Here is a 104,571-nt window from a genome sequence, read left to right as displayed (position 1 = left end):
ATGTTAAATAATTAAAGGGATGATACGTAACAATCAGTGAGTCTATTGATGCTGGGTGAATGAGGAGAAGACGCATACGCTTGATAAGTGAAACAAAAAGTAAGTATTTATTAATGAATAATGTTAAACAATGCATGTAAGATAGAAGATAAATGTATTTTTTTAAATAATTGAATTAACTAAAGAAAAATAGGAGTGTTGCCAAAACAAAGAAATAAATATAACAAAACGAACTAACTAAACCCCAACCCACTAAACTGACTGAACGAAGAAAAATGTAGAAACAAAACCGTAATCTTCAGCACGTAGCTTAACTAAACTTCTTAACTTCCAAACACAAGTACACATGTGGCAACGCCTCCAAAAACTAACTAATACAAAATTTTACTAAGCTGCTCGAAATGCTAGAATTCTCGTAAAGTACACACTGTTAGCCATTAGCAAAACAAGATCTCAGGTAATCCAATTCTCATAAAGATCATTCAAAACCTCACTACACATTAACAAGAGCAGCACAAGTTTAACTGATAAATCAGGATAAACAGGGAGAAAACTAGAAAATAGCACTCGCAAACAAATCAAGCGGATCAATCAAACAAACAGTCCGGCCGACACAAGTGAGAAGATTGGCAGGCCAAGCGCTCCTCCAGAACAGCGCAAGCTCACCGGTTTTATACTGCACGGACCCGATCCTTATTGGCGCGCCGATTTAGTGACGAAGGTGAATGACAGCTCACCCGACCAATGGTAGCACACCTGAAACAGGATAGGACCACAACAAGAGAGAGAAAGAGAGAGAGAAGAGCGCAGAGCAGAAAACAACAAAAATACTACAAAACATACGTAAAACGTAACAATATGTAATTTACAAAATATGCTTAATAATGATCATTTAGGATAACTTTAAGAGACTTTGAATTGTATCACACATAATTGACATAATATTACCAGACTGGGCGAAGCAGTGGCGCAGTAGGTAGTGCTGTTGCCTCACAGCTGCTGGGTCACTGGTTCGAGCCTCGGCTGGGTCAGTTGGCATTTCTGTGTGGAGTTTGCATTTTCTCCCTGATTTTGCATGGGTTTCCTCCGGGTGCTCCGGTTTCCCCCACAGTCCAAAGACATGTGGTACAGGTGAATTGGGTAAGCTAAATTGTCTGTAATGTATGAGTGTGTGTGTGGATGTTTCCCAGGGATGGGTTGCGGCTGGAAGGGCATCCGCTGCGTAAAAAAAATGAATGAATAAATATTATCAGACATTTGAGTTTAAGTTGAATAAAAATACGAATGTATTTATACTTTTATTTGATTAAATCATTTTGGACTAACTCAATTGCATTTAAATTTTAACCTTATTGGTTGAACCTAGGATCCAGGAGGAACAAATTGTTTTTTGTCCAGGCCATGGTACACTGGACCAGCTCTATACCCTCACTAGGGTGCTTGATGGTTCATGGGAGTATGCCCAACCAGTCCACATGTGTTTTGTGGACCTGGAGAAGGCATTCGACTGTGACACACGTGGCATTCTGAGGAGGGTGCTGTGGGAGTATGGGGTCAGAGGTGCTCTGTTAAAGGCTGTCTCATCCCTGTATAAACAGAGTAGGAGTCTGGTTCACATTGCCGGCAATAAGTAAGACTTGTTTCCAGTGCAAGTAGGACTCCGGCAGGCCTGCCTTTTGTCACCAATTCTGTTCATAATTCTTATGGACAGAATTTTAAGGCACCGCCTTGGGCTGGAGGGGGTCCGGTTCGGGGACCACAGGATTTGATCTCTGTTTTTTGCAGACGTTGTTGTTCTGTTGGCTTCATGGAACATGGACCTTCAGCATGCACTGGGGCGGTTTGCTGCCAAGTGTGACGCGGCTGGGATGAGAATCACCACCTCTAAGTTCGAGGCCTTGGTGCTCCACCAGAAAAAGGTGGTTTGCCAGCTTTAGGTTGGAGAAAAGTCCCTAACCCAGATGTAGGGGTTCAATTCTTTTGAGGTTTTGTTCATGAGTGAGGGAAGGATGAAATGTGAGATTGACAGGCGGATTGGTGCAGCAGCAGCAGTTAATGCGGTCGATGTACCCGTTGTGGTAAAGAAGGAACTGAGGCAAAGGCAAAACTTTCGACTTATCAGTCAATCTACATTCCTACTCTCACCTATGGCCATGAGCTTTGGGTCATGACTTATGACCAAACGGACAAGATCATGAATACAAGCGGCTGAAATTAGTTTCCTTTGCAGAGTTGCAGGGTGCACCCTTATGGATAGGGGGAAGAGCTCTGTCACCTGGGAGAAGCTCGGAGTAGAGCCACTGCTCCTCCACATCAAAAGAAATCAGCTGAGGTGGCTCGGGCATCTGTTTCGGATGCCTCCTGGACGCCTACCTAGGGAGGTGTTTCAGGCATTTTCACCGGGAGGAGGTCTCGAAGAAGACCCAGGACACGCTGGAGGGACTATGTCTCTCGGCAGGCCTGAACGCCTCAGAATCCCCCCGGAGGAGCTGGATGAAGTGTCTGGGGTTCTCTCCCAAGACTGCTACCCCCGGGACCCGACCCCGGAAAAGCAGTAGAAAATGAATTAATGAATGAATGAGATAGACCCTTTTCACATGACATCATGCAGTGCCCGGTTTCACTCAACACAGTGTATTATTACTTCCGCCTACACAGAACTCCCCATCGAGAATTCACCCAGTCAGCTGTATATTTACTGCAGAGACGGTTAGACTGTGACTATAGCTGTTTTCTGTTGTCTGCATTCAAGGTGAGACATCTGACACCTAAATAAAAACTTACAGATCAGCCAGATTTCCGTTTGAACCAAGAAAAGGAGATTTAAAATGAAGTGTATTGCTTTGTGTTGCTGTCTTTATTCCAGATGAAGGTGGTATGCACTTGTCAGCATTTTTCAAATAAAGATTTCAGATGTTTCCATGGGTGCTAAACTTTTTTTAAGTCAAATTTATTTTTATTATTTTTTGTGTCCTGAAGAATAAGTATTAAAAAAACTGTTTTACTGTGGTTGTTTACAGTAAACGTCTGATTCCCAAACAGTCATATTTTTCACTTTCTACCACTCAGTTCACTGCTATTTGTTCTATATAGGTACTTAATTCATCAACATGAAACATTTAAGTCTATTTAATATTCAAATTCAATGAAATAGAATAGAAAATATTGTATGTGACTATTACTTATCAAACAAAATCATTATAAAAATTTACAGCTGCAAAACCTCCAAAAACTTCCGAAAAAGTACAGTGAAGCCACATCACAACTTGCATACTTACCAAAATCATGTTCCTCCACTGCCGCAAGTAGTTCTCTGCCTGTTTCAAACCTTAGAGGGCTAAAGGTTATTACAATTTAACCAATCAAAAGAGCATATATTTAATATTTAACTTTTTTATTCAGAATCACACAATGCCTTTGTAATAAAACAAATTGCAAAAAAAAAAAAGTTTGCTTTAAATGCTTACAGAGGAAAAAGCTCAGTATATAACACTGATCCCAGAATCAACACAATGCTTAAATCTGAATTGCACAGTCCATATGTGTAGATTTAAGGCACAAATATAAAACATCCAGTATAAATAGAGATTTAGTTAGGGCACAGGATGTGAAGTGAGACAGAGATCTTCATTTGTAATAATCCCCTAGACATTCACTATACCAAACCAGCGATTTAAAAAAAAATAAAAAAAAAAGGAAAAAAAGACCTAATCTCAATCCATACTGTGGTGGATGATAATCTCTCCCAGGCAAAACTCTGGAGACTGTAGCCTGGATGGGTAGTGTTCTGACTTATGATTATCAGCATGTCACGCCAATGAGTTTTTATCTAGCTCCAGGCTTACACTATACCTAAAAATAAACATCCAAAACATCTAATTTATGCAGGGTTTCAGATCCTTTAGTCCCAGATAGACAAGTTATGAGTGTTTTACAAGATTTCATGTAAACAGAATAGATTTGAATTAAAAAAGGAAAAGATTTTGAAAGAAGATTGGGAAAATGTCAGAATGTGAATGGCCAGTAGCACTCTGTGGAAGCCCATTGTTGAATTGTTGCTCTGAGGTCTTTCTCAACCCCCACATGAGAGGATGGCATTATTTCTTTCCCAAACCAAACATGCAACATGTAATAAGCAGCAGCATTAAGGCCCCAAAATACTTCAAGCAAAATTATAACGTGTGTTGTCATTTTGAACAAAATTGAGCAAAAACAAAGCTTACACCTTGCATTAAAATGTCACAGTTTAAACATTTACACTGTATTTAATTTTTTTTTTATCTTTCAATATAATATACTGTACCCCTGTCCCAAATAGTAAATTTCATATTAATGACGGCCATATGGCCTTTCATATTTGGTCTCATGGTCTTAAACTGTGTGTCTTTGCTAAGTGTATGTGTCCATATACACTCAAAAATAAAGATATGAGAGCTGTCAATGGGTTGGTACCTTTTTAAAAGGTGCACATTTTTTAATTTCCAGCTAACATTTGAGCGCTGTTAAGAACCTATAAAAAAAAGGCTCAACAAATATGAATGACTTGTTCACCAAGAACAAAGACACAAACACTGGAGTGTTTAAAATCCACATCTATCAGCTGATCTGTCTGTGAGCAAGATATATAAGAGATCAACTGATAGACAGTGTATCTGTTTTCACTAGGTGAAGATGACCTTTCCTAGTTTGAGTCATACAATTGAGTCCCTAAATTCGTACCCGGATTTATGTCCCTAAGGCTCCGTTTACACTAATACACTTTAGTGAACAACTCTGCGTCTACATTACACCGCTGAAAACCTCTACCCATATAAGAGCTGTGCACATTGGACTGTTCATCAAAGATCTACCGCTGGATCTAATCACACTATATTTGTTAAACGTGATTTTTAATTCATCTTGCTGTCTATATCTAATGACATTTTCCCAGACTTTGGTCTTTTGAATCTATTACTTGTTCTCAGGTAACGTGTGTTGGCTGGGCGCTAAGATAAGTTAGGTTAATATATAAATTAACGTAACAGCGGACACTGATTCTGCTTGCCTTTATTTTCTATATTGTATAAACTTGTTGTACGTTATACATTTATAATGGCCATTATTGATTATTAAAACTGATATTCAGTGAAAGAGAGGGTATATTTCGTATTTTCAATAAAAATTACAGGAGGTAGTAATGTTATAGGCTCTGTTTTTTTTTTTTTTAATATGCCTACAGTGAAGACGACACAGTTCCTTATATCATGCTTTTATTTTATTGTTAAGAAAAGTGAAACAACGTAGCCAGGGTGATGAGAATGACGTTATACAGTACTGTTCCCTTTGAAGATTTACTCGACCTGTCCTCTGCAGTTTGTTTTTCAACTTGCGAAGTCTGAACTTACAAGGAGAGGATGCAAGACTGAACTGTGTGTGGGCTGCTTAATAATGAGGAAAAAGCCCCAAACAGAAAGGCGAATATCTGCAAGTCCGCCTCCATTTTCAGATGTCTCCGTTTTCCTGGCCTCCACAGCATTTCCAAAACGCTCCGTTTTCGGCGCTCGAAAACTCCAGCGTAGTTTGGACAGATGGCGTAACTGTAGCAAAACTTATGTGTTTTTAAACAAGAATGTATTAGTGTAAACGGGGCCTAAGTGCTGCACTAATGATGTCATCAAAAGTGCAGACTATGAGGTAGTCCACAAGTCTGGAGTGTGTTATTTGGTACAGGGCCTGAGAAATGAGTATATGAGGTTGCATAATTGGACATACACAGCAGTAGCTTTTGTTTCTTTTTCATCGTAAAACTCGAAATCTGTCAATATTTTTTGCAATCTAGATTTCAGATTTAAATAAAATTTACAGTTTTAGTAAATATTTTGTAAATTGTATCTAAAAAACACATTTTAATACTAGGTTTGGGATAATAAAACAATGGTAAACTAACATCAGCAGTGATTATGTAAGATCAGGGGTGTAGTAGCAGGTCTAGTTCATTTGTATTCCCAATTTATTGTAGTCAGATGGGAATAAAAAATTAATATAATTCTAACTGAAAGCAACACTGACACTGTTTTCCCATGTTTAATACCGCAAAGCTGCCTTCTGTAAAGAATTCAATTGTATTCAAGTAGGCTACTCTATGAATAAATGTACTGAACTGCTTGTGCAAACATACCAACATTGCTATCACCAGATGCTTTATTTGCTGCAGTTTTCTCACCACCACGATTTTCATCATATGTTTATTTAGTAATTGTGATGTGCAGTGCATGTTTAAATATTCAATATTGTGTAAATGCAAGGACGAAGAAAGCATGTTCACGACCGATATGTCAATGCCAGGTGCTTTTTCTTTTTACCTCCAAGCGAACTTCGCTGTGAGTAAATCAGGGCCTTAAGCTCAAACACCTTTGTTTCAAAGCTGCTTTCAAGTTAGTCTTTTGGGAACTTTGACGATGAACTCCATTGGTTCTTTGGCCTTGTTGCTGAAAGCCCTCCGAATGGCATCCACCGCGTGCTGATGTGTGACACCTTGAAGAGACTCTCCATCTACCGACACCAGCTCGAATCCAGCCTACACACACAGACAAAACAGACATTTCTAGAAAAGTTGAGGATTTGATGATTAACACAGATGTCTGTTTTCCTGACATATGCCTGAGTATTTTTGGCAGAGCACAGACAGCCGCACGCTCTCTGAATGGCAGGAAAAAGCAGATGCTGCAGGCACAGGATGCCACTTGTTTCCTTTGTTCTCCTTCGTTAATACCTGTGAATGATCTCATCTGGCGCTGTGTGTGTGTCAGAGCTCTGCCAGTGGATGACATCAGCTTATTATACCTCAGAAATGGATGTTTTTCTCTGATTGTAACCACTGGCAGAAAAGAAGCACAGATGTTTGGGTCTCTCAGGTCAGAAACGCAAGGCATATCTATCAGATCTCGTCTAAACTCATTCTCCTATCACTCACATCGCTAACATCATAAACTAATCCAGGGAAAAGACAAATCAGAGTAAACCGGTCCGAATGTTATACAGCAGTCTCTAAATGTGCATAAAGTAAAAGTTAAATACTCACACAGATGCAAGAGCGTGTCTTTGGAATTATGTCTTTCCTGCCAGGAAAAAAGTACAAAGTGCAGCTGAGCTCACAAGCGCACGTTTAGTTCAAAGTAGGCACATTTCCTCAGTCACGATCTCTTACCAGGATGCACCTGCTTAGTGAACTTTCTACACCCATCCTTCAGCGGTCAGGGACTGTTTTCATGCTTTCCAATGGTCAAAACAAACACCTTTGTCCCTTTATTGAGACAATGTATTTCTATGTTCATGGCCAAAACACATTTGAAAAGGTAATTGAAAATGTTCAGCTAAAAGTGAAGTCCACAAGATATTTAAATTAGTCATAAAATGTGGTGTATACTTAATTCCATTAAAGATGATTCACAAAAAAATACATTTTCTGCAAGCTATATTTCTAAATGTGGGTATCTTTCGAAAAAAAAAAAAAAACATTTTAAGACTCTTAAACACCTAATAACCAAATTTATGAACACTGCAGAACAAAGCTTTTGACAATTCACAGAGCGCAACAACAGAGATTTTTGCTCATTAGTTTGTTTACATTTATACTATAGGGCTGTTGAATGCTTGATTCTGATAGGCTGATGAAAATTCTAAGGTGTGCAATTATTATCAGGGAACCGCACAGCTGACGTTCCAGGAAGGGCTCTGACCACATTCCATTTCCATCAGTGAGCTAAATGATTTCAGTTTCATTTCAATTTCTCAATTTCACAGCCTACATTTTCAATTTCACAGCCTAAATTAGCCAAAAATCAAATCAAAATAAAACAGAAGGCTTTAGATGAAATGCGTAAGAAACCAGTATTACACAGCAGGTGTTTAAGCGGAATGAGCCACCAACTTATCCAGCATATTTTTGCGCAGCAGATGCACTTCCTGCCGCAACCCATCTCTGGGAAACATCCACACAGCAACATTTTTTTCCCATTTTGGACAGGTAAAATAGTGTTTGGTACATTTCATATGCTGCAAAACAGTTGCAGGATGGCACTGTATGTCTGTAACAAAATCTAAAACATTAAAAGTATTTTAAATAAACATTCAAAGTATTTTTAAAGGAGGGCACCTTTTTCTGCCCAATCCTTGTACGCTCCCACTCTCACCTCCCTTGATGACAGAGAGGTCAGGGGATTTGAGGCGATTCCCCAGGTGGAGCGTGCTATCGCGGTCAATCTCTGTCCGTGGAGCCGCTCCACTTGTGGAGATTCGACCAAACTCTCTTCCAAGACATGCAGATTATCTGAGTTTCTCAGGGCCAGAGCCTTCACTGCTGCGGGCCAGGCCGCCTAGCAGCCAAGCTGAGAAGCTACCAAGCTGAGAAGCTGGCCGAGATGGCCACCTCTGGCTGAGCTTGGCTGATATGAATGATGTTGACAAAGCTTGCTTTCTTAACGCTCCCATATCCTAGGCTGGCCTGTTCGGCAACACCGTTGGGGAGTTCACCCAGGAATTCTCTCCGATGAAAGAGCAGTACAAGGCAAGGGGTGAAGTCATCTATCAGCAAGCTCGGAAAACTGCTCCACTTGCTGCCCCTTCTGCAGCTCCTCGCCAAGGCCATCCACCTGCGACTTCAACATGTGCTCCACTTTTGCTGCCCGCTCCACCAGCCAAGCGGCAACGCCGATCCTCCCGCGTGACTGCGACGCCACTGCCCCAGGCGCCACTAAGTCCAGTAAACGACCGCGAAGTGTCTTTGGGACGGGCCATTCGGAGAAGAGGGGACCTTCTCTTTCATCGGTGGGGGCCAAGGATTATTACATCAGTCCACAACAACTCTAAACTCATCGCTGCCGGCCTCCGGGCTTACAGCAACCAAATTTTCAAAAGAGCAGTTTCTTCTTTCTCTCTGGATGCACAAACACGAGCACTGCCAGTCTGGGATGCTCCACCTTCCAGCTCACAGCGATGGGACCCTTCGCCTCAGGCCCCCAGAGTGCAACAGAACTCCTTTCTCTCACTTCGGCCTCACCAAGGGATCCAGGGAGGAAGGTAAGAGAAATTCTCTTATTTTCAGCTCTTCCTCGGGACGCACCACTTCCCGGGATGAGTACTCCCATCTCAAGCTACCCCTCCGCTGGCACATCAGCGATCACTATGATAGTGCCATTAGCGTGTGCTCTGCTGGCCTTGTTAGTGATGCTCAGCTCGTCGCGATGGCTCATATGGCTATGCGATTCAGTTCGCTATTCCCCCTTTCCAAGTTCACGGGTGTCCTTTTCAGGAGGGTTATCCCAGAGAGCGCCCCTGTCTTGCGAGATGAGATTGCCGTTCTCCTGGCGAAGGATGCAATCGAGCAGGTCCCTCCAGCCAAGATGGAGTCCAGGTTTTACAGCCTGTATTTCATCGTGCCTAAAAAGAGCGGGGGATTAAGACCAATCCTAGATCTGAGCAGACTGAACTGTCATTTTCACAAAATGCCTTTCAGAATGCTCACGCAGAAACGCTTGCTTCAAAACGTCCGTCCACAGGATTGGTTTGCACCCATAGACCTGAAGGATGTGTATCTTCACGTCTCTATTCTTCCACGCATGCCCCTTTTTCCGATTTGCGCTCGAAGGACGAGATCTCTGGAACCTTCACGTGTGGTTCTAGACGGTGCGCGGAAGACTTAGGTGACTTACCGCCTGCGGTACTCAACACCATCGTGCCTTGAATTCGGGTCGGGTTACTCTCACCTTGTCCTTAGACCCCGGCGGGTTATGTATCCAAGGTTCCTACCACCCCATTTAGAGATCAGGTGGTGAACCTGCAAGTGCTGCCTTCGGAGGAGGCAGGCTCAGCCCACTCACTGCTTTGTCCTGTTTGCGCCTTTACGTGGAACGAACACAAAATGTAAGATCATGTGAACCGCTCTTTATCTGTTATGGTGGTCAGCAGAAGGGAAGTGCAGTATCAAAACAGAGGTTGGCCCACTGATTAGTTGATGCCATCGCCCTCGCTTATCAATACTAGGGCGAGTCGCTCCCTCTGAACGCGAGAGCGCACTCTACTAGAGGTGTCGCTTCCTCATGGGCGTTAGCACGCCTCTCTCACAGATATCTGCAGAGCTGCGAGTTGGGTGACACCTAACACATTCGCAAGGTTCTATAACCTTCGAGTCGAGCCAGTTTCCTCCCGGTTATTGGGTAACCCTAATCAATCGGGGTGAAATTAAGCTCGGTGTCACAAACTGTTGCTGTGCCATGCTCCCTAACCAGAGATGTGTGCGCTTTTTCTACTCTACTAGTAAGTTCCCCTTCTCAGGTGAACCCTAGAGAATTCCTCCAAGGCCCCCAGCATCGAGTCGAGTGCATGGCTCAGTGTGCGGTTGATACGCCCATTTGGTCTACACGCATATTGAGGATCGGTGCTAGCAATGTGCATCCCTATTGGTGATGCCATATGCAGTATTACCACGGTGTGTTCCCCCTTATTAGGCGGTCCTGTGTCTGCCCTAAACCGCTAAATAGCTTATCATATGTAGCACTCCCCCTCATTAGGGCTAGTCCATATGTCTCTTTACCATCAAGTAGGGGTGTCAAAATTAATTGTTTCTTTGGTGCACCGCGATGCAGACGCGGACAATTTATTATTGGTTCAGTAATAATCATAACCGGTTAATATGTACTGACGTCATTTATCTCCTATGCGCTCTGTCACGAGGGAGGTGAGCGCGAGTATTTACAACACTCAGCCAACTCAGGGCCGGCCCGTGGCATAGGCACCATAGGCAAATGCTAAGGGCGCTGTATATCCAGGGGGGCACCAGAAATGAGGGCGGTTCAGTTGGTTTTGTTTTCGATATTTCTGACACACATTCAGTTATAGACGGCATTAACTCAAAAAACTCTTACCCTAAAAAGATCTAAAGTGTGTTTCCAAAAAAAAAGAGAAAGCTGGTTATGTTTCACAGCTGTCTTTCTTTTTTTTTTTTCGCTCAACATTACGAGCACTGCTAAGCCCTCGCAATATGTGTTTAGCCGGGAGAGCTCGCGCTTAGAGGAGCTCTCAGTAAGGGACCGTAAGAAAAGTGCTTCCTTTTTTTCGCTTTTTTTTTTTTGTTTTTCTGCTCTGCTCAGCTCGAGCTCTCCCTGTTGCGAGGGCTTAAGTGTGTGTGTGTGTGTGTGAGTGTGTGTATGTGTGTGTGTGTGTGTGTGTTTGTTGCTGTCTATGTTTGTGTATGTGTTTGAATGAGAGACAGTGTTGCTGTGTGTCTGTGTGTTTATACAGACAGCATGTTATAGCCTCCCCCCTAAAATATAATACTGTATGTGAAAAGCATCGTCAATGCACCGTGATGCACCCAGATATCGAATTGAACCGAATTGAAGGCATGATAATCGGAACCGAACCGAACCGTGAGACCAGTATAGGTTCACACCTCTAACATCAAGTCTCCCCTTGCGGGTAGCAGGTGGGCTCCGGTGCGTCCTCCCCCTTCGGGGACTGGCACGCTTTCCCAATGTACTGTCTTATTTAAAAAAAATCCCTAGTCTATATTAGATAGATGAAAGCAAACTTACGACCCCCAATTAAAAAACTTTTATTCCCATGTAATGGTAATATGTTGAGCCTAGGGGACGTTGGAAGGTTGCACTCTTGGTGATGTCAATGCGCTCACGCTTTGGCTTGGCAAACTACACATCAGAAGCGCGATGGTTTTTGGCCGATGTGGCGCTTTCCATACAGTCTCCCAAAAGTCTGTTTAAACAGACACATGTAGAAGCTCCCTTATGAAGGGGGACTCCTAGTCCCCACATTGAATCAGCAATCAGACAGATTGGAAGCACGCGAGCGTATGTGCATGTAAATGACACAGGCATATCTAATAGCTCATATAATGTGTTAGCTACCTCTTTGCAAATGTTTTTGAGCTATTTGCTAGTTGGTTTATCCCTATGTCAGGGTTCTGCCACTTTGGTCTTGTAAATTCTTGTTTTGGTGGCAGAGCTCTGACACTACTCAGGTCTGGTCCTGTTTCTGTCTCTGTGTGCGCGCACGCCGTCGTGGGTGTACGCAGAGTGTGCGCGCTTCTGCTTGATGCGGCCGCGCGCACGCTCTGGGTCCCTCAGACGCGTGCGCTCTTGTACTCGTGTTTGTGTTTTCGTTTGTCAGCAGCGTGGTGTTTCATTCCCAGCGTCTCAGTCTTGTTGGTTTCGGTTTTGGTCGGCGCTGGGATGAAGCATGCACGCTGCGTGTGTGAGCGCACGGTGAGTGCTTTCATTCATCGTGTGCTCGTGTCTTGCGTCTTTTGTCTTTTGTCAAAGCACGTGGCTCGGTGTTTACATTGTGGTCACGTGCTTTTGTCGTGTGCTTCAGTGTTGTGTTATGTGAGCGCATGGCTTGTATTGTCTCTCTGTGTCATGCGCTCTCCCGTCTATTGTCTAGTCCCACCCTCCTTGTTAACCCATCATTAGTTAATTGTGTTCACCTGTGTGTCAATTTACTTTTTGCTTTATAATCCCCCTCATGTTTTCAGTCCTTTGCCAGTTCGTCGTCGATTGTTTCCTGTCTTGTGTCCAGCCCTGTCTTGTCCTGCCAGTCTAGTCAAGTTTGTTTGTTCGTTTATTTGTTTTATTAGAGTTTTCCCCCTCGGGGTTGTTTGTTTTGCCTTTTTGTTTTTATTTTGCAATTAATAAAAACCCATTATTGCTGCACCTGAGTCCTCGCTCCTTTTCCCCCTCACCGAACGTGACAGTACGAACTGGCCAAAACAGAGGACTCAGCAGAAATATGGGTATCTTCCTTTTCCCATCTCCCAGTTCACGTCCCTCTGCATGCCAGCAGAAGGAACGTTTGGGCAAACTCTTTGGTCTTCATCAAGGGGAATCTTTAGTCAAGGAGTTTGCCTACCAGTTTGTCTACGCAGCAGAGGGGCTTGAGTTTACCACCACAGCACTGAAGGAGGCTTTCAATGCTGGACTCAACAGCCCCCTTCAGGCCTGGGAGATGGGGATGCTGGGGATACTGTCATTCTGGCAGTTTGTGAGCTATTTGTACCACAGCCAGGGAGACGGTGGCCTGCCTCCCCTTGGCCCACCGCCAATCCCGCTCACAGACTGCCAAATCCCCAGTCCTCCGATGACCCACCAACGGAGACGGAGGAGGAAGAACGGGCCCTCCTCACCTGTCACCCACCTAGAGGTGACTGAACCCATTGCAGCCCATCCAGCAACCACCCTGGCGGCAGCAACATCCCTCGAGGTGCCCGAAACAGACACTGCAACACTTTCAGAGGTAGTGGAGTGCCCAGCAGTGTCTGAAGAGGTGGCCAGCTTCCCGCCACCAAAAATAAGGAAGCGTAGGAGGAGAAAGGGCTCCTCCACCATACTGGCTCCAGCCCCTGAGCGCCCTCCAGTGTCGGCTCCAGCCCCTGAGCGCCCTCCAGTGTCGGCTCCAGCCCCTGAGCGCCCTCCAGTGTCGGCTCCAGCCCCTGAGCGCCCTCCAGTGTCGGCTCCAGCCCCTGAGCGCCCTCCAGTGCCGGCTCCAGCCCCTGAGCGCCCTCCAGTGTCGGCTCCAGCCCCTGAGCGCCCTCCAGTGTCGGCTCCAGCCCCTGAGCGCCCTCCAGTGTCGGCTCCAGCCCCTGAGCGCCCTCCAGTGTCGGCTCCAGCCCCTGAGCGCCCCCCAGTGTCGGTCCCAGTCCGGCTCCTTGCCCTGCCGGCGCCACCCAGACGTCTTGCCCTGCCGGCTTCAGCCCGGCTCCTTGCCCTGCCGGCACCACCCAGATGTCTTTCCCTGCCGGCACCACCCAGACGTCTTTCCCTGCCGGCACCACCCAGACGTCTAGCCCTGCCGGCCCCAGCCCGGCTCCTTGCCATGCCGGTCCCAACCAGACGTCTTGCCCAGCCGGCCCCAGCCCGGCCCCTTGCCCTGCCGGCGCCACCCAGACGTCTTGCCCTGCTGGCCCCAACCCGGCTCCTTTCCCTGCCGGCACCTACCAGACGTCTAGCCCTGCCGGCCCCAGCCCGGCTCCTTGCCCTGCCGGCCCCAGCCCGGCTCCTTGCCCTGCCGGCGCCAACCCGGCTCCTTGCCCTGCCGGCTCCAACCCGACGTCTAGCCCTGCCGGCGCCAACCCGACATCTAGCTCTGCCGGCGCCAACCCGACGTCTAGCCCTGCCGGCGCCAACCCAACGTCTAGCCCTGCCGGCACCAGCCCGGCTCCCTGCCCTGCCGGCTCCCCTCTGGTCTCCAGCCCTGCCGGCTCCCCTCTGGTCTCCAGCCCTGCCGGCTTCAGCCCAGCCGCTTCCAGCCCAGCCGGCTCCCCACAGGCCTCCAGCCCAGCCGGCTCCCCACAGGCCTCCAGCCCAGCCGGCTCCCCACAGGCCTCCAGCCTTGTTTCCCCTCATAGACCCTCCCTGGGTCGTCCCTCCTGCTCCTCCCTGGTGTTCCTCCCCTCCACCCTGGACTGACCCTCCGGCTCCACCCTGGCTCCCTGCTGGGGCCCCCGACCCACTGAATCCACCCTGGACTGTCCCTCCTGATCCTCCCTGGTCTTGCCCTCCCATCCCTCCCTTGTTTGTCTTGTTGGGTCTGGCTTGGCTCCCCTCCCTCCCCCCCTTCATGTCGTCTTGCCTGTTCACCTCCCGGTCTTGTGTTTGTTGATGTTGCCTGTTTTGTTGTCTTGTGGTGTTTCTTGTCTGTCTTGTACCTTGTTGGATGTTCCCTTTAGGGACGCCAGGTGGCGTCCCTTTTGGGGGGGGCTAGTGTCAGGGTTCTGCCACTTTGGTCTTGTAAATTCTTGTTTTGGTGGCAGAGCTCTGACACTACTCAGGTCTGGTCCTGTTTCTGTCTCTGTGTGCGCGCACGCCGTCGTGGGTGTACGCAGAGTGTGCGCGCTTCTGCTTGACGCGGCCGCGCGCGCGCTCTGCGTCCCTCAGACGCGTGCGCTCCTGTACTCGTGTTTGTGTTTTCGTTTGTCAGCAGCGTGGTGTTTCATTCCCAGCGTCTCAGTCTTGTTGGTTTCGGTTTTGGTCGGCGCTGGGATGAAGCATGCACGCTGCGTGTGTGAGCGCACGGTGAGTGCTTTCATTCATCGTGTGCTCGTGTCTTGCGTCTTTTGTCTTTTGTCAAAGCACGTGGCTCGGTGTTTACATTGTGGTCACGTGCTTTTGTCGTGTGCTTCAGTGTTGTGTTATGTGAGCGCATGGCTTGTATTGTCTCTCTGTGTCATGCGCTCTCCCGTCTATTGTCTAGTCCCACCCTCCTTGTTAACCCATCATTAGTTAATTGTGTTCACCTGTGTGTCAATTTACTTTTTGCTTTATAATCCCCCTCATGTTTTCAGTCCTTTGCCAGTTCGTCGTCGATTGTTTCCTGTCTTGTGTCCAGCCCTGTCTTGTCCTGCCAGTCTAGTCAAGTTTGTTTGTTCGTTTATTTGTTTTATTAGAGTTTTCCCCATCGGGGTTGTTTGTTTTGCCTTTTTGTTTTCATTTTGCAATTACAGTTTTTTACAATGGCTATGACACTTTTTTCAATACATTTAACAAGTTTGCTAAACTCTTAACGCAGCAACACACCTAAAACACACAATTGGCAAAACAGTTAAATTTATGCTCAAAATCACACATTATAAACTAAACCTCTAAACTACCTTTCAAAATACAATAATAAACGAACACACTACACCATGTCTAACAAAACACTGCAATCATGTTTCAAAATGAAATTATTGTTCAAAACACTAACACATGTTCTCTTCCAACATAAACATACAGTCAATCAAAACACACTGACAATAAAAACACTATCATCAGCTGACATTACAGAAACTCCATTAGTTTATGTGTCAGCTCTGCCCTTATATTTGAAGTCTCGTTACAGTTTTGTTTCGTTGGGTTAAGTAAATGCTTGCATTTTCTTTCGTTTACGGCAAAAATTCTATACAAAACATAGAAAAAAAATTGCTTTATAAAATTTACAGTTTATGTAAAAAAAAAATAGACACAGAATTTCTGCAGTACAGACTTTTTTTGCAGAAGGACATCACTGCAAACAGAAAAAGCACCACAATTATAATAAAATAACAAAGTAATCTTCTATTCTGCCCAGTCTTTTGCCACTTGTTCTCATCCACATTATACTTGATATCTTCTGTGGCCCGGCACGGTAACTGTGGCCCTTTGGCCTATTATGTTTTTCCTACGGCGACAACCCCAGCCTTGTCAACATTGAAAATTTCATGTGGTACTTGATTGGCCTCTAACTTCATGACTATGACTCTCTGAAAGTAATTAGACACAGTGTATGCAAATGCTGTACTGTATATCTACAGTATATACTAATGAACTCCAGGTTTAAAGAGTAGTTTACTGCAAAACACACTGTGTATAGTACAGTAATGACTGTATTGCATAATCTTACATGGACGTATTGGTGACAGAGTTCATTGATGCGCTCACTGTTCCTTCCAAAAACCTCAAGAGTCCTCTATTAGAACATATGATCATGAGATTGGAAAAACCAAAACAAGACATGAGTGTGCTTTCTAGATGGGAATCAGCTGTCATATATATATATATATATATATATATATATATATATATATATATATATATATATATATATATATATATATATATATATATATATATATATATATATACATTTATTTATTTATATAACCACACTATGCTGTCTCATTTGAATAAAATTGAATAAAATACAGGGAATAAACTTGTGTTTCAATTCACAATTAAAACAGCTGTTCACTTTGACTTTATCCTATATAATTTCTGTTTAGAACATGGTGTTATCTGTTCTGACATACTGTGTTAAAGCATTTGTAAATTTGACTGTAAAATTACATTGTTTTGTTCTTGGTTGTGCTTGTGTGTAAAAGAAGTTAAAGCATTTTAAATTTGTGTTAACTGGATGCATTTTGTGTCAAAACAACAAGAAATGTGTTAATTGTATAGCCCACGAAGACGGATGTTGTGCTAACTGTGTTAAGAGTTTAGGAAACTTGTTAAATGTATTGATAAAAGTGTCATAGCAATTGTAAAAAACTGTAATAAAAACCCATTATTGCTGCACCTGAGTCCTCGCTCCTTTTCCCCCTCACCGAACGTGACACCCTATTGCACATACACAAAACTAATCAATATAACAGATTTACATGCTGCCTGCTTTATGACCTTTACTTAGATTACAATCTTTATCCATTAAAACGTTATTATCAAGACACTGATGGATTGTTTTGAAGTTCTGTTTTGTCTGTATTTCACTCAACATGATGTATAATGGTTCATATTAGTGTTTTCAAGCGAAATACACTGTGGAATGAATATACCACCGAAATATTCCACTGAAAACTGGCTGCGAGTCTATGTTTTCTATGCCATTTCTGATGTAATAAGTCTGGTTTTCTTTACATTAGTGCTACTTTGGACTGAGTGTTTCAATGCATTCACTTGCTGGATCATTCGGCTGTGTATAAAAGCTTAAAGTTATGTTATTTCAAACAGAGAAGTGAAATCAAGTTTAGTTTCCACCTATCAGGTTTACAGGTGCTTGTGCTATAATATAACCTCAGCGTTATAAACTCCCAACATCCAATCTCACCTAACAGCATGAAATACATTAAATGAACATAGTTATAATAAATAATGATGATATTTTAAAAGCTTTAGTTATTTATTCGCATGATTGCCTGCACTTTTTATGCACTGATTATTCCGGTTATGCTAATAAGTGTTACTCAAGAACAAAAGAACTACTTAAGAAGCATTATGAAAAGTATTTTAAAACATCATACTTAATGCAACATGTTTGCTTTTTTTTCCTTTATGGCTGTTAAGAGGCCTAAGATTGGTCTTAACTGACATCCCTCTTCAAATAGCACTTGCATTAAAGAGACTGCTGGGACATAGTCAGTCTTTTCTGTATGCCATCTGCCTCTTTGACTAAACACAAATCACCAAAGCATTGTATGGTTGCAGAGGACAAGTAGAGTCATTTATCACTGGATAGCAGTGCGTGTGTGAAGAGGGACCAAGAGAAGGTGTTGACTCAGGGATGAGAAGACATTAATGTGCATAGTGCTCATAAAACTGAAACAGAAACTTTTTTGAATATTTAGAGATGTTGGTAACATTTTACAATAATAGTATATGAATAATGATGTTTTAACCTGTAAACCAAACATTACTTTATTATGAACTAATAATGAGTCAATAAATGCGCTAATTATGACCAACTTTAACTACAACGTGAGTCACATGAGTTCATGTGTGAATAATGGCTACCTTAATTGTTAGTGCATGCTTGTTTGTTAATTAATGTATTAACTACCACATTAGTTTATCCTTAATTTAACCATTATGAACTCATAAGTTAATGTATAATTATATCATGACTTTACTTGAAAGGGCACATCATCATTAATCCATTTTTAACTCATGAACTCCTTATGCACGCTCATCTATTGCATTTATACTAAATAACAACAGTTTAAGTTCATGAGTAGTCAAGGATGAGTTAAGCCTAGTTCACACTACATGACTTTAAACATTGGCGGATTGCTGCACCGTTTACACTTCATCAGGGGTGGCCAACCCTGTTCCTGGAGAGCCAACTTCCAGCAGATTTCAGTTGCAACTCATATCAAACACACCTGCCTGTAATTATCACGTGGTGTTCAGGTCCTAATTAATTGGTTCAGGTGTGTTTGATATGGGTATCAACTGAAATCTGCCGGAAGATGCCTCTCCAGGAACAGGGTTGGCCACATCTGCACTACATGACTTGATTTTGGCTGCATTTACACTGCAGATCTTAATGGTCAATTCCGATTTTGTGACTGTATCTGATTTTTTTTAAAGACCTGCTCACATCATCTTTAAAAGTGACTCGTATGGAATTGTCTGCATTTACACAGCACACAGCAAAGATGCAATGACCAGGAAAAAAAGAGCGGGAGCTGACTAACAGCTGACAATTAAAGAGTGCTCTTTTCTCTATTCCTGTACGTAATCTGTTTGCAGCTTTTGTCAAGCTGTTTTACTATAGTTTATGACAAAAAGGTTTTCATTTGTCTATCTTCTTTTGATTTATAGGCTTTTTTAAACCTTTAGGCACCTTAATGTAATGTCCATGGAATGATTTTTGCACGTGATGTAGCTATGCACTAGTTTTATATAAGTTTAAATTGGTTACGTGGTGGACATTTCGCTCTTTCGCTGTCGTTAACATGCTTAAATACTTGTGCTATATGACAATATGAAAGATGTTTAAGTCATCATGTATGAGATTTAAGGGTTGGGACTCTGCTGAAGTCTGTTCTGAAATGAAAGTGTCTGACTTGACGTCATTCGCTATGGTTTTTAATGAAGCACGACTCGCATTGACAGGTGAAAATCTGATCTACCTGCTTACACTGCAGACACGAAGGCAATAATCCGATTCATATCAGATAAATTTCCACATATGAACAAGGCCTGAATCTGATTTGAGTAAATCTGTGTGCTGATTACATCACTGACAGCGTTTCAAGCTTTCAAGGGAGCATTTAAAAACATCGTCAATCAGCTGATGCGTCAGCGGATCAATCACTCATCTGCAAAGTTCAAGTGGATAATTACACCGAGAGTTACAAATTTTTGTAATTTAATCATTTTTTGAAATAACATATCTATAACAGCCTGACATTTTCTCAATATCTGTGTATTTCTTTCTAACATTGAAAAAATATTTTAACAAATTTGTTCATTTTAAAGAGAGATGCCTAAAGTAAGACTGCCCCAGCAGACACGGAGATTGACTGAGTGCATTAGTTTGTGGTAAAACCCAACAGTTTAACTCTAAAGGGACTTGTAAAATTAGTCTATTTAAAAAAACATAAATATTTTAATATTGTTCAAAAATCATGTTTCAGGACAGCTATATCAAGTTTTGTACTGTATGTTGTTAGCAAACTGTAAATTCAAAGTAAATAAAAAAAATACAGGAAAACAAAAGCAAAGCACACTTCTTTAAAAACTTAAATACTAGCATGTACAAATTTTTTTCAATGTATTAGCCAGCCAGAGGAAATAGAAGATGGGGAAACCCGATTGCACCTCCATATTATGCAAATATGCAGATATTTTAACAATAAACACACACCTTATGCTCTTGCTCTGCACATCTGTAGTTTGCTGATTAAATAAAAATTGAGTTGAAAATGGAGGAGCGGAAGTCTGCTGGGGCGATCATTTAGTAGTGTACGATCATGAGGTAATCACAAAAGTTTTAGGGAGGCTGAATAGAAATATTGGGGGGCTGAAGTAATGCCCATGCTGTTTTATAATTTTACCTGAACATTTCAAAGAGACATCATTCAGCTACGATGAAAAATCGAAATCGAAAAAATAGTAAAGGGGATGCTAATATACATAAATTGGGGGAATCTCATCAGAAAAAAAAAAAATGTATACCAAGGGTATACGCAATTATAGATCCTCAGAAGTTGCAATACCCAAACAGCTTGTGGAAAAAAGTAAGCATGCGGAGTATACAGGGTACGTGCGTATAGCCCCGACTACACCACTGATCTACAGTATTTCTCTGTTGCAATCGGGATATCACAATAATTACCCCAAAAAAAAAGCAGCACAATCAGATTGCTGTTGTGTTTGCAATAAGGAACAACACTAAACACATGCGGGCACTTCTCCTTTCCTTCTGCCAACACAACACACATTGCTTATATGCGAGTCCCATTTTACACTCAATACACTACATTTAGATGGTATACATACAGCACTACAACATACAAAAGAGACATCGACTTAGAATATCACTTACCAGTTTAATAAGGATTTGATCAGTTGTCGTTAGAAATGACGCTGTTTTAATCTTCTAAGGGCTTATTATGGGGTCCTGATTATGAATATTTAAAATTATGAATATTTTAAAATAGGCACTATCCTTATGAATAAACCAAATAAATTGCAATCTAAACCAAGTGTTCCCAAACTTTTCAGCCCACTACCCCCAAAATGACAATGCCAGTGACTTGCGAATATCCTCTGAGGTTGCGAATATCCTCTTTTCTCTACAGTAGGTTATGGATAAATTTAGTAATTCTTAGGATTTAATAAAAATAAATCGATTTTTGGAAATCACCAGGTAACACCTCTTCATTGTCACGCGACCCCTCGGGGAGTCCCAACCTTCACTTTGAGAACCACTGATTTAAACAATTACATTCTCCACTAAAAAGCCTCAAATGTACATCATGTTGTCCAACAATAGGAATATTTGTCAAACTGTAGTGTCCTCTGCTTGTTGCTGTATGTGGGTGCAGTGATGCACAAGGGTGAAGGGTTAAGAGGCTAGACCAGTACTGTTATTGCAGAATATCACACGACTATTAGCCAATCAGATTCAAGAACCAGACAGAACTGTTGTATAAAAGCAAATATTCAAGAGCAATATTGTCATACAGTCTGCCAAGACTTAATAATTTTACTGTCTGATCTGCAGCAGAACTTTATTTCAGTTATTCACTTAGTCGTTTTCCTTCGGCTTAGTCTCTATTTCAGAGGTCACCACACAGGAAACACAGAGAGAATATGTAAACTCCACACAGAAATGCCAACTCAAAACCCAGCTCAAACCAGCAACCCTCTTGCTGTGAGGTAACAGTAAACACTGAGCCACCGTCCCACTGTTTTCAGTTATTTAAAACATTAAAAGAGACCCTGTATTTGGATTTAATGTCTCTATGTTTATAAAATCACATTTGGAAATATAATTTGAAGCAGACACCAAGACTGAACATCTTGTCTTTGACATCTTGTAATGTGAATAAAGCACTGTTAGCCATCTAACCATAGAAGGAAAGTTCAATCTGTTATTGTAGTCAAATCTGTTATTAAACTGAAGCCCTCTGTATTTATAAGACCATCAAGATGAAGACAACAGACTATAATAATCAAGATGAAAAAGTGAGCTCTGGACTAATTACACATGAGCAGACTCTATGGAGCCCCAACACATACACTACACCTGACCTCCATCTGCCATGCGCATTGTCACCATTTGATAAGAGGGAGACAATATGCGGCAGAAACCTGACCTCACTGCCACTGGAGCATACTTGCCACTCAGATAATGCAGTTATCAGTTAGACATCAGGAAGAGGAAGTATGTCAACAGGGACCTCCACACTTTCCTCTGCAGGCCTGTTAATCTGCAGAGTTCACTGAAGAGCCTCTCATAGCTTCAGGGTGCGACAACAAGCCAATAGAGTGGAATGTAAATTATGCTGTCCTTGGTATGAATAGAAGTACACACTAGTATTTCACACCGACCCCTGGTGGAGGCAAGAGATGAGTGGATGTGCTTGGCAGCTGAAGGGTTTCGAGTCTGACACCAGATCTCCTGAGTGTGGCAACACAAGTCTCTCAGAGCAGGCCAGGGAAACGCTGTCACCTGATAGGCTTTAATCAACAAGGATACGTCTTCTCACAAACACACGTACAGAGACACACACATGGGATTCCAGAGTTTTAACCTTGTATGCGGGGTCACAGAGGTGCTGCTGGTATCATGCCACCTGCGTTGACCTTTAGCCTTCGTTTAGCCTCATTCGGTATACTGCCCTACAACGGCAAAGTGCAGTGGCTACATATTTGGTCAAAATTTAGTAGAGGCCTAAAATGGGCTCTGTCTTGTGACAAAGGCTCAATCCTAATTCTATTTTTGAAAGAAAAAGGCTTCAAAATTTACCCCTAAGAAATGAGACAGCATTGCAGCAGCTGTACACGTCATTATATGTCATGGCGATCTCTTGCTTTATATGAGATCAGACGATCGCGACTGCTGTAGTGATTCCAGTTGAGTTGTTTTTTGTGTTGTTATCTTAAGGAAATGACTAAAGGCATATATTATGCTATCATAACGATCTAATGTGGCAATAAGCTCATAACTGTACTGTATATTTACACAATGGCCATATTCATCTATGTAAACACACCAAAAACAACATTAACATCATAGCAAACTGTAAAAAGCTCATTCCCAGCCACTAGACTTTTCTGACAGGCTATTCTAGTGTCATCGAGTTTCAGAATGTTGTGGGTCTGCTATACAGGAGTTATTATCATGGATTATAAACAGCAAAATTTTACGTTTTTTATTTTATTTATTTTTTTTTTTGACTGTAAAACACAAATGTGGCTATGAATATATTAAAACATGTTTTTTTTTAAGTAAAAAATTTGTAATAATGACAAAAAATACAAATTTGTGGATCTCCCTACTTCCGGATGCTGCTATCCTGCCGTTGTGGCAGGTGTATTCTTGCAAATTTTCTTACCTCTTGGTTTCGAGTGTGGTCCTGAAAAATCTTTGTTCGAAGGGCTATCTAGCCCTTCCCCTTAGCCCTACGCCTTTAAGCTAAAGAGAACTGGGACACCCCTACCCCCTTCACAGCAATGCGCAAAATAAGGGGTAGGGGTAAGGGGAAGGGCTAAGGGGTAGAATTAGGATTGGGAAAGTCTCAGTTTTGTCTATTATGAAAACAAGACTGTCAGCATTGCAATAATTGCAAAGCCCAATTAAAAGTTAAGATTTTTGCTTTCACTCATCAGCAATGTTTAAAGGGGTGGTCCAGAGCGAATTTTTAAGGCTTGAAATTGTTTGTAATATGCAAAGCAATGTGTGCTCATGCTTCCTTTGTAAAAATTACATTATTTTTTTCATATATATTATAAAATTATATAAAGCTACTCAGCTAACATGAAAAAATGACTGTCATATTTCCTAGTTCCATAAAAGCGCGTCCTTAAAGGGCTCTGATTGCTCAGCTAACATGATGTGCTGAGATTTGCAGTTCAGCTCTACATCACCAGAAAGTGTAATGCCTTTACTAGCACGCACTTTGCTGTTGCATAAATACTGTCAGTCAGTGTAATTGTTAGCCATATATGTTTGAGCCTGAATCTGACATATAATGAAGAGGACACAGCTGAACCTCATAACTGCTCTCTAAAATTAAATATGACAATTGTCTTTCACATACTTTCCGGTTATAAGCATAATATGAAACATTCACATATCTTTTGTGAGTTTGTTTTTTGAGATGTAGAACGCAGGGAAAGTGGCTGCGTAGAGAGACACTGCAGTGCTGGGGTAGATTGTGGCTGTTTACAGCTGTTTGACTGATAAATATGAATTTGTAGCTAAATTGTTAACAGTGCCAAACAACATTTCCTATTGTTTACATCCTTGTTTAGATCCTTGCTACAACATATCATAACACTAACTTTGCATGTAATAGATAAATTTTAACAAATAAAAAACTTACAGGTTGTGGCTCACAATCCACAGATTCTGCTATCATAGTTGAGCTGCTCCTCCTTTGAGGAGTTTAAAGCTATCCTTTGTCAAATGCTAGCTATATATTTTTTTATCATTCTCTGGAAATTAAATTTTAAGCACTTCTGTCTTGTGTCGTGTCCTTTTGAAGCCTAAATACAGAAAGAGAAGAAGTTCTGTGGAAATAGCAGTGTTTAGACTGCATTTTAGCTTTCTCTGCTATAACATTACAGCGCATCTGGCCACACCCCTTCACTGCGCAGGGTGTATGCACGGAACCTGAAGGGTTTAAGATCTCATTAACCCGGATGTATTTCTTTGTAGTCTCCAAACTTTGTTTGCCGTATGCTTTGCTAGGCTAACTCTGTAAAAGCCAATGTCTCCCTTTGCATTGAACTTTGAGTGTCTTACATTTAGAAATGTTATGTTCACACAGCTACATTATCAACTAAAAATTGTAAATATGGTTTCATAGTGGACCACCCCTTTAGGCCTAAAGACTAAACAAAGTGCACAAATATGTGTTTACCAATGCACAAAACACAAGACGTAAATCCATCAAATCTTTTTTTCTTTTGAGGCATCGTAATAAAAGTTAGTCTATGGATGAGATTGAGGCTTGAATGCCTTGAGCTGCTGCAGTTACAGTAAAACACAACTCGATAGCACAAAACAAGCACACAGGAAATACAGATTAAATATGATTCGAAGGAGACAATATCACTTCGTTTTTCTTTCATGGCTTGACAAGTTTGACAAGTTTTTCCCACAAACCTGACCAGATGTTTCCGGCCTGTAGTGGAAAAGGTTTAACAGAAGGTTAAACAGAAGTGGAAAACCCTATGCAATAAATTCATGAGGATAAAGATTGAGTGTGGCTTCATATGTGCAACTAGTGAGTGTCACATGTGGGGGGGAATATTGGTTTATGTTCAATCCAATCTAACATCAGAGAATGATTTAGCATATTCACTCTGCTTATCGCTCTCTGACTTTGCATGGCATTAAATAAAAAACAGCAATAATGAAGCAATTTGAGAACAGTAAAGCCCAATAAATAAAGAGAACTCAAACCAACTGAGTACTGTAAAACCCAATAAGTTAAGGCCACTCAAACCATTTGAGGAAAACGATTGCACCAAACCATGCGATTTAAAAAAACTTTATAGAAGTACCATGAACAAATTCCATTTAAGTTAAAGTAATGAGGCATTTAATTAACTCATTAACCTCAACACTGAGTTCAAAACTCTTTTCAAATAAGTAGAATTAACGTTCAGTAAATTTTAAGTTAACTACACTCAAAACACTCTACACTCATTTATTTAATAAAGTGGACTGTTGGGTTTTACAGTGTATCAATGCTACTAGTAGAATAGTACCATGGTAGATACCCAGAGTGACGTTCGAAAATCCAAGTAATAGTCAAATAACTGAGAACAAAACAGTGAAGCAGTTCTTTCCACATCTATTATTTATCCAAATAATATATTTTTTTATGAGATGTCATAATTTTTCATTAGCAGAAGTTTTCACTCCAAATGCTTGAAATCACAAAACAATGGTTCTACCAAACATGGTTTAAATAACAGATGTATGACACAGTTCAGGATACAGTCAGACTAGCTAGATTTTTCATCACTGCATCATACTATGGTAGTTAAGCAGTATCTCATTGTTCTGGAAATATACCCCATAAACTAGCCAGAATCGAGCAGCAGAGACATACAGCCTATGTTCAGAAAGCGGAGACTTTAAAATAAAGCAGCTGACTCAAATAAAATAAAATAAAAACTTCTAGCCTGGTTGATGTAATTCATCAATGATGAATGAGTTGTGCCACTTCAGCATATAAAAATGGCTCTCCGCTCAGCTAATGTAACTGAGTGCAAGGTATAACCTAAACAGAAACCAGCAACTTGGCTTGTAGCAACGGATCATTACCAGACCCACCTAATTAATGATCTGAAGTCAAACACATTATTCATCAAGTAAATAATGCCTGGACGAATCCTTCCAACATCATTAATGAATTTTATACAGCAAAATAGTATAGAATCTGTTAAAAGACATTCATGAGTTTAGATGAGATCATGAACCACTTTGTTTCATCCAATTTCAACTTTGGTTGGTCATTTTACATGTTGGATCCTGCCTAAGTGGACTATATATGCTATTCAAAGTGGACCAGAATAACAGTCAAAGGTATGGCTTTGAGGTTAGGTGTGATTGTAATAAGCAGTTATCCATTAAGGGAGGAAATACAAATATGTAGTCATTCTGTTAAGACTCTAAATGGACAAGTAGAGGCATCCACCTGAGATTCCTGCTGAACACCTGCGCAAGCCTAGAAACATCACTGAAACAGCTTTGAGGTAAAATACCACATTAATGCATGCTGTACAAACATGACAAGATGAAACAGATGGTAATACTGTATATGCTGTATCACATTTTGCACGTGGCATTAAGTGAAGCACACTCTACAGGTCGGATGACTGTTCTCCTATGCATCATTAGCATCAGCGTTGAAGTCATGACCAGCTCATTTTGGCAGAGACAGAGACCAGGAGGAGGTTTCAGTTCAACTGACTGGAGTGTTATTATATATTGTGCGCCTAAATTATTTCAGTTAGGAGCACCGGTTAATTTAATTTTGAGGCCTGCTAATATAATGGTCTCAACTGCAACACTGCTAAGCCTGTAGCGGTGGCTAATTTACCTTCAGGACATCACTGGTTGAAGCTGCTCCTCCTGGAAAGATCTTCTCTATCTTCACCATTGGCTGCACCTTTGACTCAATCCCACCTGAGATGCTTATACCTGCACAAAGAACAACATAAATGATTTAACCATCCAAATGTTAACCGATCACTTTTAATGTCCTTAAAAGTAACAGGTACTTATTGCAATCCTAACTAAACATTTTTGGATGTCTGCAGATGATAAAGTTTAGATCTCTCCAATATTTGTTTTTTTAAGTCTGACAAAGTTTATGAGTTCGATTCTCAGTCCTATCAGCAATCTCTTCCATCATCTCTACCCACAGTGGAGGCACCTTTGAACAAATCACCTAACCTACAAGTGCTGCACACTGCTCCGGGTGTGTGTCCATAGTATGTAAGTGAATGTGTGTTCAATAATCACTGCTCCTAATGTGTGTGCACTAACTTGGATGGATTAAATGCAGATGACAAATTCTGAGAATGGGTTTTGTATAAATACTGTAGGCTTCAGTAACATTTTGAGTTAGAGGTTTAAAAAACCCCTAACCCTAAGAATTAAGCTTTGGCATGTAACTCATTGTTTATGTTTCTGACATGAAAGGGCCTTTGGAGGAGAGATTACTTATCTAAGTGATCAAACTTGTCCTTTTTGCTTTGTGAATAAGAAAAATCCCAATACAGAGGACAGGCCCAAACCAAAACTATGGATTAGAATATAATACAGATTGAGTTTATATGAAACCACCTAGCAACCTTCTAAAACAACCTATAAACCATGTACAAACATGAGAAACACATAGCAACCTGGCAACAAATCAAAACGCCCCAGCATTGAGATGACAACTTTTGCATGGAGAAGCTCAGCAAACAAACAGCTTAGGATGTTTGAAAAAAAAATTCAATATAAAGTCAAACACAATGGCTTCAAGTAACTCACCCAGGGACTGTTTAGTCTTTGAGATGGTTACCGTGGTTAGTACGTACTCCTGTTCTGTTCTGTCTTGGCTGTCCGAGTGTCCATTCACTGGTTCTTTCCAGTGCTGTTCTGGGCTGGGCGCAAACACCTGGGACAATGGTGTCCTGCTCCGGCGGTGTGCACTCATTACAGTATACTTTACCTCTTTACCATTCAGAGATTTGTCTGTTTTCATTCTATGTCCATTCCTATAGGGAGACCTTCCTCGTTCTGGGACAGAATCACCCCTGCTGGATAAAGAGTCATGGGGGAAACCATTGTCCCTTCTCAGGGGGGAACGTCCAGTGCGTTCTGTGCTGTAAGGGGACTCTGAGTGTGAAAAGCCGGACCGAGCAGGACTCAAAGAGCGATTACGGAGCGAGTCTGTGATGTAGGTGTCTACTGGTACATCCAAAAGAGGGGTGAAAGCTCGAGGAGGAGGAAGTCGTCCAGTCGGTAAACCTGCCAAACGCATTCGTTCCAAATCTTCAATGAGTTGTCGTTCCCTCTCCAGATCCTGCACCGGCTGAAGGTGAAATCCACCCCTGTAATCTTTGAGAGGATACAAGAGGATATTAAAACCATCTTGTTTGGATACATACATATGATTTTATTGCACATCTGTCTAGAATACTTGATTGTGATTGGTCAATTGCTGCATGATAATGATAAAGCTAAATAGCATATTGCTTGCTCAGTTTAGGTCTGGCTAATTATTAAAAGGCAGTTTTCATGTGCATTATATTTAGTATGTACACAGTAGTACCATATACAGTAAGAAATGTCATAGTACACCAACAAACTAGGCAAAACTACATAAAAAATTTCAATCAATTTAATCAGACAATATTGCAACTGATATATTCGTTCTGTTATAATGACAGCTGTTTAAGTCACTTCTTAGTGAACTACGGCTCTGTGTAATAAATGCTGCTACATCTGAAAAAGCACATGAAAATACCACAACTTCAGTCAAGTGTTTGAAATAAATCCAAATATAGATGAGTCCGTGCTTGTGTGATTATTTCCAGCATAAACACAATGTCATAAGACAATAATATTAGGTTAGATTTACAGTGCATCCAGAAAGTATTCATAGCTCTTCACTTTTTTCACATTTTTTTTGTTAAAGTCTTATTTCAAAATGTATTAAATGTATTAAATTAAAATAATTTTGTTTCTTATGGTCTGAGAGTCCTTTAGATGCCTTATGGCAAATTCCAGATGGGGAGTGGCTTTTGTATGAACTCTCTACCAAACAGGCCTGATTGGTGGATTGCTGCACAGATGGTTGTCCTTCTGTTAGGTTCTCCTCTCTCCACAGAAGAACGCTGGATCTCAAACAGAGTGACCATAGTGTTATTGATCACCTCCCTGACTAAGGCCCTTCTCCCCCGATCACTCAGCTTAGATGGCCGGCCACCTCTAGGAAGAGTCCTGGTGGTTCCAAACATCTTTTACTTACGGATGATGGAGGCCACTGTCCTCATTGGAACTTTCAGAGCAGAAGAATTTTTTTCTGTAACTTTCCCCAGCCTTGTGCCTCGAGACAATCCTGTCTCAGAGGTCTACAGACAATTCCTTTGTCTTCATGCTTGGTTTATCATTTGACATGCACTATCAACCCTGGGACCTTATATAGGCAGGTGTATGCCTTTTTTATGTTTAATCAACTGAATTTACCACAGATGAACTCCAATTAAGAGATGTTTCAGCAGCTTAATTAGAGTTCACCTGTGGTAAATGTTCCTGAGCTCAATTTAGAGTTTCACGACATAGGCTGTGAAGACTTGTGTACATGTGATTTTTAAGGTTTTTTATTTTTAATAAATTGGCAACAATTCGTCATTGCCACATCCACACAGTCTAACATTGGACATTGACATCAGCCTGATTTTGGGTTTTGACGTCAATCCCTTTTTCATATCCAAGCAAAATACAACGCCCACAATATTGGGGTATCACATCAATCTGAGATCATGTTGACGTCCTGTGTCTCCTGGGTTAGTCATGCTAAATCAATAAAGGCAGTTGAATCTTGTTTACAATAAAACCCAATGGGAATTACTTCTTCGTGGGTGTTTGGATTTTCTATGCGAGAGCACCCTCTGGCTTTCAAGATACTACTGATGACAAACATCACTGAGAATTTGGGTCTGATAATCGCAGCTTTGCTTAATCACATCTGCTTTCTTTGTAGAAGCTTTACAATCAGTGAGTTAATCAAATATTTTGACCCAAATCATTATTTTGCATGAGATCCCTATGTATGTGGTAAGTAGCTGTGTAATAAACAGGATCATGTACATCTAACTGACTGTTATTACAAAATAAAACCCCTGAGGGTGATCAAGACCTCTCTGCATCATGTTGAATTCATTTTTATCTCCTTAAATCAGTACAGATGTTACCAAACCTTACACACACTTTCTCTTTCATCCAGAAATGTGATTGACAATCATGCATTCATATGCACTGAGTCAGCAGCGGTGTGGCATTGCATACATGCACATCTCACTCAGATTTCAGGGGCCTCTAGCGCAGAGAGTTTTAAATTACTCCTCTGTAGACACTACAAAGGAGCTGCATTAAGCCTCAGACCTGTGTGGGTGGATGCTTGAAGGTTAAACAATGCAGACGCCTTTCTTGCATTTCAGAAACGACTTCCATTCAAAAGTCAGACGCACATGTAGACCAGTACTGTGGACAATGACATCGGGTACTGTGCGCTCCAGGGTTAGAGGTCAGGAGGTCATGCGGTGTCAGCAGGCAGGCTATTTGGCAATAAGAGACAGATTATCTTATTTTGGCAGTGATGCATGTTTGTCTATAATGCAAATTATGCATTTGTGGCCCCAAATGGCAGCTTACAATGGTCAAATGTTCTCATTGTCAAAAAGTGATGAGAAAATGAGAGGACTGTGTATGTGTGTGTGTATGTGTGTAGTGGGAGGGGGGGTCTGGATTAAATATCAGCAACAGGATATTTGTAGTTTATGTATGTGTGTAAGTGTACAGACAATCATTCAGGATATGAGATGGCTGGTGCAGAAGACTGTTTGCATCTTCTGGTTATATAATATCCAACAAGGATCAGTAAGAGGGCATGGCACAGCACAAGAGAAATGAAAGAATGAAAAACTCCCGTTCAGAGCAGCAGGAAAGTTACCTGGGATGGGTGTTATTAGATGGCGACGGGGTGTTCCTCCATGTCGAGGAGAACGAAGGACAGGAGACCTCACTGGAGAACCAAAAAACACTCCATAAATATTTCACATTTACCACACTATATTACTCACAGTTATTTTTATAACTTTACAAAAATTGTATATGTCAACCTATAGATTTTTTACAAAGCACAGTTTATTAAAAACTTTTTATTATTACAGTCTACACCTACCCCAATTCTAAACCCAACTGTCAGTTATTAACATCTACACCTACCCCAATCCTAAACACAGCTGTCAGTCATTAAACAACTACACCTAAAACAATCCTAAACCCAACCGTCACAGTTATTAGCATCTAAAACTACCCCAATCCGAAACCAACTGTCACAGTTATTACCGTCTACACCTACCACAACCCTAAACCCAACAGTCACAGTTATTAACGTCTACACCTACCCCAATTCTTAACCCAACTGTCAGTTATTAACATCTACACCTACCACAACCCTAAACCCAACTGTCACAGTTATTACCGTCTACACCTACCACAACCCTAAACCCAACCGTCACAGTTATTATCGTCTACACCTACCACAACCCTAAACCCAACCGTCACAGTTATTATCGTCTACACCTACCACAACCCTAAACCCAACCGTCACAGTTATTACTGTCTATACCTACCCTGCCCATCCCTACTTAAAAACTTGCAATTCTGACTTTATACCTCGAAATTCTGATATAATAACTAACTTGGAATTCTGACTTAACAACTCAGAATTCTAAGTTAACTCGCAATTCTGACTTAATAACTCGCAATTCTGACTTCATAACTCTTAATTTTGACTTTTTAACTCAGAATTCTGACTTTATAACTCACAATTCAGAACTGTGACTTTATAACTCAGAATTCTGACATAACTCGCAATTCTGACTTCATAACTCAGAATTCTGACTTAATAATTCGCAATTCCGACTTCAAAGGCGAGAACGGGCTACCATAGGTATATGTACATTTCTGACTGACATTTCTGTATAGTTCCTACTTTATTGCAGCAACTAAAATAAAAAAGTTATTTTTTCAAAGAAAACATTTTCTTACCAGACCGGCTTTTTAGTATGTCATAGGCTTCAAGCTCAAAGGGCAAGACCATACTGTCAAAACGGCCCAGATCTGTGGCAGGAATGATCATTCTACAAAACAGTGCGTTAGAATGGATAGTGTAAACATATGCAGGATTTATATAAATAAAGTATTGTACAGGGTGACATTGTTCCACTGCTCACCTGACCTCCCTCAGCAACAGAAGCTTCTCAGGCTTGTCCAAGATGGCCAGCAGGGGGCGCACTAGATCCTCAACCACACGATCGACCAGAAACTGAAGAACAGGTAGAGGACATGCCCTAGTTTATAGTGTAAACTTTTGGAGTCAGTGATCTAGGAGTGTTTTCAAAGCTGTAGATCATTTGTTTATATCTAAAACAGGCACTGGTTAAATTAGTTAAAGTTCTTTGGATTGGTTGATTAGACGGGGCAACATTTTATAGTAAACCAAAATGCTTGTCAGTTCCAAAATACATGTGAGTGAAACACGAGACTCTTCTTATTGGTCAGAGTCCACTTGTTTATATTTTTGTGATTGTACTCAAAGTGATATAAAAAAAAGATGGGTTGAGAAATCAGCTCTGTCTTCATTCGCATTCTTTCTAATAAATTATGTAGATTATTAATTAGAGTGGAAATTGAGGCTTTGTTGGATTGCATTCTTGTATTGCACCTGAAGAAGAGCGATTGCACAATCGTTTAGGATGAAGTAACACCAAGAGAAACAGACATTGCTGCTTTCTATGTAACGCATTTCTTATTATGACTTATGATTAAGCTTGGTTCTTTGAGTCAAATTGGTAATTGATCACAAACAAAATCCTTCATTTTTTATTTTTTTTTTGTCAGGTCAAGACAGCTCAATGAGGTCATTAATGGCACATTTTTTTGATGCAGAATTACTATGTTCAAATATGCCTAAACCATGGTTGTTAAAATTGTACTAAACCTGAACCTGCTAACTGAGGTCTTTAGACTCACTATGTCCAAAGGTCTAAGTGAGTAGCTAGTATATTTAAACATATGTCATGACCATTAGAATGTGCTAAACAGTATGAATATGTGTAGTAAATTTGGAGGTGCTACAGTATATCTGGCATGTTGTCATTATCATATGACCTGCCAGCATCAGTTGCGTTGCTTCACTTCTATTCATAAACTGCACCCTTAAAGGGTTAATTCACCCAAAAATGAAAATTACTGTATGTTATGAATTACTGAAGCAAGCTTATGTCATTCCAAACCCTTCATACCTTCATTCATCTTTACAAATTAAGATATTTTATATAAAATATAAGGTATTCCTAAACCCCTGTAAAATGCAGCAAACTTTTCAGACTCATTTAAAGTCCAGAACGGTATTAAAACATCCTCAAAACAGACAATATGGATAAATGACAAAATATCGCCAAGCTACCAGAATATTTTTGTGCCCACATAAAAAAAAAAAAAAAACTTTATTCAACAGTTTCTTCTCCTCAGTGTCAGTATAGGGCACACTTTCATGAGCACTGTGTAGTGATGTATAAACATCTAACCCCATTTATGGTCTTAAGGTGAACAAAGGTCTTCAGGGGTTTTAAATGACATGAGGGTAAGTAATTAATGACATAACTTTCATTTGGTTGTACTAACACTTTAAAGAATAGTAAAGTGTCCACTTTAGAATCTCTAAAGAAGTAATAGGACATCCGGGTATTTCAGATCTATTGATTTAAAAATACAATAGGCCCTGTTATACACCCCGTGCAATGCGGCGCAAGGCACGACACAGTTGTTGTTTGCTAGTTTCAGCTGGATGCAAGTGTCGTTTTGATATTTTGCACAACGCTGTTTAAATCGCGAATGCATTTGCGCTCATATGTGCGCCCATAGGCTTTCTGGTCTTAAAAAGGAGGTGTGTTAAGGCTCATTGCTGGCGCTTTGCTAATTTGAGGAACTAAAATAGACTGCATAATAGACCAGCTGAGAGGAGGTCTAAAGTCCAGCGCAGAGTGCGTTAGATGTGCACCTCCTACAGCAATACACAAATATCTTTACAAATTAAAAAGAATAAAAGGAATTAAGTACTACAAAAATTATTTTTTTCTACATAAATATAAAAACCACTGCCTGCATGCCTTCTTCATCTCAGGGGGCTTTTTCAGTTTATTCATGACAATTTGCTTTTGTATAATGTATTATTAGTAGTAGTAGTATTTATTATATGCATATTTATTTGCCCACCTGTGGGGTTTTGGACCATAAGGGGCATAGCATGTGTATTTGGATATAACTATTTTTTTAACACACTTTGTTATTACTGTTCATTTATTCATTTGCTGGAAATTAGAACTGAATATAGAAATAGTTTTGAAGCAAATATTTGCACCTAACAAACAAAAATAATTATGTAGGCTATAGAATGTCTGTGTGTACAACACGTTTCCTTATATACGAAAGACAGTAAAAGTGTAAGTAAAGAATGAGGAGGCCCATTCTCTCATTCTCACACTGCAGATGCTGTTTAACTGTTCTCGGTAGTGGAGCGCTCAGTTTTTCCTCCTACAACGTTGCCATGTAAATAGCAAATGCGCTATGTTGCAACACAACTGACTCATAAAGGGAATGGGAGATAAGACTCTGATTGGTTTATTCTCAAAACACATAACTCATTAAGAAAATAAGCACAACCTTGTTGTACCATAGCAAAAGTGGATTCTGACACAAGCCCTTTTGTGCCCTGCGCTTTGGACTTTGTGCCTAGATCGTCAAAATAGAGCCCTATGACTTCAGATGTACTTCTTGGCTTACACACAGTTTTACATGCTCTATTGTAGACCTGTACAATAAATCACATTGCATATTGTTATGCACATTTGTCAATAAAGCGGGTTGTGTAATAAGCAGTAATTCACCAACATGTAAATTCAGATTAAGCAGCATTTACACGAAGCCAGAATTCACTTACAAGCTACGAAAACATATCATGTGATATAATCGTGTGATATTCAAAGCACAGGTAATGATTCTGCGATATTGACAGCTGTTTGTGTAACTTCTTAGTTAACTATGGCACTTTGTAGTAAAAGCTGCTATTCCCCTTCAGATGGGGAACTTCAATGCTATCAGTGGATTTAATTTATTAATCCACGAATGGGGATTTCGTTTCAGAAAGCCAATCGTCTGAAAGAGTATACAACGGGCCAATGTAATACCAATGAATTGGCAGTGTAAGCTTGCGCACGTGTGCGTTAATGCCAATTATCTCTGCATATAAGCACAGCTGAAGCAAGTAAACGCCATTCTTTTCGCTTCAGAGACTATTACAGCCTTCTGAGAGAGTCGATGAGGGTTCCTCCTGCTGTGATCTAGCGATTTCGAGCAAACGAGAGCATTCTCCCGGTCCAGAGTGGGTACACGCAGCGGCAGACGGTCGAGCTGGGTTTCTCCCTTGCCTGGCGTTCTTTGGGTCCGGTCCTCCAGAGGGGTGCGTATAAAGTTGCAACTTCACAAAAAGAGCAACACAGTCGTGCAGCACGTCCTTTTCAGGATGGCGCTCCGACCGTGCGTTTCTGGATGCAGTGGTTTCCTGTCTTCCGATGATGGGCACGGGCTCTGCGTTGCATGCCTGGGGGTCCAGCATGTTAATGCGCTGCTCGCGGGCAGTTCATGTCGTTAATGCGATGCCGTGACTGTTGCGCAGTTAAGATCGCGGCTAGCCTTTGCAAAAGGGCAAACCACCCCAGCTGTCCCCTGCACTGCAGCGGGCACTCGGGCAGATCTGAGGGTTTCAGCGAGAGATAATCCGTTGCCCACGGGCCCGCGGACCTCCCGCTCCTCCAAACGCTTCATCCAAGCTTCGGGCGGGGGAAGCGATCCGTCTAACCATATGGTAGCCCCTACGCTCGATGACACCGGAGACCAGACGTCCACCGCGGCATCGGAGGGTGGGCTTTCAGTGTCCGATGATGATCCAGACCCGCTCACCCCCTCCGGGCAGGTGAGCGCTGTCAAGACGGATCCTGACACAGACATGTTAGCCGTGCTTTCCCGGGCTGCTTCGGCCGTGGGTTGGAGATGGTTTATCCCCCAGCTCTGCGGCCAGACCGACTAGAAGGGTGCTACGTAGAGGACCAGAGGGCGAAGCCTTCGAAGCCTCTCGTCCCGTTCTTCTCGGTGGTGCACAGTAGGCTCACGCAGTCTTAAAGGGCACTTTTTTCTGCCCGTGCTGCGTGTCCCTCCGCCCTTACCACTCTTGACGGTGGAGCGGCCAGGGGGTATGTGGCGATTCCTCAGATTGAGCGCGCGATTGCGGTCAATCTTTGTCCGTGTGGCGCCTCTTTTTAGCAGGGTCCACCTCGTCTCCCGTCCAAAGCCTGTAAGTTATCTGACTCCCTCGGAGCTATAGAGCTTACATGTCTGCGGGCCAGGCTACTTCCGCCTTGCACGCGATGGCCACCTACCACCGCTACCAAGCGCAGGCGCTGGCCGAGCTGCACTAGGGTGGTTCCAACCCAGGCTTGTGAGCTTCGCACCGCATCCGACTATGCTCTTCGGACCACTAAGTCCGCTGCGTGTGCGTTGGGGAGGACAATGTCACCTCTAGGAGCGCCACCTCTAGCTAAACTTGGCTGATATGCGCGAAGTCGACAAAGTCCGTTTTCTTGACTCCCCCATATCCCAAGCTGGCCTGTTCGGTGACACCGTCTGTGAATTCACCCAGGAATTCAAGGCGGTGAGAGAGCAGTCTGAGGCAATGGGTAATATCATCTATCATCTTAGCGCTGCTAAGTCTGGTAACGACCGCAAAGCAATTGTAGGTTTGAGTCCTTTAGCGAGAGCTCGGCCTGCCTGGTTAGCCCGGCCAGCCCTTCGCGGTGGCTCATACGCACAATCAGAGTCGGCTATGCAATTCAGTTCGCGAAACGGCCCCCCAAGTTCACGGGTGTGTATTCACCAGGTTCAGCCCCCTGTCCGCCCCTGTCTTGCGAGAGGAGATTGCTGTCCTCCTGGCGAAGGATGCAATTGAGCCGGTCCCTCCAGCCGAGATGGAGAGCGGGTTTTACAGCCCGCACTTCATCGTGCCCAAAAAGAGCGGTGGGTCACGGCCAATCCTAGATCTGCGCGTTTTGAACCGCTGTCTGCACAAGCTGCCATTTAGAATGCCCACGCAGAAACGCATCCTCCGGTGCGTTCGTCCTCTGGATTGGCTTGCAGCAATAGACCTGAAGGACGCGTATTCCCATATACCCATTCTTCATCGCCACCGTCAGTTTCTGCGGTTTGCGCTTGAAGGCTGAGCGTGGCAATACAAAGTCCTCCCCTTCGGGCTCTCTCTGTCTCCACGGGTCCTCACAAAGCTCGCGGAGGGTGCCTTAGCGCCCCTTCGGCTCGTGGGCATCCGCATACTCAATAATCTGGACGACTGGCTGATTTTAGCCCACTCTCGGAGCAATTAATTATGCACAGAGACAAGGTGCTCCGGCACCTCCACCTGTTGGGGTTTCAGGTCAACCGAGAAAAGAGCAAACTCTCCCCCGTGCAGAGGATCTCTTTTCTCGGGCTGGAGCTGGACTCGGTCACCATGGCAGCGCGCCTCTGCGAGACACAGAGTCTCTGCTACTACGCTGTGTCGTTGCGCCCTTAGCCCTTGGAACGACCCCTCGTTCCTACAGGCCAGAGTGCCTCTAGGACAGGCGTCCAGTCATGTTGTTGTTTCAACAGATGCTTCTAGCACGGACTGGGGGGCTGTGCGGGCCTGTGGAAAGGAACCCAGTTGCATTGGCATATCAATCGCCTGGAGCTGTTGGCAATGTTCCTCGCTCTCCACCGTTTTTTCCGTTGCTGGAGCAGCAACACGTGCTGGTCAGGACAGACAGCACGGCGGCGGTGGCGTATATCAACCGCATGGGGGGGGTATTCGCTCTCGCCGCATGTCTCAGCTTGCCTGCCGTCTGCTACTCTGGAGTCATCCGCGGCTGAAATCGATGCACGCCATTCACATTTCAGGCAAGCTCAACCGTGCAGCCGATGCGCTCTCACCGCAGCCTTTATGTCCTGAGAATGGAGACTCCACCCCAAGTCTGTTCAACTGATATGGGCGTGATTCGGGGAAGCTCAGATCATTCTTTTTGCTTCCCCCGAGATCGCTCATTGCCAGTTGTTCTTTTCCCTGACTGAGGTCTCTCCTGGCACGGATGCACTGGCTCACAGCTGGCCTCGGGGCATGCGCAAATACGCATTTCCCCGAGTGAGCCTGCTCGCGCAGTTACTGTGCAAGGTCAGGAAGGACGAGGAACAGGTTGCTGGTTGCGCCCCTCTGGCCCAACCGGACCTGGATGTCAGAGCTCTCCCTCCTCGCGATGGCCCTCCCCTGGCAGATCCCTTTGAGAGAGCACCTACTCTCTCAGGGACAGGGCACCATCTGGCACCCTCGCCCCGATCTTTGGAACCTCCACGGGTGGTCCTTAGACGCGAGGAAGACTTAGGTAACCTACCGATTGTGGTGGTTAAAACCGTCACTCGAGCTAGGGCCCCCTCCTCCAGCGCGCCTATGCCCTGAAATGGAGTCTATTTACTGAATGGTGCGTCTCTCGCAGAGAAGACCCCTGAAATTTGCCAGATCAGTGTTGTGCTTTCTTATGCCAAAAGAAGCTGGAGAGCAGGCTGTCGCCTCTCATGGCGCGGTGGCTGGCAACACTGTGGGAATGCATAACCTCATCATCCGGTTCCTCAGAGGAATTAATCCAACTCGCCCTCTCTCATGCCCTCTTGGGATCTCACCCTTGTTCTCACGAGCTTGCGCACAGATCCCTTTGAGCCACTCGAATCAGTATCTTTAAGATTTCTGTCCCTGAAGACAGCTCTGCTGGTCGCGTTAGCCTTCATAAAGAGGGTCGGGGACCTGGAGGCATTTTCGGTCAGTGAGTCGTGCCTGGAGTTCGGGCTGGATTACTCTCACGTTATCCTGAGACCCCGCCTGGGTTATGTGCCCAAGGTTCCAACCACTCCCTTTAGAGACCAGGTAGTAAACCTGCAAGCGCTGCCCCCGGAGGAGGCAGACCCAGCCCTTTCCTTACTGTCCAGTTCGCGCTCTGCGCATCTATGTGGACCGTACTCAGTACTTTAGGTCATCTGAGCAGCTCTTTGTCTGTTATGGCAGTCGGCAGCAGGGAAGTGTCGTATCGAAGCAAAGATTATCCCACTGGATTGTGGATGCCATTTCACTCGCTTATTCGAGCAGAGGTGAGCCGTGTCCCCCGGGAGTGCGTGCACACTCCACTCGGAGCGTTGCATCCTCTTGGGCGCATGCACGCGGTGCCTCTCTAACAGACATCTCTAGAGCTGCGGGCTGGGCGACACCCAACACATTAGCTAGGTTTTACAATCTGCGAGTGGAGTGGAGTGGAGTGGAGTGGTTTCCTCAAGGGTATTAGGTAACCCTTTGGTGATTGAGGAAACAACTCAGTAGGGTGTTGAAACACGCTTGCGGTGCCATTTCCCCTAACACGGAGATATGTGCGCCTTTTATCTGTCAGTAAAGTTCCCCGTCAGGTGAGCCCTGCAGATTCCTCCGTGGCTCCCAGCACTGACTCAGCGGAGGAGTCACGTGCTGGACCCCTACATTGTAGGCCTGCCCGCTGATCAGCCCGCGTTTTGGGTATAGGTGCCTGCTACACGTGATCCCCACTAGGTGATCCCATATGCCTATTCCGCCACGGTTCAGTCCGTGCCTCCCATGATGTGGGTGCGTCACGCTTGCTTGACTATCCTCTCATCAGAGGCGTTGGTAAGGTGCAGTCATTATGGCGTTTTCCATAGTTCTCCTTCGGGGGGAACTTCAGCACTATAAGTGGATTTGATTTGTAAAATCCACGCATTGGGAGGATTCGGATCAGAAGCCGCTTGTCTGGAGAGTATTGAACGGGCCAATGAATGAAATTAATTGGCAGCGTAAGCTTGCGCAGGTGTGCGACATCTGCAATTATCTCAGCATATAAGCACACCTGAAGCCAGCAGACGCCATCCTTTTCGCTTCAGATCCTTTCTGAGTGAGTCGATGAGGGTTCCTCTTGCTGATCAGCACTTCAGAGCGAACGAGTGTGTCTCCCGGTCCAGAGTGGGTCTTCGCGGTGGCAGACGGTCGAGCTGGGTTACTCCCTTGCCTGCGGTTCTTTGGGTCCGGTCCTCCAGAGCGGTGCGTATAGTTGCAACTTTCCTTAAAGAGCAACACAGTCGTGCAGCACGTCCTTTTCAGGATGGCGCTCCGACTGTGCGTTTCTGGATGCGGGGGTTTCCTGGCTCCGGATGATGGACACGATCACTGCATTGCATGTTTGGGGGTCCAGCATGTTAATGCGGTGCTCGCGGGCGGTTCATGTCGTCATTGCGATGCCATGACCGTTGCACAGCTAAGATCGCAGCTAACTTTCGCAAGAGAGCGAGCCACCCCAGTTGCCTCCTGTTCTAAAAAAGCAGCGGGCGCTCGGGCAGATCTGAGGGTTTCAGCGGGAGATAATCCGCCGCCCACGGGCTAGCGGACCTCTCGCTCCTCACGGCGCTCCATCCAAGCTTCGGGTGGTGAGAGTGATCCGTCTAACCAGATGGTAGCTCTCACACTCGCTGACACCGGAGATCAGATGTCCTCCGCGGCATCGGAGGGTGGGCTTTCACTGTCCGACGAAGATCCGGACCCGCTCGCCCCCTCCGGGCAGGTGAGCGCTGTCAAATCGGATCCTGAAGCGGACATGTTAGCCGTGCTTTCCCGGGCTGCTTCGGCCGTGGGGTTAGAGATGGTTTATCCCCCAGCTCCGCGGCCGGACCGACTAGATGGGTGCTACGTAGAGGACCAGAAGGCGAAGCCTTCGAAGCCTCTCGTCCCCTTCTTCCCGGAAGTGCACAGTAGGCTCACGCAGTCTTGGAGGGCACCTTTCTCTGCCCGTGCTGCGTGTGCCTCTGCCCTCACCGCCCTTGACGGCGGAGCTGCCAGGGGGTATGAGGCGATCCCGTCAGTGGAGCGCGCTATCGCGGTCAATCTTTGTCCGCGCGGCGCCTCTACGTGGCGGGGTTTGCCCCGCCTCCCGTCCAAAGCCTGTAGGTTGTCTGCCTCCCTCGGAGCCAGAGCTTATAAGGCTGCGGGCCAGGCTGCTTCTGCTTTGCACGCGATGGCCACCTACCAGCGCTACCAAGCGCAGGCGCTGGCCGAGCTGCACGAGGGCGGGTCCAACCCAAGCTTATTACATGAGCTGCGCACCGCGACCGACTATGCTCTTCGGACTACTAAGTCCGCCGCGTGTGCGCTGGGGAGGACGATGTCCACACTTGTGGTTCAGGAACGCCACCTCTGGCTAAACCTGGCCGATATGCGCGACGTTGACAAAGTTCGCTTTCTTGACTCGCCCATATCCCAGGCTGGCCTGTTCGGCGACACCGTCGGTGAATTCACCCAGGAATTCAAGGCGGTGAAAGAGCAGTCGGATGCGATGGGCAATGTCATCTATCGGCGTGGCCGTAAGCCCGCTCCGCCCGCCGAGCCATCCACTTCCGCTGTTCCTCGCCGAGGGCGCCCGCCAACGAGTGCTGCCCCGCCCCCGCCTGAGCCTCCGGCCAAGCGGGCGCGGCGTTCACCTCGAAAGCAGGCAGCCCCTCCTGCCCAGGGCGCCGTTAAGTCCGGTAAACGGACCGCGAAGCGTCCCTGAGACAGGCCATCCGGAGAAGAGGAAACTTGCTCTTTCCCCGCTGGAGGGCGGGGCCCCGATAACAACGGTACTTTTCAGTGCCACCAAAACATCAGTAAAAGAGCACTTTTTCCCTTCCCCGGATGTGACTGCACGAGTTCTGCCAGTCCGGGACGCGCTGCCTTCCGGCTCGCAGACTCTACGTGCTTCGCCAGTGGCTCACGAGCGCTGGGGGGACGGTCTCCCTTCCCTCAGCCCTCCAGCCCCCTCTCCGGAGTCAGGGTGCGGAGCCAGAGCGAATCGCTCTCCTCCAGCTCTTCCGCGGGACCCTCGTGCTTCCCGGATCAGCACACCCACTCCGCGCTGCCCCACCGCTGGTACGTCAGCGATTGTAGCGATGACTCCATTAGCGAGGGCTCTGCCTGCCTGGTTAGCGCGGGCCAGCCCCTCGCGGTGGCTCATACGCACAATCAGACTCGGTTACGCGATTCAGTTCGCGAAACGGCCCCCCAAGTTTACGGGCGTGTATTTCTCCAGGGTCAACCCCCTGTCCGCCCCTGTCTTGCGAGAGGAGATTGCTGCCCTCCTGGCGAAGGGTGCAATCGAGCCGGTTCCTCCAGCCGAGATGGAGAGTGGGTTTTACAGCCCATACTTCATCGTACCCAAAAAGAGCGGTGGGTCACGGCCAATCCTAGATCTGCACGTTTTGAACCGCTGTCTGCACAGGCTGCCGTTCAGAATGCTCACGCAGAAGCGCATTCTCCAATGCGTTCGTCCTCGGGATTGGTTTGCAGCCATAGACCTGAAGGACGCGTATTTCCATGTCTCCATTCTTCCACGCCACCGCCAATTTCTGCGGTTTGCGTTCGAGGGTCGAGCGTGGCAGTACAAGGTCCTCCCCTTCGGGCTCTCTCTGTCTCTGCGGGTCTTCACCAAACTCGCGGAGGGTGCCCTAGCGCCCCTTCGGCTCGCGGGCATTCGCATACTCAATTATCTCGACGACTGGCTGATTTTAGCCCACTCGCGGGAGCAATTGATTATGCACAGGGACAAGGTGCTTCGGCATCTCCGCCTATCGGGGCTTCATGTCAACCGAGAAAAGAGCAAACTCGCCCCCGTGCAGAGGATTTCTTTTCTCGGGATGGAGCTGGACTCGATCACCATGGTAGCGCACCTCTCCGAGGAACGCGCTCGCCTGTTGCTGAACTGTCTGAGGGAGCTCGACAGCAAACTAGTGGTCCCACTGAAGTTCTTTCAGAGGCTCCTGGGGCATATGGCATCCGCAGCCGCCGTCACGCCGCTCGGGTTGCTCCATATGAGACCACTTCAGCACTGGCTTCACGATCGGGTCCCCAGACGCGCATGGCACGCGGGCACACACCGGGTCTCGGTTACTGCGCTGTGTCGCCGCGCCCTCAGCCCTTGGAACGACCCCTCGTTCCTACAGGCCGGTGTGCCTCTAGGACAGGCGTCCAGCCATGTTGTTGTTTCAACAGACGCTTCCAACACGGGTTGGGGGGCCGTGTGTCGCGGGCATGCGGCTGCGGGCCTCTGGAAGGGTGCCCAGCTGCATTGGCATATCAATCGCCTAGAGCTGTTGGCAGTGTTCCTCGCTCTCCACCGCTTTTTACCGGTGCTGGAGCGGCAACACGTGCTGGTCAGGACGGACAGTACGGCGGCGGCGGCGTATATCAACCGCATGGGGGGTATGCGCTCTCGCCGCATGTCTCAGCTCGCCCGCCGTCTGCTCCTCTGGAGTCACCCGCGGCTGAAATCGCTGCGCGCCATTCACGTCCCAGGCACGCTCAATCGTGCAGCCGATGCGCTCTCACGACAGCTGTTACGCCCTGGAGAATGGAGACTCCACCCCGAGTCTGTTCAGCTGATATGGGCGCGATTCGGGGAGGCCCAGATCGATCTGTTTGCTTCCCCCGAGAACGCTCACTGCCAGTTGTTTTTTTCCCTGACCGAGGGCTCTCTCGGCACGGATGCACTGGCCCACAGCTGGCCTCGGGGCATGCGCAAGTATGCGTTTCCCCCAGTGAGCCTGCTCGCGCAGTTTCTGTGCAAGGTCAGGGAGGACGAGGAACAGGTTCTGCTAGTTGCGCCCCTTTGGCCCAACCGGACCTGGATATCAGAGCTCTCACTCCTCGCGACGGCCCTCCCCTGGCGGATCCCTTTGAGAGAGGACCTACTCTCTCAGGGACAGGGCACCATCTGGCACCCTCGCCCCGATCTTTGGAACCTCCACGTGTGGTCCCTAGACGCGAGGAAGACTTAGGTAACCTACCGACTGCGGTGGTTAATACCATCACTCAGGCTAGAGCCCCCTCCACGAGGCGCGCCTAGGCCCTGAAGTGGAGTCTATTCACTGAATGGTGCGTCTCTCGCAGAGAAGACCCCCGAAATTGCCAGATTAGTGTTGTGCTCTCTTTCCTTCAAGAGAAGTTGGACAGCAGGCTGTCGCCCTCCACTCTCAAGGTTTACGTGGCCGCCATCTCCGCTTATCATAGCGCGGTAGCTGGCGGCACCGTGGGAAAGCATAACCTGGTCATCCAGTTCCTTAGGGATGCTAGGCGAATTAATCCATCTCGCCCCCCTCTCATGCCCTCTTGGGATCTCGCCCTCGTTCTCACGAGTCTGCGATCCGATCCCTTTGAGCCACTCGAATCAGTATCTCTAAGATTTCTGTCCCTGAAGACAGCTCTGCTGGTTGCGTTGGCCTCCATCAAGAGGGTCGGGGACCTGGAGGCATTTTCGGTCAGTGACTCGTGCCTGGAATTTGGGCCGGATTACTCTCACGTCATCCTGAGACCCCGCCCCGGTTATGTGCCCAAGGTTCCTACCACCCCCTTTAGAGATCAGGTAGTGAACCTGCAAGCGCTGCCCCCGGAGGAGGCAGACCCAGCCCTTTCTTTACTTTGTCCAGTTCGCGCTCTGCGCATTTATGTGGACCGTACTCAGAATTTTAGATCATCTGAGCAGCTCTTTGTCTGTTATGGCGGTCGGCAGCAGGGAAGTGCCGTATCAAAACAAAGATTATCCCACTGGATTGTGGATGCCATTTCACTCGCTTATTCGAGTCGAGGTCAGCCGTGTCCCCCGGGAGTTCGTGCACACTCCACTCGGAGCGTTGCATCCTCTTGGGCGCGTGCACGCGGCGCCTCTCTAACAGACATCTGTAGAGCTGCGGGCTGGGCGACACCCAACACATTTGCAAGGTTTTACAATCTGCGAGTGGAGCCGGTTTCCTCAAGGGTATTAGGTAACCCTTTGGTGATTGAGGAGACAACTCGGTAGGGTGTTGAAACACGCTTGCTGCGCCATTCTCCCTAACACGGAGGTACGTGCGCCTTTGTTATCTGTCAGTAAAGTTCCCCGTCAGGTGAGCCCTGCAGATTCCTCCGTGGCCCCCAGCACTGACTCAGCGGAGGAGTCACTTGCTGGCCCACTACGTTGTAGGTCTGCCCGCTGGTCAGCCCGCGTTTTGGGTATAGGTGCCTGCTATGCGTGATCCCCACTAGGCGATCCCATATGCTTATTCCGCCACGGTTAAGTCCCCCCCCTGGGCGGACCCGTGTCTTCCCTCTCCGCTAACCACTCTTTTGCTATGTGTACTCCCCCTTTTTAGGGCTAGTCCATATGTAAATTCTGCCATCTATCCCCCCCTTGGGTAACGGATGGCCTCCGCAGCGTCCTCCCTATCGGGATTGCACGCTTCCCAACGTACTGTCGTATTTCCTAGAATTATCTAGATGCTCACGACTTCCCAAAAAATATATCTAAATCCGTAAAACTTCTGTTGAAGTAGGATAAATTAGGGCCAGGGACACGTTGGAGGACCGCGCCCCCCATGATGTGGGTGCGTCACGCTTGCTTGACTATCTCCTCATCGGGGGTGTTGGTAAGGTGCAGTCATTATGGCGCTTTCAATGGGCTCCCAATGCGTGGATTTTACAAATCAAATCCACTTATAGTGCTGAAGTTCCCCCCGAAGGGGAACGTTCGAGGTTACTAAAGTAACCCTTCGTTCCCCGAGGAGGGGAACGGAAGCACTATACTCCGTCGCCATAATGACTGTCCCTTAGCTGTTTGAAAGTCTCTTCAGCTTAAAAGGATGGCGTCTGCTGGCTTCAGGTGTGCTTATATGCTGAGATAATTGCAGATGTCGCACACCTGCGCAAGCTTACGCTGCCAATTAATTTCATTCATTGGCCCGTTCAATACTCTCCAGACAAGCGGCTTCTGATCCGAATCCTCCCAATGCGTGGATTTTACAAATCAAATCCACTTATAGTGCTTCCGTTCCCCTCCTCGGGGAACGAAGGGTTACTTTAGTAACCTCGAACGTTCTCCCAATTCATGGATTTTCCTAAATCAAATCCACTAATAGCATTGGAGTTCCCCACCCGAAGGGGAACGCTCTGGTTACTAAAGTAACCCTCGTTTCCGAGGAGGGGAACGGAAATGCTATTTACCATCGCCATAATGACTGACCCTTAGCTGTTAGCAAAGTCTCTTCAGCTTAAAAAGGATGGCGTCTGCTTGCTCCACGTGTGCTTATATGCTGAGTTAATTGGCAATGAAGCACAACTGCGCAAGCTTACGCTGCCAATTCATTGGCATTCATTGGCCCGTTCCATACTCTTTCAGACAAGCGCTTCTGAACCGAATCCTCCCAATTCGTGGAATTTTCTAAATCAAATCCACTACTAGCATTTCCGTTCCCCTCCTCGGGGAACGAGGGTTACTTTAGTAACCAGAGCGTTATATCTGAAAGCACGTGAACATATTATGGCTTTCATTTATTTTTTCTTCTTCATCTATGTTAAGCTTTTTTGAACACAATCTACATTGAGAAACACTATGAAAATTAAGACAACTTAAAATTAATGCTGCTTCTAATCACATTTTTATTCATAAGTATTTGAAATAATTCCTTCTCTGAGATCATGTGATTTCTTACACATAATAAGGCATGCAACATATTTCATCGTATTCTAAGCAGTCATAAAGATATGCTCACAACATTACATTACTTTATTCATTCATTCATTTTGTTTTCAGCTTAGTCCCTTTATTAATCGGGGTCGCCACAGCAGAATAAATTACCAACTTATCCAGCATATGTTTTACACAGCAAATGCCCTTGCAGCTGCAACTCAACACTGGAAAACCCCCATACACTCTTGCTTTCACACACATACATTACGGACAATTTAGCTTATTCAATTTACCTATAGCGCATGTCTTTGGACTGTGGGGAAAACCGGAGCACCTAGAGGAAACACATGCGAACACAGGGAGAACATGAAAACTCCACATAGAAGTGTCAACTGACCCAGCTGGGGCTTGAACCAGCGACCTTCTTGCTGTGAGGCGAATGTGCTACCCACTTACCACCGTGACGCCCCTACAATGCATTTCATATTATTATATTACATTGTATATAGGAAAATAATAACAATATTAACTCAGGTAAACCATAATTTGTCATGATTGTGTGTTTATTAATTACTTTGAATCAATGAAAGCAATTAAATCTTCTGTTATTCACCAAGTGCTATAAGGATTTCCTGGGTTTCATTTGGGTGTATTTGCTGGTTCTGTGTGACTTGTGACAGCGCCCTCTGGTCTTCCAAGTAGATTTATTTCTAATCGCACAACCGCATTTCCCTGACAAGATGTGTATGACATTCTCTGCCTAAATTGCTGATACGCTAAATCGCAAATATGATTTTATGCTGAATAAAATGTAGTCCTATTATACTGTAGTATAATATTGTAAATACTGGCTAGTGTATACTGGCTAACCCAAAAAGTTAAGGTAACTCAAATCATTTGAGGAAACCGATTGCAACAAACCATGTAAGTTCAAAAACTATTAATAATTATTACTGTAACCTTAATCCATTTGAGTAAACAAAGCAATTTGAGCACAGTAAAACCCATAAATTAGGGCAACTCAAACTGTTTGAGGAAACCGATTGCTACAAACTGAGTTAAAAACTAATGTATATGAGTACTGTGATTGTACTTCATTTAAGTTGAAGCAATGAGGTTATTAATTTACTCATCATTTTCAAAAAGCTCCGTTTTCGGCGCTCTGGCAAAATGTGGATGGATGGTGGAACTGGATGGAAGCAAAACGTATGCGTTTAAAACTAAAATGTGTTGGTGTAAACGAGGTCTAAGGGAGAAGGCATGTCAGCATGTCAATAAAGAATGCCAAATGACCCTTGTTTGAGGAAACACTAATTCTATTTCTACACAATACACAGGTATAGCATTTACTTCGCAACAGCTATGGTGACAAAACTAATCATCCAAAGCCATTTGTCCTCTATTTCAGAATTCTTGCAGAAGACCATAGAGAAGTAGAACAGAGCAGCAGTTCACAGACAGCAATTTGTCACATCAAAACCAATCAAGTGTGGACAGAATCGCTTATTATCATGGAAAATTATGCTTTTGTAAATCTCACCAAAATCCCAAAACATTCTTGCAATTTAGTGTTCACAAGCTGCCAGTAAAGTGTAAGAAAACTTTGAATGCCAGCAACTGTATTTTGGTAGAGTAATTAGAATAGGCTAACTCTTGTTGTCAACTTCTCCTGAACTTTAATACGGTTGATTTTAGTTGAACATTTGATCTAAAATGAAATTTGCATGGCAAATCTATTAGGCCAGAAACAGGCTGGATAATTTTAAAAGGCATCACTGTTCTCACACTACAGGGATCAGAAATGCACTGATGCTTCTTTCAGATTGTGTCTTTGATAAAGTCATACAACGTGATGTGAATGAGCACTCAGATTTCAGACACTGATCAGTGGCTTGTGAAGTTAAAAATTAAGGCTAAATCATGGACCAGGCATTATTAGAACACAAGGCCGAAAAATAATCCAATTGCACATAAATACTAGTGAGAAGAGCTGAACAGGTTACTTTTAAAATGTATTTTATTACAGATTGCAAAATATGCTGTAAAGCATAATTAGTAATGTATTTTGTTAGATAGCTCACGTTTAGGAACTAAAACGTTTAGGAATCTAAATACTCTAAAATACTTAGAAATATGTAAGCAATGTAACACAAATGGGTCACACTTTGCAATAGGAGTTTATTGGTTATTGTCTTTACTGACAAAAACTAGTCATGAACAATACTTGTTTAGCATTTATTAATCATAATTCAACATTAACTTTTGCATCATTAAAGAGCTCCTATTATGGGTTTTTAAAAAATGACCTTCCATGTAGTGTGAAACACAGCTCTAAGTGAAGTGAAATATCCAGTTAAGGCTTAAATCTGAAAGTGCATGGTGTTTAAAACTATTGATTCATTTATAAGAGTCGACTCATAGTGCTTCTAATGATTCGTCTTAAAAACAAGTCTTTAGCCATTTCGGCATGGCATCGATACGAAACTTAAGACCTGCCCAATTAATGCGCACGCAAACACAGGAAAATTGAAACCTGCAGCCCCGCCCATAAACAGACAAACATTGTAGCAGATCCCGGATGAGTCAAGTCGTGAAGACGATGTGCTCAGCTGGATATTATTGGAAGTGTGAGGGGAAAGTTAGTGTTATTTTCTCTATCCAAAGATGAAACTGTGAAGAGTCAGTGGTTGAGGTGTATTTTTGCAAAAATACCTGGGAGTCGCTAGGATTATTAGGTAAAAATAAATGCATATTATTTTGTTTATAAAAAAAACAATTAAAGTGTTTTTTGATCTTGCACGCATATCAGCCAGTTGTTGGAGACCCTTAAAACCAAAATATGACCCTTTTTAATGTATTATATCACTTTAACATCCAAATGCATGCATGTTAACATTAACTAATACATCATGAGTTACTACAAACTAACAATGAACTATTGTATTTTTATTAACGAACATTAACTTACTAACAAATATATTGTTCATGGCTTGTTCATGTTAGTAAATGCATTAACTAACAGTAAAGTGTTACCCAACAATAAATAAGATTCGGTGCTTTTTCATGCTACATTCTAAACTTCAAATTAAAACCAAACATATAAATACGCCAAACATATCATAAAAGTATTCAGCATTCAGGTAATCAAGTTATCAATAGATTTGTTTAATGAATGGACCAAACTTTAAATGATAAACTTTAAATGACTTTCCTGATAATCGCGTCTATGTAAAAGAGAAGAACGCAAAATAATTGCAAGTCAAAATTGACAAAGAAGCTATTTGTGCAATTTAATCAAAAAACCAAAGTATCTCATCATTTTCACTGGTTTGATTGAACAAAATAAACAATTAATATTGACACAAAAGAATCATGTCTTCAAGACAAATGGGATTATATATTCACATTAATGTGCCAACCTTTAAAATGAAGACTTCAAGTTTGCCACAAAGCTATCGTTTAACTTTATACACTTTAATTTCATATATAAGTCATATGTATCTGATAATTGAATGCAAACAGAATTCTAGAAGTAATCAGTATAATTTTTTCAATTAAGCACTTATAAATATTAAATGTAATGATAGCATTTTAACGCTTAAAATATGATAAAGAAAAATGTTCAAAGATCAAAAACTACTTCATGCTTTTCCAGACTGGACACTAAATCCTACAATGCTGATCGAATTTTTAATGCAGGAAGGCATAGATTACACTACACTGAGTTTTTTAAATGAAGAATCAGTTGGCTTATTGGTTGAAATCCTCATGTTTACATAATGAAATTACATATATTAAAAGTATTAACTTTCATAATCTAAAATACTTTATTGGATGTAATTGTAATTTGATTACCACTATTTAAAATGCAAGGATGACAAAATACAATTATTTGTATGTTTGCATTTTAAATACCTAACATGACGGCTACAAGGTGGCAAAGTGGGTAGCATGTTCGCTTCACAGCAAAAAGGTCGCTGGTTCAAGCCTCGGCTGGGTCAGCTGGTGTTTCTGTTTGGAGTTTGCATATTCTCCCCATGTCCGTGTGAGTTTCCTCCGGGTGCTCCGTTTTCCCCCACAAGTCCAAAAGATACAGTATGTGGTACAGGTAAATTGGTCAGGCTAAATTTTCAGTAGTCTATGATTGTGTATGGATGTTTCCCAGAGATGGGTTGCAGCTGGAAGGGCATCTACTGCGTAAAAACTTATGCTGGATAAGTTGGCGGTTCACTCCGCTGTGGTGGCCCCGGATTAATAAAGGGACTAAGCCAAAAAGAAAATGAATGAATGAATGTATACCTAACATTATAAGTTACATGTTTTCTATTACTTCTCATTCCTGATGAGTAGCATATGAATTAATGTAGGAGTTTGATAAATCCTCAATATGCATGGGATGATAATCAGTTTTTACGCCAATTTTATTTAGTTTTTTAAAGAAACACTATCTGCAGCAGAAAAAGTCTCTCTAAATCAAATGCTACTGGTCAACTTATGATTCAGCAAACATCTGAAAAACAAATCGCTTATAAACCAACATCCAAACATGCTTTAGAGCTAAACAGTGCAGAAAGCCACAAGAAAAGTACGACGTACTGACGAGTGTTTCCCAAAACTGCAGTTTCTCTGTCGCAGATCCGTCATTTGAACATTTGAACATTTGTTATAATGTAAAACGTCCATATATATGCTCTGAATGGGGTGAAGTAACAACTTATATAGAGAAAAAACCCACAATTTTAGTGCAAATTATATTGTTTTAAAAAAATGCAATATTAGTTTTGGGAAAAAACATTCATCCATTCATTCATTCATTCATTTTCTTGTCGGCTTAGTCCCTTTATTAGTCCGGGGTTGCCACAGCGGAATGAACCGCCAACTTATCCAGCAGGTTTTTGTTTTTTTACGCAGCAGATGCCTTTCCAGCAGCAACCCATCTCTGGGAAACATCCACACACACATTCACACACACACTCATACACTGCGGACAATTTAGCCAACCCAATTCACCTGTACCACATGTCTTTGGATTGTGGGGGAAACCACAAAATAATAAATTAATAATGAATGGTTGTGATTTACAGTAGGCTTTTTATTAATAAATTAAGAAAAAATATCACTTAATAATAATATTTTTTTTATTTAGGATCTTGTTTATTTATTTATTTATTTTATTTTATATATTGTAAAAGTCTACTTTTACAATTTGGCACATTCAAACCACTGGAGAAATGTTCCAACCAACAGGCCCATGTCATACAGTTGAAGTCAGAATTATTAGCCCCCGTGTGTATTTTTTCCCCTATTTCTGTTTTATGGAGAGAAGATTTTTTCAACACATTTCTAAACATAATAGTTTTAATAACTAATTTCTAATAACTGATTTATTTTATCTGTGCCATGATGACAGTAAATATTATTTGACTTGCTATTTTTCAAGACACTTCTATACAGCTTAAAGTGACATTTAAAGGCTTAACTAGGTTAATTAGGTTATTATATAATGTTGGTTTGTTTTGTAGACTATCGAAAAAAAAATATATATATAGCCTAAAAGGAGCTAATAATTTTGACCTTAAAATTAATTTTAAAAAATTAAAAGCTGCTTTTATGCTAGCTGAAATAAAACAAATAAAACTTTCTCCAGAAGAACAAAAATTATCAGACATACTGCAAAAATTTCCCTGCTCTGTTAAACATCATTTGGTAAATATTAAAAAAAAAAAGAAAAAAAAATTCAAGAGGAGCTAATAATTCTGACTTCAACTCTATTCAGTACAGATTCTTAAAATAACCCACTATAAATAAAAGCATTAACATATGCTATATATTTTTTGTATTCACAAGCTTTGGAGACATAACATAAATTCAGCTTTTAAATAATAGATCACCTATAGCTTTTCTTATAAGCCATGGCTGCGTTCAAAATGTCATAATGGCCTTTAAAGTGCACTGCAAAGGGAAAGCAATTTTTCAATATGAAAATCACTAAAACTCTAAAAAATATTTAAAGTAAATTAGACCTATGATTATTTTAATGCTTTTAACTACTGCTCTCTAGGTGTAGTTGCATTCCCACAATTTTCCGACGCAGTTTGTGAATGTTCATTGGAACGATGGATTTGGGAAACACCAAATCAACAAACTATATTTGTAACGACGCAACTTGCGACCTTTGTTCGCTAACGATGGTTTTCGGAAATGCACCCCAGATCTATAGCATGTTTGGATGTTGGCTTATAAGTGATTTGTTTTTTAGAGTGAGTTTGATCATATATAGATACTTTATATCTAGAATAAAAGACAATCGACAAGACAAGATGATCCAAAGATGCCTTTTCAAGTTGTTAAAAATCTGTGTTTTTGAAATAAGTGAAGACAGTAGAAGTCAATGATTTATTTGAATTATTTAGCCTGACATGTTTACTGTGACTAAATGTTTTAAATATTAGTTCAATGGGTATAAAAAGTTGTCAATTTTTACACAGACATTTAAAAAGAACGTATTTTAGAGCAGTAATCACAAAATGATATTTTTATCCAAGGTTATCATACCCTCTGAATCTTATACCGGCCCGTACCTACTCCTCACCACTGCCATTAGGAGCTGTGTCAAAATGTTAGTTTCCTGGACTCGTTTGTAAGCATGACAGATGTATTAATCAGAAATCTTATTAGTTATTTGCCTCAACATTTAGAAAATGAAAGAAGTATCTGTCTAAATCATAAATGCTTACCCTTTTACAGTGTCTCATGACAGCAGCCACTTCGTCCTCATTGAGCAGCTTGCGTGCCACGTCCTCCAACAAAGCCATGGTCTCCGGGCTAGGCATCGGGCTTTGCTCCCTCAAACCAGCACGAGTCTCTCTGGGAGAACTCAATAGGTTAATAATGGGTCGACCCCGCTCTTTACCTGAGGACACAAGAGATGGAGCCAGTCTCTGAGCTCTAGTGACTGCAACAGTCTCTTTCAAAATATAGAATTTAGTTACACATATCACAAAAACCTTAACATGTCAAGGTTACAACATTCTGATGTGATTTGCTTCTAACACCTTTTTAAGTCTGTGTGCTGCTGCAGTAAGCACTGTATAGAAGACAGCTATGCAATTCATCATTAGCTGAGCAAAACCACAGGGGTCGGATTCAAGGCCACTCCGAGGGAATTACCGCAGAACAGTGTACAGTGAAGCAGCTCTCTGATTTAGCCTCCTTAAAAACTCATTATGCTGTTTTTAGGCTTTTCAAATGCAAATATGTTCATCTTTGATATTCCCAAGTATCCGCAGAATGAAGCCCTCAACAACATTCTGGTAAACCACATATTGCATATGGACTTACCCGGTTCGTTATCTAAATGTTTTGGGGATTTGGATCTTCCTTTGTGTCCGTCCTCTCTTCCTGTGTCCTTCCGGTCTCTAGACGATGACCTTTCCCTTCTGCGTCCACTTTTAAAGAGCAAGCTGACAAAGGTTTTGGAGCGCTGCAGGGTACTTCCCTCTGTCTCTACCTTGCCTTTCTGATGTTTTCTTTTCTTCTGCTTGTCCTCTGGTGAACATTTAAACAAAAAAAAAATGTCAAAATGTGACCTTCACACAAAGGATTGTCCAATTAATAACAAGCATTGCAAGTTCAAGAGCAAAGGTAACCCAGACACTGGAGAGGTACTGAGATCCCAGTCCAGTTTCCTCAAGGCTGTGAACTCAAGCAATGTACTTAACCACAGGTCACTCCAATGCAAGAACAATAGTGGCACAGTGGGTAGCACAATTGCCTCACAGCAAAAAGCATTTCTGTGTGGAGTTTGCCTTTCTTCCTGTGTTGGCGTAGGTTTCCCCCAAGTGCTCCGGTTTCCTCTACAAGTTCAAAGACATGTGGTATGGGTGAATTGGGTATGCTAAAATTGTCCATAGTGTATGTGTGGTAAAGAGTGTGTATGGATGTTTCCCAGTCATGGGTTACAGCTAGAAGGGCATCCGCTGCATAAAACCAATGCTGGATCATTTTTTTGTCACCCCAGATTTATAAAGGGACTAAGCCGAAAAGAAAATGAATGAATGAATGAATGAACAAATGCTGAATACACACAGCTACAATGTAATTGTGTAATTGCAAAGTAATTTCTTATTGCTACAATCTGAAATAAAAGTTGTTATTTGAGTTACTGTCCATTTGCTGCATTACTCTCAATGAATTTACTTCTTTTTTCTTTTTTACGATTCAAATCTTTTATTTTCTTCAATAATTTAACAGAACCATCAGTTTACAATTTTTTTACTTCTTTTTAACACCCCCTTTTCCCTGCCCTTCACAAAAGCGGCAGTGACTGTAATTAGATGTTGCTATAATAAATCCAGTACATACAGAAAAATATTATAAACTCAAATAAAAAAACACACATACAGAAAATAATAATAGTAAAAATAAATGAATAAATAAAATAACATTCATTCATTGTCCCTTTATTAATCCGGGGTCGCCACAGCGGAATGAACCGCCAACTTATCCAGCATATGTTTAACACAGCGGATGCCCTTCCAGATGCAAACTACTCTGGGAAACATCCATACACACTCATTCACACTCATTCACACTCATACACTACGGACAATTTAGCCTACCCAATTCACTTATACCGCATGTCTTTAGACTGTGGGGAAAACCGAAGAACCTGGAGGAAACCCACGCGAAAGCAGGGAGAACATGCAAACTCCACGCAAAAATGCCAACTGACCCAGCCAAGGCTCGAACCAGCAACCTTCTTGCTGTGGTACAGCACTACCTACTGCGCCACTGCATCGCCTAAATAAAATAACAATGCAATAATAAATAAATAAATAAATAAATAAATAAATAAATAAAATAACAATGCAATAGTAATAAATAAACAAATAAAAAAACAAAATAACAATGCTTAATTAATTAATTGATTAACAAATAAATAAACAATCCAATAATAAATAAATAAATAATGAAATATTTAACAAACACAGGGGCAAATCCATAAAACGAAGTAAGGCCCCGTTTACACTAGTGCGTTTTAGTTTTAAAACGGCGTTTTAGAATGAAAACGATCCGCGTCCACACTCGCGTTTTACCCAGCGTTTCTGAACAGCTCTCCGTCCACACCAAAACGCTGAAAACGCACATCACGTGACCACACACACACTCTCAGGCAAGCGCTGCAGCCAATCTACCCAGATGAGAGCTATGCTAGTCGGACTTCTCATCAAGCATCTCCCGCTGGATCTAATCTCACTATATTTATTAAACGTGATATTTCATTCATCTTGTTGTCTGTATCTAACGACATATTCCCTGACTTTGGTCACTGGAATCTATTACTTGTTCTCAGGTAACGTGTTTTGGCTGAGCGCAAAGATAAGTTAATGATTAATGTAAGCACGTACATGCTGTATATTGACTGATCGCTTGCCTTTATTTCCTATAATGTATAAACTTATTGTATGTTATACTTTTATAATGGTCATTATCGATTATTAAAACTGATATTCAGCAAAAGAGAGGGTTTCGTATTTTCACTGAAATTGAAAGGAGGCCGTTGTTATCGGCTCCGTTTTGTTATAAATATCCACACAGTGAAGATGATGCTCAAATATGCAGCACGGCGCCTCAACATTTCTGCTGTCTGTTAAGTTGTTAATATTAAAATGAAAATAGGCAGTTCCTTATATCATGTTTACATTTTATTGTTGAGAAAGTGAAACAACGTAGCCAGGGTGATGTGAATGAAGTTATAAAGTACACTGTTCCCTTTGAAGATTTACCCGTGTCCTCGGTTTGTTTTCCATATCAAACTGAAAAGAAGAGACTGCAGCCTTGATGAAACTTGCGAAGTCTAAACTTACACGGAGAAGATGCAGGACTGAACTGTGTGTGTTAGGCTACTTAATATTGAGGAAAAGCCTCAATCAGAGAGGCGAATGTCTGCAGCCCCGCCTCCGTTTTCAGATGTCTCCGTTTTCCTTCATCCACACTGAGACGGAGCAGCAGCGTTTCAGAATGAAAACGGCCTCTCCAGCGTTTTTGAAACGCTCCGTTTCGGCGCTCGAGAACTCGTAGTGTGGACGGATGCAGTAACCGTAGCAAAACTTATGCGTTTTCAAACTAAAACGCATTAGTGTAAACGGGGCCTAAGAGTGCAGGCATAAGTTCAGTATCACAACTATCAGTCCAAAACAGATCAAGAGGGCAAAGACAGAGAATGTAAATGAACAAACACGTACAAATACACAGGATAGCAGTCATGAAAGTCACTTGGAACAAATTGGTAGGGAGGGTTTGGACAACGTCAGCGATTGACCTGAAACTCCTGTGTTCGAATGGCCCGCTGGAGCCTGACATGGGCACTGTCCCACACCCTCTCACTACGCCGAATCCACTCGTCAACTGCTGGAACTGCAGATGGCTCACCAGACTATGGGAACAGTGCAGGCTGAAATCCTAAGACGCACTGTAAGGGAGTAAGTGCTGTTGAAGAATGTGTCAATGAGTTTTGTGCATATTCAGCCCATGGGAGAAACTCAGACCAACAATTTTGTTCTCTGCTGCAGTAAGTCCTGAGGTATCAACCTATTTCCTGGTTTAGACGTTCTACTTGACCAATGATTTGGGGATGATATCCAGACGTGAGGCTTATGTTGATATCTAGCTGTTTACAGAAGGCCCTCCAGACCTATGAGGTAAACTGTGTACCACAATCACTCACGATGTCCTCTGGTAATCCATGGGTTCTGCTGGAATAGAGAGTGAGCGGTTTCCATGGCTGTGGGTAGACTTGGCAGTGGAACCAGATGACATGACTTGGAGAAGCTATCAATGATTAGGAGGATTGTGGTAAAGTTGTTTGATTGAGGTAAGTCGGTTATGAAGTCTATAGACAGATGTGACCAGGTTGTAATGGCTTCAGGAGTGCTGAGGGTAATTCTTTGGGTTTTCGACTGGGCGCAGACTTGGCAGGACTTGACATAGTTTGTGATGTCTCTACTCATTTGTGGCCACCAGAAAGAGTTTTGGACCAAATGTATTGTTAGTGATATGCCTGGATGACCTGCACATATGGACATATGGACCCATTGCATGACTCTTTGGCGTAATATTGTGGGTACGTAGTTTTTGTTAAGTAGACACTGAGGGGGCGGAGCTGCATTTTGTTGTTCTATGTGAATTTCTTCCATAATGTTCCATGATACTGGTGCAATGACTACTGTAGGAGGGAGGATTTTTTCGTGAGTGCTATTGTTGTCAGTAGAGGAGTCATGACGTCTAGAAAGAGCATCTGCCTTGCAGTTTTTACTTCCTGGTGTATACGTAACTGTGAATTGGAACACGGTGAACAATAGGGACCATCAGACTTGTCTGGGGTTTAGTCACTTTGAACTTTTAATATACTCCAGGTTTTTGTGATCTGTGATGACTTGGAATGGGTAAATGGCTCCCTCAAGCCAATGCCTCCATTCAGCAATAGCCTCCTTCATAGAAAGTAAATCCTTATTCCCAACATCATAATTATGTTCCGCTGATGTTAGCTTTCTGGAGTAGAACGCACATGGGTGCAGTTTACCTAGTGTACTGTGCCCTTGTGACAACACTGCTTCGATGCTTAGATCTGAGGCATCCACCTCCAAGATGAATGGTGAATTAGGATCTGGATGTTTCAGAAAAGGGGCTGTGGTAAATCGTTCCTTTAACTCAATGAAAGCTTGATTAGCTTCCTCTGTCCACTCCAGTTTCTTTGGTTTTCCCTTGGGCAATGACATCATAGGTGAAGCTACTGTGCTATACTGTGCTATGTGAACCTTCTGTAAAAGTTTGCGAAACCCAGGAATCACTGAAGTTCCTTGATCGTAGAGAGTACTGGGCATTCTGTGACTGCTTGGACTTTGAGTTCATCCATACGCACTCCATTATGACTTATGTGGTAACCTAGGAATGATGTCTGTTTAACATGGAACTCACACTTCTCTGCCTTAACGTATAGTTGGTTCTCCAGTAACCTTGACATCAAAGTCCTGATGTGAATAATATAATCTGCTTCATCCTTAGAGTAAATAAGGATGTCATTGATGTATGCAACCACATACTTATTAATCAGGTCCTTAAATATGTCGTTGATAAAGGATTGGAAGACAGCCGGAGCATTTGCCAGTCCATAGGCCATGGCCTGGTATTCACAGTGTCCCCTTGTGGTGATAAACGCCATTTTCTATTCATCCCCTGCAAAAATTCTGATTAAATTAAAGGCACTTCTTAGATCAAGTTTGGTGTATATGTTGACTTAATGTAGCTGTTCAAGGGCAGAGGGGACTAATGGGAGAGGATAGCGTAATTTTCCTGTGATATTGTTCAAACCTCTGTAATCAATGCATGGTTTAAGACCTCCATCTTTCTTTTCCATAAAAAAGAACTCTGCTGCAGCTGGTGATGTAGAAGGGTAAATGAGACCGGAGTCCAGAGCCTCATCAATATACTCATCCATGGCCTGGATTTGTGTAAGAGAGGGGGTAAACCCGAGTCTTAGGTGGCATGGCATTAGGTAATAAATCTATTGCATAGTCCCAGGGGCGATGAGAAGGGAGTTGAGTTGACTTAGTTTTGCTGAACAATTCAGAAAAGTCTTGGTAACGCTCTGGAATAATTATTGTTTTGTGAGTTTCTGGGCTCTCGATGTTGGTCGTCAGACATGGTTGTGGTTTCAAATGAATACATCTTTCAAGTCAGAATTCAGACCAGTGGGTTAATTTTCCTGAATGCCATGACAATTCCGGATCATAAATATGCAGCCATGGATATCCCAGGATGACTTCATACTTGGGGGTATCAACGATGTTGAATGAAATGGATTCTTGATGCAATATTCCAACTTTGAGAGTGAGGGTTTGAGTTTGGTGAGTGGTTCCAGATCCAATCAGCGTATCATCAATTGACTTGATTTTAATGGGTGATATGCAAGCTTGAGTGGGGATGTGATATTCAGTTTGAGATTTTTGCTAATGATATTCAAAGCAGCTCCTGAATCGATCATCGCCGATAATTCAAGACAGATCACGCTGCAGGGTAACTGGTAGTGTGAGTGCTTATTGCTAACTACTGATAAAAATGCTCAAGATTTACCATAACAGAGTTGCAGGTTTTATGGGGGCATTTGAAACTTCGATGTCCCATTTCACCACAGTAATAACACAGTTTAAGGTAGCGGCGTCATTCTTTCTCCTCTTCAGGTAAGCATGTATTAATATGCTGCACTGGCTCTTCTGGGCTGCTCATTTCAGTAGGATGCCTCGATCAGGTTAACTCATGAATGTTTGTATTATTCTTAGTCGGGGTGCTTGTCTCATGAGGTTACCAATTTTGATAGTCAGCTTGATAAATTCAGAAAAAGATAACTCTTCACCTTTGCATGCCAGCTCCGTTTAAAGATCCACATCTAGACTAAGTTCAAACATCGCTTTCAGAGCCACATCATTCCATCCACTTTGAGCTGCAATGGTTCTAAACTCAATGGCATAATCAGCAGCCGATCTGTTTCCTTGCTTGAGGTTAATCACTTGGGTAGACACTCCTTTTACTCCATCTGGATATTCAAACACTTCCCGAATCTGTTTAATAAAATACTTCAACAAAGTTTTAATTTGAAAATCAGAATCCCACACTGCTGCGGCCCAGTCAATTGCTCTTCCAGTCAACAATGTCATCATAAAAGCACATTTCTTCTCTTCTGAATCAAATTTTTCATCCAGTTGTTCCATATAAATCTTAACTTGACGTAAAAACCCTTTACACTGTTCAGCTGTGCCGTCAAACTTATTAGGAAGAGCAAAGCTTATGTCATTGGTGTGGTAGGAGGCAGGGATATAATGAGTAAGATGGTATGGCAGGTAAACTGGCAATGCTTTGCAAGAAAGCATGGCCTGAAAATTCACTGAAATACAGCACAAACAGGAAGTAGCCACAGAGGGAGCGTCGCTGAGTCAGAAGTCGGGCGAGGGCTCCCTCTGCTGGCATGGTGTTACAATAATAATAATAATAATAATAATAATAATAATAATAATACATAAATAAATAAATAAAATAACAATCTAATAATAATAAATAAATCATCCACCAAAAATGTCAAATAATTTCCCCATCTTCTCTGATAAACATCCAATTTATCTAGAAATCTATGACATTTTTTTTCATATGCTGCCACCATCCCCAATTCTGTAACCCATTCTTGAAATAATGGTGGACCTGCTGAACGCCATCCCCTCATAATGATTTGTCTTACATTCATAATACTTATTTGAATTCACTAAGACATATTCCCACCAAATCCCAACAGGAACAGGTCTCCCAGTACATATATTTTAGGACAAAACGAAAAGCAGCATCAAGAAACATCCTGAATGTAATAATGCACTTTAACCCAGAATTCCGGTATTTTAGAACAAGACCACGGGGCATGCATTCAGTCTCCTTCTTTGCTTTTACATCTCCAGCATTCAGCAGAGTCCTTCAGCCCAAGCCTGAATATCCTACTCGGAGTCCAATAACAACGATTTAAAATTTTTAATTGGATTAAGCATACTCTTAAATTTCTTGACATTACTTTACAGTTTTTGCAAATCATTTTCCAATGTTCATCGCTAAATGTACAATTTCGATCTTTACTCCAAACAGTTTTAAGTGCAAAATGGAAACTACACCCCATCTTTTTCAGTAACCATTTATAATACACTGAAACTTCAATATTAACCTTGTTTTTAAAGCATTGACGTTGATAGTCCCATTCACTTGCTTCATCAGCATTATCTCTCAATAATGGATTGTTTTTCTGTTCATCTGAAGAAAAAAGTCATGTAGAGTACATTTTGTCTGGGGTGAATTGCAATTGAGATATTCAGAGTATCCCTTTGACAAACTGTTGAGCATCACATTCCAAAAATCTCCATAACTGACATAAAAAAGCCAAAAAACTTTATATAGGGCCTACATTTTTATTTCTGTTGCAGAGAGATTCACTCTAGGAGGACCTATTATGTTTGTTGTAGGCAGTTTTGATTGAATGTATTTGTTAAAGGCCACAAACCCTCCAGTCATCTTTCTCATTTGTCATATGGCAAATAAAACAGGATGATCTACACTTTGCTGTGTGGATTCTGAGCATACATTTCTCAAGGCATCAGATTCAGTCCTCTGAATCGTTAATCTTTCACGGGGAGATCCCATGCAGTAATACTGATGTATTATGCATTCCAGGGAGTTCATTTAAATGCAGAGACACAATGGCGACACACTGCTATATATTTGACAAACAGACAAAGCAGTGTGACTGTAAAGGTCAATTGCTGCTTCTTCGACAACACATTTTCTATTCTGAGCGGAGCTTCCACAGCATGGTGTGTGTATCAAATAACCCAAGATCCTCATCGCTGATCTGATGGTGACCTTGAGCCCTAGTACTACAACAAGTATATGAGTTACATCTGTGACACAAACAGAGGATGGCCTGTCATTCTGTAGGACCCTATGATTTCCACCATGCAGACAATGTAGATGGAATTACAGAGCACAGCCATAAAAATTTAATTTGCATTAAATCACAATGGAATGCAGGGTTTATCAGTTTGTGAATGAAAAAATATGGCCGTCATAGGATGTATTGTAGTCCTCATGGGAGATTTACACACGGGCAAACTCTAACGATGAAGTCAGGTGCATTCTAGTCACTTTTACTGAGCACTTTCATAAATTAATTTAATACATTTTCATTGAATTTGAGTGTGCAACTTGTAAACGGAATTTCTGATGTGACTTCAATACACTAATGGCACGCTTCCACTGAGTGGTACGGTGTGGTTCGGTGCACTTTTATGGTCATTTTCACTGTCAAAGGGTACCTAAAAGCAACTGTACCTATTGCAACTGAACCTACTGCAACTGAACGCTATTGGTGAACAGAGATACGTCACTCACAGAAGACAATTTTTAAAAACACAGCTGAGACATTACACAGTAATAATATATATACATATAATTACAAGCCATGGTCGACCTGACCTCAAACAAACCTTGTCGGGATCTTGATGTACAGCCACAAAGACAAGAAGCCCTTTCAGTTGCAAACCAGAACTGGAAAACATCCATACACACTCATTCACAGTTATACACTACAGACAATTGATCTTAATCAATTCACCTATATGAACCGCATGTTTTTGGAGTAATAGTAGCAATATTTTAATAATAAAAGTGAAGTTAACAAGCAGGGCAGTTCTCAAAACCTACCTGAGTTCAAACTCCTCTCCCATGATATGTTTGATATTGTTAATGGTCAATGGTAAATTGGAATTGCTGATTAAAGGCTCATGAATGGTGCCAATAGAATATATGCGGATGTATGCTAAAGGACTTTTAATTTGACAGTAACCTTGGTCAAGCGCTTCCGGTGAACTGTATGCCATTACAAAATTGGCTCGTTTAAGGCCTGTTTTCTTTAAAAATCAGCTATCTCCACTGGCTGAGTGATATCCAATATAAAGTGGGTCTCAGATTGTACAAGAAAAACTGCATTAAATTACATTTTTCCCTGCCATGACTGACCCATGAGTCTGTTTTAAATTTACAAATTGTGTTATAAACTTATGAATTGGATTTGCTCATCTATAAATTGGTTTTTGAATTTATGAATTAGATTTGTATATTTATGAACTCTGTTTTGAATTTATGAAGTGGATTTGCATGTTTATGAATTTGGTTTTGAATCTGTGAATTAGATTTGCGTATTTCTAAACTGTGTTTTGAATCTGTGAATTAGTTTTGCGTATTTATGGAATGTATTTTGAATTTAAGAATTAGATTTGCGTATTTATGAATTGTGTTTTGAATTTATGAATTAGATTTGTGTATTTATGAATTGTGTTTTGAATTTACGAATTGCGTTTTCAATGTATTAAATGTTTTAAATTTATGAATTGGATTTGCACATTTATAAATAATATTTTGAATTTATGAATTGGATTTGTGTATTTATTAATTGTTTTGAATTTGTTAATTGGATTTGCGCATTTATGAATTGTGTTTTAAATTTATTAATTGGATTTGCGTACTTATGAATTGTTTTGAAATTACAAATTACGTTTTAAATGTATGAATTATTTTAAATTTATTAATTGGTTTTGCGCATTAATGAATTTTATTATGAACTTATGAATTGGATTTGCGTATTAATGAATTGTGTTTTAGATTTAAGAATTAGATTTGTGTATTTATGAATTGTGTTTTGAATTTATGAATTGGGTTTTACATTTATGAATTATTTTAAATGTATAAATTCGTTTTTTGTATTTATTAATAATATTTTGAATTCATGCATTAGATTTTCGTATTTATGAATTGTGTTTAAGATTTATGAATTAGATTTGCACATTTATTAATTGTTTTTGAAATTATGAATTGGATTTGCACATTTATAAATTGTTTTAAAATTACAAATAGTGTTTTAAATTTATAAATTAGATTTGCATATTTATGAACTGTGTTTTAAGTTTATGAATTGGATTTGCATATTTATGAATTGTGTTTTGAATTTATAAATTGGATTTGCGTATTTATGAACTGTGTTTTAAACGTAAGAATTAAATTTGCATATTTATGAATTGTGTTTTGAATTTACAAATTGGATTTGCGCATTTATGAATTGTTTTGAAATTACAAGTAGTGTTTTAAATTTATAAATTGGTTTAAATTTATGAATTAGTTTTAAGCATTTATGAATTATATTTTGAATTTATAAATGGGATTTGCATATTTATTAATTGTGTTTTGAATTTATTAATTGGATTTGTGTATTTATGAATTGTGTTTTGAATTTATTAATTGGATTAGTTGTGTTTATGAACTGTTTTGAATTTACAAACTGAGTTTTAATTTTATTAATGGGATTTGCATTATTATTATGAATTTTATTTTGAACTCATGAATTGGATTTGCACATTTATAAATTGTGTTTTTAATTTTTATATTAGATTTACATATTTATGAACTGTGTCTTGAATTTATGCATTGGATTTGGGCATTTATGAATTGTGTTTTGAATTTAAAAAATCGATTTTCACATTTTTGATTTGTGTTTTTATTTTATAAATTGGATTTGTGCATTTATGAATTGTGTTTTGAATTTACGAATTGGATTTGCACATTTTTAAATGGTATTTTGTATTTACAAGTTGAATCTGTGTATTTATGAATTGTGTTTTAAATCTATAAATTGGATTTGCACATCTATAAATTGTGTTTTGAATTTATGAAATGAATCTGTGTATTTATGAATTGTGTTTGGAATTCAATTTTGTAAATGTGAATTGTAAATGTATTATTTTTGAGACTGATCTGGCTCCATATAAGCTGCAGCACATCAGAGTAAACTCTCATCTGTTCTAAATTTGGTCAAAACAGTGTTTTTTCTTCTATGGGTAATTCATGTGGCTGAGAATGTGAATATTAGCCCATTTCTGAAGATTTTTGTAAGTTACCTATAGGTCAATACTTTACACATTAAATATTATCAATACTGAATATTGATTAAACATTAATATAATACTTCCATTATTTTAACAATATTGAATCAATGCACTGTATGGCAACTTTATCATTTTGTGGAAATGGTAAAACATAAATCATTTTAGATAAAGATTTCAAACAATCTGAGGATCTTCATTCATTGATTCATCCCTACCCTTGATCTACATCTTTCTGACAGAGCAGTTTTACTGTACCTGACACAGTGATGTGGCTCTGGGATCGTCGGATGGCTTTCCGAGGCTTGCTGAGAGCCATCAGGACAGCAGTTTTAGGAGAGTCCAGAGTCTCTTTATCCCCAGCAGAAAAGGTCCTTGTCCGGGAATGGGCTGTCCCTCTGCGGATTACAGTGTCTTTCAACAGGACGGTTTCTCCTACCATTCGACTAGTTTCTGTGGACATGACTCTGCTGGTTCGGGATATGGTATCGGGATCCTGTGGGTCAGTCTGAATAGCAGTTTCTATTCGCTCTGAGCTGGGCCGCCGCGAGCGATCCTCAGTGGAGATGCAGACGTCCACCATCTCTGAGCCGAAAGCAGGAGGAAACATGACCTGCGAGAGGCCGCTGAGAGAGCTGACCGGCGTCCCGGATGACAGAGAAGAAGTGGAGGAGTATGAATCTGAGCCCTGAGAGGACGACGGCTGACCTCCGTTCGCCACTGAAAGGGAAAAATAGAAAGTTTACGTTTTTTATGGATCATTTCACTGGAGCTCCGTCATTCACAGTCCAATTTTGAATGGAACTTTTATGTATTGCAATAAAATAATTTGTAACTTTGATAAGTTACATAGAAATTAAGTTGTTTAAAAGTTATTTCTCTTCATTAACTTACCCTTTACTGAGTAAAAGTATAAAGGTACACTCTCAGAAAAAAAGATGCAATGTTGAGCCAGAGAAGATACAAACCCTTGCAGTTTGTACCTTTAAGGACATGATTTGTACCATGGGAAACCAAAAGGTACCCTTGGTTTTTAAAACCTGCAGAAACAATTTTGTATCTTTATCAAAGGTTCAAATATGATCCATGAAGGTACCACCACAGTGACAAGACACTTTGTACCTTAACACTGTCAAAATGCTTTAAACATTTATTTAAAATGCTTTAAACATTTAGTTTACAATGCCTAAAGCGTTATGTTTTACCAGTTGTTTTATATTATTGTATTATAGAACTTAATAATTAATGTTTATAAGTTTCGTTAAAAGTTTCTTTTAAATGATGATTCTTGGTGTAATATGTAAACTATTAATAAAATCACTTTCAGTCATATTTATTTTCATAGGTGTTGTAATAAAGGAGTTGCTCAACCTTTTTGTACCTTGTATATGAGAACATTATTGTACCACTGTGTACCTTTTTTCTGAGAGTGTAATATAAAGCTAACTGGTTTTAATCTAGTCAAAATATTAGTAAACAGAAAAACTTATTACTTAATAAACAAATCAATTTATTTTTATTCTTTTTACTGTAGAATTAAATTAAATTAAATTAAATTAAATTAAATTTTGTTTTAATAGATTAAACTCCTCTTGAAAGTAACAATTGCAAGTTACCATATTTGACTGATAATCGTAATCTTTGTAAAATAAAATTAAATAAATTAAATCAATATGAATTTATTTTATTATATTTTCATTAATTTATTCATTCATTTTCTTGTCAGCTTAGTCCCTTTAATAATCAGGGGTCGCCACAGCGGAATAAACCACCAACTTATCCAGCAAGTTTTCACGCAGCGGATGTCCTTCCAGCCACAACCCATCTCTGGGAAACATCCACACACTCATTCATACACACACTCATACACTACGGACAATTTAGCCTACCCAATTCACCTGTACCGCATGTCTTTGGACGGTGTGGAAAACCGGAGCACCCAGAGGAAACCCACGTGAACGCAGGTAGAACATGCAAACTCCACACAGAAACGCCAACTGAGCCGAGCCGAGGTTCGAACCAGTGACCCAGCGACCTTCTTGCTGTGAGGTGACAGCACTACCTACTTCGCCACTGCGTCGCCTTATTTTTATTTTATTTTATTTTATTTTATTTTATTTTATTTTATTTTATTTTATTTTATTTTATTTTATTTTATTTTATTTTATTTGCAAAAACTCCTCCTGAAGGTAGCAATTGCAAGTTACCGTGTTTGATTAATAATGGTAACCTTTGTGAAAATAAAATAAAACATTTAATATTTATGAGATTAGTACTTCAATAAAATGAATTCAAATAGATAAATCATGTTTAAAAAAGAAAAAAAAATCATACAGACCTAAATGCCTGTAATTATTCTCCATATCATTTTTCTTCTGGGCAAACATTATATCAATGTCAGTAGTGTTAAATGTGAAGCACGACTACACAAGCTTCTGTCCCACAACCTAAATACCCCAGAATCACCCTGATGTTACAAACACGCGCAATCCCGGATGATTTATCTGAATCTGAACATTACGGCCTAATCCGTTGCTATTTTCAGACACTGCCATCCATATTAAATGGAAAACAGAAAATCAGAGAGCAAAAAAAAAAATCTGGCATGTGACATGTGACATGTGGCCCGTTTTTGGTTTAATCTGGAGATGAACCATCCCAATGCATACTTTTGATTTAATAACTGGGTTTCTTACATAAGTGCAAATGTAGGGGTCACACAAACAGCACACAACCAATGTTTTTACATTTGCAACAGAGTAATTAAAGAGATTAGACATTAAATAGTATGTTAAGTAGGTAATGTTTACATACATTTATTAAGCCAGCTATACTCCGCCACCATCTCCTTGTAAGCAGGGTATCGTCCGGCTTCCTACAACAACAAGTTACACAACAAATAATCTCTGTGAGAAAAGCAGAGCAGCTTTAATTACATTACACACCAGTTTAAATGTTCTGTCGTGGATGTAAGTTTGAAAAAAGTGTCAAAAAAAAGTTTTTGGAAAGACATGACCTTGTTTTTGTCACTCCAGGAGTACACTGACCTTAATATGGGCTCTCTTGTGGTCACAGTTAGTTGAACAACATACAGGATCTGGATTCAAACAGACTGGGGCTTGTATGATGATGATGATGATAATAATAATAATAATAATAATTATTATTATTATTATTATTATTAGTAGTAGTAGTAGTAGTAGTAGTAGTAGTAGTAGTAGTAGTAGTAATAGTAGTAGTAGTAGTAGTAGTAGTAGTAGTAGTAGTAGTAGTAGTAGTAGTAGTAATAGTAGTAGTAGTAGTAGTAGTAGTAGTAGTAGTAGTAGTAGTAGTAGTGATATACTGGTGGAAAAAACAGGCTATTCATGTGATGTGCTTGCTTTGAACTATGATCACTGGACAAGAGGGTCGAACCTCCTTTTGAAGACAGCAAGCCAAGTTTGTTGATCATCGTCTACCATGACTGAGTGTACAGGCAAACTCATGAATTTAAAAATGACACCAAAATCTCTGAGAATACACTTTGAATTTAGCTAACAGATCCAAAAAAATCATATAATATGTTTATACAGTCAAATGTTAGCTTTCATTGCTTAACAGATAAATTAAAGTTTTCATTCAATCAAAATGTTGGCACAGTAATGTGAAACCATGATCAGATTCATGGCGAACAGATGATCATAAAATATTTGTTTCGTTTGATGAACAAAACCAGTGTGAAATGATTCATAATCTGGACTGATCTGGGGTGTGTTTCGCAAAAGCATTGATAGTGAACTGTTTTAAAGGGCACCTATTTTACCTCTTTTACAAGTTGTAAGATAATCCTTTTGGTCAGAATGTGTCTGTAAAGTTTCAGCTCAAAATATCCATCAGATCATTTATTATAGACTCCAGAATCTGCCCAGTGTAGCTGTTTTTGTAGCCTGTGGGTTTAAATGCAAATGAGCTGGTTCTCCCCACCCACCGTTTCCACGTGCGTGTCTGCTTCATTTATGTCCAAGTAGCAACCTCCTGCTCTCCCTCATGAAGCAAATATGGAAGTAACTGAAACTGCAATTCATTGAAATTCCACTAGTCCTGGATCCATAATACAGCAAATTTCTATTGACCCCACTTTTAAAATGGCCAACTTTACAGCAGACAAAAAGGTTTTTACAGCCTGACACAAAGAATGATTTTGGTTCATATAGTTAATATTACCCTTCATGACAACTGTGAGGGGGTGATTTTTTTTTATAACTCATCTGTTTCCTTTATATTAGATTTTCTCCAACCATTCACGCGGCCTCTGTTTCCCAGGCAAGTAAAATTATATACTTATATACCATCTCTATAAATGTATTTGTTTTATTTAAGATCATTTATCATTTATATTTTTCTTTAGACCTGTAAAGCACTCCAGAAACTGAAAGATTGATTAGCTGTAGGCTCTAGAACAGGGATAGGCAAACTTGGTCCTCGAGGGCCGGTGTACCTGCAGAGTTTTGTTCCAACACTAGTCAAACACACCTGAACAAACTAATCAGTGTCTTCAAGATCACTAGAAATCTATAAGCAGGTGTGTGTGATTAGAGCTGGAGCTAAACTGTGCAGGACACCAGCTCTCCAGGACTGAGTTTGCCCACCCCTGCTCTAGAACATTCATTTGAAATGCTGTCATAAAGTGTTATGCCTGGATTTCATAAATAACCTTTTTACTAACACAGACTATATTTAAAGAATTTGGAAGTAATTTGCGTTTCCCTACAGTAAAAAAAAAAAAAAACGTTATAAGAACTGTAGCTGCTTCCCACATGGCACACTATACAATAAGCACTCATGCACTACTTGTGCACTTACACACTCAACAGCATAGTATATGTATGTAGTGTCGTCCCAAATGGAACACTAATGTTTTTTTACTAAGCGAAAATTCAAACCACTTCCCAGATGATGTTTGACGGTTGCCAAATTAGTGAACTACCCAAGAATACCTGCCATGAGTATAACCAAATTAATTATAAAGACGTGCTACAATCCCTCTCATAGGAGAATTTTGCTTTCACAATCCAAAATAAATAAACTTATCCAACACGTGCGCCCGATAGCTCCGCCCCTTCCGCTATGTGAGCAAAGAATAAGTTCATCATCCAGGTAATTAAAGTGCACTTAATATTTTTTACGTTTTTTGTGTGAACGCACAACTTACACTATTTATACTACAAAATGGCATAGAATACTGCATAAGTATGTGATTTGGGACGAACCTAATGTTTAGTGGCTCAATGTATTACAACAGTGTTTTTAAAAGTCTAAACACTTTATTGATATAGTATGCAACCAAGCACATGTGGTCAGAACACAACGAGTTGAAGAAATGAAGTTTTAAGCAAAGTGCTAGCAGGCGTCTGTAGCTCCGCTCATGATCCGCATCTTTGGCCTTGTTTGGTGTTCCCAGGGCGGTGCAATGACGCGCGAACAATACGGCGATAGCTGGTAACTTCTTTTAGGTTCTTCAGAAACCTATGAGTGACGTCACAGATACTCTGTCCATATCTTAAACAGTCTATGGTTACGTCAGCTAAACAGCACAGTGACAGAGACATATTTGGATGAAGCTAAAATACAGCTCATTGGTCAGAAATAACAAGTTTATTTCAAGCATGTGTGGTGGAGTTTATTCAAGCCTTTCTGAAATGATGAGTCACACACAAACACCATTTTAATGTCAGGAAACTTTAAAAAAGAGATTTCTTGGGTTTATAACACTCCAGTATGACTGTGGACACACCATACATACAAACAGTTCTTTCCAAGCAACTTACAAAAGTTGATTTTCATCATAGGTGCCCTTTAAATTTCATTTACCTGTAATGACATGACTGTAACGAATGCAAATTTGGAGTCAGCGATTCTTTTGTGCCTATTGCTTCTCCATAGAGACGTTTACCGGAGTAATAACTTACATTTAAGTTCATTCATTAAAGGGCACCTATGTGCAAAATCAACTTTTTGAAGATGTTTGGACAAAACTGTGTGTAGGCATAGAGTGTCCACAGTCATACTGGAATGATACAAACACAAACACACAGTTTCTTTTTTTTAATTCCCTGACGTTAACATAGGATCCAAATCCCAGTGTACATGTCTCCATCGTAATGCCTATACACATGTCCACAAAACAGGATTTGCAAAGAAATTGGGATTAAAATATATTTCTAAATCTCTGGGATCATCTGCATCTCAAGATTGAGTTTTACGAGTTTTTAAAACAGTGCATAATTGAAATATAAAAATTACAATGTAATTCATAACCGCTTGAATTTGCACAGCTGCACAATGTCAGTACAACTATATGAGGACATTTCAAACACACAACAGGACTCCCGGTTTGAGAACATTAAATCAAGTTTTTTTTTTTTTGTACAGTAGCATAATGGATATCTGTTGTGATTGCCCTCACTGGAGATCACTCCCTGTACCCTCACCTCAACTACAATTCCCATGAGACATTGCACCAATCAACTCCTGGTACAGCTGACAATAATCTGGACAGACACGCACACGCACACACAGCTGGAGATCATTTACACTGATTACACACTATTTTTACCATTTACATTCACCTCCGTTGCTGAGGCTTGTTAGCTGTTGCTGCATTACTAAGCGGTCAGCCTTGTGTTTTATCATTCTGTGTTTTTGATCCTTTGCTTTGTTTGTCTTTTTTTTATTCTTGCCACCTGTCTCAACTTTTTGCATGTTATATCGATTACATTTTAGATTTTCTATATTGCTCTGTATGCTGGCTTTCAACCCCTGCCTGTTTGACTGCTCTGATGAACTGCATTTGGACTGCAAACTTTGTAATGGCATTTGTGTGTGATTCTTCATTGCAGAAAAACTTGAATAAACTCCACCGCAAACATATCAAATAACCTTACTTGGTATATTTGACTCATAAACTGAATTCATGCTCCATAAACTGAATCCTGAATTTGCTTCATCTGTGTCTTTCTCCATCACTTGAGCTGTTTATCTGAAATGGTGCAGTAGAAACAAACGTATGTGGGAACAGACGGGCGGGAAGAACCAGCTTATTTGCATTTAAAGGCACAGGCTACAAAAACAGATACACTTTCCTCTGAGCCCAAAATGGGCATATTCAGCATTGTCTAATAACTAATCTGATGGGTATTTTAAGCTGGAAATTTACAGACACACCCACAAACACCAAAGGCTTATCTTACATTTTGTAAAAGGGGTATAATAGGAGCCCTTTAAACAAATCTTTGTAAAAAAAAAAAAAAAGAAAAAAGCTTGGTATACTTCTGTGTCGAGTGCTCAGCATGACCCACAGCGCATGCCTTGAGCTTTGCCATGCATTTAAACTTCTACGCTCTGTTTGTGTTGCTATGCAATAACTCTTTCATATGAACAGGATTGAATTGGCAAATTTCAAGCAAGGGCTATACTGAAAGTATGTACAGAATGCTGATATTTTCTTTCAGTAGTAACCTATAGATTATATTAACTTGGTAAAATAGTAAAATAATATTCAAAAATTCTATATATGCATACACATTTATAATTTATTATTTTATTATTTAATATAAATTTATTAATATTATTTGTTTATATACATACAAGATGGTGACGTAGTGACGCAGTAGGTAGTGCTGCCGCCTCACAGCATGGTTGCTGGTTCGAGCCTCGGCTGGGTCAGTTGGCGTTTCTGTGTGGAGTTTGCATGTTTTCCCTGCGTTTACGTGGGTTTCGTCGAGGTGCTCTGTTTTCCCCCACAAGTTCAAAGACATGCAGTACAGGTGTATTGGGCAGGCTAAATTGTCCGTAGTGTATGAGTGTGAATGTGTGTGCGGATGTTTCCCAGAGATGGGTTTCACCTGGAAGGGCATGGGCTGCGTAAAACGTGCTGGATAAGTTTGGCGGTTCATTTCGCTGTGGCGACCCCGGATTAATAAAATGACTAAGCCGAAAAGAAAATGAATGAATGAATGAATGAATGAATACATACAAGATTTAAAAATATATAAATAGAAATTATGCAATCTGCACTCCGAAATAAAAGTACAAAAATGAGGTGGAAAAAGGGGACCAAAGAGAGCATTTATTAATATGGATTTTTTAGATACAAATGCGTACTATTTTTAGGTACTGGTCCAGCTTTAGTATAATTTCTGTTTGATAATAGATATACACAATAATCGACTGTGTTTTGTTTGTTTGTTTTTAATAAAGGAATAATAATTTATGCAGTCATACAAATGTTTTGACAGCTCATATGCCGGTGATTTGATGCTTTGCCAAAGTTGCTGACACCTTTACCAATATCAAAATGCTATTTTGATGCTAAATTATTTTACATTCCTTGCGCTGATTAAGAAACTTGAATAGGCCTAGGCTACTATAATAAAGAAAATCCTATCTAAAATGTAAAACTAAATAAATTGCTTAATACTCTTGACACTTGAAAAGCTTGCAGCCCACAACAAATGTGTAAAGTTATTGTGTATCATATTTACCAAACCGTTTACTACCAATTTTATATAATTAGATCATATGGATAATTGAATATGCAGACCAATTATAGAGCTTGCGATACACATCGTGATGTGTAGTTATGTTTTTTAAAAGGGTGTGCGTCACCATCGGCAATGGCCACGGCGAGGGGTATGCGACCGCGCAAAGGCTGCGCCAAAACATATGCGTGCACTTGACGCAGAAGTATAAATCAGCCTTAACTTGGAGAACTATGCCAGTTGTTTTGGGAACTTTTATGATGAAAATTATGTTGAAGCATTATAAAAGATTTATTTGTGTTACATAGCTTAAGTATTTCAAAACATCTTTAAAATTAAGAAAAATCATAATAAGATTAAATTACTAAACATAATTGAATAAAATACATAACTAAATTACTTTTTAAAGCATGTATTTTGTCATTTGTAACTTTAAAATAACATTTCCAGTCCCGGTGGACCAGGTTTTAGTCAAAACCAAAGAAACCAAGAGACCCAAAACTAAGGCCCAATCCCAACTCTATGTTTTACCCCTATCTATTCCCCTTGACCCTTCAGACAGAGTGTGAAGGGCTCATCTCCTGTTTCCAAAATGCATCACAAACTGCTTGAGAAACTGTTCTACTATGATAATTAGTGATGAAAATAAATGATGTTCAATAAGATGTACTTTTGTTTACTAACTGTTTATTCAGACATGATTTTGAAATGTAGGTCTACTTAAGCTCGAAACTGCAGTGTTTGATCACCTTAATCCAAATAAAGTCATAACTGAACTAAACAGATATGGAATTAAGACGTGGAGTATATTTATATTAGTGGCATTGTTGAAGTATAACTATTATAAGTATAAACTAAAGTATAAACTATTACCGTCATGTAGGACTTTGCGTCATATTTTCCGACCAGATTTTTAGTAAAAGACTACGCACACACACACACATAACGAAATGTGGAAGTTTTTTTTACTTTCCAATTTGCCATGCATTATAAAATTCCCTAACACTCTCACCAGTCCTTGCTCCTAATTTGTGTCTAATACCCCAGTTTGTCACAGGGGCATGAATGAAATGTTTATGAGTTAATGTGAATCTGACGAATTCCAGTTAAAGTCATATTATTGTCTATTAAGGCAAATAAATAGACAACAAATGTCCATGTAAACGTAGTCAGTAGTGTCTTTGAAGTAAGTGAAAGATCCAGAAGGGCATTCTGCTGATGTTATTCAAAAGGGCACTTTTTTAGACCCTGCTCCCAACCCAACTTTGAGAATAGATTAACAATATTTTTTATCACGCGATTAGAGTCTCGCTATAAAGGCCCACAACTAGTATTCAAACATATGTCTGTTTGTCGTAAAAATTCATAATTATGAAAAAAAAATAATTAATTTGTACATCTCCTGAATTCTGTGTGCAGCTATGGTGTATTCTGGGAAATTTTCTTACCCCTTGGTTTTGAGTGTGGTCCTGAAAAATCTCTCTTTCGAGGGCTATCTAGCCCTTCCCCTAAGCCCTACGCTAGATAAAGAGAATTGGGACCCCCCCTACCCCTTCACGTGAACACGCAAAAGGAGAGGTAAGGGAAAGGGCTGATGGGTAGAATTGGGATTGGGCCTAAAAGTGTGAAGACACACTCAAACCTTTCTCCTTTTGTTTTGTTCCTTGTCTGACATCTTCTCACACTGCCACTTCACTTATCACCAACAGAGCTCAAACTGGCATCACCACAAACTGGCATCAATAGCTAACAAAGCAGGCATTTAGCAGCTCTATATACTTATAGCACTGCTGCTGGTTTGATAGAGCCTTGCCATGGGGGTGATGAGAAAAGGCCATAAAACAAGGCTTTCTGCTGATTATAACTTGATCCCCAAGGCCTGGTGAATAATGCACACCCGCTGGCTGTTTTTCACAGGTGGAACCTGAGCTCTGCCTGAGTAAAGCGAGCAACCAGGAATGTGACGGCTAAATGCCAGCTGTCTGCTTTTCTATGCTTTCTCACTCCCAGACGCAATAAGAGGCTGACTTGTTTAACATGCTGTGGTGGCAATTAATATGCCACAGCACTTTGGATATCATTTGTCTTGCTAAACTAAACCTAAACTCGTCTTGATGAATTAGGATGGAAACAGATGTGAAGTTTCTGTTGTTGCTGTTATTAAAGAAAGACACTCTTTTAATAGTTACTTGTAAAACTGGGTTATTAACCGGTAAGTGTGCTGATTTTAAGGGATTAGTAATAGCAACAAGAAGACTCCCAAAAGCATAGTTATCACAAAAAGTTTAAGTTGCTGCTAATTTGCTTGAAGTGCATCCGGAAAGTATTCATAGCACTTCACTTATTTGACAATTTTTGATGTTAGAGCCTTATTCCAAAATGGATTAAATTAATTTATTTCCTCAAAATTCTACACTCAATACCCCATAATGACAATGTGAAAAAAGACTTTTTAAAATTGTTGCAAATTTATTAAAAATAAAAAACCTGAAAAATCACATGTACATCAGTATTCACAGCCTTTGCCGTGAAGCTCTAAATTGAGCTCAGGTACATTCTGTTCCCACTGATAATTCTTGGGATGTTTCAGCAGTTTAATTGGAGTTCACCTGTGGTAAATTGAGTTGATTGGAGATGATTTGAAAAGGCATACACCTGCCTATTTAAGTTCCCAGGGTTGATCAAGCATGAAGACAAAAGAATTGTCTGTAGACCTCAGAGACAGGATTGTCTCGAGGCACAAGGCTGGGGAAGGTTACAGGAAAATTTTTGCTGCTCTGAAAGTTCTAATGATCACAGTGGCCTCCATTATCCGTAAGTGGAAGATGTTTGGAACAACCAGGACTCTTCCTAGAGCTGGCCGGCCATCTAAGCTGAGTAATCGGGGGAGAAGGGCCTTTGTCAGGGAGGGAATCAATAACCAGATGGTCACTCTGTCTGAGCTCCATCCTTCTTCTATGGAGAGAGGAGAACCTCACAGTAGGACAACCATTTGTGCAGCAATCCATAGCAATCCTTAGACCATAATAAACAAAATTCTCTGGTCTAATGAGACTAAAATTAAACTCTTTGGAGTGAATGACAGGCCTTAGGTTTGAAGAAAACCAGGCACCACTCATCACCAGGCTAATACCATCCCTACAGTTGAAGCATGGTGGGGGCAGCATCATGCTTTGGGAATGTTTTTCAGCAGCAGGAACTGGAAGACTAGTCAGGATAGAGGGAAAGATGAATGCAGCAATGTACAGACTTCCTGAATGAAAACTTACTTTAGAGCGCTCTTGACCTCAGACTGGGGTAACGGGTTATCTTCCAGCAGGACAATGACCAAAGCACACTGTCAAAATATTAATAAAGTAGCTTCACAACAACTTGGTGAATGTCCTTGAGTGGCCCAGCCAGAGCCCAGATCTAAATCCTATTGAACATCTCTGGAGAGATCTTAAAATGGCTGTACATCATCGTTTCCTGTCCAACCTGATAGAGCTTGAGAGGTACTGCAAAGAGGAATTTGCAAAAATTCCCAAAGACAGGTGTGCCAAGTTTGTGGCATCATATTCAAAATTACTTAAGCCTGTAATTGCTGTCAAAAGTGCATCAACAAAGTTTTAAGCAAATGCTGTGAATACTGATTTACATGTGATTTTTCAGCTTTTTTGTTTTTATAAATTTGCAACATTTTCAAAAAAAACTTTTTTGACATTGTCATTATGGGGTATGGTGTGTAGAACGTTGAAGAAATAAATGAATTTAATCCATTTTGGAATAATGGAGCTGTAACATAACAAAATGTGGAAAAAGTGAAGTGCTATGAATACTTTCGGTGTGCACCGTATTATCTGGCAATCATGATGATTTTTTTTTTCAGAAGACCAATAAAGATGTTTTTGGAGTAAAACACACTGAGTCAACAGTTATTAGCACTTTCAGAGTAACAAAAAATGATGACGACGATATATTTGGGTCTTATGAAAGCAATCAATTCGTCTGTGTGAGAAACTGAGCATTATATACAACATTACCACCTTTAATCCATGTTGGGAATCTGTGAAAAGTCAGTCTTCCCAATTGACATTGCACACAGGAACACAATCTTACCTTTCATGTAAACTGCAGCACCCGAGAACTGCAGGAGTATCATTTTGATGATCAATTTTTTTTTGTCTGTATATGAATTTTTTTTTTTTTTTACTTTCACAGTTTTGGTAGCCGCTGACTTGCATTTTATGAATCACCAAGGACCACAGCTTGAATTGCCTAAGGGCAGCCTATGTTCATTTCTTTGGGTGAACTACAGTATATTTTAAGTGTTTGAGTGATATGTATGGTCACACTTTATTTTAAGATACAATTTTCACTATGTGAAGTTTATTTACTCCTTCTTTCCTAGATGGATGACACGGTGGCCTAGTGGTTAGCACTGTTGTCTCACAGCAAGAACGTCACTGGTATTTGTCCATACCAAGCCAGCCGATGTTTCTGTGTGGAGTTTAAACATTTTCCCCGTGCTCACAAGGGTTTCCCCTGGATTTCCCGGTTTCCTCCCACCGCATAAAAACATGTAACTTAAGTAAATTGACTAATCCAAATCTGCACCATAGAAATGCTCCTAGTAAGTAGTTATCTCTTAAGAGCAATCACTATCTGTTCATTAGGTACTACAGCAGAGGAGTTCTCGAGATCTACTTGGGCTCAAACTCCTCTCTCGCCTTGCAAACAGGAGGAATCCCCGGGCTCTAGGATCTTATGAGCGCAAGGCTCTCTCCCTGGACAGCATGTCAAACAAGCTTTATGATCAAAGTGTGGACTAAATAAAATATTAGCTGACCCCTCGCACAGCATGTGATATTTTAAATATGTAATATTTGTTAATGATTGAATGTTTGTGTTGATTTGTGCTTTTTGATGTCTGTTTCTGTTCCGTGTATGCAAATGTGGGGCTAGAATCTAAGAAAAATTTTCCCATTGGGGACAATATGTAAACAAACAAACTATTAATAAACTACTAACTACAATTTTTGCCTCAATAATCTTTTAGTTTATTGCTGATTAATTGTTATTAAGGTAGTAGTTGGGTATTAAGATTTGGGATGTAGAATAAGATCATATGTGCTTTATTAATACTATATACATAAACAGATAACATCTTAATTATAGGCAGGTAATAAGTAGGCCTATACACGGAATCTACGCACGGAGAATTCCGCAGATTTCCGCAGATTTTTAGCCCATCATTGATTCTGTTGATTTACATGTGTAAATGTGAGTAAATTTATATTTATTGAGTTTTTAAATTAATTTTAATCTAATTATTTACTAATAGGAAAAGGTTCATATGATTTATTCACAATACAGTTTAATTCAAAGCTCTGATGTTTGCTTACAAAGCGACTACTGGCTTTGCTCTTTCTTATCTGCTCTCACTTCTGCAGATTTATGTGCCCTCCAGAATCATGCGTTCTGTGAATGAATGTCGCCTCGTGGTTCCATCCCAAAGAGGGAAAAAATCCCTTTCCCTAATTCTCGCATTCAATCTGCCCAGTTGGTGGAATGAAGTCCCTAACTGCATCAGAACGGCAGAGTCACTTGCTGTCTTCAAGAAACGACTAAAAACTCAACTATTTAGTCTCCACTTTCCTTCCTAATCTGCAATTGCCTCTCTAGCTCCACCGCTAACTGTACTACAAAAAAAAACAAAAAATTACTAATGTTTTGCTTCTTACACTTTACATACCTGAAACTTGCCAACAGCACTTATTCATTGTTGCTCTTATAGTTGTGTAAATTGCTTCCTTGTCCTCATTTGTAAGTCGCTTTGGATAAAAGCATCTGCTAAATGACTAAATGTAAATGTAAATGTAATATTTTCTGTCTTTTAGTAGATATATTATATGATAGACTTGCTTTGTTTACCAAATAAATTGGATCTGCATTGTAAACATTAAATACAAGTTAAAAAGCCATTATCTTTTATGTCATATATTATTTTCCCAAAATCATTCCGCATAATTTTTTAACAAAATTTTCTGCAGAAATAGCAAAAAATGTCCGCAGATTTATTCTAGCCCTAGTAATAAGCCACTAGTTAATAGTGAGAAAGGGTACTTCAACTAAAATGTTACCATATACCTATAATAATAATATAACATTTAGGTTCTTCTCACCTTGATGGTCAGCATCACATGTGTGTGACTCTTTAGCACCTCCACTGCATTGCTGTGTGTGATGTCCTCAAAACTCACTCCATTAGCTGCCAAAATCTGATCCCCCATCTTTATTCCATTTTGTTCTGCCAGGCCGCCAGGGTCCAGCCTCACCACAAAATAAAAAAAAAGCATTGCATGAATAAAATTAAATAATCTTTTGGCAAAAGACTTTTATTTCCTGACACTTCATGTCATACTTTGAAACGTAGATACCAAGGCCAAACTCTTTGCCGCCACGGATGTTGAAGCCCAGGCAATAGTCATCTGAGGTTGTGTAAAGGTGAACTATTCTGCGCAGAGCTCCGTCTGAACTGGCCTCTGAAGGTGTGCGACCACTTTCCTCCACTACCATCCTTCTGTGGATCAGATCCACCCTGCAAACATATGTATTTATATACAGTGAAGATCAAAAAATTTTTATTTTATTTTTTTCAGAAATAATTTCATAGTTAAAAAATTTTATTGTTCTTAGTTGTGTCCATACCATGATAGATGAACAGTGTTTTACAATGAAATAAGGCACTTTTGTGTGAAAACCCTGAGATCAAAATTAGAGAACAGCAAAGAGTGTAGAAAATGACAAGAAAATAAATTACAAGAGTGAAAAATGAGTACTCTTTAAGCCCATCATTTGAATGACTCTTCTCTCACAGGACATCACTAACTCTCACCGATATCTCTAGTCTATCATAGGACATCACTAGTCTCTCGCAGGACATCACTAGTCTCTCATAGATATCTTGAGTCTCTCACGGGACATTTCAAGTCTCTCACAGGACACCACTAAGTCTTACAGATATCTTTAGTCTCCCAAAATCCATCACTAGTCTCTCACAGATATCTTAAGTCTCTCACAGGACACCACTAACTCTTACAGATATCTTTAGTCTCCCAAAATACATTACTAGTCTCTCACAGATATCTTGAGTCTCTCACATGACATTATCAGCCATATCACCCTGCAGCCCAAGACCGGTTATTCACTGAAGCTAAGCAGGACTGAGCCTGGTCAGAACCTGGATGGGAGACCACATTGGAAAATTAGGCTGCTGTTGGAAGTGGTGTTAGAGAGGCCAGCAGGGGGCGCTCAACCTGCGGTCTGTGTGAGTCCTAATGCCCCAGTAAAAGTGAAGGGGACACTACACTGTTATTGAGTGCTGTCTTTCGGATGGGACATTAAACCGAGGTCCTGGCTCTCTGTGGTCATTAAAAATCCCATGGCACTTCTCATAAAGAGTAGGGGTGTAACCCCGGTGTCCTGGCCTAAGTCCTTCAATCAGCCCTTATGATCAAGGCCTCCCAATCATCCCCATCCACTGAATTGGCTCTATCACTGTCTCTTCACTCCACCAATAGCTTATGTGCGGTAAGTGCACTGGCGACATCCATGTGGATGCTGCACACTGGTGGTGTATGGCCATACACGATAAATGCGGTATGTAAATACACTCCTATTTTCTCACAGATGTCTCTAGTCTCTCAAAGGACACCACTAGTCTCTCACAGATATTTCAAGTCTATCACAGGACACCACTAGTCTCTCACAGGACATCACTAACTCTCACAGATATCTTGAGTCTCTCACACGGCATCACTAGTCTCTCACAGATATCTCTAATCTTTCACAGGACATTACTAGTCTCTCACAGAGATTTCGAGTCTCTCACAGGACACCGCTAGTCTCTCACAGGACATCACTAACTCTCACAGATATCTCGAGTCTCTCACAGGACACCGCTAGTCTCTCACAGGACACCGCTAGTCTCTCACAGATTTCTCTAGTCTCTCACAGGACATTTCTTGCTTTTGAGTTAGTCCAAAGTGCATAAACTAAGCATTAGCATTTTACTACAGCTAGATTTTTTGCCCCTTTGGTTACACAGATTTTACTTCACATGTAAACGCATCGACATTAAGCTACATTTTACTCATATTACGACTCATTTTTTAAGCAGATTTTACTCTACTTGCACTTCATTTTTTGGCAAGTAATGGTCCTTTTACTTCAGTAGGACTTTTTTAGTACTCTAGTACACTTTCCAGAACTATGCACCGATTACACACTTTACCGTTTTAATTGAAAATGATAAATCATGCACAAAAAAGAAACACACATAAACATTCACATGCACGCTCATGTACTTAATAAAGTATAGTAAACTTGCTCATGCTACTATCAGGTAATGAAATGGCTGAGAAGACCACAAAGGTAACTCTAGCACTGCTGTATGCTGAAACAGAAGCTGAAGGAAAAGATAACAAGCAAAGGCCAAGAGTCACAGGGTTTCCACCCCATTAGTCAAAGCAGGGAGTGGGGGGCTGCTGCCCATCGCAATATTTTACTTATCGTCTCACTTCCATTCAATTAAACCCTATAATCCTGCACATTTGTAACAAACACATGCTTGAAAATGTCAGTATTACAATCAGGCCACCAAAACAACCTCTGAATGTTCAAGGACAAAACACACTCTTCTGTTATGAGTTGTTAAAGTGCATTTGGAAGAGCTCCAGGTGACAGGCTTCTGAGAGACATCTCAAGCTGATACACAAACAGCTAAACAAAATAAGGTCATGTTGATGCATTATCATTATTATTAGGTTTTAATTTATGCACAGATTTTAAATTAAATTAAATTAAATTAAATTAAATTAAATTAAATTAAATTAAATTAAATTAAATTAAATTAAATTAAATTAAATTAAATTAAATTAAATTAAATTAAATTTAATTAAATTAAGTTTAATTTAATTAAATTTAATTTAATTTAATTTAATTTAATTTAATTTAATTTAAACATACAAGCCAGGCTACTGGAGAGGAGTATCCTGTCGATGGTTGAACCTATGATCCAGAAAGAACAACGGTCTTCGTCCAGGCCGTGGTACGGTGGACCAGCTCTATACTCTCACCAGGGTGAGAGGGTTCATGGTAGTATGCCCAACCAGTCCACATGTGTTTTGTGGATTGGAGAAGGCATTTGACTGTGTCCCTCATGGCATTCTGTGGAGGGTGCTCTGTTAAGGGCTGTCTCATCCCTGTATGAACAGAGTAGGTGTCTGATTCGCATTGCTGGCTATAAATCAGTCTTGTTCCCAGTGCATGTTGAACTCGGGCAGGGCTGCGCTTTGTCACGAGTTCTGTTCATAATTTTTATGGAAAGAATTTCAAGGCGCAGCCTTGGGCTGGAGGGGGGTTATTCACAGACGATGTTGTTCTGTTGGCTTCATCAAACATGGACCTTCAACATGCACTGTGGCGGTTTGCTGCTGAGTGTGACGCAGCTGGGATGAGAATCAGCACCTCCAAGTCCAAGGCCAGGTTGGAGTAAAGTCCTTAGCCCAGGTGGAGGAGTTCAAGGATCTCGGGGTTTTGTTCACAAGTGAGGGAAGGATGGAGCATGATATTGACAGGCGGATCAGAGCAGCAGCAGCTGTAATGTGGTCAATGTACCGGTCCATTATGGTAAAGAAGGAGCTGAGCCAGGGGCAAAGCTCTCAATTTACTGGTCACTCTACGTACCAACTCTCACCTATGGTCATGAACTTTTGGTCATGACTGAAAGGACAAGATCTCGTATACAAGTGGTCGAAATGAGTTTCCTTCACAGGGTGGCAGGGCGCACCCTTGTAGATAGGGTAAGGAGCTCTGTCACCCGGGAATAGCTCAGAGTAAAGCCGCTGTTCCTCCACATTGAGAGAAGTCAGCTGAGGTGGCTTGGGCAACTGAAGCATACCTAGGGAGGTGTTTCAGGCATGTCCTACCAGGGGGAAGACCCAGGACATGCTGGAGGGACTATGTCTCTCAGTTGGCCTGGGAATGCCTCTGGATCCCCCGGAGGAGCTGGAGGAAGTGACTGGAGAAAGGGAAGTCTGGGGTTCTCTCCTAAGACTGCTACCCCGCGACCCCCGGAAAGTGATAGAAAATAAATGAATGACATAGGCTGTTTCTCATTATGTGTTCTTCAGCAATCTTGCGTCCTTGTGTTCTCATGTAACATCATCATCAACTGCCAAAGTTTAGTTCCAAAACTCAAGACTGCAAGAACAGAGGACGCTTGAAACTTCCCGGATGTGTTCTTAATATTGAGGACGCATTGATGCAGACTAGAGCACCGAATTCGCTGTAGAAGTCCCAGAAGTTTTTGTGACTGGAGGTGGGAAGCGCAGCATTTTTACATTTGCTAACACTGCATTTATCATTATATACACTCAAAAAAATGTGTTTTACTTGTTCAAACTACTTCATTAAAATGCGCTGAAACAACACAATCCTTGAGATTTCATTGGGACAGCTTAATTTCCCTTAATTTTTTATGTTCAATCCACATACATTTGTTAAAAGTGTTAAGTGAACTTAATTTGTGTTGGGACAACATGAATAAATTATGTGGAATTATGTGGTATCAAACATTTCACCGTCATTAAACACAGTTACTGTCTTTCTCCCCTGCGTCTGTGTTTGTTTTTCCTCGGTGAAAATCAGCGCGTAATCAAATGGAAACTCCCATTTATTTTCAAATCCTTCACTTTTCCCTCCCCCGACACTCCCACCCAAATAGAGCTAGACACACCCACTTTCCTGATTTTTCCAAACTAGAGGTGTGAAAACACTCGCTGAAACGGGGGGGTTCATGGCCCTTTAAAGTTCAGAGATAGTACTTATTTGTCTCAGGAGTTTCCCAAAATGAAGAAAAATTGAATAATGAATGTTGAAAAGAGTATGCCAAATGTTCCCGGATTGTTTACTATTTCCGTAAAAAAAAATTCAAAGGGCACCTAGTTTACCCCTTTTTTTAAGATTTATTATTAATATAATGGTTCTTCTGAGTGTTTCAGTTTAGGTTCAGTTCAAAACACAATTCAGATTTTTTTTATTATAATGTATAAAAAGTGTCATTTTGGGGGCGTGTACAAAGCTTGCTGTTTTAGTGGTGTGTTGCTTCACATGAAAATAAGTTTCGACTTCCCGTCCAACCTAACAACGGGACGGAGCCAAGAGTTCCCCTGCTTTGTGTATGGCAACAGACAGGCAGACGGAGAGAAGCAACATGAGTAAGAGGACCAGCATTCAGCATTCAGCTGTACATGTACGAATCGAGAGGAGTCTGTTGGTGCCCTGAATTTCACAAATCGAAAACTTTGTGAGTAATAATATATCATCAGATGCTTCCTCAGGTTCTACATTGAAGCCTTTGGTGTTGAATGTGTTTTAACAGCTGGCAAACAAATTTTGCACTGAACTGTTATATGTGTACCCTTCACTGATTTCAGTGTAAAATTATTTTAAATTTCCAGCAATGAAATGCATTTTTATCACTCGCCATGGTGGCAGCTCTCAGACTGGTTGTAGTAGCCTAATGCTTTAAGTGGCAGAGAGGATTAACGTAACTGATAGACGTGGTGCGCAGCAAATTCAAAACGGAAAACTAATCAAAAGCATCAGAATAGCGCCGCTTTAATAAAAGGCCTTAGCAGAAGGCATCGTACATATCAGAAACAGGCAAAGCAACAGATTAATATTATTCAACATATCCCGGATTCTTTAAGAAAATGTTTAGATGTAACCAGATTTGTAATCTTTAACAATCAATACTGTGAATTGTGACCTAAACTAAAGTTTTACCATAAAATCTTTCCCACTTACCATGTAGTCTTCTCTTTTGAATAGCGAATGCCTGGCACCTTCCCCACGCGTCTCACCACCATACGCAGACGGTTGTTTCCGGTCAGGACTTTCACAGCACTGCTCATAGTGATGCTCTCCAGACTTATGCCGTTCACCTCAACCAGCTTATCCCCAACACACAGGCCTGCCATCTCTGTAGTGTGGAACAAGAACACACGTATGAATGTTTGGGATGAAATCTTAGTCGTGTTGTCATCAAAAGTGATTACCGCTTCTGTGTTTTGGTACCTGCAGTGCTGTCGTCCTCCACCTTGCTGACAAAGATTCCCAGGCCATGCTCAGATCCTCCGCGCACACTGAAACCCAGATGGCCATCCTCACTTTTATCTACAGTGATCGTGTGGATGTCTTCACTGTCATCTCCACCTACATTACAGTACACCATCAAACATAACACAGTGATTTTTCATGAATCATTTTATCTTTAACAAAAGTTTTTTCAATAATAGTAGAACATAATTTTAGACAATAATATTTGAGAAGCCCTGCTATATTTACAGATAAGGAAAGGCTCCTCTCAGCCTTGATAGTCAATAACAAAATTTGTTATAAAAAATGGTTTCTCAATTTCAAACCATATAAAGTATAACTAATTATGTAAATATTTTGATGTCAACTCATTTATTGTCATAATTTCACTATAAAAATGTCACATATTGACAGTAAACATCAAAAGAATGTTTAACATGTCTCATTTGATGGAGTTTATTTTTTTCTTTCACTGCTTTTGTCATATTTTAACACAATATATTATATTTCTTTATAATTTAGTTAATAATAGGCTGTCACGGTGGCGCAGTGGGTAACATGATCACTGGTTCGAGCATCGGCTGGGTCAGTTGTCATTTCTGTGTGGACTTTGCATGCCCGTGTTCGCGTGGGCTTCCTCCGGGTGTAATAATAATAATAATAATAATAATAATAATAATAATAATAATAATAATAATAATTCCTAACATTTATAAAGCCCTTTTCTTGACACTCAAAGTACTTTACACATTAGGAGGGAATCTTGTCATCTACCACCAGTGTGCAGCATCCACACACAAGCTGATTGGTGGAGAGGAGACAGAGTGATGAATCCAATTATGATATGGGATGGTTATAAGGCCGTGACTGACAGAGGCCCGTGGGCAAATTTGGCCAGGATGCCAGAGTTAAACCCCCACTCTTTTTTAAAGAACATTCTGGGATTTTTCACGACCACAAAGAGTAAGGTCCTCAGTTTAACATCTTATCTGAAGAACAGTGCTCACTGAGCAGTATAGAGTCCCCTTCGGCCCCTTACGACCCATACAGACTGCAGGTTGAGTGCCCTCTCACTAACAAATTATTCAATAGGTTGCAACCTCACTAACACCCCTTTCGGCAGCAACCTAGCTTTCCCATGTGGTTTCCTATCCAGGTACTGACCGGGTACAGCCACGCTTAGCTTCAGTGGATGACCATGTGAGAATTGCAGAGAGCTAGCTGCCGGCACAATTCCAAAGACATGCGCTATAGGGGAATTATGTAAGCTAAATTGACCATAGTGTAAGAGTGTGAATGAGTGTGTATGGATGTTTCCCAGAGATGGGTTGCATCTGGAAAGGCATCCGCTGTGTAAAACATATGCTGGATAAGTTGGCGGTTTATTCTACTGTGACGAGCCCAAATTAATAAAGGGACTAAGCCGAAAATAAAATGAATAAATGAATGAATAGTAATTAATATAATTCAGTTATTCAATTTCCTTCAGGAACCACACGCCAACACAGGGAGAACATACAAATTCCACTTAGCAACGCCAACTGGCCCAGCTAGGACTCGAACCAGCAACCTACTTGCTCTGAGGCTTGCTCTGAGTGTTAACCCCTGAGCCACCGTGCCACCCTTTAAATAATATAACATAACACAATATATTATATTATATAAATTCATATTTCCTATCATGACAAACAATGCTTCTCCTGCATAATTTGATTATATTTATTATATTATTGTGCTTTATTTACATTTATTAATCATTGTTCAACATCTACTAATATATGTTCACTGTAACATTAATTTGGATGTTCAGAACAGGAAGGAGGTGTGAATTCAAATGCAGGGTTTATTAAATGGAATGGTCAGGCAAGCAACAGACAACACAGGGGCAAAGAGATGTATATGGGCAATCCAGAGTCGTGGTCGATAAACAGGCAGATGGTCAGTACAGGTAGGGATGGCTGACGGGAAACTGACATTTCGACAGTGTCGAGATTGCCCGAAGGGCAATAGTTTTGAAACACTGCATCGAAGCATGATCCGAAAAACCCAGGTCACGTGACTAAAGTGTTTCGAAACCCCTGGTCATGTGACTAAAGCTATTCAAAGCATCGACCATTTCGAGACCTGGCGAATCTGCCTTTGACTGACAGGGTCAGAAAAAGCTTCTGTCTCATATAGCCTAGTGGACTATGCGTGTGCACGTTGTTACTGTTCTTCAACTGGCTTTTGGGTTCGAAACCTGACTTGTACAAATACTCCGAAATCTGCTGCCATCAATTTAGCATAATTTTTGTAACACTGTAAAACAATACTTAATATTTTTACAGTGATGTGATGGTTGGGTTTAGGGTTTGGGTAGACGTTAATAAAATATAATAAATTGGAAATTTAATGAATAATATAAATAAATCTTATTAACTTCCGGCCACAACCTTATCTAATTAAGCAACAATCCTGTTTTATAACCAAACATGACATATTTATTCACAAAGTGAATAATCAGATATCAGACCAATGGTGAAACAAAACGATGCAAGAACAGAGCATTTCAAACTGATATTAGGCATTTCAAAATAGCTGCATCAGCCTGTATTCGAACCCACTATCCTTGCATGCTAATCAGGAACTCTCCCCGCTCCACTATTTTACTTGACGGTTCAACTCTACAAAGTGGGGTTTAATACCTCAATTTGCTCAGCTGGTTCTTTGCCGAAGCTGTTCCAGTGCAATACATAAAAAATGTCCACTAGGTGTCACGGTAGAGACGGGTTTCGAAACATTTCGAAACTTTGACACTTTTGCTTCTACTGTTTTAGTGTTTCATGAAGCCTCGCTTTGCCCATCACTAAGTACAAGCAGGCAGCTGGCAACGTAAACAAACAAAACAAAGCAAGGTTCAAAAACACAGAAGGCAAGGCAAAGAAAATGCACCGTAATGTTCGCTATACAGTTCAACAAGACTCAGCAACTTGTGTGAGAAACAGAGGAGTTTAAATAGGCCAAGTAATCAATGATCATGAGTATTAGCTGTGTCTGGGCCAAATGTGTGAGTGGTGCATGACTGAATATGTAGATATTTTGCTGGCAGATTTGTAGTTCTCCAGTGATCTGCATGTTTTCCAGCAATCTGCACAGGCTGGATCCCAGGTGATGGTGACATTAACATTAGTTAATGCAACTAAAACAAATTTAAGAAGTTAACATGTACTAGACGTAGTTGTGGCCTAATGATTAATCAGTGAGACTGCTAACCCAAAGGTTATTGGTTTGATTCCTGGTCCCTACAGGAATTGAAGATCTGGGAGTGAATGAACCGCACACTCTCCATCTTCGATACCAAGCTCAGGTGCCCTTAAGCAAGTTGCCCTTAACCCCTAATTGGTCCCTGGGTGCTGGAGACAATGGCTGCCCATTGTTTCAGACGTATTCTCACAGTGTGTTTGTGTGTGTGTGACCCCACTCAAAAATGTGTGCACTTGGATGGGTTTAAAAAAAAGAGAACCAATTTTGAGTATGGGTAAAAACCAAGCGGCAACCTCCCGCTCTCCAGCGTGAAGCAAATACGGAAGTAACTCAAATTGCAATTCATCATAACTCCGCTAGTCCTGGATCCATAATAGAGCAGATTTTTATTGACCCCACTTTTAAAATGGCCAACTACAACAGAAAAAAGGTGTTTACAGCCTGGTACAAAGAACGATTTGGATTCATATAGCTAATATTACCGTTCATAAAAACTGTGAGGGGGGTGATTTTTTTATAACTCATCCGTTTCCATTATACTAGGTTGTATTAAGTTTGCATAATTAAAGTGTGGCCACTTGAGTGACAGCTACAGTAGGTCTCGCTGGTTGCCATCACTTCACCTCAGCTAATTTCAGCTGATTAGCCGCTGAACTCAGCATATACATCATGTTTTTGTTTTGTTTCTGTGGCTTTACACAGTCAGTTGCCTTTTGGAATTATTTCTTACAATTATTAGATGATAATTGTTGTGCATGCTGTGTGCACATAATTGTGCTCACAAACCATTCACATGGCCTTCGTTTCATAGTTGAGTGAAATTATATACTTATATACCATCTTTTTAGATGTATTTGTTTTATTTAAGATCATTTATAATTTTCTTTAGACCTATAAAGCACTCCAGAATCTGACAGATTGATTAGCTGTAGGCTCTACAACAGTCATCTGAAATGTTGTCATACAGTGTTATGCCTGGATGTCATCAATAGCTTTGCATTTACTAACAGACTATATTTGAAGTGTTTGGAAGTAATTCGCTTTTTCCACTTATAGAAAAACTTCATAACAACAATGTTTAGTGGCTCAATGTATAACAACAGTGTTTTTTGAAGTCTAAACACTTTATTGATATAGTGTACAACCAATAACATTTGATCAGAACACAAACGAGTCGCAGTTAAGGAAGTATTCAGCGTTTCTCGCCTGTTTAAGCAAAAGGATAGCAGGCGTCTGTAGCTCCGCTCACGCTCTGCCTCTTTGCCCTTGTTTGGTATCCCCCGGACAGTGCGATGATGCACAAACAAAATGGCTATGGTTGACCATGCCTACTGGTAGCTTCTTTTGGGTTCTTCAGAAACCTATGAGTGACATCACAGATACTACGTCCATATCTTATACAGTCTATGGTAAAAAGCATCCTTGGCAAAGCTCTAACAATGAATTACTTTATTTTCATTACCTAACATTAACAAGATGAATAAAAACTGTTGTAAATGTTCTGTTCGCTGTTTGTTCATGTTAGCTAATACAATAACATTAATTAATGGAACCTTATTGTAAAGTGTTAACTATCCATTACTGCACTGTAAAAAATTAATACGCAAAAATTTGCTACTTTGAAATATTTTAATCAAGTAATCCTGTTTCAAAGGGTCATAAAACCCTGGACTAGATGAGATTTTAACAGATTTGTTTGTTGAACTTTTACTGTCTTACAATAAAGGCAATGTTAGCTTTAATTGTAGGGATTAAATGGCTAATTTTCATCTTTTTCATCCTCTGTTTTTTTCATCTATAAGTTTAAAACCTTTATTGGAGTGGCATCACTTTTGGTAGCATAAGACTACAAGTACTAAAATTACATGCCAAAGTTTAACAAGATTGAGTAGTGAGAAGAGCTGCCTCTGAATTATTTGGTCAAGCTGTGAGACTGTGCATTGGCATTCAAGATGCAAGTGTTTAAAAGTTGTGACTATTAACTGATTCGTTCATTGCAGTCAGAGGATCAATTATTGCAACTATTTAAAAGTCAAACTAAAATTAGAGTCGGATCGTTGCTCAACAGCAGAAAAGCTGTCCACATGGTAAGAGGTCAGCTGGTAGTGAGAAAATAAACAGAATCCATCTGTAGCATCTAACCGTGCAGTAGCATTCATTTTAAAGAAAAAATGCAGCCATACGTAGCCCTGTCTACATAATTTGTGCTCTCCAGAAATGTATACAGGGATGCGTTTTCACAATAAGCCTGTATTGCAATATTTACAATCAGGTGACATATCATCCATGGAAAAATGTCACCCAATAGTCAAAACAGGTCTCCCTAAATTACTGCAGGTGAAGCCACAAGCATAAATTTTGATGTAAGTACCATTTAAAGGGGATATGTGAACAATTTAGAAGCCATAGTCCTTATCTGTGCTTGCATTCATGAAAACACATGATGTAAAAGAAAGTATTTAAGAGAGTATTTGAGCCCACCAATAAACTCACAGTGAAGGTCTTTTTTGTTGTTTTTTTTCCACTAAAAGTAAAAAAGTACTTTGGAATATGACTTTCAAACATTTTAGTGCCTGTGAACATGTATGTCCCTTCAAAGCAGGTATGTGTGGGTACATTTTAAAATAAGCACTTTTTATTAATATAAATCTTGCATTTCCTAATGTGTTTTACTCAGAGTCAGTACAAGCCATAGATAGATGACAGTTGTTTGGTATCCTCTTTCTTTTCTACTTTCTCTGCCATGCCCACTTCTGCTCACAGCTTTCCACTGCTATTGAAGTTACATTATCTGAAGCAGACTTGAACTGAAAGATGGAGGTTTCATAATGACTTTACAATGACATAATGATTATATATATATATATATATATATATATATATATATATATATATATATATATATATATAGTGCATCCGGAAAGTATATAGCGCTTCACTTTTTCCACATTTTTTATCTAACAGCCTAATTGCAAAATAGATTAAATTAATTTATTTCCTTAAAATTCTACACACAATAAATCATAATGACAATGTGAAAAAAGACTTTTTGAAACTTTTATTTAAAATAAAAACCTGAAAAATCACAAGTCATAAGTCATAAGTATTTGCCGTGAAGCTCTAAATTGAGCTCAGTTACATTTTGTTTCCACTGATCATTCTTGAGATGTTTCAGCAGCTTAACTGGAGTTCACCTGTGGTAAATTCAGTAGATTGGACATGATTTGAAAAGGCATACACCTGTCTATATATGGTCCCAGGGTGGAGAGTGCATGTCAAAGCACAAACCAATCATGAAGACAAAGGAATTGTCTGTAGACCTCAGAGACAGGACGTTACGTTTGGAGAAAATCTGGCAGCGCTCATTACCGGCCTAATACCATCTCTATGTTGAAGCATGGTGGTGACAGCATCATGCTGTGGGAATATCAATGGAGTGGCTTTAAAACAACTCAGTGAATGTCTTTAAGTGGCCCAGCCAGAGCCCAGACTTAAATCCTATTGAACATCTCTGGAGAGATCCGAAAATGGCTGTACACCATCGATTCCTATCCAACCTCTAAGAGCTTGAGAGGTACTGCAAAAAGGAATGGAAGAAATTCACAAAGACAGGTGTGCCGAGCTTGAGGCATCATATTCAAAAAGACCGAAGGCTGTAATTGCTGCTAACAGTGCATCAACAAAGTATTGAGCAAAAGCTATGATTACTGATCTACATGTGATTTTTCAGGGTTTTTATTTTTAATAAATTTGCAACAATTTCATTCATTCATTTATTTTCTTGTCGGCTTAGTCCCTTTATTAATCCAGGGTAGCCACAGTGGAATGAACCGCCAACTTATCCAGCAAGTTTTTACACAGCAGATGCCCTTCCAGCCACAACCCATCTCTGGGAAACATCCACACACACCCACTCATAAACTACGGACAATGTAGCCTACCCAATTCACCTGTACTGCATGTCTTTGGACTGTGGGGGAAACTGGAGCACCCGTAGGAAACCCACACGAAGGCAGCGAAACCATACAAACTCCACACAGAAACGTCAACTGAGCCGAGGCTCGAACCACCGACCCAGCGACCTTCTTGCTGTGAGGCGACAGCACTACCTACTGCGCCACTGCTTTACCCCACAACAATTTCAAAAAATCTTTTTTCACATTTTCATTATGGGGTATGGTGTGTAGAATTTTGAGGAAATAAATGAATTTAATCCACCTTGGAATAAGGCTGTAACATAAAAATTTGGAAAAAGTGAAGCGCTATATCCACTTTTCAGATATGTATATAGATTTGTTATATAATTTGTATAACTGTCATAATTATACAAATTATAATCGATATACTACCATTACACATAGTAAATCTGTAAGTAAAAAGGGGTAATTTTTATGCTTTCTCATTTTAAATGTTTAGAGCATAATGTTGTTGTTTGAACATGAAAATGAAAAGAAACAAAGCACAAATTCCCTATAAAGGCAAGTTATTCTCTGAATCAGAAAGCGTCGTTTCATAACTCCCTCAAAGGATCTTAGTCCTATGTTCTCTAATAGAACTGCTGTTACCTCAACATCATGAATTGAAATAATTCCTGAACAATGCACGATTGGAGGAAAAGGCCTGGTTGAGTTGCGGTAATACTTTGTTTTCACTGTGACCATGAGTTTCACAGATGTAATATACTGATACACATGCAATTTCCTTCCCAACAGTTTAAATAAAAAAAAAAATGCATATAAAGAAACACAAAAATGCATGTGGTGGACGTCAAACAGCATTTACAGCATGGTAAGATAATAAGTGAACCGTTAGGTATCATATTCAATTCAACAGAAAATCAGTGGACATCTGAGACTTGCATCAAGAAGTATCATATTTTGCTTTTAAACAGAATAATTATATTTTAGAAACAGATACCTAAATCTGACCTCATAATCAATTTAAGATAGAATTATAGAAGAATTGTATTTTTAAGAATTAAGATAGAATTGAATTAAAGTACATTTTAAAGCTAACGCTAAGTGGGGTGTATCAAAGGAAAACTGACGACAATGATATGAACTGCTACCAATTTGCCAAAAACTCTTGAGACTCACCATCGACAGGCGCGTTGATGAGGATGACCCGGCCCATAGGGGAGGAAGACCTCACTCCTCTCTGGCGCTGCTGCTTCTTGTGAAGGTAGCGCGGTAGAGTCGAGGTGCCCGAGGGACCTGGCTGGGCACTGGGATGAGCCCCATTCGTCATGTCTTTGCGTGACGTGTCAGACGAATGAGCCATGGCAAAGTGCCGACCTCCCCTCTAACCCTCATCCAGGGTCTGAGCTGCCAAAGGGAAAACTAGCAGTCCGGTGGGTCACTAGCAGGATTACAGTCCAGAGGATTAGCTCCACAAAAGGAAACTCCACTGCAATGGTGTGGGAAGAAACTGCTATGGCTCCAGCATTGTTCACTTTAAATTAGATCCATTGATCCAAATGACTCATCATACTTATAATCGTTCCATACAGCAGCTGATAAACCAATGTTATCATAAAAGCAGAGGAAAAGCAAAGTGTATCCTAATGTGCATTGTTCGGAAGAGAGCCTCACAATGGCAGAGGTTGTGTAAAAGCGGCTGGGGTCTTTTTGCTGAGTTGAAAGACTGCTGGTTGGACTGGATCATCAGGCTGGTGTCCCTCCTCAGTGCCAGTGGAGCTCTGCTTGGCAGGAGTCCGTCATCTGGTCCACCCAGGCCTCAGAGTCTCACCTTTACCTGCCAGTGATCCAAGACGACAGAGAAAGATCTGTGAGAACCCAGCCGCGCAATGACTAATTTCCCATGGGAGGTAAAGTGATATCAGCAATTATTGCATTCTGGAAAGTAAAGGGTTGCACTGTTTCCACAGCAAGATATACTGAGCTGATGAGGTTCACTAATACGTTTAGACTTGTTCTTTTAGATTAAGAATGCAGGGTGGTGCCTCAGAAATGTGTGCCATTTGTTTGCATTCGGTCATTGGATAAAGTCTGTGTGAACTTGATGTTCCTACCCAATTCATTTCATTAATTAATTAATTTATTTATTTAATCATTCATTCATTTTTAGCTTAGATCCTTTATTAATCAGGGTCACCACAGCGGAATGAACCGCCGACTTATTCAGCATATATTTTATGCAGCGATTGCCCTTCCAACTGCATCCTAACTCTGGGAAACATTCATACACACTCATTCACACACATACACTATGGTCAATATAGCTTACCCAATTCACCTGTACAGCTTGTTTTTGTACTTGTGGGGGAAACCGGAGCACTCGGAGGAAACCCACGCGAACATAGGGACAACATGCAAACTCCCCACAGAATTTTCAACTGACCCAGCTGAGGCCTAAACCAGTGACCTTGCTGTGAGGCAATTGTGCTACCCACTGCGCCACGTGCAGCCCCCATTGTATTTTTAGTATTGTGAAATGTTTTCATTTTAAATAGAGAGTATATTTTATTCCCCTCCTTCTTATCTCTAATCATAGTGTTTGGATGTAAGAGGTAAAGGAAGCTCTACTTAAACTGATGTCATCAGAGAAGCAGATTCATTCCAGAGCAGAAGCAAATTCTTTATTTATTATTCTATGAATTATTTTACTTGGATTAATTGTTTACCTCTAGTTTTGCTAATTGCAATGTCTCTAAATTAATTTTTCTCACAAAAAGATTACAAATCTGTCATGGTTTGCTTATTTTCCACTAACTCCAAACCAGGAGTCCGTTTCTCAACACCATCGTTAGCTAACTAAAGTCGCAAGTTGCAGCGTTACAAATTTAGTTTGTTGATTTGTCGTTACCCAAATCCATGGTTCCAACGAACATTCGCAAACTGTGTCGCAAACTTGAGCACTTGCAACTATACCTCTGGAGCTGTAGTTAGAAACATTGTTCCTGGCTGTGTTCTATTCCCACTTATCCCCCCTATGCCCTATTCATTTAGAACATTCTAACATTTAAACTTGAAATATTTATTTTTTTAAAAAGCATCAAGGTAATCTCTCTTAGGTGTAATTTGCTTTTAAATCATTTTTACAGTTCAGTTTTACCGATCTTCATGTTTACAACTGCGCTTCCTTCGCAGTGCACTGTAAAAAACAATGATGTCATTTTGAACACAACTGTGGCTAATGACGAAAGCTACAGGTGACCTATTATTTAAAATCAGAATTTATGTTACGTGTCCGAAGCTTGTGAAAACAAAATAACATAGCATATGTTAATGCTTTTATTTTATAGTAGCTTATTTATTAAGTATCTGTACTGTATACACTGTAAAAAATGCAGGGTTCACACAACTCATTTGTTGTCCCAACACAAATCAATTAAGTTAACTTAACACTTTTAACAAATGTATGTGGATTGAACATAAATAAATTAAGCTGACCCAAAGAAATCTCAATAATTGTGTTGTTTCAGACTTTTTGACTTTGAACAAGTAAAAAAAAAAAAAAAATACATATATATATATATATATATATATATATATATATATTGAGTGCATGACATGAGCCTGTTGGTTAGAAGATTTCTGCAGTGGTTTGCATGTGACAAATTGTGAAAGTAGACTTTTTAAAAAAAAATAAATTAATTAAAAATATCCTACTTAATAATAATAACAACAATAATCTTCATCATCATCATTAATATTATTTATATTACTATTAAAGTAGGATTTTTTTTATTTCCTAATAAATAATAAATATTACATTTCATTTCTTAATAAATAGCCTCATTATTAATTTATTTATTATATATATATATTAGAATACGTGTTAGGTTTTATAAGTGATTTTATGTTCATTAAGAACATAAAATATGTTATGTATATATATATATATATATATATAAATATATATATATATATATATATATATATATATATATATATATATATATATATATATATATATATATATATATATATATAAATATGTTCTCAATAATATTTGTAAAGGAAACACAGGCCCTATATGTGCCATTTACATATATTTCAACTAATATGGAAAGCGAGTGCATGTTTTTACTAAAACTAATTTAGATTTTTTTTTAAATGTGTGTGCATTTAAAAAATAGAATTTGCACACAAAAAATTAGATTCTTCTCTAAAGAAGTTTTTAATCCACCCTGTTTAGAGCATCATTGTGTGCGTTTTACATCATAACTAACCTTGTTCAAACGATGGATCTGCAACAGAGAAAGTACAGGTTTTGGGAAACACTCGTCACTACATCATTCTTTTCCCAAACGATGCATCGTACTATGACAGATTAGCTGCAAGTTACGTCGTTGCTTGGGAAATGCACCCCTGTTTGAGTTTTGTTCCTCTGCTAAACACAAACTATGCTATGTCAGAAACCGGCAGCTATTGACGTGCACAGGGTTTTTTTCCTACTATGGATTCAATGCTATCGGTTATCAGCATTTTAAAAATATCTTCAATTTAGTTGTGAAGAAAACCAATTGAGACCACTTGAGTGTGAGTAAACGATGAGTAAATATTAATTTTGGGGTGAACTTTCCCTTACATGTTTTTATGAACCAAACTGAAATCTGTTTACTTTCACTTTCATATTTAGTGTAAAAAAATAAGATTTTTAGTGACTAAAAATATGCTTCCATACCTTGGGCTCCTTTTAAACATTACCAATACATTACTTAAACTGAAGCTTTAGAAACATATACAACTGGATGTACAGAGTGTGTAAAACTGACACAAAATTGAATATTCTCAAGACAATAGTTGACTACAATAAAGAGTAAAACATATTTAGGATTTGACAACATGTAAAACAGCAGTAAAATAGAACAAAAATATTTCTCTCAGAAGGAAACAATCTGGAACTAACTGTGAGGTCTGCTGGTTCTGACTGAGAGGATCACAACTTAACCCTACCCATTTACAGGGAAAGAGTGTGCTGGTTCACTTTCTAAAAGAAAAAAAACTAATTCTGTATGATTTATAAGTTTTTTGTAAATAAGGGACATCAGCAATGTCTTCAAAATTAGCCGTTTCATTGTAATACATCATGTGTCGTACCAAGTCATTATACGCATTTGTGTCATGTCACAAAAACGCACGTGTACACACAAAACATAAATCCATTTTAGTCCAATACGAGTCATCTTGACTGTAAACGCGTACATGAAAGTTTTTGTCTCGTGCAATATGGTTACGAAATGAATTTAGCGTTGTCATGTTATCAGTCTTAACATGGCACTGCGACTGATTGGCTCATCATCAGCACCTCGGACAGCGCTCAGCAACAGGTTGCGTAAAGCGCAACGAAACGCTTCGATGAACAATATAACCCGACAGCGTTCACTGACATAATGATGCGTTGTCTCACTTGTTCATAATACACAGCCTAGCTTACATGAATCAGCGCGGGGAGATTTCACAACAATACAAAGATCATCCTCTTAAAAGATCGGCAATACAGTCAACATGTTACTACTTTGTTTGAAAGATCTGTCCAGAATAAAGCTGATTTACCGTATTTGCTTTTCCGTACTTTAATCAATTAAAACAAAGTTAGATGGAGTTAAATGCCGTTACCTGTCTCCATGTTGTGCCGCATGACCTCACCTGAGACAAAGACAATATTAGCCTTCCTTAAGCCCGCCTCTCAGAGCAGGTGATTGGATTATGAGGAGCAGCTCAGAAGGACACTGCACAAACTCATGTGGCTGACATTCGTCACTCATATCATCATAAGAGTATTACATGAGCTGACAGTGGTCTTGTGGGACAAGTATAGATCCAATTAAGTCCGCAAGACGCTAAATAAAGCACATTTCACATGCTCCTTTTCTAAATTGTTGCTCATTTATCTTTGATGGTAAAATACTGGCAGTTGTATTCTATTAAATCTATTATCAGAGACCGTCTTTTGACTACAGTGTGAATGTATTTTTGTTTCAAGGATAAACTGTGAGCACTGTGGAAAACTGAGCAACTTTCTTGACACTATGCTGCCACATAGTGGACATTTCTTCCTTGTGTGAATTTGGTTTGTTGTGGGTAACTACAAGTTGCACTCTTAAGACAAACCTTACGTGTTATGTTAATTTTACGCTATTAGGTTTCACCTTGTGTCAAAAACTTAAGTGGTTGAAGGCAACAGGTTACGATGCAATTTTGGGTTAAATCTATGGGCTTGTGAGATAACTAAAAACCTGTCACAATTGACTTCAATAGTATGACAACAAATACTTTGGAAAGGGTCTGTCTGCAGACTGCAAGACAGGGGCGTAACTTGAAGGGGTGGACCTTGTGGTAGAGGTGTAACTTGCCGTTTTCCAGACCCATGTCAAATCTATGCTGTCGGTAAGATGGCATTGTACCCATCACAGTTTATAATGTCTACACCAACCCCAATCCTAAATCCAATGGTCACAGTTATTAACGTCTACACCAGGGATGTCAAACTCAATTCTTGAAGGGCTGCAGTCCTGCAGAGTTTAGTTCCAACCCTAATTAAACACACCTGAACAAATAATTGAGTCCTTCAGGCTAGTTTGAAACCTAAAGGTAAGTGTGATGAAATTGAGAATTGAGAATTGTTAGAATTGAGTTTAACATCCCTGGTCTACACCAACCCCAATTCTAAACCCAACCATCACAGTAAAAGTCTACCAACCCCAATCCTAAACCCAACTGTCACAGTTATTAACATCTACACCAACCCCAATCCTAAATCCAACCATCACAGTTAAAGTCTACACCAAGGCTAATCCTAAATCCAACCATCACAGTTATTAATGTCTACACCTACCTCAATCCCTGAGCCCAACCTTCACTATTTACGTTAACACCTAATCCAACCCTAAACCCAACCACTACAGTTATTAATGTTAACACCTACCACAATCCTAAACCCAACCATCACAGTTACTACACCTACCCCAATCCCTGAACCCGTCAGATAACCAATAATCCCAGAACAGTGTTGCCAACTATTTCCAATGAAAAGTAGCTAAAGCCTACCCGAAAAGTAGCTAAATGTTGCCGGATGACATGACACACTAATTTGCCTATCAGTGACGTCATCACGTAATATCTGACAAGCGTAAGCCCATCATGTCTCTTCTATAACTAAATAACTACTGCAGAGTCAAAGCTGCACTTCAGGTTTCTCCGTGGAGTCTATAGCCGCTTTTCCACTATCGTGCTGAATCTTTGTCTGCTGGAGCATCAAGAGCTGAAGGTTGGAAAACTTCCAGCTCCAGATTGCTCACAGCAGTGTAGAAGAATTTAGAGCTAGTGATCGGCTCTGCCTGAAGTTTGTGGATCTCCTGCACAGAGAGCTGATCTAAAGAGAGGAAGGAACATTGTTAATATGACTCTATAACTCTTTTTGACAGAATATTTGACCAGTTCATTTACAAAAACATTATACTCAATATGTTTTTATTGATGATCTTTATGGGTTTTGTGCATTTAAGTGATAATTAGGAAAAAGTATGTGTAAACTATTTTTTTGCTTTTTATTATTATTATTGCCATGTTTATATACATATACATACATGCACACACACACACACACACACACACACGCACACATATACATATATACACACACACACACACACACACACATATATATATATATATATATATATATATATATATATATATATATTTCAGTTATTTTATATTTTCATGATCAATTATTTATAATTTTTAACAGTATTATTATTGATATTTTATTTTAGATATTATGATTTTATGAATTTTAAATTAATGTTTAAAATAATGAATTAAAAAGAAAAATATGCAACTATAGTAAAAAAATGAAGTTATCCGTGTATTACCTGAAACCGCCAGTAGGTGGTGGTAAAACACTGTCTTAAGTGAATAAGACAATTATTCAGTAACCAAGCAACTGTTGTATTTATGAATAGGTCAATGAATCGACTCGCACAATTAATTTAAATCCACAGATTCATTAACAAAAATAACCAACTCTAGCCTAAATAAGGACTAAACCGATGTGAATGCTACAGGTTGGAATAATGATCAATATTCTTGTGGGTTGAACATCTTTGTTGACATAAATTGCAGTGGATTTTATTAAGTTACAAGAAAAGGTAAGAAATTGTTTTAACTGCGAAATGTACTGATATTGTGTGAACATGCTACATGCTAACACTGTCACAGCATTCCAGGCATTCTACATGCTAACACTGTTACAACATTCCAGTCTACTAATTAGTCAACAGTCCCCGTGAAAAAATGTTAATTAAAAAGTAATTATAACAAAATACACAACTAAAATAAATAATTACAAATGAAGCCAATGAATATTAAAGTCAGTGTAATTAGATCTAACGTTTATTACTGTATGTCAAAGGCTAGTTAGCAAGCGCTAATTAGCATTTGAAGCTAATGCTAACTTTGATGCAACAAAAAAAAAATGATGTAACTGTAATGTAAATATTAATGTTAACGGTACTGTAACGTTAAACTATTTATTGTTTTACTTAAAAGCTCGATCAAACCTTTAACATCAGTCATATTGATTGCTTTGAGTGATTCTGTTAATATTTGTTTCTGTCTAGTTAACCTTAGGAAATATACAGGGAGAGGAATTATTTAGTTTAAGATTACAGAAACTCGATATTTCTTTTCTATATTTTTGTTAGGCCACAGTTTGAAATGCCATTCTGCAAGCTGAAATGGGATATTGCACAGTGCACAATTAACCATGGCTTTACTACAAAAAAATACAGCTAGATTAATTTTGTGCGGATAAGTGTAAGTTTATTGTAGTAAAACTGTTTGTGTCTTATTGCCTAAATGGGCTCATGAAAGTGTTTCACATAGAAATTAATAAATAATAATTAATAATAATAATTACTAACATTTATATAGCACTTTTCCTGGACACTCAAAGTGCTTTACACATGGGGGGGGACATGTTTACCGAAAGCCATTTTGAAATGGAAATAATATTTCTATTTACCTTTTATAGATGATATTTGGTCAACAAGTAATACGTTTTTACTCCCTGATATGGTAAAAGAAATTCATTTCAAAATATTACACAGTACTACTACCCCTGCAATATATTTATTAATAAATTTTAAAAAGACATTTCTAAATAATGTTCTTTTTGTAACGCTAAACCTGATAGTCTTTTACATCTACTTTGTAATTGTAAATTTTCTGATGATTTTTGGAAACAGGTTTCAGGGTTGATTTTTGATTAATTTTACAAAATAATTAACTTTGACGAATGTATGATTTAAAAATATTTTATAATTCTTTGACCTCAATACAAGAAACAAGTAGGCTATAAAAACCTCTCCAGTAATGCAAAAATTTATCTATACAATCTTATCATTTAAATATGATGGATGCCCTCACATATATAATGTAATATTTTTTATGTAATATGTGTTTTACATCACAAAGTTTTGTATGACTGTTAGATTTGTTATCAAATACCCACCCACCTCCAGTGTGCTGCATTCACCTTGATGACGCAACGGCAGCCATATTGCAGTGCAATCTGAGCTGCATCCAATGCTTTTTAATGTACTCACCTAACCCCACCCCTAACCATACCGTCACAGTGACGTCATTCACTCCATTGAGTGCATTGTGTCTCAGCGATGCAATCTCAGCTTGCATCATAAAGGCTGCATCCCGATACTACTGGCCATATTACGCCAGACCGAACACCAAACACCAGCTGAGTGGTGGAGAGGAGACAGAGGGATGAAGCCAATTATGATAAGGGGATGCAGGAGGCCATGATGGGCAGTGGCGGGGGTTAAACTCCTTCTCTTTTTCTGAGATTTTTAACGACCACAGAGAGTAGGCACCTCGATTTAACGTCTCATCCGAATGATGAGTAACTTTGAATGATTTATGTTTAATCTTGATTAATGACAGTAATTAAGGTAGTTAAAAAAAAGCAAGGGTCACTGTGGTGAGATCTTTTAAAGGAATAGCTGAGTGAAGGTCAAGGCTAACATTACCCAGTGTTGAGAAGAAACAGATTTCATGTCTCACATAGAGAAATGATGAAATGTGCAATACAGTGCTGCATTACAATAATGTATTGCTTATTAAACACCTTCATTTAATTCTAATTGTCTCTCCCTATTCAAAAATCATTTCTTTTGTCCAGATTAAGATCCGGCTGCTTGTAAGCTCTTTAAAGATGTCCTGCATAATGTCAACACACTGATGTGAAAAGTAGCTAAGTCCTGCCCGAAAAGTAGCTAAAAGTGGCCAGATGACATTACACACTAATTTGCATATCAGTGACGTCATCGCGTAGTATCTGACAAGCGTAAGCCCATCATGTCTCTTCTCTCTGAGGCGCCGTGTATTATATTATATTACATAATTACATCTAAATGCACAATAAATAGGTTCTTATTAACATATTACTTTGCGTGATGACGTCATTGCGTAATCGCCACTCAAAACTACATCTTTATGTAGTATGCAAAATAATAATTCTCAAATAGACTATTTGTAAAAGTAATACAAACACTTTTTGAGAAAATTTTTTTTATTTTAAATATAACACTCATAATGAACCGTTACATTCTTTAAACAATCACAGGTTGTGTACAATTACTCTATTTAACTTGTGAAATTAACGCATCTGTGAAAGTAACAATTATAGCACTATTGGAATTTATTGCTTCCTAAATCACCAACAATTATACATGTAAAAAATATCAGTAAATTAACAGTTATGAAAAACTATTTTGAGCTAGCAATTTACTTTACTGAGTCAAAGTCCCTTTAAGGCAAGTCATTTCACTCGGCAGCCATCTTTGAATGGGGAAATATCAAATTCTCCAAAACTACTTGCCAAGATTATGATTACATGTCATATTATGAATAACTGATACAATTATTCAACAAGTGTCTATTAAGTTTTATTTCTAAATGTTCGTATTACACAATCTGCAGAAACTCACATCTGGTTTAAGCCCCTCCCCCGAAGAATTGTCATTTGGTAGCGTTTGTTGATTGGCTCCTATACTAGAAGGCAGGCTTTATTTGCCGTATAGCGATTGCTGATTGGCTCCTGTACAAGAAAGTGGGGCTTCATTCGTCATATTGACTGTTACACTTTCCCCCATTCAAAAGTATACGAGTGACATGTCTTGTGTATTCTATAGTCTTTGACTGAGTGAAGCCTGCAGCCTCCACAATAATATCCAGCTGAAGGCCCACAGAA

At 40.3% G+C, this 104,571-nt stretch overlaps 1 protein-coding gene across 4 annotated transcripts; it reads right to left on the bottom strand.

Moving 5' to 3' along the window:
* Positions 1-3,377: 3,377 nt before the first annotated feature.
* pdzd7a (PDZ domain containing 7a) lies at positions 3,378-98,972 on the bottom strand. Of its 4 annotated transcripts, none has more exons than XM_009307223.5 (16): positions 98,919-98,972; positions 94,431-95,088; positions 86,071-86,208; positions 85,801-85,975; positions 80,351-80,527; positions 80,112-80,259; positions 68,243-68,303; positions 65,687-66,148; positions 54,249-54,455; positions 53,645-53,820; positions 32,487-32,578; positions 32,302-32,393; positions 31,199-31,270; positions 28,012-28,581; positions 27,071-27,171; positions 3,378-6,556 (listed from the first exon to the last, which is right to left on the bottom strand). In XM_009307223.5, exons 2-16 carry the CDS (start codon positions 94,612-94,614, stop codon positions 6,410-6,412), a joined length of 2,802 nt encoding a protein of 933 aa, XP_009305498.2. In that variant the 5' UTR covers positions 94,615-95,088; positions 98,919-98,972; the 3' UTR covers positions 3,378-6,409.
* Between the last annotated feature and the right edge of the window lie 5,599 nt (positions 98,973-104,571).

Source organism: Danio rerio, chromosome 13, assembly GCF_049306965.1.
Source record: "Danio rerio strain Tuebingen ecotype United States chromosome 13, GRCz12tu, whole genome shotgun sequence".
NCBI classification, from domain to species: domain Eukaryota; kingdom Metazoa; phylum Chordata; class Actinopteri; order Cypriniformes; family Danionidae; genus Danio; species Danio rerio.
This window is presented reverse-complemented; position numbering and strand designations above follow the sequence as displayed.

Coding starts and splice junctions, on each gene's coding strand:
- pdzd7a (XM_009307223.5), bottom strand. CDS start 94,614: ATGGCTCATTCGTCTGACACGTCACGCAAAGACATGACGAATGGGGCT. Junction 66,149..68,242: donor GTATAGCTGGCTTAATAAAT/GTATGTAAACAT, acceptor TTTCCCTTTCAG/TGGCGAACGGAGGTCAGCCG. Junction 28,582..31,198: donor TCTAATAACACCCATCCCAG/GTAACTTTCCTG, acceptor ATCCTCTCAAAG/ATTACAGGGGTGGATTTCAC.